Source organism: Leucopleurus acutus (genome assembly GCF_964270905.1).
Source record: "Leucopleurus acutus genome assembly, chromosome: 5".
Lineage (NCBI taxonomy): Eukaryota > Metazoa > Chordata > Mammalia > Artiodactyla > Delphinidae > Leucopleurus > Leucopleurus acutus.
Window position 1 is genome coordinate 3417499 of NC_139147.1, and position 127156 is coordinate 3544654.

The 127156-nt window shown below is 51.0% G+C and overlaps 3 protein-coding genes and 1 long non-coding RNA gene across 11 annotated transcripts; 2 read left to right on the top strand and 2 right to left on the bottom strand.

Annotated features, from left to right (window-relative positions):
• Positions 1 to 9968: 9968 nt before the first annotated feature.
• TFF2 (trefoil factor 2) lies at positions 9969 to 11980 on the top strand (the record flags this gene model as incomplete). The annotated part of the gene is made up of 3 exons (XM_082840413.1): positions 9969 to 10047; positions 10719 to 10868; positions 11766 to 11980. 3 exons carry the CDS (start codon positions 9969 to 9971, stop codon positions 11978 to 11980), a joined length of 444 nt encoding a protein of 147 aa, XP_082696539.1.
• A 7238-nt stretch (positions 11981 to 19218) lies between these two features.
• Positions 19219 to 34304, bottom strand: LOC309961880. Of its 4 annotated transcripts, none has more exons than XR_014326205.1 (4): positions 25589 to 34304; positions 24260 to 24529; positions 22491 to 22611; positions 19219 to 20152 (listed from the first exon to the last, which is right to left on the bottom strand). It is a non-coding gene; the product is annotated as an uncharacterized lncRNA (long non-coding RNA). The 4 variants fall into 4 exon arrangements; XR_014326206.1 differs by having other exon boundaries at positions 24260 to 24614; XR_014326208.1 differs by lacking the exon at positions 24260 to 24529 and having other exon boundaries at positions 19238 to 20152; positions 25589 to 26343; positions 33289 to 34295.
• A 3326-nt stretch (positions 34305 to 37630) lies between these two features.
• LOC309961689 (trefoil factor 3-like) lies at positions 37631 to 41604 on the top strand. 3 transcript variants are annotated; one of them, XM_082839163.1, is made up of 4 exons: positions 37631 to 38038; positions 38213 to 38343; positions 39918 to 40064; positions 41107 to 41604. In XM_082839163.1, the coding sequence occupies exons 2-4, from the start codon at positions 38220 to 38222 to the stop codon at positions 41118 to 41120; spliced, it is 285 nt and encodes a 94-aa protein (XP_082695289.1). In that variant the 5' UTR covers positions 37631 to 38038; positions 38213 to 38219; the 3' UTR covers positions 41121 to 41604. The 3 variants fall into 3 exon arrangements, with proteins under 3 accessions (XP_082695289.1, XP_082695290.1, XP_082695288.1); XM_082839164.1 differs by lacking the exon at positions 37631 to 38038 and adding an exon at positions 38101 to 38117; XM_082839162.1 differs by lacking the exon at positions 37631 to 38038 and having other exon boundaries at positions 38138 to 38343.
• Positions 41605 to 54394: 12790 nt separating this feature from the next.
• ABCG1 (ATP binding cassette subfamily G member 1) lies at positions 54395 to 110895 on the bottom strand (the record flags this gene model as incomplete). 3 transcript variants are annotated; one of them, XM_082839634.1, is made up of 15 exons in its annotated part: positions 110758 to 110895; positions 103968 to 104211; positions 70520 to 70637; positions 68539 to 68671; positions 65995 to 66045; positions 63146 to 63291; positions 62862 to 62985; positions 62047 to 62161; positions 59691 to 59839; positions 59417 to 59518; positions 58270 to 58438; positions 57321 to 57421; positions 57049 to 57207; positions 55745 to 55863; positions 54395 to 54623 (listed from the first exon to the last, which is right to left on the bottom strand). In XM_082839634.1, exons 1-15 carry the CDS (start codon positions 110797 to 110799, stop codon positions 54395 to 54397), a joined length of 2001 nt encoding a protein of 666 aa, XP_082695760.1. In that variant the 5' UTR covers positions 110800 to 110895. The 3 variants fall into 3 exon arrangements, with proteins under 3 accessions (XP_082695760.1, XP_082695761.1, XP_082695759.1); XM_082839635.1 differs by having other exon boundaries at positions 59682 to 59839; XM_082839633.1 differs by having other exon boundaries at positions 59655 to 59839.
• Between the last annotated feature and the right edge of the window lie 16261 nt (positions 110896 to 127156).

The window sequence follows — 127156 nt, forward strand, 5'->3', positions numbered from 1 at the left end:
TATAATACCAATTTTTCTAAAATATACTTTAAGTATGTTTCCATCCAAACCTTGAACTGACATTTTAAAAATTTTTTTAATTTAATTAATTTTTTTATACAGCAGGTTCTTATTAGTCATCCATTTTATACACATCAGTGTATACATGTCAATCCCAATCTCCCAATTCATCACACCACCCCCACCCCCACCCCCGCTTTCCCCCCTTGGTGTCCATACGTTTGTTCTCTACATTTGTGTCTCAACTTCTGCCCTGCAAACTGGTTCATCTGTACCATTTTTCTAGGTTCCACATATATGCGTTAATAGACGATATTAGTTTTCCTCTTTCTGACTTACTTCACTCTGTATGACAGTCTCTAGATCCATCCATGTCTCTACAAATAACTCAATTTCGTTTCTTTTTATGGCTGAGTAATACTCCATTGTATATATGAACCACATCTTCTTTATCCATTCGTCTGTTGATGGGCATTTAGGTTGCTTCCATGACCTGGCTATTGTAAATAGTGCTGCAATGAACATTGGGGTGCATGTCTTTTTGAATTATGGTTTTCTCAGGGTATATGCCCAGTAGAGGGATTGCTGGGTCATATGGTAATTCGATTTTTAGTTGTTTAAAGAACCTCCATACTGTTCTCCACAGTGGCTGTATCAATTTACATTCCCACCAACAGTGCAAGAGGGTTCCCTTTTCTCCACGCCCTCTCCAGCATTTGTTCCTTGCAGATTTTCTGATGATGCCCATTCGAACTGCTGTGAGGTGACACCTCATTGTAGTTTTGATTTGCATTTCCCTAATAATTAGTGATGTTGAGCAGCTTTTCATGTGCTTCTTGGCCATCTGTATGTTTTCTTTGGAGAAATGTCTATTTAGGTCTTCTGCCCATTTTTGGATTGGGTTGTTTGTTTTTTTAATATTGAGCTGCATGTGCTGTTTATATATTTTGGAGATTAATCCTTTGTCTGTTGATTCATTTGCAAATATTTTCTCCCATTCTGAGGGTCGTCTTTTGGTCTTGTTTATGGTTTCCTTTGCTGTGCAAAAGTTTTTAAGTTGCATTAGGTCCCATTCGTTTATTTTTGTTTTTATTTCCATTACTCTAGGAGGTGGATCAAAAAAGATCTTGCTGTGATTTATGTCAAAGAGTGTTCATCCTATGTTTTCCTCTAAGAGTTTTATAGTGTTTGGCCTTACATTGAGGTCTTTAATCCATTTTGAGTTTATTTTTGTGTAGGGTGTTAGGGAGTGTTCTAATTTCATTCTTTTACATGTAGCTGTCCAGTTTTCCCAGCACCACTTACTGAAGAGACTCTCTTTTCTCCATTGTATATCCTTGCCTCCTTTGTCATAGATTAGTTGACCATAGGTTTGTGGGTTTATCTCTGGGCTTTCTATCCTGTTCCATTGATCTGTATTTCTGTTTTTGTGCCAGTACCATATTGTCTTGATTACTGTCGCTTTGTAGTATAGTCTGAAGTCAGGGAGTCTGATTCCTCCACCTCTGTGTTTTTCCTTCAAGACCACTTTTGATATTCGGGGTCTTTTGTATCTCCATACAAATTTTAAGATTTTTTGCTCTAGTTCTGTAAAAAATGCCATTGGTAATTTGATATGGATTGCATTGAATCTGTAGATTGCTTTGGGTAGTATAGTCATTTTCACAATATTCATTCTTCCAATCCAAGAACATGGTATATCTCTCCATCTGTTTGTATCATCTTTAATTTCTTTCATCAGTGTCTTAGAATTTTCTGCATACAGGTCTTTTGTCTCCCTAGGTAGGTTTATTCCTAGGTATTTTATTCTTTTTGTTGCAGTGGTAAATGGGAGTGTTTCCTTAATTTCTCATTCAGATTTATCATCATTACTGTATAGGAATGCAAGTGATTTCTGTGTATTTTGTATCCTGCAACTTTACCAAATTCATTGATTAGCTCTAGTAGTTTTCTAGTGGCATCTTTAGGATCCTCTATGTATAGTATCATGTCATCTGCAAACAGCAACAGTTTTACTTCTTCTTTTCCAGTTTGTATTCCTTTTATTTCTTTTTCTTCTCTGATTGCCGTGGCTAGGACTTCCAAAACTATGTTGAATAATAGTGGCAAGAGTGGACATCCTTGTCTTGTTCCTGATCTTGGTGGAAATGGTTTCAGTTTTTCACCATTGAGAATGATGTTTGCTGTGGGTTGGTCATATATGGCCTTTATTATGTTGAGGTAAATTCCCTATATGTCTACTTTCTGGAGAGGTTTTATCATAAATGAGTGTTGAATTTTGTCAAAAGCTTTTTCTGCATCTATTGAGATGATCATATGGTTTTTATTCTTCAATTTGTTAATATGGTGTATCGCATTGATTGATTTGCGTATACTGAAGATTCCTTGCATATATGGGATAAATCCCACTTGATCATGGTGTATGATGCTTTTAACGTGTTGTTAGATTCTGTTTGCTAGTATTTTGTTGAGGATTTTTTACATCTATATTCATCAGTGATACTGGTCTGTAATTTTTTTTTGTAGTATATTTGGTTCTGGTATCAGGGTGATGGTGGTGTCATAGAATGAGTTTGGGAGGGTTCCTTCCTCTGCAATTTTTTGGAAGACTTTGAGAAGGATGGGTGTTAGCTCTTCTCTAAATGTTTGATAGAATTCACCTGAGAAGCCATCAGGTTCTGGACTTTTGTTTTTTGGAAGATTTTGTTTGTTTGTTTGTTTTCTGGAAGATTTTAAATCACAGTTTCAATTTCAGTGCTTGTGGTTGGTCTGTTCATGTTTTCTATTTCTTCCTCGTTCATTCTTGGAAGGCTATACCTTTCTAAAAGTTTGTCCATTTATTCCAGGTTGTCCATTTCATTGGCATAGAGTTGCTTGTAGTAATCTCTCATGATCCTTTGTATTTCTGCAGTGTCTGTTGTTACTTCTCCTTTTTCATTTCTAACTTTATTGATTTGAGTCCTCTCCCTCTTTTTCTTGATGAGTCTGGCTAATGGTTTATCAATTTTCTTTATCTTCTCAAAGAATCAGCTTTTAGTTTTGTTGATCTTTGCTATTGTTTTCTTTGTTTCTATTTCATTTATTTCTGCTCTGATCTTTATGATTTCTTTCCTTCTGCTAACTTTGGGTTTTGTTTGTTCTTCTTTCTCTAGTTCCTTTAGGTGTAAGGTTAGATTGTTTATTTGAGATTTTTCTTGTTTCTTGAGGTAGGCTTGTATAGCTATAAACTTCCCTCTTAGAACTGTATTGCCGCATCGCATAGGTTTTGGATTGTCCGGTTTTCATTATCATTTGTGTCTAGGTATTTTTTGATTTCCTCTTTGGTTTCTTCAGTGATCTCTTGGTTATTTAGTAATGTTTTGTTTAGCCTCCATGTGTTTGTGTTTTTTACATTTTTTCCCTGTAATTGATATCTAATCTCAAAGCATTGTGGTCAGAAAAGATGCTTGATATGATTGCAATTTTCTTAAATTTACTGAGGCTTGATTTGTGACCCAAGATATGATCTATCCTGGAGAATGTTCCGTGTGCACTCAAGAAGAAAGTGTAATCTGCTGTTTTTGGATGGAATGTCATATAGATATCAATTAAATCTATCTGGTCTATTGTGTCATTTAAAGCTTGTATTTCCTTATTAATTTTCTGTTTGGCTGATCTGTCCATTGGTGTCAGTGAGGTGTTAAAATCCCCCACTATTATTGTGTTACTGTTGATTTCTTCTTTTATAGCTGTTAGCAGTTGCCTTATGTATTGAGGCGCTCCTATATTGGGTGCATATATAATTGTTATATCTTCTTCTTGAATTGATCCCTTGATCATTATTTAGTGTCCGTCCTTGTCTCTTGTCACATTCTTTATTTTAAAGTCTATTTTATCTGATATGAGAATTGCTACTCCAGCTTTCTTTTGATTTCCATTTGCATGGAATATCTTTTTCCATCCCTTCACTTTCAGTCTGTATGTGTCCCTAGGTCTGAAGTCGGTCTCTTGTAGACAGCATATATATGGGTCTTGTTTTTGTATCCGTTCAGCAAGCCTGTGTCTTTTGGTTGGAACATTTAATCCATTCACGTTTAAGGTAATTATCGATATGTATGTTCCTATGACCATTTTCTTAATTGTTTTGGGTTTGTTTTTGTAGGTCCTTTTCTTCTCTTGTGTTTCCCACTTAGAGAAGTTCCTTTAGCATTTGTTGTAGAGCTGGTTTGGTGGTGCTGAATTCTCTTAGCTTTTGCTTGTCTGTAAAGCTTTTGATTTCTCCATCGAATCTAAATGAGATCCTTGTCAGGTAGAGTAATCTTGGTTGTAGGTTCTTCCATTTCATCACTTTAAGTATATCATGCCACTCCCTTCTGGCTTGTAGAGTTTCTGCTGAGAAATCAGCTGTTAACCCTATGGAAGTTCCCTTGTATGTTATTTGTCATTTTTCCCTTGATGCTTTCTATAATTATTCTTTGTTTTTAATTTTTGCCAATTTGATTACTCTGTGTATTGGCGTGTTTCTCCTTGGGTTTATCCTGTATGGGACTCACTGTGCTTCCTGGACTTGGGTGGCTATTTCCTTTCCCATGTTAGGGAAGTTTTCAGCTATAATCTCTTCAAATATTTTCTCTGTTCCTTTCTCTCTCTCTTCTCCTTCTGGGACCCCTATAATGTGAATGTTGTTGTGTTTAATGTTGTCCCAGAGGTCTCTTAGTCTGTCTTCATTTCTTTTCATTGTTTTTTCTTTATTCTGTTCCACAGCAGTGAATTGCACCATTCTGTCTTCCAGGTCACTTATCTGTTCTTCTGCCTCAGTTATTCTGCTATTGATTCCTTCTAGTGTAGTTTTCATTCCAGTTATTGTACTGTTCATCTCTGTTTGTTTGTTCTTTAATTCTTCTAGTTCTTTGTTGAACATTTCTTGCATCTTCTCAATCTTTGCCTCTATTCATTTTCCGAGGTCCTGGATCATCTTCACTATCATTATTCTGAATTTTTTCTGGAAGGTTGCCTATCTTCACTTCATTTAGTTGTTTTTCTGGGGTTTTATCTTGTTCCTTCATCTGGTATGTAGCTCTCTGCATTTTCATTTTGTCTGTCTTTCTGTGAATGTGGCTTTTGTTTCACAGGATGCAGGATTGTAGTTCTTCTTGCTTCTGCTGTCTGCTCTCTGGTGGATGAGGCTATCTAAGAGGTTTGTGTAAATTTCCTGATGGGAGGGACTGGTGGTGGGTAGAGCTAGGTGTTGCTCTGGTGGGCAGAGCTCAGTAAAACTTTAATCTGCTTGTCTGCTGATGGGTGGGGCTGGGTCCCCTCCTTGTTGGTTGTTTGGCCTGAGGTGACCGAACACTGGAGTCTTCCTGGTCTCTTTGGTGGGGCTAATGACAGACTCTGGGAGGGCTTACACCAAGGAGTAACCAACTTCCCAGAACTTCTGCTGCCAGTGTCCTTGTCCTTGTCCTCACGGTGAGACAGAGCCACCCCCTGCCTCTGCAGGAGACCCTCCAACACTAGCAGGTAGGTCTGGTTCAATCTCCTATGGGATCACTGCTCCTTCCCCTGGGTCCCGATGTGCACACTACTTTGTGTGTGCCCTCCAAGAGTGGAGTCTCTGTTTCCCCCAGTCCTGCCGATGTCCTGCAGTCAAATCCTGCTAGCTTTCAAAATCTGATTCTCTAGGAATTCCTCCTCCCATTGCCCAACCCTCAGGTTCGGAAGCCTGACGTGGGGCTCAGAACCTTCACTCCATTGGGTGGATTTCTGTGGTATAAGTGTTCTCCAGTTTGTGAGTCACCCACCCATCAGTTATGGGATTTGATTTTATTGTGATTGCGCCCCTCCTACCATCTCATTGTGACTTCTCATTTGTCTTTGGATGTGGGGTATATTTTTTGGTGAGTGCCAGTGTTTTCCTGTCAATGATTGTTTAGCAGTGATTAGCAGTGATTCCAGTGTTCTTGCAAAAGGGAGTGAGAGCACATCCTTCTACTCTGCCATCTTGAGCCAACCTCTGACTCACTTGTCATTCTTAATATGCTCCCCTGTAATTCAGTGTGTCTTTCTGCCAGTTGCTGTAAAAACATTTTAAAATTACTGATTTTCAACAATTTGATCATGCTGTGCCTTTATGTGGTTTTCTTTATCTTGCTTGGCATTCATTGAGCTTCTAGGATATATGAGTTTATATTTGTCAGCAAATTTACAAAAAATTTGGCCATTATTTTTTCAAATCCTTTTTCTTGCCCCAATATTTCTTCCCCTCCTACTGGTACACTAATTACATATATGTTGGTCTGCTGACACTGTCTCATGGGTCACTGAGGTTCTGTTCCTTTTTATTTCAGCCCTCTTTCTCTCTATGTCCCAGTTTGGAGAGCTTGTACTGCACTGACTTCAAATAAATCAGCGATTTCTTCTAACGTATCTAATCTAATTAGAATTTTTCATTTCAGATATTGTAGTTTTCATGCCTAGAATTTCCACCTGGTTCATTTTTAGTTTCCATTCCTCTATGCAGATTTTAAAATGTGTTCCCTTGTTATATTTCTCTTTAAGTAGTTGAACATTTTAATGCAGTATCTGGTCTGTTTCTATTCTCTGTTATTTCCAGTGCTTAAGGTCCTGCTTCTTCACACACCTAGTAAGTTTTGAGTTTGTGTTGAACATTATGAATGCTATGTCATGTGTCTGGATTTTGTTGTCTTCCTTAACAAAATGCTGAGTTTCATTCTGTTAGGCAGTCACTTTATTTACAGATTAACTTGATCTTTTAGGACTTGTTTTAAAGTTTTGTTAGAAGGGGTATGGCTTTACTCTAGAACAAGATCAAGCCTACTCTTATGGCATGTTATGGACTGAATGTTTGCGCCCCCCCCCACATTCATATGTGGAAGCCATACCCCCCAATGTGATGCTATTAGGAGGTAGGGACTTTGGGAGGTAATTAGGGTTGGAAGAGGTCATGAGGATGGATCCCCCATGATGGGGTTAGTGGTCTTATAGAAAGAGACAGCAGGGAACTTACCCTTTCTCCACCAGGTGAGCACACATTGAGAAGGCCACCATCTGCAAGCCAGGAAGAGAGCCCTCACCAGAACCCTACCCTGCAGCCACCCTGATAATGAATTTCTAGCCACCAGAACTGTGAGAAACCAATGTCGGTTGTTTAACCCATCTCCCTGTGGTATTTCGTTATGGCCACCCAAGCTGACTAAGACATGGCATGGTCATTCTATGTCCCTACTCAGTGCTTGGACAGCCAACAAGCCTTCCCCTGTGGCTGGTCAGAACTCATGTGAATCAGGCTGCTGACAGCCCTGTCTCCTTGGTGTGTGTTCCTTCCTGGGAGCTGTTTCTTCCTGGTCTTTTGTGTGTGGCGGCTTAGCATCTGACTAAACCCCAGGGAGTCCCCAGCCCTGTTTCAGGTGTCCCTCTCCTCCGGCCCCCACCCTGGAAACCCATCACCCCGTGGCCTCTGATTCCACCCTCTGTCCCTCAGCCCCATAAGCCTCTGATGCTCTGTGGCCAGACTGTGTTTCTAGACAGAAAACCAGGTGACCTTGGGCCTCTCCACACTGCTTCCCTTTCTGTCCCACACAGCCTGTTGCTCAGCATCTGTAAACGGTTATTCCACATAGGTTTAGAGTTACTTATGGCAGGAGGAAGGGTCTGGTACCAGTACCTCCATAATAATCAGAAGTAGATTGACATGGGTGACCTCAAGGGACCCCCCATTTGGCTTCTGTTTCCTGTGAGAACTGATAGGTAACATCACTACAAAGAAGAATTGCAATCCCACTAGGCATGGGATGGGTCTGAGACTGGGCGCTCCTGTGGCAGCACCAGCTAGCGCAGCAGGTGGGGTGGGAGGGTCTGGAGATGGTCAACAGATAGGTACTCCTGGGGGTGATAAGACGGGGGGGAGCAGGTGGAGTGGGGACCATGGGAACCAGGCTGGAGAAGGAGGGGAGGGGGAGATGCAGACGGTACAGTGCTCAGAGGGGAAGCCGAGGGGTTAAGGGACTGGAGGGTTTAGGAGTAATGAGGAAGCAGTAGAAGCTTAGACATGCTGATCAGAAAGGACATTTACATGTCCTCTTTCAGAGGTGGAGTACAGGTTCTGAGTGTGGTCATGGGAGGGGTGGCAGAGTGGAGGAGGGATGGAAGTTCCCAGAGATGAGGAGGAAATAAAAACCTGAGCTCTTGTGGCTTTGGGTGAGATGTCCCTGGAGTGCTGAAGCCGCCCAGGATGTCACACATCTTGGTGTGACAAGGGACACAGTGAGCGCGGTGCCAAACCCTTAACGAGGAGCAGGTTGACAGTCAGCCGATGACGGTGGGGCAGGAGCCTTGAAGGTGGTACAGTCACAGCTGCGATTCCGAGGAGCATGGTGACACTGGGGCTCAAGGTCAATGTCCAGCCCCCAGCCTGAGCCCACGTGATGGGAGCACAGGCACCCAACGCAGCTTAGAGGTTGTGCCGTGCACAGAGCTCCACGTTCAGGTGGGTGCCACTCATACTGTAGACATTGTATCTAATGTAATGACTTCCCCACAGTGGAAGTAACTTGTCTTGAAGAAAATGTGCCTTTTTCTAAAAGCACTAAAATACCGTGTGGGCGGATGGTGCCCTGGATGGGGGCCTGAGCACCTCCACCTGAGATGCACGCAGGAGGAACATCGCAGGGAAGATGCAGGCTTCCGTTAGGGCCAGAGCAGGTCAGAGACCAAGGGGCTGATAAGCCGTCTCTTTGGCATGGGTCAGGCGGTTTCGGTGGGAATCCCGGAAGGGCCAGGAGGGCGCAGTGGGAAGTCGGGCCAAGGGGGAAGAAGCAGAGAGGAAAGTGGAGGTGAGAATCTGGGGGAAGAGGGAGGACTTGGGGCCCTAGGTCTTGGTGGTGACTAAGAGTGACAGGGACGCAGTGGGGAAAGGTGACTTTCTCAAGGTTTGCAAAGATAGAGTCACGGTGGTTGCTCAGTGGGGGAATAGGCAGGGGTCTGGGGCGGCTGGAGCTGGAGCTGGCAGAAGCCCTGAGCCCTCCAGACCCTGAGGACCCGGGGTTTCCGGTTCCACGCATCTCTGGGTTCCTGGCTGCTCAAGCCGTGCTGGACAAATTGGTGGCTCCTGGAAGTCCCCCAGAGTAGGGAGTTTACGATCCTCTCTTTCCTCCACATTCCCCTTCGTGTGTTGTGTGTCTCATCTCCACTTCTCTTTTCTCTCTTTGGGTCCCAAGCACAGAGTTTTTCCCTGGAGCATCTTCTCCTGGGCATAGGCTGGCTTACAGGTAGCATCTTTTAGGCAACACAGACAGTTCCCATGGAAGAAAAACATGACACACTTCAGGCTTTGCTGAAACGAACTTGTTACTTCTACACTCATCTGGGGCCGTTCCGTTTACCCGGACAGCTTCATCTCCACGAAGAGCAGCCCCCTCCCCAAAACAGAGACAAGGAGATACAGACAGGGGCTGAGAGAGGGGTCTGCAGCCCTGAAGGAGGGTCTCCTGCCTTCCTCGGAGACCCTCCCATTCCTGGAGGAGGGGTCTTCTCTCTGTCCATGGCTGGCCCGGTCATTTCTCCCAGTAGCCTTGGGCCCAATATTTTAAAACTCCTGTGGTAGCCAAGTACTTTATCAGGAGAAATACATGACTTCTCCCTTCCTGGGTGGGACCCTGTGAGTACCCAGCGCCACACGCGCACGTGGCCCGTCTTCCATGTTGGCATCCTGGCATGACCTGGCTCCCTGCCTGGGTCGGGGGGAGCCCAGCTGTGCCCGGGGAGCCCGGAGACCTGCTCTGTCACCACTTGGCACTTCAGCCAAGCTACCTCAGCTCCTTCTCCTAACAAAGGTTCCAAAGTGTCAGTGCCACGGGGAGAGAGGGGGTTATCTTGCTTACTGAGCAAACAGAGAGAAGCTTATAAAACAACCCCCCGCAGTGGGGAGCGTGCACTCTTCCGGCGGCCCTGGGATGCAGGCGAGTGTGGGCATGGGGGTCCGCTGCACCCGGCTCCTGGCTGCGCTCCTTCTGCTAGGGCTGTGTGCCCTGGGGGGGGCCCAGAAACCTGGTAAGCGAGGGCTCAGGTCCTCGAGGGGCCGTGGGGACCATTCGGACCAGCGAGCCTGGGGAGGCCCCTAGTGCCCCGAGCGCAGGGAGGGCGTGAGAGGTCCTTGTTTTCTGCCCCTCGGGGTGTCTCTGTTCATGTTAGTTTCCCTCAGAGAGAAAACGCAGGGGATGAGTTAACTTGAGAAGGGAAGCAGGTGGGAAGGTGTCCTGAGGTTTGGGATGCTAGCCACACAGCCAGCTCCTGTGTGCGTCCCCCCGCTTCCCCGCCACTCAGGAAGGGCAGCAGGGGGGCACTGGAGGGGGGTGAGACCTCCCAGGAGGACCCCCTTCAGGATCAGTAGGATGGCCTCAGGCTCAGGTGGGCGGGGGCTCCGGGAGAGGCTGGGTGGGAGGCCCACTAAGGGCTCCTAGGGGTCCGGCCTTGCCCACTTTCATCCCGACCTGGGCCTGAGTGCATCTGTCCACTCTCTTGCCAGAAGGTTTTATTTTTAAACTAAGAAAACCCTTTCAGCTAAGCCCTGTCAGTTCCTCTGAAGGACACTGGCTGGTTCAAATACGACCAAGATAAGACGGCCTTTCCCAGGGTGGGAGTGGCACTGCTGGGGGATCCCGGATGCGCCCGGGGGCTGGGGGCAGGGGTGGGGGGCTGGCTGAGCCAGGGCCTCTCCGCAGATCCCTGCCAATGCTCACGCGTGAGCACCAAGAACAGGTTGAACTGCGGCTTCCCGGGCATCTCCAGCGACCAGTGCTTCTCCGCCAGCTGCTGCTTCGACTCCAGCATCCCCGGGGTCCCCTGGTGTTTCAAGCCCCTCCCCAAGCAAGGTAATGTCCAGGAGAGCTGGGACCTCCTCCTGTGCCCCGGGTGGCAGCCCAGGACCTGGCTTCTTAGGGCTCCAACACCACCTGGGCCAGCCCCAGGGAAGGGAAAACGTGCCCCCACCCCTATGTCCACACTGGACCCCAAGGGGAGCCTTGTTGGAATCCGTTTTACAGTATTTGAAGAAAAAACAATTCTGAGGCCCCTCTTCGCTGTGGCTCCTGAGAAGCTTCTAAGGGCCATGAGGCATTAAGATCAGGGCATTATTAACACAGCTGCAAACAGACCCTCAATGTTAAGAAATTCACTTAAGTCTTCTTGAGTTACCTTTTGAGAGTGAGTTTTGTGCCTGTGCATATTATCAATTTAGAAAGTCCCGACTCCAAAGCGTGCACACAAAAGAGTCTGTGTGCGAAGCTGACCCGTGTGTGCAGAACTGAGTACCCTGGCCTCCTGTCCACAGCCCCCGAGGCTGCCGGTCAGAGGCTCCCGGGCTCCGGGGGAAACAGGCCCGAGGGCTGGCTGTTGGTTGGTTGTAGCCAGGCCTCTCCCGGTAGTGGGAGCATCGCTGGGTTTCAATTCTTTGCTCTAATGCTTTACATCCTTAAAGGGTCCCCACAGGAGGTACGGTGGGCCACCCCGCTTTACAGAGCATTGTCAAGTCCAGGGAGGTGAGACGATCTTCTCTCCAGACATTCTGACTTTTGGCATCAGGAGGAAGGGGTGCCCACCTGCTGGCGCCCACTCTTAGCCCAGGGGTGACAGTCTCAGAAGCCCCTCATGCTACCCCGAGCCTGTGAGCCCAGCGGCACTCCCCTGGGAGGATGGAATGGACATGTCTGGTTAGCTAGCTGGCCTAACTGAGTCCCCTTGTCGTCCCCAAATCCGGTGGCACGCGGCAGAGTCGGAGGAGTGTGTCATGGAGGTCTCAGCGCGCGAGAACTGCGGCTACCCAGGCATCAGCCCCGAGGAGTGCGCCTCTAGGAAGTGCTGCTTCTCCGACACCAGCCCCCAAGTGCCCTGGTGCTTCTTCCCGCTCTCCGTGCAAGGTAATGTCCAGTTCCTGGACAAGGATGGTTCTCGAGGGCAGTGGGAGCTGGGGCAGAGGAGGTCCTAGGCTGGGCAGGATGCCTGATGCCATCCCGGCCAGGCCCCTGGACCCAGCGGGTGACCAGTTCAGGAAAAGTGTCCTCGTGTAGGAAGCCACCTTATTGTGAACCAGCTCAAAAGGCAATTCCAGAATGTTCTCAACAACGACAGCTTCTTTTTAATAAGTTAAGCCCTCCAGCCTTCCCACTGTGGCTTGTGGATGGTTGCAGAAAGCATCCCTTTCTCAGCCGCACCCCCAGGTCCCAGCACAGTGGGGTGGTGTCACTATTTGGGGTGCTTTGAATGCCACGTGCTGTGCTGGGCATAGTGAGAGGGACCCAGAGTGAAGCAGATGTGGTTTCTTCTCTCGTGGACCCCGCAGTTCTCTCCCGTGACCACGAGTGACAGGTCCTGCCCCAGCGCCAGTCCCAAGAGAGCCCATCTCCCCTCCCCCACCACCCCTCAGTTACAGTGTGTCCCTGACACTGAGTTTGATAAGATCAAGGAAAGACCGGGTATTCCAAAAGGTGGTGAGAATGCACTGATCCTTGAAGGACGCCTCTTCCCATTTTGAGAAAATCAGTGTGCTCTGAAGAGCATGGCCTTTACTTTCAGAAATTTCCAAGTGATTTTTTTGTGTGACCTAAGTGTCTACCTGGAAAATTACCAGTTATCTGGGGAGAATGGACTCCCAGAGGGCATCTGGCCCCAGGGGACTGTGCCCCGCAGCCAGCTCCTTCTCCAGCAGGGACGGCTGGACTAAGGGCTATAGTCCCGTGAACCCACGGGGCCTTCTAGCTCAGGCACCCTGGCTCTCTGACGTGCTCACCAACAATGTCACGTTTAAATTTCTAGACTGTCATTATTAAGAGGCAGTGGCTTCAGAGAACCCCTCAGGCTCCTTGGATGTCCTGAAACTAAAGAAGAACGTGTACCATCTTATGGTTTCAGATTTCATGTTTCCCGAATTCCTGGGTTTTCTTAATCTGCTTTTTATCCTTTTCAATGGCTTCACATGCAATTTCTTCAAATAAAGAAAACACTTAAGATCTGCTAAATTTCATTTTGGCTTCACTGACACAGAGGTGGCAATAGCAGTGTGTGTGTGTGTGTGTGTGTGTGTGTGTGTGTGTGAGAGAGAGAGAGAGAGAGAGAGAGAGAGAGAGGTTGAGAGTACGAGTGTGTGTATAATTTTAAGATTCTTTCATTTGTTAGAAGAGCAAGAATTCATCTATAACATTCAGGCTACTCTGACCGTGAAAAAGTATTGCATGTAAGGAATTTCAGAATCCATGATCCCTTTATAACTCGCGTACTAAATCACTGTATTAAAATTCAAATGATTTTACCCCAAAAAACATACTAAAAATTATATGCTGCTCTTGGAGCAACATATAATTTCAGATTGCAATTACAAAACGGCTTTGCTTTTACAAATGCATCGCAGACCACGTGCTTTTGAAATTCGTGCCAGGAACCCAGATACCTCTTCCAAAGGTGAGTCGGGGCTTGTGCCAGATTAGCTCCTATGAGTCTCCCCTAGGCTTGGGAGCGCACGGCTGCAGCGTCCGTCGCGTTGCGATTTGAAAGCCGTTCCAAAGAGGTAGTTGACAGCTTCCGTCAAGGCTTTTATGAAGCGTGTGTGAAAGTCGTTGCGTGAAAAATATTTCAGGCATCCGGGTGAAGGGGTCCTGGCATTCATCGGCTCAAGGGTGGAAGTGCAGGCGGGTGACCCCAGGCCAGACTTTCTGTGGCCTGTCCCTCCTCCCTAACCCTCCTCCAGCCCGGGGCCTATGGTCTCCCTGGAAACCCGGGGCCTCTCCTTCTAGGTGACACTGGCTTTGCATTGCAAAGAGGGAATTTTAAAAAGTGTTTCTTTCGGGAAGGGACTTGGCCTCACATCCCCTCTCGGGACACCTATGTTGAGAAGGGGGCCCCATACGGTCTTAGGTCACTGAGGCATCTTCATCTTGCTAATAACACACACAGAAGCTCCATGAAACAACGGCTCTTGCTGGAACACGGGGTCTGAAACATTCAAGACAAGTGGCCGGTGGAGACAGGCGCGGCCTTAGTGAATCGATTCCTCACCGGGAGCCATGTCCTCACGTGCGGTTCGCCTGTCCCGACTCAGCCCCGCGCTCGGCCCCCGCAGAGCCAAGGCCGGCCCAGGTATTGGCACGTTGGGGAAAGGGTCTTTGACACATGAATTCTTCATACCCACAGCCCCGGGGTTGGGAATTGGGCTGTGCTGCTCCCAGAGCGGCCCTGGCTGTCTTGGATTTGGGGTCTGGTGGAAGCTTTTGGTCTCAGGCCTCCTGTTCCGGGGCTGCAGGTGCGGGAGCCCTGTTTCTTTCTCAGGAGTCCTCGCGCACGACCCCAACCCCACCTCCTCTCGTACGTTCTCTCTGACGCGTTGACGCCCTCATTTCCCAGCCGGCTCCCGATGGCCCTTCTGATAACTGAGCGCAGACTTCTAGATTTTGAAGCAATTTCGGTGGCGCTCCCCGGGGGGGGCGGGGGATCCTTAGGCCATTTAAATCTTTTTGACGTTATTTCCACACCTCCGCTTGCTCCAGCGCCATTGATTACAGAGAACGGCGTGGCCCCCCAGAGCGGTTCAGACCGTCCCCGTCCCCCTTCTGGAGGTGGCCCATGGGGAGTGTCCTCGTTGCCCCTGGAGCAGCAGCTGGTGACATCCGACCCCCCTCCGTCAGACAACCGACCTTTCTTCCTCCCCCCTCCATCCCCTCCTCGGCTGGGCCTACGCCCTCCAGGGGCACCCCTAGCCCCGCTGGGCTCAGCTGGGACATAGCTGAGGGTGGAGAAGGGCGGGCTTGGTGCAGAGGGTCTGGCAGGGGGAGGGGATGGCAGCTCCGCCCCTCACTCCCACTGTCCTGGTCTCCGGGCTCCGGGGCTTCACCCAGGTCCTTGCCTGGCTGGTTCAGGTAATGAAGGTGCTTTGAGGCAGTCACAGGAGAGGGGATGGGCCAGGTCTTTGGGGCGGAAACAACAGGAGACATCACAGTGCTGGTGTGTGACCTCGGGGAGGTTCTCCACATCTCCTGAGATGTGGTTAGAACAGTGTCGGGCACGTGGCGAGGGCTTCATGACAATTAACGCCAGTTATTGTTATATTCGCACATACTGACCCGATAGTCCAGGCCCTATTAAGTGGGGGGACAGATGCGATCTCCTTACCCCAGTGCCCGGTCATCAGCCCCTCCCAGGTCGCCCCTGCTGATGCAGGAAGGCTAATCCCTGCCAGGTCCCCTCCCCAGGGGTCCTTCTGTGGCCCTGGCTAAGGCCATGGTCTTAGTGGACAGCTGTACCCACCGCAGGCTGGGCCCCAACTGCTGGACCTCCTGGGAACACCCTGGGAGTTGGCCTGGCCAGCAGCGTTCCCGTGAAATGAGGGGAAGCTTCATCTTCCCTCTCGCTACACTTGGTGGGGACCCCGGAAGGGATGCTGAGCCTTGGCACCCCACGGCCTTGAGAAAGTGGCTGAAGCGGAGTGTCCTCTGCAGTCCCCGAGCCCACCGCTTCAGGGCCACACACACAGAGTGCAGCGTGTTTCTGGGGTTTGCACACCTAAGCATCACCTGCGTGCTGAGCAGTGCCCCTTCCCCTGGCTGGTGGCCTGTCTTGCTACAATGAGGTGACACCATGCCTCCCAGCCAGGCTGGCTCGGGGTGGCGTCCTCATGGACCTCTGCTCTCCCCTGCCCGGTGTCCCAGAGCCCTTCCCCCGGTCAAGCCCTTCCCTTTTCACAGCCTCTGGCCCTTCCCCAGGGCTTGTCTGCATCTGTGTGAACAGTTGTGGGAGGTTCCAGGACATGCTGGCAGCTTCCTGGGCTTCCCTGCAGCCCAGACGGATGGGGACTAGAGGAGCAGCCTCACTGCACAGCCCCTGGGGGCCGGATCCCCGCTCCAGCCCAGCCAGGCCTCCCTGGCAGCTCAGACACACGCCCAGGTGTCAGGTGCCTGGGTTGATACTGCTCCGGGGCTGAGGGGCTGGGTTTCCAGAAAGTCCCGTGGGTGGCAACTTCTGTATTTATTTCCTGGGATCCAAAGAGAGCTCAGCACTTAATGAAGATTCGACCTTAATTTAGCACAGTCAGAAACGCGGCTTCAAGGAAGGAAGGCCCGTCCTGTTCGTGTCAGGACACAGGTTTAATGAACTTCGGAAGGTGTTTCCCCGTGAAGAACCTTCAGGCCCAGGATGCTCGCAGGGCTGTCTGTCCTCCAGTGCCCTCTGCTGGCCACCCTGGGGACTGACGCACCCGCCTTCACCAAGGGGCAGGGATTTGTCTGACAATAGGTAGCCTCCTCATGTCCAGAGATTGGCCTCAATAACTATTGTAAAGGGGGAAAGGGGGGAGTGGGAGGAATTAGGAGATGGGGATTGACATATATACACTATTGATACTATGTATAATAGATAACTAATGAGAACCTACTGTACAGCACAGGGAACTGCTCAGTGCTCTGTGGGGACCTAAATGGGAAGGAAATCCGAAAAAGAGGGGATATATGCATACGTAGAGCTGATTCACTTTGCTGTACAGTAGAAACTAACACAACATTGTAAAGCACCTGTACTCCAATAAAAATTCTTTAAAAAAAGATTGTAAGTTGCTAAACTTATAAAGTTGGATCAGACCGAATTTACTGATACGGGTTCACGAAGCAGAAATGTCACATGTAGTGTTGCAGCCTAGGAACTTGGAAAGGGCTCTCTTGCTGGTTTGAAGACGGCCACCTTCTGGCTGTCCTTACAGGGACTTTCCTAGGTGTATATACATGGAATGAGAGGCAGAGACTGAGATAGAGACAGAGCGGGACAGGGAGAGAGAAAGCTATAAGGCCTAATCCTATCAGGTCACGGCCCTACCCTGATGACCTCATTTAAGCTTAATTACTTCCCTAAAGGCTCCATCTCCAAATACAGTCACATTGAGGCTTAGGGCTTCAACAGGTGAATCTGGGGCCGCAATTTTGTCATAGCGTTGACCTTTCATTCAGCTCACTGTCTTTACACCAGTAATACTGATAATTGTTATACATTGAGGTTTTTTTTTAAATTAGCCTTATTGAGGTATAATTCAAGGCAATAAAATTTGTCTATTTTAACTGAATCCGTTCAGTGAGTTTTGAAAAATGTTTGCAGTTGTGTAAACACTACCACAAGGAAGATATAGAAGATCTTCATTCCCCCCCTCAATTCCCTCACGCCTGTTCATAGTCAATGCCCTCCTTCCACTTCCAGCCCCAAGTAACCAATGAATCTGCTTCCTTTCACTATAGCTTTGCCTCTTCTAGAATTCCTGTAAATGTAGTCACGTTGTGCATGACCCTTTGCATCTTTCTTTATGAGATTTATCTGGGTCATCCATGCCTGTTGCTTGCTGAGTAGGATTCTGCAGGAGGGCATTTCACTGTGTGTTTACCATTCCTCAGTCGATGGGCATTTGGGTTGTTTCCGGGGCTTCACTCTTAGGAACAGACCTGCTGGGGACAAGTGTGTACGAGTCTGGAGTTGGCTGTGTAAATACCTTTTCTCTTGGAAAATATCTGCTAAGTAGGATCGCTGGGTCGTATGGCAACTGTTCTGTTGGACTTGATAAGAATCTAACAAACTCTTCTTGCAAAATGGTTGTGCCATTTTGCCTTTCCACCAACAAAGCATGAGAATCCGGAGGTTTCCCACACCCTCTCCAGCACGATGTTGTTAGCGTTTACTTTGAGTCACGCTGCTGTGTGATGGGCATCTCATTTCCACTTTAATTTACATTTCCCTAGTAACTAATGATATGGAGTATCTTTTCATGGGCTTGTCTTTTTTTTTTTTTTTTTTTACTTTTTCTCCGGTTAAGCATCTGTTCAAGTCTTTTTATTTTAAATTGATTTTTATTGGAGTAGAGTGGACTTACAATGTCTTGTTCGTTTCTGCTGTACAGCAAAGTGAGTCAGTTATACATATATCTACTCTTTTTTTAGATTCTTTTCCCATTTAGGTCATTGCAGAGTATTGAGTAGAGTTCTCTGTGCTCTACAGTAGGCTCTTATTAGTTATCTATTTTATATACGGTAGTGTGTATATGTCAGTCCTACGGTTTTCATCAGGTGTTTTGTCTGCTTTATATTGAGTTCTAAGAGCTCTTTATCCGTTCTGCATACAGATCCTTTATCAGATTTATGTTGTGCAGATATTTCTTCCAAGTCTGAGACTTGCCTTTTCATTTCCTTAAGTATTTTTCAAAGAACAGATGTTTTTAATTTTGTAGAAGTCCCATGTTTTCCATTTTTCTTTCATGATTCACACTTTATGTGCCCTAGCTAAAAAAATTATTTGCCTAATCCAAGACCACAAAGATTTTCTAGTATGTTTTCTTCTAGGAGTTTTACAGCCTTAGCTCCTATATTTTGGGTGTATGACACATTTTGAGGTAATTTTTTCAGTGTGAATTTTGGCATTCTCCTTTGCTTTTTTTTTAATTCTCTGGAACAATATATGTTGCACTGGGACTATTTGGTATTTGCAGCATTGTTAGAATTTCTCTGTGAGACCATCTGGGCATGGAGGGTTTTACAGAACAAATCTGTAAAACTTGATAATGTTCTCTCTTTCCTCTATGGTTGATCTGAGCTTCATGCCTCTACCAGATCACTTTGGTAAAGGGTGATTTTCCTAGGAACTTGTCTATTTCATCTAGATTTTCAAAATGAGCTGCATAAAGTTATTCAGAGTAGCCTCTTATAATTTTTAAAGTTTCCTCTATTGTAATAGGTGTTTCCCAAAGAATTCTTATTTTGTTTATTTGGGGTTTCTCTCTCTCTCTCTTTTTTTTTTCTATTTTCTTTATTAGGTTCGCTAGTGGTTTGCATATTTTATTTTTCAAAAGAACCAAGATTTTGATTTATTACTTTATTCTTGTTCTCTGAGCTACTTCATTAATTTCTTCATCTTTGTGTTATTTTGGCTTGCGTTCCTATTCTTTTCCTAGCTTTCTGAGTTGGGAATTTTCTTCCATTATTACTGATATGTGTTTAAAGCTATACATTTTCTTTTTTTCCTCCCCCCCGCTTGCATGTTTTGTTTCTGCCATACGTGGGCCTCTCACTGCCTCTCACTGTTGTGGGCCCTCCCGTTGCAGAGCGCAGGCTCAGCGGCCATGGCTCACGGGCGTGGTTGCTCCGCGGCACGTGGGATCTTCCCGAACCGGGACAAGAACCCGTGTCCCCTGCATCGGCAGGCGGACTCTCAAGCACCGCACCACCAGGGAAGCCCTACACATTTTCTTTTGATCACTATTTTAAATACTCTTCATAGATTCAGAAATGACGTGTTTTTATTACCATGATTTTTAAGAAAGTCTGTAATTTTGGTTTGTAGTTAATCTTTTAGCCACAAGTGTTTAGTAGAGATATTTAAATTTCCTTATGCAAGAACCTTCAGAAATGTTGTCATTATTTTCTAGTTTTTTACATTTGACCATAGAGTGATTGTCACATGGCTACCATATGGAACACAATGCTTTCTTTTGAACAAACATATGATTAAATTTCATGAATATTTCACATGCACTTAGGAAGTTGTGTTTTGGAACCCACGTTTGGCTGCTGGCGGCTCCTAAGCCAATAATTCGAGAGGCAATTGCCGGTAGAAAGGAAAGTTGCTTCAATCAGAAAAGCCAGCCACCTGGGGAGAAGGTGGACTCGTGTCCAGAGACCAACTCCAGAGATTCTGCTCAGCCACGGCAGTTTTAAATGGAAAAAAAACCGGGGTGGGGGAAGGGGCGAAATCTCAGTGAACTATGGAGTCAGGAGGTTGGGTTCTGCATCCTTCTCCATTGAGTGCAGACTGGATGACTCTTCAGATGTCATCTTTTTTTTTTTTTTTGCGGTACGCGGGCCTCTCACTGCTGCGGCCTCTCCCGTTGCGGAGCACAGGCTCCGGACGTGCAGGCTCAGCGGCCATGGCTCATGGGCCCAGCCGCTCCGCGGCATGTGGGATCTTCCCGGACCGGGGCACGAACCTGTGTCCCCTGCATTGGCAGGTGGACTCTCAACCACTGCACCACCGGGGAAGCCCCAGATGTCATCTTGCCCAAGTGGTCTGCAGGATTGCCAAGGGTCTGTTGGGGCAGAGAGCTGGTCACCCTTTAACTGCTTACTTCTTCATCCTTACTTATTTTTATCTAGGGAAAGAATCAACAGGTCAGACACGGCATGGTGGGCATTGAGGAGAGCACATGTCAGGAGTTAGTTTCAATTGCTTAGTGATCTCATTCCTATCATTAGGTTCTTTGTAAGGTTAGAGGGGAACAGAAAAGGGGAAACAGGAAAGGGGCAAAAGAGCTGCTTAACAAATCCCCACTTGTCAGACATCACTCCAGTTCTAAAGGGTTATGGGCAAAAGTCCGCCTTCTGTAACTGATGGGCAAAAGTCCATCTTCTGTCACTTCTTCATGCTAAATAGAATGCCGTATTCTCAGAGCGGAAGATGTCAACATGGGTCTGTAGCATCTCTGGGCTGACAATTTTGGTTGCCCGCTTACAGACACGGGCAGAGCAAGCTACAATTATTTTGATGCCCACAAAAATATAGATTACTATGAGCAATCATGTTAATCCCATTCTCTTGAGACCAGTTCCTGGAATTGTGCTATAGCCACAGACTCAGTACTGCTCAAGATGGAGTAGCTTATGTCATGGCTGCAGTCTGGTCACCATGCAGTTAGCTTTTCCTCTCCAGTGGCAGTTCCAGCATCCGTAAAAGCAATTCGGGAATGTGCATCAGACAATGAGTCTGTGACTCTATTGACCTAATTATTAACTACTCGGTTTTGTACTTGGAGCAGGCAGGGGCTTCAGGGTTCTTCTTGGTTCCAGTTGTATTATCAGGCCTTAAGTTCGACATATGTATGTCCATAAGATCTACCTGATTGATTATATTGTTTGTCTATCTTTTCTTACTTATATTTTTGTTCACATGACATACCCAGAATGGTGTCCTCATCAACACAGCATGGTGTTCCCAACTCAACATCAGCTGTGTTTTTCTCTCTTTCTGCATCACCTATGCTTTCTGGTTAGTAAAGTAGAATACCTTTGCCCAGCCCCTTATTGGTACAAAGATATTTGTAACTGGTATACCTTCATGGTGAATTGTGGCTTATAAAATGTCCCTTTGTTATGTATAAGTGCTTTGTCCTGAATTCTATTTCGACTGAGGTCAAGACACATCCCCTGCTTAATGTCACATCAGTTAAATCACTTTTGATCCTTAGTGTTTTCAAGTTTACATTTATTAGCAATATATTGACTGATTTTTAATCATAATGACAACTAGTTAAAAGCAAGAAGCAAGAGAAGACTGGTCAAGAAATACAGGAAGCTAATGAGGAGAAAAATCATAAAAGTAATAATACCGAAAATTCATCTTCAGATCTTCAGCAGAGAAGTTATCTGAAGAATTGATTTAAAAATCTTACAGAGAACATCAAATTTCTCCAGAAAGTAAAAATGTTAAGAAATAAACACAACTGTAATAGAAATGACTGCAGTTTTAAGGAAACACCTAAAAGAAAATATTTTTATATCAATTCACTTTATCCTACACCATACAAAGTTACTGCGACTTATTTTTTTGTAATTCCTAGAAAAGCGTTTGAGGGTTTTTATGTTTTACTGTGAAAAGGGCACAGTGGAAGGGGCTGGGAAGCCCGGCTCCAGGGCCTGCCTCCACAATTCCTTATAACTCGGAACCTCAGAATCACCCCAGCAGTTATTTATTAGCTACAGAATCTCTGAATTTTTCTACTTTATGGCTACATCATTCTGCAGAAGGTACCTTGGAGCAGTGAGTGTATTGAATTATGGTCCAAATGACCCTCATTAAGGCAGATAAACCCAGCACAGAGATCCTGCCTGCCTGCTCTCAGTTTCCTTTATTAGAGTCTATAAAAGTGGCATGATAAGCAAGCACCCAGCTGGTGGTTCTCCAATCAGTTAACAGCCTTTGGGCACTCGCCCGGAGCTGTGCAATCTGCTGGACTGCTAACTTCTGGCCTCAGGGTATAGCCCTCGCGTACAGGGCTCCTTATCCATGAGCTCCAGGCCAGGTCACCTCCTTCCTTCTCCTCCGTTAGCCATCCCACTTCCACACTCACCTACTGGGAGGACTCCCATCCCCCGCAGCTGGGGTGCCAAGGAATTGAGCAGACAGCAGCTTCCAGCTCAGGGAGAAGAGCTGGCAGGGCAGGGGGTGCCAAGGGTCTGGTCCAGGACTGGACAGCTGCTCTGGGCACAAAACCGAGAGTGGGACCCAGTCCCTGAGGCCAAGTCAAGCTGACCTGAGTCTTGAGGGATGGAGAATGTTTATAGGGTTTGCCCCTCCAGATTATCACAACTGCACTAAAGCAGTCACCTTGTATAGGACTCCTGTAATGATGGCAACACCACCTGCGACCAGCACGGGAATGACGTGTCGCCCATTAGATTATCCTGACATCACTGCTCCAGCCTCATACCCACCTCGGAAGGCGTCCTAGTTGCCCATCAGGAAACCACAGCTCAGGCATGCGGGGACACCCACGAAAGCTTGAATCCAGTTTTCCGTCTCTAGATCCCACAGGACCATCCGCTCTCAACCTTCCTGCACGACAGCAAAGATGACATCATGGAGGGTCCAGGTCACGACCACTGTGCTTGGTCCTGGAGCTGCTGCCACGTGGACACCAAGTGCTGGGGACCCTTCTGCCCAGGGCTATCCAGGGTCTCTCACCACATATGCTCCAGTGTCAGGACTGTCTCACTCTGCCCTGATGCCCTGGAAAGAGGCGTGTTCTCGCTACATCTTCAACTTCCTCTTTCTCACATTTAGGACAACATACCCCCATTGCCCCCTGCCTGGCAGAGCCCGATTCAGGGTATCCTGTATCTTTCATGTTGATATACCCTCTGTTAGGAAGAGTGATGTGCAGACTTCGGGGCCCCAACAGTCACATCTTTTCCTCCCACACGACTGCCTGTGTGTTTTGAATTTATTTTTGAAATCAGCATATTCACCCACTCAATCCTTCCTAATATAATGAATATGAAAAAGAATGTATATATATGTGTGTGTGTGTGTGTGTGTGTGTGTGTGTGTGTGTATAACTGAATCACTGTGCTGTGCAGTAGAAATGAACACAGCAGAGTAAATCAACTGTACTTCAATAAAATACATTTTTTAAAAAATGAGTAAGTTTGGGGAATGATAACAGCTTCCTTTTATGCAAATTGATGTCGGATTAATTTAATTATTCATGAAAGGCTATGTGTTATTCACCTCTATTCAGATAGAATTAGAAGGTATATACATAATAGAAAACAAAGCCCTAAGTTGATTATAGAAGTTTTTCAATTAATTTCAGGAGGAAAGAATTCTAAGGTGAAATTAAACTTTGGGACAATGTTATACCATTTCAATACACATACGACCATGTAAAAATAAAGAAATATGGATTATAGAAAAATAAATAAGTTGTTGTATTGTGTGTACTTTTAAAGATATAAGCTATTTGGAGTACAATGGAGTCTTTCATGTCATGTTAACCATTTACTTAGTAAAATACCCCCCAAACATCTAATAAAAAGTATTCCTAACGTTTGGAGCCGCTGGAGGGAAGTAGCTGCAGCAGAAGGAATGCTGCGTGGATTCCGTAATGAGGCATCTGGGTTTGAGTTCATGGTGCTCCCTTCGTGACCACAGCTTCCCTATCAACTGTGACCACATCACCTTCTCCCTTTGGAACCTCCCCAGGGTATCTGGGCCAAAGGCTGTGCACACAATGGATGTTTAGTAAATATTGACTGATTTTTCTTTGCTCAGTAATGTATCGGCCTGTGGGAGTTGAACAAATATTAACGCTTTGGTAAAACCTCTCAGACAGTCAAACACAAGCTATCATGTGAGCGCTGTGGGTATGAATCATCTGTTAATGAGCCTTGGTTTTAGCTTATTTACATTTAATATGCGACACAGGGCTACTCTGAGTCTTGAGAACATGTGAGCTCCTTTATAACCAAGAGCTACATGTAGGGAGGCTTTGGCGGTTGAGGTAGGCTCTGGCCTGTCGATGTTGCCATTCTTGATGGTCTCACACTTTGCTTTCAATTTCCTGGTGGACTGAATTCTTAATGAGGGGAATATATTATAGCCGGGGAAATGCATTCTCTGAAATACTGAAATGATGGTGAGTATGAAGGGTCAACCTGAGAGATAGGCTTGCTTCAAACCCATGTGGTACCTTAGCACATACCAGCCAGAGTCCCTGTGGGCAGCAGCCCTGGAGAGGTGGCAACCGTGAGGAATTCTCCTCCATGCAGAGAAAGCTCCTTTCCCGCTGTGTAGACAGCTTCGAGGGATCCGTCAGAGATTCCAGTCTGGGTAGCGGATACATCCTCTTTGCAGTTTTGATGGTCCAGTATGGCTTTGTTTTTGGCGACACGTTTCTCACTGGACGGATCTGCTCTCCGTATCTTCTGAATTCCCTACAAACTACTTTCTACGCAGCGGAGCCAACAATGGTCTGGGATGTGGTGGGAAGAGCCAGGGGTGAGATATGGCTGCAGTGTATGAGATGTAAGGTGCCTTCAGTTCTGATCATTCTTATCCTGCATTGTAGTGAAAAACTGAATAGGCCATTTGCTCACCTCTGCTGGAATCACTTGCTTTTTGAACAACTTAGTGGTCATCCCTAAGAAGTCAGAACCACAACCTCCAGTTTATTTTCTCTGACGAACTTTGAGGTGAAGGATAAGCTGCTACATGGTGTGGGGGTCACACTGAGAGCACATTTGATCCAGGGATTCTATATGATCCAGGGATCGTATAAAACATGGTCACTTACTGGACGCTTCCCTGGTGAGATGCTAAGTCACGATCACGAATGTTGTCCATCCTCACCCAGGGATGTAGCCGGGTCTTGGTAGAATTAGTAGAATTTGGCAAATCTACTAATATACAGAGAAAGTTGGGATTGCACTGCAGATGTCCAGGGACCTCGGAATTAAAATAAGAAAACTCGAAATGGCTTGAGACTTTTATTTACTCTTAAGCTGGATGCTGGGTAAGATTTCAGTGGTTCCCTCCTTCATCCCTGGGCAGACACATCTCTTTGGTATTCACTGGGCATCCAGGATGGGACGTTCAAATGGCTCCCAAACCGGGTCCCCAGGGTTCTGACCCCAAGTCTTAGTGCTGGCCTCTTCCAGGCCTGCCTCACTCTCAGCCTTTCCTCTCCCTGCTTCCCGGACCACCTTATTTATTTGGATATTTTTAATGAAAATTTTAAGCTGCCATATTTTAAGCCCTTTTCCTCAGATTAACAGTGTGTAATGTTATGGGCATCTATATATGTGCTACCCAGATTTATCCACCTTGGACTTTGGTTCTATTTGCCTAGATACCTCTCATTTTATAAAAAGAAATAAAACAATAAAAGTGCCCCCTTAACCCATCTTTTTTCCCTCCCTCCCCAGAGTCAACTGTCATTCTAAAGTCAGTGTACGTTATTTCCATCATATCCATAAACATTCTATAGTATTTGTTGTTGTTTTTAAAATAATCAGAAATGGTAGGGACTTACCAGCGGTCCAGTGGTTAAGACTCCATGCTTCCACTGCAGGAGCATGGGTTCGATCCCTGGTGAGGGAACTAAGATCTCACGTGTTGCACAGCACAGCCAAAAAAAAAAAAAAGAAAAAATCAGAAATGATACCATAATATGCAGGCTTTTCATCTTATATTGTACAGTTAAATTTTGAAATTTATTTCTATTGATCAATAGGTCTGATTCATTTAATTTAACATAGAATGCATTCCCCTACTGATAGGCAATTAGGTATATTATTCCCAGTTTCTTCCTTTTGGAACGATACGGACTTGTTCAGTTTCCTAGGTATTGCCCAAATGCTTGCTGGGGTGGATGTGTCAATGATGTCCTACCAAAATTAAGAGTTCCTAATTCTCTGCATCCTTATCAACATTTGGTGATATGTCATTCTAATGTTAGTTTACTTTGTAATTATCAGTTATGAGTGAGGTGGAGCCTCTTTCCACATCCTTATTGACTACTTAGGTTTCCCTTACCTTACACTTCCTATTTGTGTATTCTAAAAACCATGTTTGTCCTTTGTGACCTTAGTTTGTAGGAGTTCTTTGTGTATCCTTGATAGCAATCCTCTGTCAATTATGTGGGCTCCAAATATCTTCTCCACGTTCAAGACTTGACTTTTTACTCATCTGTCACATATTGATACATATGTAGTCTTGATTTTAATTGAGTCATATTTATCAACTGTGCCTTCACAATTTGTGCTGTTTTAGAAAATCCTAAGAAACCTTTGAAACAAAAAAGTTATAGGATACAAAGTTAATATAAAAAATCAATTGTGGTTTTATATATTAGCCACAAGCAGTTGGAAATAAGATTGTCTTCTGTGAATAAAGTCAATTTTACTTCTTCCTTTGTGATCTCTACTATTTTTTTACCTTGCCTTATCACATTTTCTGGAACCACCGTCATAATGTTAAAAGAAGTGGTGCGATTGAGAATTCTTGCTTTGGTCCCAATCTTAGAATGAGAATGTCCAGTATTTCACCTAAAGGTATGATGGTACTTGTGGGGCTTCTTTTTGGCCGATACCCTTTATCAGCTTAAGAATGTTCCCTTGTATTCCTAGTTGCTGAAATTTCTATCATGCATGGGTGTGAATTTTGTTGAACGCCTTTTATGCATTTATGAAAATGATTGCATGTTTTTATTTTCATTTTCCTATTAATGTGGTAAATTGCATTAATTATCTGATGTTAAACCTACCTTGTTTTCCTTAGATAAATCCACCTAAATCCTGATGTATCATTATTTTTGTGTCTTGCTGGATTCAGTTTTCTAAGATTTTGTTAGGTATTTTTGAATCTATATTCACAATGGTCTTTCATAATTCATAATGTATTTGTCAGGTTTGAGTATTAGGCTCATGCTGGCCCCATAAAATGAGTTGGGAAGTATTTCCTTCTTATCTTTTTTTTCTAAGTTTGCATTAAGATTAGAGTTCTTTGTTTGATAGAATGCAATAGTGAAACCACCTTAGCCCAAAACTTTCTTTGTAGGAAGGTGTTTGATAGTAACTTCAAACATTTTAATAGAAATAGGGATATTTAGATTTCGCTATTTATTCTTGTGCTCATCTAGGTAAATTTTGTTTTTCAAGGAATTTGTCCATTTCATCTAAGTTGTCAAATTTGTTGGTATTAATATTAATTAATATTATTCTGCATATTACCTATTTTTCCTTTTAATGTCTGTAGGACTGTAGTAATAGCCCATCTTTCATTTCTGACGTTGGTAATTTGTGTTTTCTTTAATTTTTGTTTCTTCATCAGTCTAGTTAGAGGTTCATCATTTTGTTAATCTTTTCAAAGATCAAGGATTGGTAATTTTTTATCTTGTTCATTTTTTTCTATTTTACTTCTGTTAGATGTTTTGATAGTTTCCCATAGGTACTGAGGGCTTTGTGCATGTTTTAAACTTTTTTTCTTCTCTGTTCTTCAAACAGGATGATTTCCCTTGCTCTATCTTTAAGTTAACTGACCCTTTCTACTGCCATCTGCATTTTGCTAAGTCCATCCAATAAGTTTTAATTTCACATATTGGAGTTTTCAGATTTCGAATTGTTATTTGTCTATTTTATTACCATTTTCTTTCCTTTTATTTCCTTCCTTCCTTTCTTCTATGATTTTCTATCTTTTCATACATTGTGAGCACATTTTTCTTTACTTCCTCAAACATAGTTATGGTTTTAAAATCTTTATCCTATTGTTGCAACATCTGGGTCATCTCCGTTTGTTTTTTCTCTTAAGAATGCATGACACTTTCCTGTTTCTTTGTCTTTTAGTAATTTTGGATTAAATACAGGATAATATATTGTTATGTTGTGGAGACTCTAGATTCTCTTACATTCCTCTGAAGACTGTTATATTTGTTTGTTTGTTTGTTTTAACACACCATCTACTTGGTTGGATTCAAACTTCAAACTCTGCCTCTTGAGTGGCACTCAAACCTCAGTTCTTTTATTTTAGCTGGAGTCTGTCCTGCATACACATGGTTCAGAGGTCAGACCAAAATTTGGGAAGCGTTTTTACACAGAATTTGGGGTTCTCCCTGTGGCTCTCTCTTTTTGGGAATTTCCCCTTCACTTCCCAGCTGCTGGGCTTGTCTTGTTCCCTGTATGCTAGTTACTTAGGCTAGAAAGACTGTAGATTTTCTGTTGGGGTTTTAGCCACCACTAGACAATATCAGCCATGGCCTACCCTCAGGCAAAAATCCATAAAGATAGCAAATTCACTCCATTCCCTTCCTCCAAGTGTCAATGTCCCTCTAGGATCTTACAGGGCATTTTTGTTCTGTTTTCGCTTCGTTTTTCACTCCCCCTACAGGTCATTGTTTTTGTATATTTTCCAGAGTTTTCATTATTATATTCAGAAGGGTTGGGTCTGGTGTGAAGTGGCTGGTCATCTGTATTTTCTTTTTAAATTTTAAGGCTTACTTTCACTTTTGGGTCTTTAATTTATCTGGGAATGTGTTAATATGAGTTGTAAGTTGTGAATCTAAATTTACGTTTTTCTCAATATGGATAATTAAGAGATGCTTAGTGTTGTGATGCAAGGATCTAAATTTATCCTTTTCTGATATCAATAACTGATTGTCCTGATACCATGTACTTAGCTGTCCTTTCTTTCCCCACTGATATGAAGTCTTTTTCTGTTATTATCCAAGTTACCTTATGTAAATGGATCTATTTCTAGGCTTTCTGTTCTGTTCCAGTTGTCTGTGACTCTATCACTGCACCAATACTTCTTTGCTTTAAACACAATTTTTGAATAATCTGATTAGACAGATACCTTCTGATCCTTCTCTTCCTCTTTTTACTACTTGTTTTTTAAAAGTTTCACTGGATATCTTTGGCCCTTTACCTTTCCATATAAATACTAGGACCAATTTGTGGTGTTTCATAAAAATCTCCCTTAGGGATTTTGATAAAAAATGCATTGAATATGTAGTTTAATTTTGAAAAAATGGCTACCTATAAAATCTAGTCTCTTCAACAAGTGGTGTTGGGAAGGATGGACAGCTACATATAAATCAATGAAATCAGAACACTTCCTCACACCATATACAAAAATAAACTCAAAATGGTTTAAAGACAAATATAAGACATGGCACCATAACTCCTAGAAGGGAACATAGGCGAAACACTTTCAAACATAAATTGCAGCAACATTTTCTTGGGTCAGTCTCTCAAGGCAAAAGAAATAAAAGCAAAAATAAACGAATGAGACCTAATCAAACTTAAAAGCTTCTGCACAGCAAAAGAAATCATCAACAACCAAAAAGACAACCTTCAGAATGGGAGAAAATATTTGCGAATGATGTGACTGACAAGGGGTTAATATCCAAAATATACAAACAACTCATACAACTCAATATCAAAAAACCAAACAACCCAATCAAAAAACGGGCAGAGGACCTAAAGAGACATTTCTCCAAAGAAGACATACACATGTCCAACAGGCACATCAAAAGATGCTCAACATCACTAATTATTAGAGAAATGCAATCAAAACCACAGTGAAGTACCACCTCACACCTGTCAGAACAACTATCATCAAAAAGTCTACAAATAACAAATGCTGGAGAGGATGTGGAGAAAAGGGAACCCTCCTACACTGCTAGAGGGAATGTAAATGGGAACAGCCACTATGGAAAGCAGTATGGAGGTTCCTTAAAAAAATAAAAATAGAACTACCATATGATCCAACAACCCCACCCCTGGGCAGATATCCAGAAAAGAAGAAAACTCTACTTCAAAAGATACATGCATCCCAGTGTTCATAGCAGCACTATTCACAATAGCCAAGACATGGAAACAACCCAAGTGCCCATCAACGGATGAATGGGTAAAGAAGATGTGATACATATATATAATGGAATATTACTCAGACATAAAAAAGAGTGACATATTGCCATTTGCAGCATCATGGATGGACCTAGAAATTGTCATACTAAGCGAAGTAAGTCAGACAGAGAAAGACAAATATTATATGACATCACTTATACGTGGAATCTAAAAAGTAATACAAATGAATCTAAACACAAAACAGAAACAGACTCACAGACATAGAAAACAAGCTTATGATTACCTAAGGGGAAAGGGGGTGTGGGAGGGATAAATTAGGAGTATGGGATTAGCAGAAACAAGCTACTATATATAAAATAAACAACAAGGCCCTACTGTATAGCACGGGGAACTATATTCAGTATCTTGTGTAATCTAAATCTATTTCTATTTATGTTTACATATATATATATATAAATGAATCACTATGTTGAAACCAGCACAGCTGAAACTAACACAATATAGTAAATCAACTATACTTCAATCAAAAAACGTACAAAAAAATGTGGTCTTCTTATCCATGAATAGGCACCTCCCTACTTATTTAGTTCTTTCAGGGGCTTCAGTAAAGTACACAATTTGTTTATTTATTTAGCCTTCTGTTGTGCTATGAAGTCCCTCATGAGAAGGAAATGTTCGTTTACCTGATTTTGTTCTCTCTCACTAGAGTCTGTCACAGTGACCTGCCCATTAGAAGATCTCAAGAAACAAACTTAGAACTTCTGTCTTTGGGTTTTATATTCAATCAAGAATAAATACAGTTATAATCTCTCTTCTAGGTCCCCTACCCCTAGGGTCATAGGATGTTAAGAGTGGAGGGTCAGCTGCGACATCCAGAAACAACAGATGTCATGTTTCAACGTGAGATACAGACCATGACATCTTAAAAGTAATTTGGACTGTTAGATGAGTCTTAAATTTTGTGCTTGTATTGAAGCTATAAAAGCTTCATGAGCAGAGAATTTTGGAGAAAATGACATGTGAGAACATTCAGAGAGAGCTCTTTAGGTGCTGTGAGTCCTTCCCACTCCCATCTTGCCCCAACAGGGAAGGAGGGTGGGTGTGCCTGCCCTTGATCTCAAGCCTGGTGGGCAAGGCCTAGGGGGACCACTGAGAGAGCTTGGTCCATGCCCGCCATAGTTGGGGGTGACAGAAGGCTCGTTTCTGACTCTTGAGAACTCTAATCTCAAGCAAGGAACAAGATGAGCTGTTAGGATCTTCCTGCAACCCAGAGTTTGTTGGGGCAAAGGATAAATAAATGTTTCTACTTATGAACCAGAGGCGGGCCATGGGGCCTAGGGGAACTCTGTGCATCCCCTCTAGGGCTTGTACAAGAAGTGTGAACTCTTCTTTTTTTTTTTTAAATAATCTAACTACCAATTTTTAAAAAAATTTTTTAAATTAAAAAATTTTTATTTTGGCCATGCTGAACAGCAGGTGGGATCTTAGTTCCCCGACCAGGGATCAAACCCGGGCCCTGGTATATATCTGAATATATATAGGTACCTGAATATATATACAGATACACAGCCATAAATCTACAATACAATTATCATGCTACCACTAATTCCTTTATAGCATCAAATGAAATCAAATTCAGAATTTTGAATTTAATTGTAACATGGAGCTTAAAGCTTCAGTTCCTGACAAGTAAGTTTTGTGACTTTAGGGATTATGGGATCACCTGAGTTTTCATCCCAAAAGGAAAAGAATCGGTCCCCACTGAATGGGAAATGAAAACAAAGACACTTAATGATGCAATCCCACAGGCCCTGTGTGGTTACTCTGCTCACTGACTACTGGTTAGGGCCTGCAATGGCCTGAATGTTTGTGTCCCTCCCAAACTCCTGTGTTGAAATCCTAATGCTCCATGTGATGGCCTTTGGGAGGTGATGAGGTCATGAGGGTGGAGCCCTCATGAATGGGATCAGTGGCCTTATACATGAGGCTCCAGAGATCCCCAGCCCCTCCCGCCATGTGAAGTGCAGATGTCTCTGAGCAGGCAGGCCCATCTATGAACCAGGACAATGACCCTCCACAGAAGGCCTCAGTGCCATGATTCTGGGCTTCCAACCTCCAGAGCTGTGAGAAATACGTGTTGTTTATAAGCCGCTCCATCTGTGGTGCTGTTACAGCAGCCTGAACACACTGAGACAGGGCTGGATATTCACACTCATACCCACGAGCACACTGCCTGCCAGGGCACAGGCATGCAGGTCAGAGCATGACGGACCATGACACACTCATGTTTGCACCCCTTGGCTTTGTGTCTGTTTCCAGAGCTTTAGAGAGCGCCTTGCCAGTGCCCCATCAAAGCCTCACGCTGTTCAAATCAGACTCAGAAGTGACTGCCATCGGTGAGGGGCTGGTTGAGTGCCCTCTTGGCGGGTGGCCTGGGACCCACACCTGCTGTCCTGGCATAATCGCCAATAGCACCCCATACTCTCTGAACAGGTCCCAGTTTGGACAACTCACGACACGGTCACCTCCCTTGGGCCTCCCCTGGCGTGGGCTGCTCCCTGCCCTGGCCCATGAGGCCCTGATTGGGAAGTGAGACCGCTGCACTTCCCTGCTGGTCAGTGTGGTCCAGCCTCCCCAAGACAAGGAAATTGGAATAAAGGACGCATGGGGATTATTTGGGTGACGTGTGGAAGCATGGGAAGGGATTCAACAAGCACGTGGTGATTGATTATAGCCTGTGATTCACAGGGGCCAACAATCACATGCGCACAGTGAGGACAAATGCAGGGGCCCGAGACAGGGGTGGAGTCACGGTCTGCACAGCAGGAGGGCCAGGGTCCCAGGCGGGGGGCACTGGGCACTGGGCACTGGGCAGAGTGCATCCAGTTCACCAGGGGAGGGTCAGGGTGGGGAAGACGAGGGTCTCTTTTCAAAACAACTGTCGAGATTTTTAGCTGTGCCCTCCCCTCCCTGCCCCTCACCCAAGAAAATACAAGTTAAAATAGACCCTCAGAGCTGGGTGTCCCTTGGGGTGACCATAACAGAGTACCACAAACTGGGTGGTTTAAACCACAGAAATCCCTTCTCCCACAGTCTGGAGGCTGGAAGTGTCAGCGGGCTGGGCTCCCTCTGAGGGCTCGCCCCTGTCTCCGGGCTCCTTGGGTCTGTCCGCGTTCCTTGTATCTTAGCTGTATCTCCCGGTCTTGGTCTCCGAAGTCAAGGGCATCTCCCTGTCTATCCGTGTTCACATCGTCTCCTTTCTGTGTGTCTGTCTCTGCATTTCCTCCCCTCTTATAAGGACACCAGTCAGATCGGACCAGGGACCCACCCTACTCCAGCCTGACCTCGTCTTAACAGAAACACTTACATCTGCAACAACTCTGTTCCAGATAAAGCCATGCTCTGAGTTTCCAGGAAGGACGTGAATCTGGGGAGGACACGCTTGTATACCCAGCACACCTGCAAGTCATTCAGTGACGGCGGCTTGATTCACAGGGAAGAAGTGCGCGGTGGCTTTTATCCAACTTGGCTGGCGGGAGGTTGGGGTCCCCGGGGTCTCCTGCAGCTGCGGGGCTTTTGTCCTGCCCCGCCTGTACCGGGGGCTCTCAGGGACCACCTCTGTCTTCCATGGCTGTCCCCCTGGGACACAGCACAGGGCCAGGGGCTGGCGTTCGTCAGCCCCAAGTGGAGGCACACCCAGGTGCCGCCTTAGCGGCTGCCAGGCCTCAGCTTCCTGCTGGAGCCCGTCCAGCTGCAGAGAAAGGCCGTCTGGGTCCAAAAGGCAGGGCTGTCCACGAGGGGCCGGGCACATCCGCTCCCGGCTCCCAGCTCTGTTTACTTCTGACTTATCTCTGTTCCTTTGGGTGCCCTGATCATCAGCTGACTTGTTCTTAGGAACATTTCCTTGGTGTCACGGCACCTGGGGCTGACGCAATAGCTCCAAACCCAAGGGAGCCCTCGACGTAGAGGTCACTGTGGCAGCATCACCAGATATGTACCTTGAGCTGGACGCTGCTTTCCCTGAAACCCCCAATGGCTGTCACATGCCCCTGTATGTGGTATGATGGGTGCTGGCCCAGGACTGGGGGCAAGAGATCCAGGGTCCATGAGGGGCGTATTCGGGCCCATAACCTCCGTCCGGACTCAGGACCCGCTGTCCTCTACGCCTCCCCTACAGCCGGTGCGCGGTACATGTGCACGACTCCAAGCCCCCCGCTTGTCCTCGGTGTAAACCAGGAGCCTCCCTGAATCGGTCCATGGTTCGTCCCCAAAGCATACACACTCAGGTCCGCCTCCTCAGGAAGGGTCGGGCTGGAGGGAACTCTGTACGGAACACAGAGGGCAGGGCCACACCCAAGGCAGCTGCAGAGCTATGCGACAGCTGGTCAGCAGGAAGCTCCCTGGGGAGGTCTGTGGCCCCAGGGCTACTCTAGGTGTGTGGAAAAATGTGACTTTGTACCTTCTATCTCTGTGTGGCTCTCTGCCGGCTTGAGTAACCCAGAGGGACGATATCAGAAAGCTGAGGGGTGACATGGAGTATTTGGCCCTGACTGTATTTTCTGTGAGGTGGTGAGTTCACAGTGACTGCCTGGAACACGCTTCTGACCTTCATCCATCTGTGAACTCCTACTCATCCCTCAAGACCCAGTGCAGATTTCACCCCGGATGAGAAGCCTGCTGGGCAGCATTCTGCCAGGTCTTGTGGCATCATACCACAGTTCACACTTCAAGGCTGGTTCGCCCTCACAGGGCTGTGGGCTCTGAGGGCAGGACTCTGCCTGGTGTCCTCAGGGCCCTACATTACAGGTCAAGTACCAGGCCTGTGATCACGCTCGGTCCATGCTTGTTGTATACGTGCCAGGGGCCATGCATCCTGCAGGTGGGAGTTTGCAAACCTAGCGCTTGGGGCCAGACAGCCTGCTTCTTGGCCCTCGCCTTCCCTGGGCACCAGCATACAAAGACCAGGGAGGGAGTGATGCAGGGTAGGCTTCCAGGACGGCCCAGTCAGCTCTTCACCCTGGTCTCTGGGAGCGCTGGGCAAGCCATCTGTCAAGGCTGGGCCAAGACAGGTGACCCTGGGGACTGCCGCTCTGGCACTGGTGTTATTTCATTCCCGGAACTTGAACTCTCCCGGGGGAACGCGGATGGCTATGGGCCTGTGCGCTCTGGAGGGCAGGATGGGCTCTCTGCCCCCATCTTCTGCCCCTGGTGGACAGCCCAGGGTCCCCAGAACAGAACAAAGAGCACACACACGGCTGAACTTCCCCCAGCAACGTGTGCTCACTTCTCGAGGCTCCGAGGCCAGCCTCGCCCTCTTCCCTCTAAGAAGCCTGTGCTCCGTCCCCCCCGCCCCCCTTCCCACAGCTGCCACTTCTATCAAGACCTGGAGTCTGCGAGGCTGGACCCTCTGCCGCTATAGCTGCTGCACCGCAGCTGGCAGGTGATCAGGTGTGACCCCAGCACCTGGTTCGGGCTCACCAGCTCAGGCAAACCTGCAGATGAGGCTGTGTGTGACAGGCAAGGAGCTGGGGCGCCGGCGGGAAGTGAAGCGTCCAAGGTCACACAGCCCCTGACTTGGGACCAGGTCTCGCGGCTTCATCACTGTAACGGTGACCCCTGTCTCCCTGTGAGGGAGTCTTTCAGGATGGGGCTCTGCCCCCTTGTTATTCCTTCCTCAGCCCCAAGCCCTAGGCTCCTGCAGCGGGGTCTCCACCCACATCCACTGAGTGAAACTGCAGCAGACCAGCAGGCAGTGGCTCGCTCTGGCTGCCGGGAGAACTCAGTGGTATCCCAGCCACCTGCCCGGGCAGGCAGGGCCCAGGGGTCCACGCCGGTCCGGCCCTCCAGGTGATTCCAAGGGCAGCCAGGCGGGCTGCCTGCCAGGGCAGCCTTCAAATAACTGCCCCTTCTAAGCCTGTTTCTGGGGGTCTGTGTTTTCCTGAAACCTGGTCCAACCCCAGCCTGGCCTGGCCTGGGGTACTATGGGGGGTGGGAGGGCGGGGGCTGTGGCAGCAGTCTGGCCAGAAGAGGCTCCCAGGAATTTCCCCTGCGATGACATAACAACCATGCCATCCGTTAGCTGGGGCGACTCTCTCCCTCTGGGAACAGAGCGAGGGGCATGAAAACAATGCGGCCCTTGCTCTGTCTCCAAGCCTTGGAGCGGGGAGCAAACCAGATGCGGGTGTCACGGCATGTGGGTTCCCCCAGGGCTCACTGGGTAGGCAGCAGGGCTGGGCCAGGGGAGCTGCGAGGGGGGACAGAGTCCCCGTTCCCAGTGTAAGCACAGTCTGGCCCTATGGGTCACTCAGGGGAGGACAGCTCTGAGGAGGAACCCCTGGGTGGTTTGGGGACCCCCTCCAACACTGTAACCCCGCCTGGGGATTAAAGTGCGGCCAGCAAGTGGGTCCGCCCTGGGATGGTGTACAAAACCTACCCCACGGTTCCTGGGTCAGAGCTGAACAGAGAGAAGAATAGCCCAGCCAGTGAGGAAGCCTGAAGAACACACGATAGCTGGACCCCAGGTGCGCCCTCTCTCCCCAGTCAGCCAGCTGCAGGGTGGGGCGGGTACCCTGAATGAGAGTGGAGACCGCAGGGTCCCACAGAGGCAGGTCGAATCCCAGCTCCGCCGGGTCCCCTAGGTAACCTTTGACAGCCATCCTGTAACAGAGAAGTACAAACCTGACTCCATGTGGGATCTGTCCCCTCAGCTCTAACCTCTGTGCTCTGTGCTTAATCATGTTGCCTCTTCACCTGGGTACCGGAATGTCCCCTATGGCCTGAAATATACATAACAGCCCTTTCTCAAGGCTCTGCCTCCCAGGCTTGACCTTTAAAGGTAAAACCCTTTTCACTCACATAGGGATAAAAAGTTGCACAATAGAGAATAACCCTTGTCTTGTTGGAAGTTTACAGGCACGCGGTGACTAGACCTACGTGGAAGGCTGCACGAACAAAGGTCTGGGTCTGGCGGCACTAAGAAGTTTCAGGCCACCAGCCGCGCCCCCTCCCCTTTTAGAATAAAAGAAGCCCGAATTCTAACCCGGGTAAGATGCTTTTTCGGGACACGAGTCCACCATCTTCTCGGACTCCCAGCTTTCCCAATAAAGCCGCTCTTCTTGCCCCAACCTGTCTGTCGATTTACTGGCCTTTTGTGTGGCCAGCAGTATGAGATTGGATTCAGTAACAAGGTGTTGAGCCTTGGTGTGTTCCTCCAGAAAATGGGTAAAATTATACCCGTATCATTTAGTATGCTGTTATAAAATAATTTCCAAGATATAGCCTTCACTTAAAAAAAAAAAGAACCAGCCAGCTGGGCAAGGTGTAAATTCGCCTTTGTGTTAAAAGTGTGCTTAAATGTACAGAGAACATTCTGGAAAACACCTAAGAACGTGTTAAACATGGACAGCGCCACACAAAAGGGGGAGAGTCTTCTGTACTGTCTGATTTTAAAAACCTACTGCAGGGACTTCCCTGGCGGTCCAGTGGTTAGGACTTCGCCTGCCATTGCAGGGGGAGCGGGCTCGATCCCTGGTCGGGGAGCTAAGATCCCACATGCCTCCTGGCCAAAAAACCAAAACATAAAACAGAGACAATATGGTAACAAATTCAACAAAGACTTCAAAAAACCAAATGGTCCACGGCAAGAAAATATTAAAGAAAATAAAAACCAGCTGCAGGTATTATATTTTTATGAAAATGTATTGAATAAGTTTATTTAATACATTTGTTAACGTGTAGCTGATGATAAAAACAATTTTTTTGCTGGAGAAAAGCAAAAAAGAAAGAAAAGGAACTTCTACCTTTCAAGAGTTGTGAAATCTGCGCGCACCACGTACCGCACTTGCGCCGTCACCTGTCTTTTCAAGTACCCGAGACTGGTCTGCGATTAAGCGGCCTGGGAGCTCTTGTCGCTGAGCAGGAACCCTGGTGGCCTGCTGCTGGGCGGGTTGCAGGATTGATGCCCAGGCCTGTTGACCCTGCCCTCCAGCCCCACGCTGAGCCTGTATCCTTTTCTTCCAGCCAGGCTAACACAGGCATCAACACGGCCCTGCTCCCTGACAGAGAGGTATTCACAGGAAACTGGAATCTGCTACCACCACTGGCTTACTACCAGAAAGGTGGGGTCGGAAGCAGCCTCTCCCCTTTGGGATGGACGACGCTCTGGGGGCTGTACCATCCTGTGCAGGGGAGAAGCAGGTGGGGCTGGACCTAGAGGGAAGGGCTCCCCAGACAAACAGAATCCGGAGTGCCTGTGTAAACACAGGGGTATAAAAAATGAGTCTTCTTGGCAGACGCGGCATGTCCTCTGAGCCGACGGGTCCCCAGAGCCCGCCCGTGACCATGGAGGCCAGAACATTCTGGCTGCTGGTGATGGTCCTGCCCTTGGTGTCCTCCAGCTCGACTGGGCAGTACGTGGGTCTGTGTGAGTACCGCTCTGACCTCCTTAAGGAGGAGGGACCGGGTGGCGGGGTGGGAGCACATGACAAGGGGACGGGACGTGGGAGAGCCAGGCTGGGGGCTTCCTGTGGCTTGAGGAGAGTGACCAGGCCCCTTAATAAAATTGCCACTTACCAGACACACACATTTTCTCTCAACAGCTCTACATAGTGGGTCTCGCTGTCCCCATTTTACAGACAAGGAAACTGAGGCTCTGAAAGTTTGTAACTGACCGTCTCGGGCAGTGTGGAAATTAGGATTGGAACCCAGGTCCACCTGGCTGGCAGCCAACACCGAAGCCCACTATCCCACTGCCTGCCTTGCTGGGGATTTCCAAACTACAGTATAAGTCTTTGTGCATTATTCCGGCACATTCGCAAGACAAAAAGAAAAGACAAATGAAAACGATCACATTTTCAATACCTACAAACACAGTTTTCATTTAGCCATTGCACTGCAGTTCCAGTGGAATGAGTCTGCTCCATTAACCAGAGTGTGAAGAAATCAGGGTGTGGAGCTTCCCTGGTGGCGCAGTGGTTGAGAGTCCGCCTGCCGATGCAGGGGACGCGGGTTCGTGCCCCGGTCCGGGAGGATACCACGTGTCGCGGAGCGGCTGGGCCCGTGAGCCATGGCCGCTGAGCCTGCGCGTCCAGAGCCTGTGCTCCGTGGTGGGAGAGGCCGCAACAGTGAGAGGCCCGCGTACCGCAAAAAAAAAAAGAAAAGAAAAGAAAAGAAATTAGGGTGTGGCAGTTATCTGCTGAGAGGTCTCGAACTTGTCACCCATCAGAATCACCTGGAAGATTTTAAAACTCTTAAAGCCCAGGATACGCCAACTATATCAGAGAGTCTCTGGGTGGGAGGAGGTAGCAATGGTTTTTCAAGACCCCCGGCTGATCCCAATGTGAGCGAAGTTTGGGAACCAGTGGAATGAGGAATTATGAATTGGCAGCCATAGGAGAGGGTTTGAGATTTCACGTGCTTTCTATTTTCCTAAGGACAAATCCAGTTTAAGAAATGAGGCAAAGTGGACTTTTGCTGAACTTCAGACATAAAGGCTTACTTGGAAAATGAACAGTAGAGGCCAAGGATGTACAGGGAAGGCTTGACAGGGGTGTAGGGAGATACAGAAAAGACGCAGAAAATAGTAAACATTGTGATTTTCTCTTTCGAATGCCCGCCTTCTATTATACTCCTTTTGTTTTAAGGGGGAGATTTTGTTGATAAGACAATAAAGAGGAACATTGTTTCCGGGTTCGGGGGCCCTGGATTCCCATGGGTACCTGCCAGCTGGAAGGAATCCAGGCCCTATTGACTTCCTGGCAAGGTGCTAGGAGCACCCAAGTGAGAGACACCAGGCAGCCAGCCAGATCTCCTACAGAACGTTTCTCTTTAAACATTTACGGGAAGAGTGTCCTCGACAAGCAGACAAGCACATGTTATGGGAGGGGTGAGATCACAGCCTTTGAACTCAGGAGCTGGGGGAGGGTGCAGACCAGCAAATACAGCCGGTAGACCAACCCCAAGCCAGCAAGGGCTCTGACTGGGCTTTGTTTGGGACAGCGCCGAACCAGTGCGTGGTCCCAGCCAAGGACAGGGTGGACTGCGCCTACCCCGACGTCACCGCCGAGCAGTGCACCAACCGGGGCTGCTGCTTCGACTCCAGCATCTCCGGGGTGCCCTGGTGCTTCAAGCCCCTGCAGGAAGCAGGTGAGTCAGCCCCACGTGCACGGGGGACCTTTCTGGGCTCCCAGGAAGCAACACACACCTGAGCCCTGGGTGGGACCACCCCGCGCCACGGCTGTCAGTTGGCCGAGGAGGTCTGTGCAAACTCTAATCATTTCAGAAAGAAGGTGTTCAGAGTCGAGGCCCTATGAAGAGGGAACTAGTTTGGAGAGAAATGGACAATACGTAGGTTTGGAAAGCTGGGCGGATTTCAAGGTCATTTTCAGCACACGACCCCTGCAGAGTCTCTGTCCTTTGTGACTGGCGACATGCTGGGCTGGAGTCCTGGCACCTCTCCCCACCCTGCCATCCCCCACCCTGCCCCCAGAACGAGGTGCTCACCCCTCCATCGCTGGAGCAGTGGGGTGCAGGGCAGCCCCTGGGGAGCCGCGTGTCAGGAGCAGACTGCGCACAGGTGATTTGCCTCCATGCCCCGCCCATCACCTGTGCGGCGTGGAGGTGGCCGTGAGCCATCTGGCAGCCCCGGTGCCAGATCACCGTCTACGATGAACGTAGCTACCTAAGGCCCCTTCCTGGAACGAGCACCCGGGGGGCCCCTCTTGCGCTTCGTCCCCGGGTAATGACGAAGGAGGCCACGTCTCAGCCTGATGCCGGCTCCCTAATCAGCACGGGGCCCCTTCCCACTGTCCAGGGCCTCCTCCCCTTCCCGGAAAAGCCGGGCAGAGGTCCAGATAAGGCTCTGGGCCCAGGAGGGAGAGTCAGCCCTGTGCTGGCCGTCCCCGCTCTGCCGGCTCCTCGTCCTGCGACGACACTTCTTTGAACTCTGGCAGTGGCCCTACCTGGGCCCGTCTCCGGTGCCGTCTGCCCCGACAACCTGGGTCCCCGTGGGGCATGTGGCTATTCTCCCACGAGGGTCGGGGGGAACTCAACCCTTCCCCAGGGACTTGGTGTGGAAAGCAGCAAACGGCGCTGACCTCGGAGCCTGTCTGGACCTGGAGAAGCGGGGCAGCGGGTGGGCAGGCACGGAATGGCTCAGGGTAACGCAACGTCTGTGCTTTGTTTCCAGAATGCACCTTCTGAAGCCCTGCTGCTGCCCGACAGCTTGGGAGGGGACTCTGCCTGGCGCTGGCACCTCTCCTTTTCTATCACCTGCTCCCGGCAAGCACTGCCCCTAATGTGTGAGGCCTGATGTTTAAAGAATAAAGCCCCCGTGCTCAGCATGAGTTCACGTCTTCATTCCTGAGACTTTCCGCTGTTGTGTTTTATTTCTACCGAGTCACGCTCTCCCTTCTCAGCATTTCACAGACGGGAGCGGCGGAGGGTGTCTTAGCATCTCCCAGCAGAGGGTCTCCCCCAGGCCTGGGGAGGAGGGAAGGCTCCCAATCTAGCTCCCTAGCTGTGACGGTGCAGCAAACCTCACATCTAGTGCTGACCGGACGGGGAGGGCAAGCCGCCTTCTAAGTGTCCCTTGAGAAACACCGTTTCAAATGTAAGTTCCAAAAAAAAAAAAAAGATTATTCCTGTCTTTCCTGGCGAAGAGAAAGCTAATAAAACCATCTTACCAATTGGCACTTTTTGGTATTTCTTTGTAAGTCAAGTTTACCATCTGTGACAGCTTGGGTGGCCTTCTTTTGCTTTTTTCCTCTGAGAATGGATGCAGCTTTGTGGATACATGAACAAACGTCACCACGAACACTCATGAAGTCTTAGTAACCCCGAGATGGAGAGCTGTCCCCTCCCTCCCTCTTGGGGACACGCAGCTCTCCACGGACACCGGGACGGTCTCCAGCCGTCCAAGCTGAGTGTCCTGCTCTCCTCCTGCTGACAGGACTCTGTTAAGGTTGCACAGACGATTCTACCGATTCTACTGCAGGGCTCGTTTACGCCGCATGCGCGGGGCGGAACGGAAAGCAGCGCAGCCTCCGGTCGGGGGTTTCTGGGTCTGAGCCATCCTTCCCGCTGGAAAAGAGACACTTGCTGCTTTTCGAAACCAAAGGCTTTGTTTTTAAGCTTGCACTTTGGGCCAGGTCTCTCGAGTGAGATCCTATGAACGTCCTAGAAGTGAGATGTTATTCCCTTTGTTGTAGGATAAGTAACTCATCCCAAAGCCCCCGCTGAGGGCCCACCCAGGGGAGGCCTGTTACACTGCGATTTGTCACGTGAGGTCTAGTTGGAGGAGATAGAGCCCCTCTGAGGTGCACGTGATTCCCCAAGAGCGAGATGCCCAGCCCGCTCCCTGAGCACTCTCACGCCCTCCGCCCTGCGAGAGGGACTCCATCCTGTCCTTCCTCCCTGACGGCCGAGTCCGTAGCTCTTCGCGGCGTCTGCCCTCACGCACTCGACTTGTCCGCAGAGTCCCACCAGCGCCTTCCCCCACCCGCAGGTCCCCGCTCGCCCTCCACCCCCAGGAGGACCGGGCATTCAGCGCACAACCCCGTGGGGTGAGGAGGGAGCGGAGGCTGGAGACCACCCTCCACCCCAGAGGCCCCAGCATCCCAGGCCCCTGCACCCGCCCTTCTGGATGGAGCTCGAGGCCCGGGGAGCTGCTATCTCCCCTCACAGACGCTGCTGCCACCCCCCCCCCCGCCCGTAGCTTCCGTGGTCAGATCTGAGCCACTGCTTCTGTGTCAAGGCCACTGACACCATCAGGGGAGACGGTGCTCACCCCTCACCCCCAGGCCCCAGACGGCGGCTTCTGTTCCCGTGCTGGCTGCTCAGGGCCCCGTCGTGAGTGTGTGCTTTCCCGGGGGAGACCCCGGGCCAGACTCAGACGCTGGAGCGACCTTCATCCCTGCTCAGGAGAATCACCCACAGGTGGGGGATGGGGAGATGGACCTTCATCTTCCCCTCCTGGGGCGCACATGTCTCTCCCCAGCCTCCGCTCCATTGTTCGTGCAGGGGGGCAGAGGGGGTCATTGTGCACGCCGGGCCGCGTGTGCCCTGGGGTCCCGGTGAACGTGAACACGGAGCGGCGCACCCTCCCTTAGTGCCCACCGCCGCAGCCCTGCAGGGTTTTACACATTTGACTGCCTTTAATTCCCACAGCAGCCCCGGATGATAATCTCCATTTTTGCAAGTGAGCGAGCAGAGGCACAGAGAGGTCAGGTCAGGACCCCACGGTCACACGCAGTGCAGGGAGATCTGGTTCCAGTGTCCGAAGACACTCTCCCACCCCAGCAGCTCTGAGCTCTCACAGGACAGGGGGCTCTTTCTCTGTTCCCAGCCTGGACGCCGGACGGGGCAGCCTCCGGGTGGCGGGGAGGGGAAGATGCGCGGGTGTGGCGGGCGGCTCCAGTGCCCTCAGATCAGTGAGGACCCCGGTCTGCTGTGTGTCCTGCCAAAGAGAGCGGGAAGCAGCCCCGCTGAATCCGCAGCTTCCAGAAGGGTCTGGGAGGGTGTCCCATTGGGACCCCACCTTGGTGCGCGCCAGCCCCGGTGTGGGGGGGCTTGCGGAGGTCCACACCACCCTGTCCAGCATGGAAGCCTGGACCGCAGCAAGCCCCAGCTCGCTCAGCAGGGAACGGGATGGAATTTGCCCCAAAGTGCCTGGGTGGGGATTTTAAGTTCGACAGTAGAGAAAACTCAAGTCACTGACGTGCACATCGCAAATGAACTTTTGTGTGTCTGCCCTAATGGTGTGGCTGCCTCTCGTTTCACCCTTTGGGCAGACACACAAAGGGTCTGCGTGAAGCCCAGAGTCTCAGGGTGACATCTGGGGGGTGGAAGGAACTTGGAGAGATGCCGTTCCCGGGGTGCTCTGTGTTGGGGGCAGGGTGGTTTCTGCCTTTATCTTTCCCCCAGGTATGGACATCTCATGGTGCAGCCAGCTGGGAGTCCCTGGCGGACACCCAGAGGAATCTGTAAAGATCATCAAAGCTAACGAGACGATCAAGCACTTGGCATGCGTCAGACACCCATCAGGTGCTTGAGATTTGCTAACTCCTTGAAAGCCCACGCGGTGAGGGGTACCACCATCCCCATTTTCGTTTTCGGAAGAGGAAAACTGAGGGCTCTCCACGGAGCCCTACAGTAACTTGGTCAGGGAGTGGCGCCCAGCGGCAGCCTGCGAGGACAGGCCAACAGCAGGAGGCGGGGAGGGTTCAGAGCCCTTCTAGAAGGTTGTGGCTGAATCAGAGCCCCTCCCACTGGTCATTCCCATCTAATTCAGTCTGTAAGTCACAATAGATTGGGGATAAGGAAATTAAATAGTTACTATGTTTCCAACCTTGTGTAAAGGTCCATAATAACTGGCTAGGTTTAAAAAGGAAACACTGAACTGCCGATAAACTAGAGTAATTATTCTAATTACTGGCTTGCCAGGAGCCAGCAGACGATCCCACGGAGCCCTCTTCTGTCCTTGCGTTCGCTGCGACTCGATGGGGGTCCCTCAGGTGTGGGTGGTCTCTGTCGGGAATTTTAAACAACCTTCTTGGCTCCGGACACTGGCTGTCAATTAAGTACCCAGAGAGTGCTAACCGATTTTAAAATTCTGGGCTAAGAAGTACTACAGTGTGGACTGGAAACGTTTTTTTCTTTTATCTAGAGTACAGTGAGTAACTTGATATTTACCGTTCCTTCGCCAATGAGGACATTGGGACAAATTCGCTCCAGGACATAGCCTTGCTAAGACTCAAACCCGGGATGGGCTGTGGCCACTTCTGCTGGGCTGCATCTAATATGGTCATCATCAGTGGACTTCAGCCCCCCTGAAGGCACTGAGCCGACACTGACTGCCCACGGCCCACGTGGCCTTTACACTGCCCTTACACCTCCCCACCTCCTGGTCAGTGCGCCTCTAAAATTTGAATCCACAAGTGGCTCAGGGTGGATTCAAATGATCAGTTGAGTTTCACAGGATCCAGGGATCACTTTGATATCAAGTACCTTCCTCACTGACTAATGGTGCATATTTGTAGAACCTTCCAGAAACCATGGAATGAGAGCTTTGACTTGCCAAGGAGAAGCCAGAACCCCACTGCTGCTGGTGGAAAAGGAAGATAACACCAGGCTTCCCCCCCACCAGCCCCCAACACACAGCGTGGCCACTAAACCAATGGATAACTTCTTGTGGCGTTTATGTGCTTCTCCCCTGCTCTTGTGTCGGTGTGGTTGGTCCGTAAGAGCGTCGCTTCAGCGTTTATTTGGCAACGGTTCCCCATGCACTGTTCCAGAGTATGTCAAAAGTTCACTGGAATTCGTCATGCTATTCCAAGAATTCTTGAACATTCAGTGGCACGGAGAGGAGGGATTTAGCTTCTAGCTCAGACACCTGCACAGGGTCAGCTGCTCAGCAGACTCATGGTGGGGGGGACCCTGTGAGGGAGAAGACCGGGTGGTGCAGGAGGTCTCAGATCTCACTGCGGATCTGACACCACTGAATGGAGCGGGGAAGGAAGGACTGGGTGGGCAGGGTCTCAGGCCACAGCCAACTTAGACAAGGTCTCCAAAAGGTGGATGGACGGTCCCTAAACCAAGGTGCCCCGTAGGGGAATCCTGTTTGGGGCAGGAATGGCCTGGTTGGGAGAGGCCAGGGGGAAGCGTGCTTGTGTAGGTGACATGGGACTGGAGGCAGAATGTGGATGCTGGATGGGGCTGCCTTGAAAGCACCGTGAGAGTAGGGGGCACCCGTGGGGTCTGCAGTTCCACCTCCAGTGGGAAACCTTCTCTGCGTGCCTGTTTCACATTTTGGGTTTCCTTCCGCCTGAGTTTCCAGAAAAGTTTCTGTGGTTTAAACGGTAGGTTGTAAGGATATAAGTATAAGGATGTTTTCCAAATTTTCAGACTTACTGAAGCACGGTTGTTATGGTAGAAACCACCACAGCAGGGATCAGGAGGGACATGGCTTTACGGATTCTGGAACATTCTGACGAGGGCATGAGTGCTGTACCTTCCGGTCCAGGGCGCTGTTGGCAATCTGGGGCGAGGGGCGGGAAGCGTGGCAATGAGGAGTGTCTTTCTGGGTGGGATGAGGGGCTGGGTGATAACCTGCCATCTGGTTACCTGGAGGGGGTGGGCTTGGGACAGGATGGTTTGGGGGTGAGATTACTAACTTTTGTATTATTTGTTCAAAGAAGTGTGCAGGGTATTCGTAAATTAAAATTTCTAATAAAGAGCATTTGGGAAGGAGTGGGGAAGGAGTGGGGAAGGAGGGGGGAAGGAGGGGGGAAGGAGTGGGGAAGGAGGGGGGAAGGTGGCAGGTGGTTCAGGAGCACAAGACAGCGTCCAGGGACAGAGAAGCCTGGGCAGGGAGAAGGAACGGAGACGCCAGGTTTCTCTCTCTGTCCTGTCCCTGCATGCACACCTTCCTCCACACCGACAAAGGTAACCTAGTGCAACCCCATTATGGCCACACCTGGGTGATTAATCCCAGAGTGATGCCTGAACTCCAGTGCTGACCCATATGGGGCCCTAACAGCACAAAGACCCCCAAAGCTGACTCCTGGGGATGTTCGCCCATCACCCTACCTTAAGCAAAGCGTCTGGGAGAAATTTCCCCTGGGTGTGGGGGACAGACTCCCCCAGGCCACTTCCTGTGACCCGATGGATTCTTTGCTGTCAGTTTCTCAGTGTCTTCTTCCAAACGAGGGAGTGCGAAGCAGGGGCCGGAGCGCCGGTTCCCTGGCTACTGTCGCCATCTGCGTTCTGCCTCCACCACTTGCCTCGGGCCACTTGTCTAATCTCTCTGAGCCTCAGTTCCCTGGCCCGTGACATGGGCTGGCAGTGACACGCTGGCCCCAAGGATGGCAGTGAAATGAGACCACATACAAAAGGCACCTGACCCTGTGCTACCACATCCCCTAACAAGTGGGGCTTGCACATCACCCCCGTCACTCTTATTTTTCTTCCCAATTTCATCCAAAGCCATTATAACTCCTACCAGAGGAACCTTTTCATTAAAAGAGAGGGCAATGCAAGAACGAGAAAATTCCCCACCGGCTCCGTCAGAGCCCAGGCCCAATTCTTCCGCTGGTCCGCAGGCTGCTGTTAAAACCAGAGAGAGAAACAGGAATCTGAAAAGAGCGGTGCTTTATTTTGATTTATGTCACATTTTCATAAATGGCATCTAATTTCAGAAAACAGTGTTCAATCTGCAAAAAATGCACGTACAAATTTTCTAAGGAGATCTCTGCAGAAATATACAAAGCAGGACCACGGTCTGTAGAGTCAGAAAGCTTACATGTTAGGGTCTGCTCGGGTCTATGTTCCAATAGACCCAAGGGAAACAGCCAGGGAGACAAGTACCCAAGGGGGCTGCTGTTATTATATATATATACACACACACACACATATATGTGCGCGTATGTATAGATGTTCTCACCCGGGACAGTGCACACCTCTCCCAGCATGCAAGCACAGTACTTCCTAAAGTCACGTGGCTAAATCAATGTAAGGTTATCCGCACAGCGTCATAAAAACCAGACATTACATAGTTACGTATTAGATATACAGACATATGCACATCTTTACACGATGATTCAAAGTGTTATTTGCATTGACCCTTGCTTTGGAAGGAAGAACAAAGGAAAGATGTTAACTAGCTAACCGTTAAGGAAAAGGCAGCGATTCAGACTCAGCTATGAGCAGGTATTTAGCCGCTCGGTCTGCAAAGGAAAAACAGACCTGGGTGAGGGGGTCAGCTACACACGCTCACGTTTGAAACATACTCATTCTATGGAGAAACTCATTTCTGGTCACCCCCTTCCCCAGGGAGCATGTGACTAGAGAAACAGAAAACTCCTCGTGGGGGGTGGGGGGTCCATTTTGTTAGCAGTTTGGATGGTAGGACCTTCGGCTACCAGTTTTCACCGGCCGAGGACTTGAGATGAGATATTTATGATGAAGCTTGGGCAACCTGTGTTCCAAAGGTTGTGGAAAAGAGGCCCCCCCAAGGTACGTGATGACAGAATTGTGAAAACATGTAAAGATATAAAAACAAAATATCTACCATGGCCACTGACATAGAAACCAACCGTGGTACCTTTCAGATCAGGTTGCACCTGGGATGTCCAGGAACCCATGAATATAGGGACCTTAACCTTGACCCAGGTACCCATGACTTTCAGCCTTTCCCTTCAAGGCCAGATCCATTCCACCCAGCACAAGAGAGCACGTGCTGGGGCCCCAAGTGCGGAGGTCAGTTTGATAACTTCTCCCCCAGAGATAGACAAGCCTGCTGTTTCCTCTGCTTCAGCAAAGCCCTGTTGGGTAAACACTGTTTTCTCGAAAGCTCCACCACGCTGATCCAGGGCTGTGATGGAAGGAAGGGGCTGAGGCTGGACAGTCACCTCATGGCAGGTGAGATGAAAGAACGCTCCCCTCCCAGCGGCTGGCAACAAGGGCTCCCCGAACACTCCTTCCAGGAGACGCCCTGCGGGACTTGAGAACTGGCCCCCAAGCAGGCGGCAGGGAGGGTCACACGTCACCACTCCGACGCTCGCCAGCCAAGCCTCAGCGTCTCCTTCCCAGCTCACCTGGGCACCTGCTGCAGGTGAGGGATGACTCCCGTCCTGCAGAGGGATGAGCAGGTGGCTTACAAGTTCCCCAGAATCGATGTCCGAACATCAGTGGACATAGGAGATACCATTTAACTGTATACAGCATCACGGCCACGGTTAGATTCACGTGCAAAGTACAGGCCAAAGGCACCCACAGGTGATCAACAGGGTTCTCTTTCACATTTATTCACCAAGCGGCGGATGGGGCCACGCCACTGAGAGAAAACGTCAGCTGAACGTAATCGTTTCCGGCTTTGCTATTTTCCGCTCGTGTGGCTTGGGCTCATGCCGTTCCCAACATCTGGGTCAAACCACGAACCCCGGGGAGGAACTCACACGTTCCTGTGGCCACGCCCCTGGCTTGGCGTGTCTCCCTGGGAACCGGTGGGCCGGGCCCTCCAGCTGTGTGCGCACATCCCACCACCCTCCTTCCCAAAGCGGGGCTCAGCTTCCGCCCAGCCTGTGACAACACGAGGGCACTTTTGTGCTTCTGTTCCTTTCCCTTCAGCTTTACAATGGTCATTATATTGTGGAAAAGCCCTGAAGCCATGCCCCCACCGGCGATAACCCCTTGGCTGGACAGAATGCGATGGCCAGTGTGCCTGGGGTACCTTCTCCTTTCTGACACCAAGGGACTATTTTGAGAACAGGGAGGTGGTCAGGAGCTCTGCGCCTGACCTGTGCTCACTTTAGTCATTCGCAGAAAGCTGGCTTCCTCTGCTGACCTCAGGGTCCGCTCGAGCAGGCCACAGAATGTCAGTCTGAGGAATGATTCCAAGTGGACTGTTCAGAGGTAACGTAAAAAATTAAGCTAATGCTAAACCCTCGTTTCCTTAAAGATGGGGAGAAGGGAAGGATACGCGCTAGTTAACAGAAAACCTAGGCTAGGCCTGCAGAAGGATGGGCGTGAGCGCATCACCTTCACGCCCACTTCCTGCCCAGGAGGCTGGGTTTTCAGCACAGGCTGAGCGGAGCCCGCAGGTGTGAAAAGTGGACTGTGCGATGGGGGTGCGGGGCTCCCCGACGTATTCCTGCTTCTGGCCCCAGGGAGGCGCGCCAACAGGGACGTCAGGAACATCTGGCTTTGGCAGAGGATAACTGTCTCCGGGGAACCTCCCTGAGGCGGGAGGCCAAGTGCCCGGGCCTGAAGGACCATGACCTTAATGGAGGCTGCACAGAAGGGCGGGGTCCGCAGGGCAGGAGGGGTGCAGAGAGGAGGCTGAGGGAGCCTCGCGAGGGTGCTCTCTGGGGCTCCCCGCACCCTCTCTCCCTGTCGCTTGGCGGGGCTGCAGGGGCCGTGAACTCTGGGACTTGGCCCAGCGCCGCATTCTGCCCTGTGTCCCTGAGGAGGAATGCAAGCCGGGGATGACAGCCTGGCCCTGAGCGCGCTGCTCTCGGAAGCGCAGCTCAGTGTAGTTCACCCACCAGAGCTGAGCGAAGACAACACCCTACGCCCGGCTCCCAGGTCCTCCCACCCGGGGCCCGTGTCCCCGGGGACCATGGCAAGGCCGGCACACGTGGGGCCCGTGCATCTGGGCTCCGGGCATTTCTTAAAGCCCCGGCCGACATTAACAAGAGGGAAGAGATGGGGGACGAGGCTGGAAAACGGAGGAAAAACACAAAACTTTAAGACGGTTCAACCTAAAACGTGCAAGTTACCGAGAGAGAAGGGTGACTGTTGACAGTGGGGTGTTGGACCAGAACACTGAGGAATGAACCAGAACCCACGCTAGACGTACAACGAAGATATTCCAAATACAACCTAAAATTCCCCTTTACCTGGCACAGTTCAAGCCAGTTATTTTGAATCTGAAGCATTTAACACTGAACACAAGTAAAAAGTTTTACATACAATATTTTATTAGCAGTCTTATTTCTTCAGAGCATCTAACTTTATAGCCACACACGCTGCACCACCCTCCGCCCTGCTGGGTTGTTTTGTTTTGGTTTTTGTCACATTCTAATTGAGCTGGTATTTGCTGAAAGACTTAGTGGGTTCTGACTACACTTTACCAACTGCTCGGCAGGCATGAGGTGAGGGAATGTTCTCTTTCTTTCTTGCAGTAAAGGACGACTGACGATTTAGAAACACCACAGATAATACTATGAGATACATACCCGGATCGAGCTGGCACGTGCCCTCGTGTGTGTGCACACGTGTGTGCATGCACACACTCATAGGCACACACGCATGCGCGCGCACACACACACCAGCCCCTCTCGGGCCCCAGCCAGCCCACTGGTGTGCTGAGTTAAGAAGCTAAGGCTGAGCAAAGGCAGAGGAAGGCACCTCTCCACTGAGACGGGGGGGTAAGAAGCTGGGCCCCCAGGCCAGCTCGGGACACCCCTACGCCAGGCAATTGAGGAAAGGGGCACAGGCTACCCCCCATCTCAGCTGTCCGTTTGGTGACAGCAAGTCCAGAGCTAACCTAGTATTGCATTTCAGACCTTGCAAAGTGTTTTCCTGTACATTTGCACACTATGAACAGGAGGCAATACGGCAAAACAAAAAACAGAGAATTTGGGGTCCGACTTGGGCCCTTTCCCGGCCCTGGACCCGGGGCCTCACGGACCCTCTCCAGCCTCGGCACCCTGCGTCTGCAGAACAAGATACCCTCCGGCCTGCCAGCACTGGAGGGCGAGCCCGCTCTGAGCTCCAAGCCCCTGTGCCTGGGCCACGTCAAGCATGCAGGGATGGGTCAACACACGTCTGCTGAGTGAGTAAGTGAACAGAGGCGTGGGTAAGGCATCCAGCCAGCTCCCGGGCCACCCGGCAAGGAAGGATGCTCGGGGCACCGAGGCCCAAGCTGTTCTCTCCTCAGTGAGCCCACCGGAGGGCTTTCTACCCCGTGGATTCAGCCTGCCCCTGACCTCCTGGCAGTGTCTTTCTTAGGTGGGAAAATGACCTTTTTGTGGGTCTCCAGGATGAGTTTTTACCTAAAAGCTTAAGTCCTATTTCTTGGTTCTGAAGCCCCTCCCCACAAGGTGACAATCAGATTCCAGCATCTTCTATGTAAAATGTTTACCTGATTTCTTTCCTTCCCATGTCACCCACACAGGAGCTTTTGAAGCATTTAATTCTCGAGCTGATACCCAGCAAGGGTAGAGGAAACGGAGGCACAAAATGCTATGAACGTGGACAGAGGTGCACGGCTCCCGAGACAGGGCTGGTCAGCAGACCCAGGCCCCGACGCCTCCGCGGAGCGGGCACTAGGACCCAGCGGAGGCCCTTCTTCTCCCCAGTTCCATGGAACAGTGATATTCTTTGGACTTCCACTTTCTTCTCTACTAACAACTGCAAAGGCTGCACATCGTTCATCCGACGTTTCCTCCGTCCTTCTAAACGAAGAAGCGCGATCAGACGAAAGGAAGATCTGAGTCATTACATTCAGAAATTACTTAAAAGAAGTAGATTTGGGAAGTCGGCCTGGTTTAAATTCCAGCGTATGAAAGGTAGCACGTCACCGCCCCTCGCCCCACACTTCTTAACGGCACCTACTTAGAAAAATAAAATCAACAAGTTGCTTGCATGTTTTCTTGGGCCATTGCAATAAGCAATGCAATCTTCCCTACAGCGAAAAGCAGAGGGGAAGCATCTGGAGACCCAAACTGCAGCGTCTGGGTCTATGCTGCCGAGGGTTTAGGATGAGAGAGCTGGAGCGAGGGGCATCGCTGACACTTGAAGACTGATGAAAGCAGCTTTCCAGGTCGACATCCTCACTGGATACGGCCTCAGGTGCTCCGAATCAGATTATCCTGCGGTGGTGACCTCAGTGTACTCACCGCACTCCAGGTAGCATCCTTGAAAAAATACCCGTGTGCATGTCCTTCTTGGGCTCACAGACCCACGACTGGAAGGACTCACCTGGAGGGAAAAATCTTTCAACAGTGGCCTCAGCTGATGTAATTCTGAGGCATGGTCCAGGACTTTTCTTATTCCCAACTCTCTATTTCACCAGGCTGTTCCCACGTGTGTCTTCCTACGTGTGACATTCACACAGGCAAGTCTACCTTGAAACTGAATAAAGACTTTTTATAAAGGCTAAGTTTGACCCTGGTTAAGTAACTTAATCTGGAAGGCAACGCCACATTGGTGTAAAACAGGCCAATGTAAAATTACATTTGAAATACCTCAATTGTGTTTACTAAAAGGGATCTGAGGGTGAAAAAGAGGCCTCTAAGAACTTGCAAATCCAATGCATGTGACTAAAATTTGCACCTTCCTCATTCTCTTAAATGGGAAAAAGAAGTTCTGGAACACAACCTAGGAATCTCAGAACCTTTCAGAGCTGAACGTGACCTTGAGGACGATCTCGTGCTGCTCTTTACAGGTGGGGAAACTGGGGCTCAGGGACATGAATGCATCTGTCCACAAAAAATACAGTCTTTCATTAGGAGACCCGGATTCCAGGTTCACGGCATTCTAGAAGGGGAAAGCGATTCCGTTTTCCTTCCGAGGACCTTCTTTGGCCAGAGTCCCCTTCCACACTGGGGGTCATACTGCCGCCAACAAGCACACGGGCGCCCGCCATGAATTCAAAGGCCGTTTACCCTGCAGACGTGCCCACTGCTCCTGTGCTAGAGGGATTTTACTTATGCGACTGTATCACTGGAAAGGAGTTTCTGGTCTGGAAAGACTATGCTAGCCCGGCGCTGAGAAGGTGAAGGTGCCGTTGAGACGCCATGGAAACCAGATGTGGGAGACGGACCCTCCCACGGCTCTCAGTCATGATCTGATGGAGTTCCAGATGCCTCGGCCACACCAAGTCTTCGCCAGTTTCTGGCAAAGGCCTTGGATTCTCAGGAAATCTCAGCATCTTCCCTCCTGTGCAGTTGGCGCAACTTTTGCGGGCTACACCTGCACAACGTTCACACCTGGAGTTTCTCTAAGCCCAGCTTCCCCAGGTTCAGTGGAGGTAGTTGATGTGATATGTCAGGGAAGAGAAATGTTTGTAAAAAATCAACAGGATTGATTTTCTAGAATTTTTTTTTAGGCAAAATTAAGGTGCTTGGAAAGTTAGGAAGAAAAAAAAACCCAATATATTTTGCTTAAAATAAGAAGCACGGGGAAAATAAAAGACTTTGAAAGAGATGGCCAATTTCACCTTACAACTTTCTGTGTAACTTTAAAAGATTTCCACACGGCTTAGTGCGTACGGTTCCAAGGTCACCCTTCAACCTGGAGCCGGCTTCTGTGTCTTTCCCAAGTTCTGTCTGTAAATGAGACCAGCTCAGCGATCAAATCAAACCCCTCTCATCTCTAAACAAAGTATATTTACCCTGAATAATTTTCTTCACCAAGTACTAAAAAGGTACAGTTTCTGGAAATGAATGAAATTTATCGACTTTTGGCTTGGAAAATGACCTCGTTGGAAAAAGAGACAAACCGTAGAAAGGTGAAACTACGAAAACACTAGTCACAGAATGGAATCGCTCCTGGCTTCGCCTTTCTGCCCCTGGACGTCTGACTGCACAGGGATCTCCAGGAAGCTGCCTGAATCCCCGGTCCAGGACCAGAGCTCCCTGGTCAGAAGGAAGAATTTTGCCGAGGAACCCTCTGTCACCAGCTTTGTTGCAGTTTTAAATTCTGCCTCAGGGGTGGTATTTTAAAATCCTGCACGTGGAAAAAAAAACCTTTCTACATCTTCTTCTTAGTTACAGCTAGAACGGGTAATGGAGAGAAGGCCCAACCCAGCGGGGCGGCGATGTCCATCCAGCACTGGATGCCCAACAACCAAATGTGGTCCCAGGGGTTGGGTCACAGGAGTGTCTGTGTCCTCGGGCCCGGGCTTGCCGCAGGTTCTGCAAGTGGCCCTTGGCCACTGTGTCCGATTTTCCTCTCTCTGGCTTTCCAGTGCTTTACCTCTCTGCCCGGATTTTGTATCTCAGCACAAGGTAGGCAGTGAGACGCAGGGAGATGAAGAAAATCCCCAGGACAATGAAGTCCAGGTAGAGCTTGGCGTTCTCCACGTCCAGCTCTCTGAGAATGGCCGCCGACTTCTGGAAGTGGCACGTATCATCGATGTCACAGTGCAGGTCCTCGCGGTCGAGGCCATAGATGGAGAGGATGACCCCTTCGAACCCATATCTGAGGAAGGAGGTGCCAGTGTGAGGAGGGCTCAGGAACCCTCCCCCCTGCCTCTGCCCACGTCTGCGGAGGGTAAGGTACCACCACCATCCCCCCATCCTCAGCCTGGCTCCCCTCCCTCCCCGGAGATCTTTCTCCCTGGAACACTTCCTAACGACTCCACAGCTTCCTCAGATAAATCCATTCAATGGCTTGACGATGTGTTTTCCAATTTTGTTTCCTCCAAAGTCTCAACGAAAAAAACCAAAAACCCACCCAAAAAAACCAAGAGTAGGTATTGTTCAAGGGTGATACGAATGGAAAAGCACTTTGATTACTTCTGAAATCATACTTTTTTTAACAGTTAAATATAATAAAGGGTCCGATAGCTTTCCAAGGACTGGGGAGCATTTAAATAAAACATTTCTGCATCACCTTTCATTCTGTTCCAGCCCTGCATCATCAGAACAAAAATGCTAATTCTGAGAAGAAAGACACGGGTTTCTGATTTCTTGGCCTTGGAAGGTGCACCTGTGGCTGGAACTCTGTACAGGTGCTTTGTTTTGATTTTGTTCTCCGGAACAATAGACCTGGGTCTGAATTGACATTCTAGAAAAGACAAGCTTGTCCACAACCGGGGACCCTGGCTGTCACGTGGAATGGCTGTGTCTGGGGAGAAAAGCTCTAACGACCAGCCTCTCCTGCCGAGGGCCGACGTGCCGAAGCACCTCTGCGTCGAGAGCGTGAAATCTGATCGCCTAAGGGCTGAGGCACCAGAACTGCCTTGTTCAAGAATATTAAGATGCTTGAAACATGACCTGTTTTCCCCTGGATTTCTTATTAAGGTTTTACGGGTTCAGAACCTTGTTCATCCCAGAGAGGAATGAAGTTCCTAAACGATGGAAATATGCAAGGCAGCGCTCCGAGGCACGCAGGACACGGAGCCACGAGCATGCGTGTGCGTGTGGCATGCACAACTAGGAAAAAACAAAAGGCACCCATACTCTGGGTTCACGATCCATGAAACATGCCGTCGTCTAGCTGACAGCGAACAGGGGGCTTCTGTGAGCCTCTGCACGTCCCCAAGTTCCTTCCCTCTGTCGTCCTAAAGTCCCTGAGGCGTAAGGTGCCCCCGCATGTACCTGACATAGGAAATGTAGGACATCCACTGCAGGTAGGTGGGGATTGTGTGGAAGCTGACGAAGAATCCTGAGAAGAGGAGGACGGGGACGGCCGTGACGGGGCCCACGAAGGTTGCCACCTGAGAGGGGACACAAAGGGGACTTACTCCCATCTACCTCCTCCTCCCCAGGTGGCCCGGAGGCCACAGCCCGTGTTTCTGGACGGTCGCCAGCAGCTGGCAAAGGGCCAGAGCCTTCAGGACGGGTCACACCAGGGCCAGGACGGTGCAGAGAAGCACCCTGTTTGGGGAGCGAGCTGGCTGGTCTCTGGCACAGGGAGGGGCCGGGGCTTGTGCCCAGAGGCCCAGCAGAGGGGACAGAAGGTGAGAAAGAGTAGAAACCCCACAGAGCAGAGGTGGCATGATGCTGGACACGTGGTTGAGGGGAGAGAGGCACAGCGTCCCAGGACCTGATGTCAGCGTGTTCCAGGGAGGAAGGCTTGGGAGCGCGATTCCCTGGGTGCTGACTGCAGCTGGCGTGGGCCGAGCACTTTCTACGGCTCGGCTGTGGGGTGGATGCCATCGCTATTCCCAGCCACAGATGAGGGTACCGCCCAGAGGCTCTGAACACAGAAAGGAGTCCATCACACGCCGGGGAGGGGGGCGTCAGAAGGCCACGGTGGTGCTGACTGCCCAGGCTTCTGGATTCGTCTTCTAAGGGTCGGACTGGCCTGAGCACCAGGAAGCCCCAGAGGCGCAGAAACTGCAAACGCAGCGGGTTTGGCAGGTTGGGGGTGGGTGGTACCAGGCATCCAGAAGGGACACCTGGAGGGGCTCAGGAGGGTGGGAGCATGGGGTGCAAAGGGGGGTGTCTAGGGGACAGCTGAGTGGATCCCGCAGGGGCAACAAAACGTAGGCATTGAGAGCTTGGCCTCTGAGCCGGCTGTGTGACTCTGACAAAAACATGTTGCCCCTCTGGGCCTCAGTCTCCCCATCTGTGAAATGGGGAGCATTGCACGTAACTCATGGGTGTGCTTGGACTCGATGAGCTGATGTTCAGAAAGCACTGAGACCAGCAGCTGGTGTGCCCCGAGCTCCACACAAGGGCACCTGCTGCTGTCAGTTTGCCCATCCTGAGAAACCAGTACCACTCGATCCCTTCCCTGGGGGTCAGTCGACCTACTGAAGCCAGACTAGGAACCTGGGGCAGAATCAGGAGGAGGGTCACAAGGTGGGGGTGCTGAGCCCCACCAGAGCCACAGCCCCGGTCGCACGGGCCAGGGTGGAGAAGCGAGGCCTGTCTCGTGGTGCGTCCTCAGCTGATACCTGCAGGGAGGTGGAGGCGGCTCCGATCAGCAGACCCAGAGACTGCGCTACCAGAGAGGTCATGGTGCCCAGTGCCGCGAAGAGGACGAAACGCACGGCGTCGGACGGCTGGGACGTCATCCAGTACACGATGCTGCAGTAGGCCACGGGGAACATGATCTGGAAACACAGGGCCTGTTACCCTCTCCTGGAAGCCGTACTTTCCTCTCCCCCACTGGGGGTACTGGAGAACCCCTGCCCCTCTTCACATCATGCCACTGTCACTCACATACCTGAAAGGGCACGTCAGCCATGGTCTTGGCCAGGTAGTAGGCCTTCAGGCTGTACCAGTAATTCAGGTGTTCTCGAAGAAACACTCCCATCTCCAGGGGAACTAGGGGACGGGCAAATGGAAAGGGTCAGGCTGACATCACAGTGGGATCACCACCTCAAACAGGTGGTCTCGGGCTTCCCTGGTGGCGCAGTGGTTGAGAGTCCGCCTGCCGATGCAGGGGACACGGGCTCGTGCCCCGGTCCGGGAAGATCCCACATGCCGTGGAGCGGCTGGGCCCGTGAGCCATGGCGCTGAGCCTGCGCGTCCAGAGCCTGTGCTCCGCAACGGGAGAGGCCGCAACAGTGAGAGGCCCGTGTACCGCAAACAAACAACAACAAAAAAAACAGGTGGTCTCCTGCCGAGCCCTCTGTAGCCCCAACCTGTCCTGCACCTCCCTGTGGACCATGCAGTACTTACAAAGTACATTAAGGTTGAATGGAAAGGTGTGAAATGATTTACCCGTCTGGAAAAACTGCCAATCATTTTTATAACGGAAGCGTCACGAAGGGGAGAATCCAAGTGCGGAGCGTCACTGTAGTGATGGGTACAAATGTCTACGGTCGCCCTTATTTTCACTGAGTAACAATGTGATTCCCTTCCTGGACAAGACCTCGCAAGCTGCTCTTGGAAATTCAGGGCAATTTAAGGAGGAGGCATTGCCGGGAGGGGGTTAAAAACGTCTCTTCAGCCTTCCACCAGGCTTACAGGACTTCCTAGCGGTTCATTCCTTTGGCTTAAATATAGTATGTATTTTCTTGTCTAACAAAAAATACAATAATACCTACATCTGTCAACGAAGAAAACGGTATTTAAAAACACAAGACGCTATGTGTTCGTGGCCAAGCCAGCCATGGCCTCAGTGGCAGATAAGGAGGGAGAGGTGGGCACGGGGTCCGCCAGACACTCACACGTGAGGACGGTGGGCATGAGGGCTGCAAACATGAGGAAGAGCATGGAGAAGAAAAGGAAGCCGGAGTTGCTCAGGACCTTCTTGGCTTCGTTCCCGATCCCCAAGTAGAGCAGCCCGATGAGGAGGCCGATGCCAATGTGGGAAGTGATCCGCAGGTGCGTCAGGACCTGGGGACAGACGTGGTTCACACTCAGGTGTGCAGAAGTCCGAAGGTGGACAGTGAAAGAACAAGGTGGCCAAGGCCCCCAGAGGCAGCGGCCAAGGCGGGTCACAAGCTCTGTCCTGCCCCTTCCCTGCACGAAACAAGCCCCCGACCCTAAACCAGTACACGTGCGTGCGTGCGTGCGTGCCCACACACACACACACACACACACACACACACACACACACACACACACACGGCAGCCTTTTACTGCCGTTAAAACAGAAAGAATTGCTCTCCTTTGTGAAATCCCCTTCAAAGTGGCAAACCAGGGAGGGCAGTGTACCTTCAGAGGGGAGGACAAGGGACAACGATGGTGGTGAAGGGGGCAAAGAATGGACACATGACAGGCCCACCCTTGCAGAGCTCCGCCTGGTGGCTACCAGCCCCTACATCTTTCAAACTGGGTCCCAGAGGCCCCTGGGCACTCAGCCCCCTGCACAGGTTGTCGGATCATCCACTCGAAAGGGTGGATATTGTCACGGTTCCCAATCCTTCACCAGCTCCTTCCTGTAAGTGTCTGCACCACCCACCATGCCCTGTGTCGGACGGAGCTTTCCGGAGGGAGGAACACACTCCCCGACGTCAGCCTTGGCCAGCGGAATGTGAACACCAGTGACCGTTTCCCTCCGGGAGCCAGAGCCGTAAGGGCTGCCATGTGGTTTCTCCTGCACTTTCCCTCTGCCATGTTCCAGAAAGGAGCCGGTCCTCCATTCTGGGTCCCAGGACGAGAAGACTCGTGGGGCAAGGCCATGGCCCACAACCCGTTACACGAACCAGACATAAGTATTTACTGTCCCAGCCACTGGCATCTGGGGAGTGTTTGTTACTACTGCTTCACAGGGAGCTGACGGATGCAGATGGAAGAATAGGCTGAAAGTGCAAGCAGGATGAAAACCCAGAAATGACCCGACAGCCTCCTTTGCCACGGAGATCGCCTTACCGAATCCCTCATGATGCTGAGGAAAGTCCTTTTGAAGAGGATGCAGAACTGGGTGAGGCAGCTGGCAGAGAAGCTGTGACAGCCTTCCATGGAAGTGGAGTCCTGAGGACACACCAAGGAGGGAGGAGGGGTGAGACCCCAGCCCTGGGACGCCTCCCCTCTCGGCTAAGAAAAGTTCTCATGCAGCGGGCGCACGAGGAGGTGTGCAGCGCTGCTGGGGGTCGGGGCTTCGCATTACCTTTCTCCACCCCTTCAATCGTTTTGCCTGCTTTACCTCTTCAGAGGGCCGGTGCCAAAGAAAAGGGTTCACCTCGCCATCACCTCCGGGCTCTCTCCTGTAGTCAGAGTCACACATGCCCTCCCGGACGGCTCTCACCAGGCGGCCGTTCTGATCGCCATATTCACCAGACGCGACTTCCATGACTGCACCATGAGACACAGACAGGGTCACCCTAGGCATCGCTCGTGTGAACGGTGGGCCTCTTTGCTTTGCAACAAAATCATTAATCTAGCAGGAATAATTGTAACTGATTAGGTAGAAGCTGTGTGATGATGCTAACGATATGATAAAAATCATTTAGTGACCAATGTTCTTTTGGCTCTAAACGCCCAGGCAAGGCCATTTATCACGTCAGGAGCCTGAAAACGCAAATACGGATTTGATGTCGGGGAGCCTGGGAAGTCATGAGCTCATGCATCTGTTAACTTATTCATCTGTCCAATATTTACTGAGTGCCGGCCATGGGCATTCAAGCACCAGAGCTGGAGCTGGGAGGAGGGCAGAAGGAAGCAGGATTCCTGCTGGGAAGGCAGTTCCCCGGGTGGGGGTGAGTGGCGGGCACTGTGGCAGCTCTCTGGGACCAAGGAGAAGTGCTGGGGGTCCTGAGGGAGGTGCGCTCGGCGTCCTGGGGACGTCGAGATCATGGACCACCAGCCCCACCTCTCAGATCCCCAGGGACCATCTCCTCCACCTTCCTTCCTTGGCCCCGGTGTCATGCCTCTGCACCTCAAAGTGTCCAAGGTCCCCCGCTGCCCCTTCTCTCCTGGGTCCACACTCCCCCTGGCGACAGCTGTTCCTTCCTGCCCTCCCACCTGCCCTCTCCTCTCCCCCATCCTGTCCCTCCTGGTGTGGGTCCCAGCCCCTCACCCGCATAAGATTCTTGCTAATGCAAAGCCCGCAGGGACCCCCACCTCCTCTGGCAAAACCAGCCGTCTGTTCCCTGAGCCGGGGTGGCTAAGCCGTCCTCCATCTGGTCACACACCAGGAGAGGTTGTCCTCACCAGAATGTCACGATCAATGACACCAAACGAGCCAGCACTGACCACTCTGCTGGTCACTCACACTCACCACCCTCCAAACAGCCATCCTCATCTCTCACCCTCTCAGGTGTGATACTGAGGGTCTAGAAGCCACCGGACGGGCACACCGTCCCCGTCTTGGGCCCTCCTTGCAGTCCCACGTGCTCTGTTCCTTCTCCTGTCATCTTCCTCTCTAGGTTCTCACGTCTCCGCAGGCCACAGACCTCACTGCCCTTTCCTGTGCAGCAGCGCCTGTCCCCGACTGTCCTCTCTCCTGAACGACCGGGCAGCTATCAACCTGACCCATCCCTGCCTTTACAAACGCTCAAGCCTCCTCTTCCTCCCCCTCGGCCCCCACGTCCTTCCAGCTCACGGCACTCTGGTCCTGCTTCGTCAGAGCCCCTTCTTTTAAGAGAGAAGCAGTTCCCAGCAACAGCGTCTTGTGGAACACTATCTGGGAGACGACATGTAGAGAATGTGGGGTCTGGATGCTTGAGAGTAAAGCAACTGAGTGAGAAAGCCTGGTGACCAGGAGACCAAGGAGGAGAATTATGGTGGATTGAAGGGTGTCCCCCAAATGCACGTCCACCTGGAACCTCAGAATGCGGCCTTATTTGGAGAAGGTTCTTTGCAGGTGTAATTTTCTGGTTACAGATCTTGAGATGACATTATCCTGGATTTAGGATGGGCCCTGAATCTGAAGACTGCCCTTATAGTAAGAGGAGAGGACACACAGAGACACACAGAAAAAGAGCCGTGTGAAGACAAGGGGCAGAGACTGGAGGGATGCGGCCACAAGCCAAGGAATGCTGGAGCCTCCAGAAGCCGGAAGAGGCAAGGAAGGCCCCTCCCCCGGAGCCTTAGGAGGGAGACTGGCCCTGGAGACACCTTCACTTCTGGCCTCCAGAGCCGTGATCAAATGCAGTTTCTCTTGTTCTAGGCCACCCAGTTCGTGGTGCTTTGTTATAGCAGTGCCAGAACAGCAGGATGCGATGGCCAGGAAGGGACCCCAGATACAGTGGCGGAGGGAGAGACTAGGACTGGGTCGGGCTGTTTGAGCACGTGGTGGTCTAGTGAATATGAGCTCGAGAGAAAGAGAAGGCGAGGGGCGTGCAAGGTCTCCCCCTTGTTGTAGTTCCCAGGTATTTTATCTGGAGGAAACGAAACCTCTTTTGACGCGGCCTTAAAAGTTCTACCTCAGGGTGGCACTTGAGCTATCTGTGGAACGTTCAAGTAATTCTTGATGTGGAGGCTTCAGGTAAAAGCGGAAACCCACCAAGAATAAAAAGACCCCCTTTCTTTTCCTTCCGGCTGGTCATGGCTCTACTTACCAAAATCGGCCGGGTTGTGGTAGGTTGGGCAATTCAGACCTAAATCCCTCAAATACGGTACAAGATTTGAGACTTTTCCCCGGTACACACACTGTCCTTGACTGAGGACGTAGAGCTGGAAGAAAGTACGGAGAAGGGAAACATCAACTCCACCTTCCTCTGTAAAGCAAGAGACACTCTCAATCCATCCATCCATCCACCCATCCATTCAACCATCTGTACATTCATCCAGCCATTCACCCACCCATCCATCAATCCATCAATTTCTCTCTCAGGAGAGCTTTATGTTACCTCCCAAGGACTCAAAGTTCAAAGGGAAATAAGTCAGGGAAAACAGAGGATATCATGTGACCAGGAATTATTATGATGTTGCTTTTTCGCCTTCATGCTAACCACCTGCTTAGGAGAGATTTTGGAGCTCTATACACATTTCATGCCTTGGGACATTTTTTTTGCTCACGATAGTATCAAAACCTAAGATTTATAAAAGAGATGATATTGTCCAGTATCACAACCTGCTATCTAATTCTGTATGGCAAGTACTCCCCCACTGCCACCAGGGGTGGGGGATGAGGCCTCAGTAATGTCAGTGACTCGCCCAGGACCCCGTAGCCGGACACCAGCCCCAGAGACAGGACACTGGCCAACTCTTCTACCCCTTCCGGTCCTGCCCCTGAGCTGCTTATGGAGCCAAAACCTTAAGAAACATAACACTTAAAGCCACTCAGAAATGAAGACACCCCAGTGAACTAAGGGGAAGCCGTGAGCACCGGGATTTGGGTTTCCCCGGGCTGATCACAGCAAGGCGTACGCACCTGGTCGAACAGCTCGAAGAGCTTGGCGCTGGGCTGGTGGATGGTGCAGATGATGGACCGGCCCCCCTGGGCCAGCCCCTTCATCAGGGAGACCACCTGGAAGCAGGAGGCGCTGTCCAGGCCGCTGCAAGGCAAGGGGCACCGTGAGACGCCTGTGGTCCCCAACCAGACCCCGCGTTCGGAGTGTCCCGGCTGGGTCTGCGCAGGGAGGGGAGGGGATTCAGGAGGTATCTCCTCCTGCCGGCAGGGAGGGCAGGGGTCCTGCCTCCATGGCTCCTGCTTACCTGGTGGGCTCATCAAAGAACATGACCGGAGGGTTGTTCACCAGCTCCAGCGCGATGGCCAGGCGCTTCCTCTGGCCGCCCGAGAGGCTGCCGGTCCGCGTGTTGGTGCAAGACAGCAGGCCCAGGGCCGTCAGGATCTCCTTGACCTGGGGGACAGTGGAGCCAGAGTGGCATCAGGGACCACCTGCCCCCTAGCCGCCTACAGGGCCCACGTGGAACCCCCAGCTGCCTCCCCAAGCCCACTCGCACGCCTGCCCTTTGCCAAGGCGGCAGACACTCGGCAAGGGTGAGCCCAGGAGGCTGAGAGGCAGGGTTGGGGCCAGGCCGTCCCGGGTTGGGGTCCTGGTCCTGCCCCCTGCCGGTCACCTGTCAAGTCCCTTCACTTGTAAGCCTCGCTCAGGGCCCGGGTCAGGGAAGATGTTGGATAAACACTACAGAAAGTGTGGATCAGTGAACACATAGGTGGATGAGTGACCAGGTGGTTGACCAGCACAAAGGGGAGGGCCACCCTGATGGTCTGATGCAATATAGTAAGTCCCCTACATATGAACCTTCAAGTTGCGAACTTTCAAAGACGCGAACGTGCCCGTGTGTGCCAGCTGTTACACTGTACTACGGTACTTTTCAAGGTACTGTACTGCGATATCTAAAATGTTTTATTTTTTGTGTGTGTTTGTTTTTTATGTATTATTTCTGTGAAAAGTATTATAAACCTATTACGGTACAGTACCATATAGATGATCGTGTTAGTTGGGTACCTAGGCTAACTTTGTCGGACTTATGAACAGATTGGACTTACGAACGTGCTCTCGGAACGGAACTCGTTCGTAAGGAGGGGACTCAGCGCAGCGGATAAGATGCTTGGCGCCCAGTAAGCATTTACTCGAAGGCAGCCGTTAGTGACACTGTTACTAGTGTACACAGCTCCTGTAGACACAATCAAGCAGGCCGGGCCTCTCGGAAAGAAGGGGTGAAGCCCCTTTCACACTGGTAAACAGGCAAAGAAGGTCTCTGATTCAGCAGCAAGGCGAGGAAACTGCTTAAAGCTGCCCCCACCTCCCTCAGCGGCCCTGCCAATGCCACCCTGGAAGCAGCCTGGGCACCAAGATATAAACGGCCCGCTGTGCACTGAGCCTCCCCGGCTGTTCCTGCCCGATCATTGATGCGGTATCGATGCGGGGGGCAGGAAAGGTCAGCGGACTTCGGTGCAGGCTGTGGTGTGGCGTTCAGTGTTCAGCGTTCAGGGTCCATCCCAGCGTCTTGCCGGGGGCAGCGACCCTCCCTGCCTCCAACTCCAGGTTCACCTCTCGGGGGACAGCCTGCCACGGAGGCCCTGCCAGCATCCACTGGGCCATCGTCCCAGCTCCTGGCGGCAGCAGGGGGACCCCGGTCCGGCGGCTTCTCTGGGGAGATGTGGTCATCCAAAAGGAGGAGAAGCTCACAAGGAAGAAAACTTCCACCCCAGCTCTTGAATTACTTGCACGGTCAGGACAAAATGTGGCTTTGGTGACGGGAAGAGTCAGGGGATAGCGGTTCCACGGGCCGGGAAGCAGGCGGGTCAGACGGATATGGGTTTGAATCCTGCTTGGTCTCTCCCTTGCTGAGCCCTAACCCAGCTCCGCTGCCTCTTCCCCGGAAGGCAGGTCAGCGTGGTCGCCCAGAAAAGGCCATCTTTCAGGCACACTTTCTCTCACATGGACCGTCTGCTGGCGTTCCCAGGACAACACGGCTCCAGCGGTCCCCGGGAACCCAGGCGGAAGGTGCAGAACAAAGACCACATCCCCACCTGCCCTCAGCTCCACCGGAAGGATGCTGGAGGTGGGGGTCAAGGTAAATCCCTCCCGTTTCCACCCTGTGCCGGCCTCTGGTCCCCGGTTCTCAAGAGTGACGCCCTGAAGGCTGGTTTTGTTTTAAAATTAATCAGAAAGAACAATGTTCCGGCCTTGGGAGAACTGGCTCCTGAGGAAGGCTCCTCGCTGGGGGTTCTCGAGGGTTGAGGCTGCTTTTCTGGGAAATGAGGGAGGTAGGCAACATTCTACCACCTGCTGGAACATTCCATTCTATTGTGTTTCCTCGAGAAGTAAACAACCAGGACCTAGGTACACACAGGGGCTGGAGGGAAATGAGTCAGGGCATGCCCTCAGCAGCAGTCCTCCGCTTAGACGGTCACACAGTCCCGTCAGGGTGAGGGTTGGCTAAGTTGAGTTTCCCTTAGACAGTAAACATAAAGGGATGTGTAAATATAAACCAGGCCTCCCCACTAAGTGGGGCTTTCTGGCGCTCCCTGCGGGGTCTGCTTACCCAACACCCTCGTGCTCCCTGGGGTTTTAGGGAAGCAGAAAAAAGAATTTAAAGAATTAGGAGATCTCCATCATCCCAGAAACTTGTTTGTGCTATTCTTAAAAGGCTGATGAGTAACACGTAAGAACCCAATTTCTCCTTGCAAATGTGTCGGGGTGGACTCTGGTTACTTTTAAATGAATGATTAACTATCTTCATTGTTGGTGTTTTATAAACAAACGAACAACAACAAAAAAAACAATGGAGCATAACGTGGATTGAGCACTGACAGGGCAGAGCGCTGGGTCTAACCCCGAGGCTGGGGCCTCGGGCCGGTGTCCTGCACATCCTCACTGCGTCTGTGTGTCTGCGACGGAGAGTCCCTGGCGGCGCGGTCACTCCGGGTGTGTGCCAGTCCAGGCGCACACCGCGATGCCACCGCCACCCACACGAGGACAGCCGGAGCCAAGCCACAGACTCAACCTGCCCCCAAAGGCCCCTCCACGCACGTGTGCTGAGTGGATTTCGGGCAATTCTGGAGCACCTGTGGCCCGAGCAGACACACTCACCATCTCCCGTCTCCCTTCGTCCTTGTCCTGGAGTTTCAGATGCGCAGACACCTGCAGGGGATGAAGGCCACAGTGTGGAATCAGAAGAGGTGGCCGGCAACAGGACAGACTCACTCAGCGACTGCAGGCCCAGTGCCCCGGGGGCTGAGCCGCCAGACGACGGAGGAAATCCTCAGAGGTCTGGGCTTCCAAGCTTCCTTGGTTAACTAAGGTAGGTCCAGGAGAGCAGTGATGCCTGGGCTGCATCCTGTTACCTCAGGGGATTCTCTGCTGTGCCCCGAGGGAAGTTAGAGAGATGAGGAGTCCCCAGGCATCGTCGAGGGCTTGAAGCCGACTGGCGCCTATTCAGGAATTTCACAAGTCACCTGCTCAACCACTGATAGCTTATAATTATCCACAGTGGAGGATTTATGCCACAGAAACTGGTAAGTGGTACATATAAGAGCTCCAGTTCTGTTGTTGCTGTTGTGTTGTTTTGTCTTGTTCGAAATCCTGCCTGCTAGCGCACCGCGGGGCCCCGACCCTGCTCGGTGAAACCCTGAGGAAGCATCACCGTGCCAGCATCAGCCTTGGTTCTTCTCTGCCAACGCCTGTGACCTTGGGAAGCAAGGATTTCGGCTTCCCCATCAGCACAGTGGTGAGGTTAGAACCTGCCCACCCGGTGAGCTAGTGAGGTTGTCCCGAGGCTCCATGAGAGACTAAGGTGCAGGGGCAAGGGGCCAAAGGGCCACGGTCCCAGAGTCAGACAGGGCCAGCCGCCTGCCATGTGACACCAAGTGTGGTGGTGGAGGGCCAGAGCAGCACATGGAAATGTGCCACCAATGGCTGGTGGCCAATATCACCCCTGCACGTGGGACAGGACCCTGCAGAGCGAAAGGTACCCTTTCTCATTAACTCAGGGTAACTGTATTTATCAAAGGAATCGTGAAATTCTCAAAATCAAAATCGAATTGATTTTAACTCTGAAAAATAAATGGATTTCACAGCAGAGCCTGGTGACAGGTTGGGGGAGGATGGAGGTGACAGCAGGAGTCACCCATCTTGTTTGCAAGAGAAAGCAGTGATTGAGCTGGAAATCAAAGTGAAGTTCCTCAAACAAGTAACCAAGGACTTCATGCAGTAACTCTGACAAGCGAAACGCTGGTCACCCCAGATGAAGGTGAAGTAGCGATTAAGGAATCCACAGGGTCGGTAGAAATCTTGGATTTCCTAACTTTACCACCCTATTTTCAAACACCTCCTGAGCTCCCGGTGCCCCCATCAGTGTGCCCACTTGGAGGCCAGAGAAACTACATGGTCAGGGTGCCCGGCGCTCATGGCTGCTGGGGGAGCTCGTCAGAGGGCAGATCACGTACCCGACACCTTCCCTGCTTCTCTTTGCTCAGCTAAGGATCTCCTAGAATTGCCCTTCGGACAAGATGCGACACCACAGACAGGAAGCCTTGTGCCATCCGAGTCAAGAGTGCAGGGCATGGGCTTCCCTGGTGGCTCAGTGGTTGAGAGTCTGCCTGTCGATGCAGGGGACACGGGTTCGTGCCCCGGTCTGGGAAGATCCCACACGCCGTGGAGCGGCTGGGCCCGTGAGCCATGGCCACTGAGTCTGCGCGTCCGGAGCCTGTGCTCCGCAACGGGAGAGGCCACGACAGTGAGAGGCCCGCGTACCGCAAAAAAAAAAAAAAAGAGTGCAGGGCAACACTTCACCCGTAGCAGCCCAAGAGGAATGGCCATCTACTGCCCAAGTACAAGGCAGACCAGCTGGGAAGGTCCCAAACGTGCCAGGAGAGGCCCGGAGGTCGGGCACCGCCTTGTGTCGTGGACGAGGGGACGCAGGACATCGAGCAGCCCTGGGCATACACGCTCCATGACGGACAAGGGCAGCCCACTGACCTCCCAACCTCCTCTGGCCGGGAGGCTCTCTAGTGGCTCCCGTGGCCCACGGTTGGTCACTGTGGTCCCTGTCCACCTGGTACTTGGCTGGGTCATGGTCTGTCCAAAGAGCACAGCTGGGCCAGGCCATCCTGGACCACACTGCACAGGACGCCCGGGCTAACTGCTAAACTCTCGGAGGTGCCTTTCCTCGTGTGTTTTGCAGGATTACATGTCTGAGGACTGTGCCGGGCTATGAAGGTGAAGGCCTGGGACCCAACCGGTGTGCAGCAAACTCTGGTTTCACCCCCACCTGGTGGGCACGTGAGTCAGAGGACGAGACCCTCGGGGCCCTAACCCAGGCACCAGACTGCCTGGAACTTGTGCCCAAAGCCACAGAACACTGATGAGAAGGGAAGAGCCTCAGCTGGGGCACAGGACTGTGGCCACCCTGGAAGTGGTCCCTCACATCAGCCAGGCTAATAACCTTCTCAGAAACCTGACCTCAATTTCGTCATCCAGGGTCTACAGAACCCAGGGCCTTGAGGGGTTGCCTTGGGCAAAGCTGTCCAAGGTGTCAGGGCTCCATGTGAGGGAGGGGTGCTGGGCGCTACGCTGTCTCACGCGAGGAGAGAGGGGGGCGGCCAGGTGAGGGGCTGCAGGCCGCAGGACGCTCACCATCATGGCCTCCTGCACGGTCAGGTGAGGCAGCAGCATGTCGTCCTGCATGATGTAACAGGACACCTTCCGGAAGCAGCGTAGGTCCCGCGGGAGGCCATTGATGAGGACCTCGCCCTTCATGCCCGTCTCCCTGCAAGGCCAGCGAGAGGACGTGTCAGCCCGATCCCTCCTGCACCCCTTCCTCTTCCAGGGCCTGGGGACGGGAGAGAGGACGGCCCCTCCCAGCATCTTCTCACTGGACCAGTAGGGACACCAAGCCAGGCAGGGATGGGAGGCCCAGACAGCACCAGAACTCAGAGGAGGGAACTGCACAAAGAAAACACTCAGCGTGGAAAGGGAGAGGCAAGCGTGGGGCCTCTCTGGGACAGTACATTCGTAACAGGCGCCTGTGGACCAAACCAACGGAGATACACACGGATGCTCCTACACGCAGCCACGAGGCCCCACGCACACCTCTGGCTTTGCAGGGTTTTATGAGATGGGTGTATGAACAATGCTATGTGTAGCCGAGGCTACACCAGCCGCCCCAGAGGCCCCAGAGGCCAAGAATCTTCAGTCTGGGGTGTGGCCACTACATCAGAACCAGTTCCTGGGGGTTGCACGACGATGATGCTGACTGGGAGGACCACTGAAGGCTCTCTGGGCTCAGTGGCTCAAAGAGGAGGAGGTCTGCGCCCTGACCCTCCTCGGCCAAGCGATGGGAAGCTGTTCTCTCTGACTGCAGTGGAGGTGGGGCATCCTATGGGTACTGCGGAGATGGAAGGGCATGGCCCCGCCAGCCACGCTCACTCCCTCATCCACAGACCCGCTGGACATCGCTATGGCCCGACGCTCTTTTGGGCTCATCATCTCAGCCCAGGGTCACAGTGGGAGCCATGGGCATCCTACTAAGGATCCCCGTTCTCCAGCCATGCCTCCCCGATGCCATGAAGAACAGAAACACAGAGGGTCTATGGAGACCAGTGCAGTTATATCTGGCGTCCAACTCCATCCAGCCCATTGCTGTGACTGTGGGCCCTGTGGTGGGTCCCTTCTTTCCTTCAGGGAATGGGTGGGATCAACTGGCATCCCAGGGACCCAGGCTGGGAGCTCAGTTGTCTCCAGGTTGCCCTCTGTGGCTCTAGGACGGCCACGTGCCGCGCAGGCTGGATAGCAGCTGAGGGTGTGGGATGAGCTGAAAAACGGCTGCTCTCCCCTCCCGTGTCCCCCGCATGACGCTGGGTGTTGGAAGTTTGGCTCTCACCTTTAGAAGTGAATACAACAGACAGGAATCTGCCGTAAGCGAGACTTTTAAAAATCCTCATTTTCATCTTTAAAGAGTAATTCAGAAGTCCTAAGGGGGGGGGGGTGGAATTTCTCTTTCTTTGCCAGTAAATGAAGTTATTTTTTAAATGTATTTGCTGAAGTAGCAAATGGAAGCCATGAGATCTGAAGAGAACTGGCTTTAAGAGACCATTTTGTTAACACTTCTGAAGGTTCAGTTTTCAAATCATCCTCACGTGAACGTCACCGGACAGGACATCGAGAGCTGTGTTTTCCGAATGTCGGAGCAGCTAACGTAGCCCCAGGCAAGGGTCGCGTGAGCTCTGGGCCCCAGCCTGACGCTGCTGCTTTTCTTCTGAAAATGGCTCATCTTACCTTTGACCTTCATTCACACTTGTCTCAGCGTTCTCCTGCCGGCCCCCTCCCCAACCTGGACCTCTCCATTACTTCCTGTCCCGTAAGGCCTGGCCCTTCTGCCCCAGGACCTCCCTCTCCTGAGCACAGCATCCACTCACCACCACCAGGTGACAACCAGCATGCGCTGCCTTCTGATGCCCCCAATGCCGGAGCTCTGCTCCCTTCACAGGTTCCAAAGCCCCTTACTGTGAGACACCCCTCCGGCTTCCCGGGAGGCTGCCCAGAGCCTTAAGAAGTGACGGGATGGACCATTCATACTGGTGGCCCCTGGCTGACCACTGGGCGAGGGTCTGCTCACCTGTATCCGGCCAGGATGTTCATGAACGTGGACTTCCCAGCCCCGGAAGGACCCATGATGGCCACCAGCTCTCCACTGTTGAATTTCCCAGAAATTCCTTTCAGAAGGGTCTTGTATCCTGTGAAAAGCGGATCACATTCATTTTCAAACCAGGACTCACTGGTTTTGCCCCCAGTACTGCAGAGGCAAACACACAGTACACTTGGCTGCAGAACCAAGGCCAAAGGCAAGGTGTTTCACACCATAGTACAGCATTCCCCAACCTTTTTGGCACCAGGGACTGGTTCCGTGGAAGACAATTTTTCCACGGATGGCGGGGGGGGGGGGGGGGCGGGGGTGGATGGTTTCGGGATGATTCAAGTGCATTACATTTATTGTGCACTTTATTTCTATTATTATTACATTGTAATATATAACGAAATAATTATACAACTCACCAGAGTGCAGAATCGGCGGGAGGCCTGAGCTTGTTTTCCTGCAACTAGAGGGTCCCATCTGGGGATGATGGGAGACAGTGACCCTCGAACTGTGTTGCTATGTCCAGTCTACTCCATAAGACGCAGCTTAACTGTCACTTGCCACTCACTGATACGGTTTTGATATGAGTGTGCAAGCAACTGATTTATCATGGTCTCTGGGCGGTCAGACCTCTCTGCTCATGAGAACCTGTATTTGCAGCTGTTCCCCAGTGCTAGCATCAACACATCAGCTCCACCTCGGATCATCAGGCATGAAATTCTTATAAGGAGCGCGCCACCTAGGTCCCTCGCATGCGCAGTTCACAGGAAGGTTCGCACTCCCATGAGAGTCTAATGCCGCAGCTGATCTGACGGGAGGCGGAGCTCAGGCGGTAACGCGAGTGTTGGGAGCGGCTGTAGAGATGAAGCTTCGCTGGCTCCCCCGCTGCCCACTTCCTGCTGTGCGGCCCGGTTGGAGGGGCGGGGCTTGGGGACCCCTGCCCTGGGGACCCCTGCCCTGGGGACCCCTGCCCTAGTATTTATGAAAATGCTGAGTTCTGGGCAAGAAAATGGACCTCAGGTTTTTTGGATGCCTCTGCCTACTTCCTCGATTGTACGTCATGGGTGTATCAGTGGTAAGTACCAGTGCACGTACAGTGCTCTAGAGTTTACAGAGCCCTTTCGCGGACATCGTCTAGGGTACGAGGACTCCACCATTCTCATTTCGGATTGAGGAACTGGATGTCCAGCGGGCCTGGGCGACTTGTCCAGGACCCCAGAGCCAGTGTGAACAGATCCTAACCCAGGGCTGCACCACCCACCACGATGGTCAACTCATGCCTTTATCAATTAAGTGATTCATTTATTATTTCATGTATGAATGTTCTATTTCTCATCTCTACCGGTATAAACTATTTGTGTAGAATTTATTCACAAATCATTACTTTATAATTAAATGATTCATGTATTAATAATTCATTAAGAATTAAAAGCTTATCATTTTGCACTTGCGTCACATTGCTTTGGACTTTCTGCTCAATCTCCATCCGAGAGCTTTGTAAAAGGAAAAAAAAACTACGTATGCCAAATGCAGTCACGTTACTTTTTCTCAAGCAGACAGTTCAAATGAGCTACAAAGAATAAAATAGAAGCAAATGGATTCATCTAAAGACTCTTAATTCAGAAACATTTTTCAGGGACTTCCCTGGCGGTCCAGTGGTTAAGACTCTGCGCTTCCACTGCAGGGGGCACAGGTTCGATGCCTGGTCGGGGAACTAAGATCCCACGTGCTGTGCGGCTCAGTCAATAAAATAAAATAAAAATTAAATTAAAAAAAGAAGAAACACTTCTCAGTCCCTGAGAAACATTCCGAGGACATACCCTTAAATGATCAGAATCGGGCAAAAACAGTACTTTGGCTTCCCGCGCAGAGCTGAAAGGGGCCTGATGAGGAAAGGGCCTGCGGAGCCCTCCACTGAGCCCTGGTCTCGGACTCTGCCCCTAGTCGCTCCCTGAACCCCCAAACCTGTGTGTCTACGCGAGCCCCAGCCTGGGTCTGGGGAGTCTTCTCCCAGCTGCCTCTCGTCTTCCACAGATGGGACACCCTAAACGCCCAGCCTGTCACCAGCTGCCTCCTTGAGCTGGATGGCAAGTCCCTGAGGACCTTTGAATCACGCAGAGAGAAGCAGAAGCAAAAGGCAGGAAGCACGCGGCCCTGCGACCTGACTCGTTACGGGGAGCGGCAGTCACCTGGGGAGACCTGAGACGGTCACCCCTGGTTGGGGGGGAAGGGCTGCGGAGCAGACGGACGGGGGCAGGGGGGCCTGGGGCAGCAGCTCAGGACCGCAAGTGAGTCAGACTCCTACCCCCGGGACGTGGGTGATGGCAGGTGGGCAAACGCATAGCAGGGGAGCCCAAGGAGACCAGGGTTGGGGGTCGGGGACCCTGAAAGATCATGTCTGCCACATGGGGGACAGATGGAGGGAAGAGCTGGGGGACAGCAGGGCCCCCTCCCTGCAGGGTCAAGCCCCAGCGTGGGCTCCCCATGGGATGGAGCTCTGCAGAGGGGGGCCAGGTGCTCCGGGCTCCGGGCCCAGGGGACCCGTGTGACATCACTGAGGGAGCACTAATGCCGGGCGTCTGCTCCTTGCTGTCTTCCTGGGGGTTCAGGCGGCATCGGGGTTACTCCAGAGCAAACCTTCCTTTAGGCTGTTCTGCCCCGAGTTCAGAGCCGATCCCCAGCTGGTCCCCTGGCAACCGGGAGCCACCCGGTTAGGGAAACGGATGGCTGAGATGACCACTGGCCACGAAGAGGCCATGTGCAGCCTGCCCCTGGGTCATGACGCCTGAGGACAGCCTCACCTTGGGGATTTGAGGGGTCCGTTCCCTCCAGCAGGGCCCATGGCTGCTGCTTTCACTGTGACCCGTGGTGTTGGGGTCCACACGGGGGCACCGGATAATAACGCTGCCAGGGAGCTCCCACAGGCTGTGACACCCACGGCCAGGACGCCAGGAACAGACACGGGTCTGGGAGTTGGGGGAGCATCAGGCCTTTCAGGGGAAACGGCGGGCGGACCGGGGTTATAGACCGTGGTTTTGTCATTTACAGCCAGCAAACTGGAGTTGGGGGTCTGGCTGTGGACCCCAGAGCTAAAGTGACACACGTGGAGCCAGGTGAGTCAGCGGCCCCAGCTCTCGCTCTGGAGGGGCGTGGGCTCCCAGGGGGATGTGGAGCGAGGGGCAGGGCCTATGTGTGACACGATGCAAGGCCGGCCAGCTGAGAAGCGTCCTCACGTGCAGTCCACCCTCTCGGGCGGTGCTTCTCTAATATCAGAAAACTGTTTTTCTTTTATTTATTTCTTTCTTTTATTATTATTATTTTTTTGCGGTGCGTGGGCCTCTCACTGCTGCGGCCTCTCCCGTTGCGGAGCACAGGCTCCGGACGTGCAGGCTTAGCGGCCATGGCTCACGGGCCCAGCCCTTGCTAAGCACGGTGTGTTTTGTAAGGTAGGGACAAACATGCCACAGCATTTCTAACTCTCCCACGGATCCACTAAACTCGGAGCTGGTGGACGGGCCAGCCCTGTGCCTTGCCCAGTGGGCATCAGGAAGGAAAACCACGATGGAAAAACCGGTAAAGGCTTTCTCCACAAACCCCGCTAGTGACACGAAAATAAAGCCAACTGGAAGTGACTTGTCCATGATCTAATCCTCTTCAAGGGGAGTCGTGACGTGGACAGAAACTCCACACGTCCGTCCAGCACCCACCTGGCAGGGCTGTAACTGTCTCTAAAGACATGGAGATAAAGGTGCTCATTAGCAGTTAGCAGTAAGTGAACCTGAAGGGCTTTCTTAGTTGTGTCTTCAGTTACTTTTAGTTATGTTACTTTTAGAATGTTACCAGTTCGGAAGAAGCCTGTCCAGACATCCTGAGCTTCAAGAACGAAGGAGACATCTGAGCAGGCTACTTCTAACGGCGACGCCCGCCTGCCACCCTCAAACCGAGTGCCCGACAGGAGCCCAGCGCCTGACACCTGCCCCCAACGCACACCTCCTTTTGCCTCCCGGCCCTAGCATGGCCCCTAGAGGCCGTGAACATCAGCTCCCCGAAGACATGGCCAGAACAGCCTTCTGAAGCACCGTGTCCTGTGCGTGGAGCGCTGCTTGGCACGTCGCGGTCACTGAAAAAGCGTCTATGACGTTGATAATAAGAAGGTGAACTCTTGGCACACGTGAATGCAGAGTGACAGCCACCGCCTTGGGCATTGCCCTTTGGTTGTCACTTCTGTCCAAGCCGCCCCCAACAGGACCAGACCCCTCTGGCGAATGCTGGGCCAGCAGGAAACGGCCAGGAGCTCCCGGAGGACCAGCTGTCTGGATGGTCTCTGAGGTAAACTCACAGGGTGGGCACTGCCTTATGGAGGGGCCGTGGTGTCCCTGTGCCTCACATCCTGTAAGTATAAGCCCACGCCCCGTCGCCAGTAAACTTTTACGTAGCAGCAATCAAAATGTGCACATTCCATCATTTCTGGGCAATCACTTTTGCTTGTTTGTTTGTTTGTTGCGGTACGCGGGCCTGCTCACTGTTGTGGCCTCTCCCGTTGCGGAGCACAGGCTCCAGACGCGCAGTAGTGGGACCTTCCCGGACCGGGGCACGAACCCGTGTCCCCTGCATGAACAGGTGGACTCTCAACCACTGCGCCACCAGGGAAGCCCACTTGTGTGTGATTTTAAGCCACCCAGTTTGCAGCAATTTGTTATAGCAGCCACACGAAACGAACACTCCCAGCCTCCCACTGCCCACACCAGCCACGCCCACGCCAGGCCTCCTGGGTCCTCCCCGGGGGACCACTTCCCTCGGAAGATAACTTCCTGCTTCTTCCATGAACATTATGTAACAGTTGCACTTTTCAGCTAGCAAGCCTTCCCAAGGGGCAGTGTCCTGAGAAGGAATGTTCTAGAAGCAATGAGAGCTGCCACCTTGCAGCTCTTCCAGGGGCCCTTCTCCAATCCAGGGTCATTCTCAGACTTTCCTGTGCAGCCCACATGGGCACGAAGCCTGGTTAAAGCATCCCCAGTGCAGGCTTTTCATAATGAGGTTAAAGGAGCCGATTAAGCTCTGTCCAATTAAATGTGAAAAGAAAGATGAGTTTCCAGTGGGGACCTCGGGAGAGGGGGGAGCACGGGGGTGGGTGGCAGCCCGGGCCTCATTCCCAGCCATGCTCATGGCTGGACAGTGGCCATGCACAGGCCGTCCGTCCACCATCCTGGACTCAGTTTCCCCTGATGAAAGAAGAGGTCTACCATCCAAAGACCCAGAATTCACCAGGTGTGCGCGTCACATGGGGCTTTCTTCCCTGGACAACCAAATGTCAGCTGAGGTTCAGGTGTGGGCTTTCATTGAAATGGCCAAGGGTCCCAACCTAAGGGCCGGAGACACGGAATTCCATCTGCAGACTCAACGCTCACGGCAAACGTTGCTATCGAGGCTGAACCCAAGTTTACCAACATGCAGAGCCTGGCCCAGAATCCTTCCTCAATCTGAAGCAGGTCTTTCCTTTCACAGAGATGTTTTTCAGTTGGTTCTAAACAATGACAACTAAAAAGAAACGAGGGAGCCCAAGCAAATTAGAAAGAGCCAGGCACTAAGCCCAGATCACTGACTATTTTCAAATGGACGTGTGTCTTTAATTTTGTTTTTTTAATGGTAAAGTTTTGCACAGCGGACTCACAGGATTCTAGAATGAGGCATTTCCTAGCTCTGCCAAAGAAGACTTGCCCAGCCCCAATGCACTGCCCTCATACCACACGCATCACTGGCTCTCCCCTACCCGGAACTGTGCTCACTGACTGTGTATTTTCTCTGCTGAGAGGTAGAAACGAGGCAGACATTCCTACCCGGCTGATGAAAATTATCGTCGATGTCACGGGATGCGAAAATTACGGCATCAAAGGATTGTCTGATGTGGTGAGCACGAATCACTCTGGATCCTTCTCAATGTTTGGAAACCAGGAAGGGAACATCGGCTGAATGATGGGAGAGGGAAGTGGGGCTGCGGGACACAGAAGAGGTTGCCTTGGCGGCTCAAGAGAGGACAAGTCGTGTTCTGGTTGTCCAGTCGCCTCTGGAAGGAAGTGTAAATGTCTCCTGTGCTCGCCAGTGTTGTCCCTTGTACCCAGCTGGCATGGAGCAATTCAGCCCATAGGCACATTCTCCATCCTCATGAAGCATCGTTTTCGAGAACTCCTTTGCTGGCATGATAGCTGGGCTCACTCTAGCCATGCAGGGAAGCACCTCTGGACTGCAGGCGTTTCGGTGGCCAGTTCCATCACATTCTAACGTGTGTGAAATTCGTCTTGACCACGAATTTAAACATATTCCAATTTCTGGAGTGTCGTATCCACTGTGGGGGGATGAGCACAGTGGGTGGGTGGCCTGAGGGAGGGGTCGGCCCTCTAGAGTCTGGATGTCCCAGCGTCGTGCCTTCCCGTGGTCGGTGTCTATGCCCTCACACTGGCCCAGCAACAAGCTTTGGGACGAGGCTGCTTAGAGGAGGGGGACGGACAGCAGGTTTCAGCTCATCTATTCCCAGCACCAAGCAAACTCCAGCACGTGTCCTGCCCGAAGCTGTGTCTCTTCACCAGCCCTGTGCCTCCTTAATAATAACTCTGTAAACAACGAGGGATAATTCAGACCAGACACTGAATGGGAAATAATTCTGCAGAGCTGCCAGCCCCGTGGTCCCCAATATCGCCTGCATGTGGAGTCTTCCTGGAGCTTTGGAAACAATTCTGATGGAGTCGGTCTGGCCCCAGGGGCCCCTCCATCGCCCTACAGCTGTGCCTGTAGTTTGCTGTGTGACTGGGGCCAGTTCCTTCTGCTTCCTAGACTCACCATCCTCACCTGGTGAGGGGCAGGGAAGAGTACTTGACCTTAAGGGTGTTTGTGAAGATAGAACAAGATCACGTGTTTGAAGGATGTCACAAGGAGCTGCAGGTAGATGATGTAATAAGCCGTGGTCTCTAGAGATGCAACTGGGACAAAACACATCCCGGGAACCGCAAGCCACGTGACAGCAGCGTCTCTTCACCCGAGGAGGAACAGCTGGACCACCGTCCTCATTCAGGTGGACTGAGGATGCCACACGTGTCCTGGCGCATCTGCGGGGAAGGGGCGCCCACCAGGAGCGCCCGCCTCAGGGTTAACATTCTGGACGTGGGTGCTCAGGCTCGTGATCATTTTCAAGGAGCCAGAGCCCATTTCTGGAAGGTTCCAGAAAGCCTCCAAGTGCTGCTGGGTGAAGAGACGCCGGTCAGCCTCTGTGAGGAGGGACAGGCCTGCCTGGGAACCCTGACCCCAGCCTCCCCAGGAGAGGACCTGCATCTGTCTACACCATGAGAACTTCTGTCTCTCAGTGGCTCAGGGTCCCAGAGAACACTGATGGGACATTGCTGGGAAATCATTTCCTGCACCCAGGCTACACGGGTCACCTGGAATCACAGCCCCCTCAAGCCAGAACGCCCGGGTTGGGTGCTCAGAGCAGCTCTGATGCTGATGCCAAGACAACGTGTTGTGCACCCCTACATGCACACACACCCCGTGTACATACACTGTGTACACAGACACACACCAAGTACACACACACCGTGTACACACACACACCATGTACACACACACCCCATGTACACACACTGTGCACACGCACACCATGTACACACACACACCACGTACACACACACCCACGCCCCACAGGCAGCTAGTTCATCAGCGCACTGGCAGTGGAGCCCCTACCCTAGTAAAGATACTAAAAAATAGGTGGGAGTTATTCACATCTGCCTGTCAGGCATGAAGCAGCTTTCTATCACTGCAGTATTTTTATCCTTCTAAAAGAAGAACTGGTCTTTCTCACAAGCTTCTAAACCTGCTAGAACAATGAAGAAAAAACATCCTTCTGATTACTTAAATTATGCCAAAAGCACCAATAAGGTTGCCAAATAACCTCCTAGTATCACGTCAACTTCAGTCTGAAATCAACACAGCAGGTCCATTTCTGCACCCAAAGTCGTGTTTTCCTCTAGATGCCAACATTGACCAGATAAGCCCAGCTGCGCTCCCTACTCCTCCCCCTTCCCCTCCCCCATCAGTCTCCCCTTGGAGCTGAAAGGGGCTCTTGGTGAGAACAGACAGCCTTATTCTCCAGACCCCTCTTCCCCCCTCTCCAAGAGAGAGCTCAAGGCAAAAAGGACAAAGGTCCATATTCCCAGACACCAGTGACATTTCCTTCTCCCCCACCTGCTTCATCCCCCAATGCCCAAGGGCCAGCTCATCAATGCCTCACTTTTCCTTATTAAGGGGCAAAGCCACACCCACAGCTCAGACCTCTTCTTGTTTTTCTCACCTTCTGAAATCGAAAGGCGGCTTTTTCGCCGACAATAACAACAAGAACCAGGTCTGGGAAGCTGGGCTTAAAAATATCAACATGGACGCTACCATAACACGTGAAGGCTTCTGAGTCACGGGGAGGGAGAACCACTCGTGAAATGAGGACATTGTCATTTGTCCCCAAACCGCGCAGATAGCACGTCACCCCCTGCCAACCCCCGCTGGATGTTACAGCAGGAAGTCCACTCTGCCTTCAGAACAGCTGCTCGCTTTGTCAGGCTGTGAACACGGATCCCTGGATTTTAGCAGGCGCTCACGCTCTGGAAGTCGACAGGGCAACAGACAAGGCGGCAAGTTTTCCGGAAGGTTCCCCCGAGGCGCGACTTTAATGGACGTAAAATGGTCCCCTGGGGACTTCCCTGGCGGTCCAGCGGTTAAGACCCCGTGCCCCCAATGCAGGGGGCCTGGGTTCAATCCCTGGTCAGGGAACTAGATCCTGAATGCCGCAACTAAGAGCCGGCACAGCCTAAATAAATAAATATTTAAAAAAAAAAAAAACCTCCAGGGACACCCAATCACAGTGGGTCCCCACGTTTTTAAAAAAAAGATGGTCCCCTGACCATAGCTCAGGGATGCTTTCCATCCTTTTGTCCTGAGAGCCTCTCCCCGCTTCACCACCCGGCTCTCCCTCATGTTTCGAGGTCCCTGTCAGTCTGCCTGCCCTCCCCCACCCTCCACAAACCCAGTGCCCCCCTAGGTTCCACTTCTGCCCCGACCCCGAGCGGAAGCAGCCTCTCATCCTTCTGCCTGAGTGAGTCTAAGTATTCTGAATTTCGGCGGGCCATGATCACGTCAGCAGGCATCGCGTACAATGATGCTCTGGGTCCGCAAGCACTGGCAAGGAGGCGCACACAACGTCCTCTCACCTCTGATCCCACCACACTGTTGGGAAATCCACCACCTTAAAGTGCGCCCCTGCCACACAGAGCTTCTTGCCTGTCCTTCAAAGCCCATTACTCTGCAGACTTGGAGGACAGTGGCACGTCAGGGGCCACTCAGCAGAGTCGCTGAAATGCAATTTCCCTTTCGTGTTCCCCAGAAAAAAGTCATAGCGCCGAGGGTGGCGCCCAGCTCCTCCCAGGCGGGCTCCTGGCCTGGGGACAGTGGGACGCTGGCTGCAAATGCCCGGCGGGTCCCATCAGATGGGGGCCTCCCTCCCTACCAGGATCCAAGGGGCTCTGTGAGAAAACGATACAGTGGGCTGCATCCCAGGCCTTGCCGAGCTGAGCCCGGCACAGTTCTGGCTCACTCCCCACCCGCCGAGGGGGCACCTGCGCATCCCTGGTCTGATCCTGGGACCTGCTCTGGGCACCTGCCCTGACAGGTGCTGTGGTCTCTGCCCCTCGCCCGTGTTCCCGGCTGACATGCCCACGCCGACCCTGGTATCTCCTGCTGGAGCAGTGACCAGACCTTGATTCGGGGCAGAGCAGGCATACTCCCTGGGGACCAGCTGCCCCCAGGCTGGGATCTGGATTTAGATACCTTGTCTGCTGCTTCTTGAAGCTCCGGCTACGTATGTCCCCACGTGTCGCTGTCACATGCAGGCGTGTGGGGACTCTGGAAGGCAGAGCACACAGGTGGCAGCCCCAGCACAAAAGTCCCTTACACTGCTGTGCCCAGGCAGCAGCCCCTGAACCTCGCTCACTGCCGCCACCACCTGGCCTGGGACGACATCTAGAGGTGGCCTTCCCTCCAATGACTTCCCAAACTCCGTCCCCAAAGCGGGTTAAAATCCAAGGTTGCCGGGAGGAGGGAGGAAAGGTCGCCTCCAGCCTGCAGTAACCCAGCCGGGAAGATGCTGAGGTCCCCAAGCAACTCATCTGTGAATAAAGCTTCTCTTGGGACACATTTCAAAGCTGAATGACATCGGAGCCACCTTCTATTAAAGAAAGATCACAGTGCAACACCAACCAGAGGCCACAGACTCTCAAGAAAGGCACAGGTAAGACTCTCGAACAGGACGGCCCAGGAGGTGAGCCAGAGCGCCCCGCACCCAACAGCCGCCCGAGCTCTGTGCCTCTGAGCGCGGCTTCCCAGCCCCGCGGGCCGATTCGCAGTCGGGGGTCTCTATTTCACGAGAGCCGGGATCACTGCTCTGATACAGCAAATGGCTGTACTCCTGGCTCCAAATTCATACTGTGAAAGAGAAAACAAAGCAAAAATCAGCCTGCACACAAAGGCAGGTGCAGAGCACATTGGAAGCGGGGCTTGGCTGGGAACCACCGGGCTTTGGCGCTTCCCCAAATGTTTACGTGAATGACATTTCTCAGAGCCCGGCAGCCCACAGCTGCCGCGCCTCCAAGTAGCCGGGCACAGCTGGAGATGCTCGGCTCAGCCACTGGCTGCTGTGCGGGAGCATTTGGGGGGCAGTTTTAGAAGCAGCAGCTCGGAGAGCTGCTGTGTGTCTACACTGGGGATGTTCAAGAGCTCGGTGACCTGGCTGAAGCTGCCGCCACCTGCTTCGTGAACTTGCCCTGTGTCCCGCGGAGAGAGCACTGCACACGGGGCTGGCTGTGTGCCCATATGTGTCCTCGACGGGCTCCGGGGACACATCCTGGACCAGTGCGGCTCCTGGGTGGGATGCTGAGCCTCTCAAGGGTCCCTCTGGATGGGGCCCCCCCATCTCCCTCCAGGACCAACTCTACGTGCCCCAGCCTGGGGTTCACGGCCTTCCTTCCACTGTACACGTGAGCCCTTCTAGGCCCATCTCCCTTTACCCCCCTTTACCCACTGCCTCAATTTCCCTGCACGCCGGGCCGGTCTGCTTGGGCTCTCCCCAACCCGCCCGTGCTGGTGCACTTCCTCCACTGAGAACATGCCCACCGTCCTCTCTCAACCTTGTCCTACCTGTTCTTCAAACCAGCTCCCTGGCCCCCGAGGAAGACAATGACCTTTATAGGGTGACAACAGCTCAAACCTTAAACCCACCCCTCGAGTATCGTGGGACTCGGGGCAACTTGATGTAGCTCTGTGAGCCTCTGTTTTCTCATCCGTAAATTGGGGATACACATACCTCCTACCACTGGGTGCTGCTGGAAGATGAAATGACACAAGGACTGGGAAGCATTCCATACGTGGTTGGGTCTCAAAGACTGCCCCCCACAAACCTAGAGCAATGGCTTCCTCCTCCAAGCACCTGGGCCATTTTCATCCATTTGCCCAATTTGCCAATTCATCGTTTCACCACCCTGAGGGTCAAAATGGGAGGCCTGGAGGCAAACCAGCTGATCCCCTGCCCGCCTCCCTCCTGGGCCAATGGCAGAGTCCCCTGGGCCCCAGATTCCTCACCTTCAAGGGAAGGGCGACGTAGCTCTGCCTGGGCTGTAGGTGGGTAAATAAGGCAGCCTGTGTCAGGCGGGGACGGAGCCTGGCCCCGAGTGGGCGCTCATCACGCTAGTTACTATGATCGACGCTGTGCGGCGATCACGTCTATTGTTGGCAGCAGTGTACTTATTAGCTCTGCCGTGGTTCCCCTTCCCGGCTGTCTGGCAGGTCTCCCCTGGAAGCCCCATCCTCCCAGGTACCTGGAGCAGGCCTTCCACACACCGCTGTCTGTTCCTTGATCTGACTCCTGAACAAATTCCCAAGCCAGCAATCAGGCATGATAGGAGGAAAGGTACAATTGCAAGAGAGACAAAAAAGCTTGTGCTATCCTTAGTTCTGTGAACACGAGGCATAGAACCGGCCTGGGTTCACGGTACCGTGTGAGAGACCCTGATGCAGACAAGCATGCCTTCTGCTGACACCATGAGTAACCCCAGAGGACCAAGAACAGCCACGGGGGGACCCACGAGCAGGCCAGGAGGAGGCGCTTCTCCCGAACGGCCTTGACTCATTCCCGCGGACGCCCCAGTGCCCATCTTCAGGCGCCACGTCCAAGGAGCGAGCTTGAGTGTGGCTTCTCAACGTCTGAGCGCCACCACATGCAGCTGCCTGCCCCTGGGGAGCCCGGAGCCACCCTCCCGGTGCAGGACATCCACAGGAACCCCGAGGAGACCAGAGGACGATGCAGCGCCCAGCAGCACGGGGAGGGCGAACTGGGTTTCAAGCTGCCTTCTGTCCATTTAAATGCTTTCAAAATGTGACCAGAAGGGCCAAACCCCCCCTCCCCCAAGTCCCAGCTCAGCTCCAGCCCCTGCTTTCCCCTGGGAACACGCCTTCAACAGGGCCCCTACAGCACCGGCCAGCAGAGGGACGGGATTCGCCCCAGGAGAACGCCAACCACCCCAACAGAATCATCAGCTCCGGCCAGGCCTCACCCCTCTGTCTTCATTTTGTGTCACTGCCTCCTGTGGTTCCCGGTCACCCAGGCTGACAGTTAGGGTCCCCACCACCCCCGTGTGCACTCACCTCATTGCTGCATGGTCCCATCCCTTCCTTTTTTAATTTCAGTGCACTTTACATTTACAAGATGGTGATGATGACGTGATGACAACTACAGTAGCCGACGCGTATCCAGACGCACTATATGCCCTGCACTATTCTGAGCTCTCACGTGTACTGACTTTGATTCTCACCACAGCCCTATGTGGTACAGACTTTAACATCCCCATTTTATAGGTGAGAACACTGAGGCACAGAGAGCTAAAATAACTTTCTTAAGGTACCATGGCTAACAGGTGGAGGGCCAGAACTTAACACCAAGCAGTCGGGCTCTAAGCCCATGCTTGACACTATACTAATTCTCTAACGCAGACTGCATGTTTGTGAGGTTTAAAGAAGAAAAATAAATGAAGACACACGCTGTGCCTCTCCTGATCTCAGTCCCCTGCCTCACTCCAGATGTCACCCTTGTCTTCAATTGTATTATTCCCTTATTTTTGTCTCTATTGTATCACACTTGTATTTATCCTTAAATAATTTTGGTAAGTTTTGCATGTTTGGGGGACTTATATAAATGGTGTCATAACGTGTGTCTTCCAAGAATTGCTTTATTCTCCTCCCCACCTTATTTTGTCTGTAAGATTCATTCTTGTGGATGCTATGACCGTGCTCATTTTCTTTCACGCTTCCACAATGTTCCACCGTGGAGTTAACCACCGTTTGTTACCCACGCTTCCTTCGATGAGCATTTGGGTTGTTGTCTCCAGTCTTTCTGCTATTAACGAAAAACACACGACTGCACTGCACACACCTAGGAGGGAAAGTGCTGGGTCACCAAGCGTATGCGTCTTTGACCTGGCTTCATAAAGCCAGATATGTTTTCCGGGGCTGCACCCCTCCACACCCCCGGAAGAGAGGAGTGGTCTGGAAGAGGACGCTCCCTCTACGTCCCCACCAACGCTCCGCAGTGAGGTTCTTTGTCAAAATGTTGATCCCTTCTTTTCTTCTGTAGTCGTCTCCTGGAGCTGCCTCAATAAGTTACTCCAAAGTTTGCAGCTTAAAGCAACAGAAATGTATTCTCTCACAGCCTGGAGGCCAGAAGTTTGAAATCAAGCTGTGAGCAGGGCCGCGCTACCTCCAAAGGCTCGAGGGCAGGGTCCTTCCTGCCTCTTCCAGCTCCGGTGGCTCCGTGGCCCCCTGGCTGGTGGCCGCATCTTCAATTTCTGCCCATCTTCACCTGCCTTCTGCCCTGTGTCCTTGTGTCTTTTAGCTCAGAGTGTCCCTTTCTCTCCTAAGACCTTGTCCTTGGATTTCAAGTCCACCCTAATCCAGGATGATCTCACCTGCAGATCCTTAACTTAATAAATCTGCCAACACCCTTGTTCCCAGTAAGGTCCCATTTACAGGGTCCATGGTTAGAACAGAGACTCATCATTTTTCAAGGTCACCATTCAACCCACTACCCCGTTGTCACTGTGGGTGAAGAATGTCACCTGCCACATGAGTAAACAAAGGATGCTGCGGCCATGAAGCCAACAGCCACTGCAGGCGACCCCAACCTTGCATCCTGAGGGGACTCGGGATGGGAAAGCACAGGATGCTGGCCCCAGATAGCTACGGTGCCTATGCAAGGAATGATTTCCATGAGCCCAGACTCTAACATCTTCCCGTACATAGAAAAGCGCTAAATGCGTTAACTTGAGATGTCTGGTTTTCTTTGATTATCAGTAATGTTTTGATGGTCCAACTACCTGTCGCAAAAACTCCTCTATATCCTGGCTCCCCCCAGCCTCTCTGGAGCCATCTGGGAGGCTGCCTCCTAGGCAGGCATGAGTCCTCAGAAAGTTCACCAAATAATCAACTCTCAGCTTTTAGGTTGTGCATTTTTTTTCAGTCAACATCACACTCGAGTCCAAGATCTTCACCCGAATTGTGGTGAAACACCCTTTATGGGCCTCCAGCCTCTCTCCTCCCAGGCACCCTGCACCCTGATCAGGCAGCCTCCGGAAAGCCCATTTCCATCACCAGGTACCACTGACCTCTCCCAGCACCAAATCTCAACTCCACAGCCAAGCCCTCAGCAGGGTCCTTCCTTGTGGCTCCCACCCGCCTTCTGTTCTAAAGAGGTTTACTGCCAGCCATGCTGGGCTGCCTCTGCTCCCCCTGGACATTCTGTCCCCAGCCCCCTCTTCCCCACCAACTGCATCTGTGTACTGTCTTCCCAGGTCATCCAAGTCCCCCCTCCCAATGCCCAGAGACCTTCTCCGTGCCAAAGAGAAACTCATCGAGGGCCATGGTTCATCCACTTTTTCCTCCCCAACACTTAGCAAAAGTACTTTGCTTATAACAGATAATTAAAATAAAAACGTGTTGAATGACAAACAGATGCTTAATCCCGCAGAATGAAATGGAAAAAAAATTCAAATATTTTCTACCTTGAAAATTACTCAGATTGAAAAAGAAGTAAACTCAACAAGAAGTAGGAAGAGGCTCAGCTAGAAACTGCTTCTTGAGGGTTTATAATCCCTCGCATTCTTACCTTAGACGTTCATGGCTAACTTGAAGTACAAGGTTTCCCCAGTGTCACTGTAACACCAGAGTCAAGGCTACAGCTTGGTGGCTCTGTTGTAATTGGAGGTGTTTGATTTTTTTTGATTTATCCTAATCTGGTTACATGAGGCTTTAGTATTGACAGGAGAATCATCAATATTTCACTTTCTCACTCCGAACAAAATAAATACATGTATATAAGACACAAATTTAGACGTGGCAGTAATAGGACTTGATCTCAAAAGCTGGTTTATCTTAAACCCAAAATCTCTCAACCTGCGACTTGGTTTTCTAATCTCTAAAATGAGAAGACTGAACTACAGGAATCTTTCACGGCTTTTCCCAACTTAAAAAAATACTCATATATAAATATAATCACACATGAATGTATTTATATATACAAGCACAAATATATGCACATGCTCTTGTATCGTGAAGTTACATTTGTTCCTTTCTGCAAAGGCAAATCATGAAAAAGAAACTAAAAGGCTCATGGAGTTGCACTTCATCCCTTCACGTCAGTGAGGGAAAGCCGTGCTGACTTCTCCTTTAGCCAAAGCAGCTCTGTTTACTCTTTTTGCACTGGACTGAGCTTCGTCTATGAAAATATTCATTCACAGGCAAATTATTAGAACAGCTTCATTGTTTTTGCCAGTATCTTAGGTGGAAAACGTCTTGATAGTAATAATTCCTTTTAAAAGCTATCTTATATTCATTGATGACTATGTTTCCCCTCGAGCAACAGCCCCTAAAACTCCCCATATTGATTCCTCTGAAGTGCTTGGACGGCCACTTCAGTTCCTGCCACCTCCCAAGTCTGGAGGCTGACAGCTGAGCCAGCGAGCTGCCCAGAGGTGGGAGCTACTTGCTGGGATGGTGACCTCCTGCCCCCTGGGCATTTGCTCCTGTTCCCCCTCCCAGAGATGTTACCTCCTCCCGTGACAGGTGTCCCACTGCCCTGGGCTCTCTGGGATGTTCCTGCCCAGGGTTGCTGTCCCTGATTTTATTCCGGGACATTTTGTGGAAGAGACGCAGGCAAGGTGTCTCCTGCTGCCCCACCAGCACTTTCCCCACCTTGAGCCCCGTCTGCCAGTCGTCAGAGCTCCAAGACACTCAGATGTGGAGGTGCCTTTGAGAAAGGGGGTGCTCAGAAACAGACGGGAACTGCTGGATCGCCTGGCTTCCCCCAGAGTTTGGTCAGTGAGCTTAGTTCCCACCCAAGGGGCCTCCCCTCCCCTGAGCCACTCTTGTCCTTGCCCTGACGGGACATCCGCCCGCCTGGCCAGCCGCTCCCTCTCCCCGGATCTCTCCGTGCCTCCCTCCCACGAGGGGACCCGGCTTGTCTTTGCTTCTGCTTTGCCATCTGTCCTGTCCCCTGGCTGCCCATCTCATCTGTGCCGGACTGCAGGATGTGTGGCCCAGCTTACAAGTGAGAGGACCCCAGTGTCCACGAGAGCGCCTCGTCCGGGCAATGTCACTGTCGTGAAGCAAATCAGGACGAAGGTGTCCTGCTTCCCTCACTGGGTAATCCCTTTATCTGGCCCGAATGCCTAAAGTCAACTGGAGAAAAAAGCAATTTCCGGTGTCTTTATAATTTTTATGACTACAAAAACCCCAGACCAACGTCTCCCTTATGAATCAGGCTTATACACAAACCAACGGAATGGCTCAAGCTTTTACATAAACCCCTTTTTCTTTGGTTCTTCCATCTATGGACTTTCAAAAGTCTTCTGATTCTGGGGCTTCCCTGATGGTGCAGTGGTTAAGAATCCACCTGCCAATTCAGGGGACACAGGTTTGAGCTCTGACATGGGAAGATCCCACATGCCGCAGAGCAACTAAGCCCGTGCGCCACAATTACTAGGCCTGCGCTCTAGAGCCCTCAAGCCACAACTACTGAGCCCATGTGCCACAACTACTGAAGCCCGCACGCCTAGATCCTGTGCTATGCAACAAGAGAAGCCGCCGCAATGAGAAGCACATGCACAGCAACTGAGAGTAGCCCCCGCTCGCCGCAACTAGAGAAAGCCCGCGTGCAGCAACGAAGACCCAGCGCAGCCAGAAAAAAAAAAAAAAGTCTTCTGACCCTGAAGTCGGCTTCAGCCTACACCCTCTGGTACAAAGCACAAGGGTGTCTGGAATTCACTGGAGGAGGCTCAGGGGCAGCCCCGGAGGACACACTCCAGAAAGTCAGCTGCTAGGATGGGGCTGAATTTCAGGAGGCACCTGAAGGGCAGAGCTGGGCCAGTGACTGGGCGATTCGGGACCTGCTAGGCATGGGGTAGTCTTCCTTGGAGGTCACCCTCCACAAGCGAGTCGGGAAACGATGGCGCCCACATTTCTGGTTTCTCCTCCCCCTCCCGGAATGACTCTCTCTGAACCTGAAGTTCCTCCAGCAGGTTTGGGGTTTTCTCTGCCTAAGGTCACCACCCCCAAAAGGGAAGGTGCTTCCCCAGGGGTGCAGGTCACAGTCATCTCTCAGCGGGTGTTTCCCAAGCTTTTCGTAGAGTCGGTTGTTTTTGTGTCGGGGGAACGGCCTTCCTGGAAACAGGCCCTCGCTTCAGCACAGAGGCAAGAAGGCTTCCGATCACCGAGCTCACGCTCCGACCACTAGGACACCTCCGTGCTCCAAGCAGAATTTTTAAAATTCATGAATTACTATCCCTGCATTTCAGAATCTGCCATCTGGGAGACGAGGAAGAGGCTCCAGTTCTTTGCCAGAAGGAGAGTGGGGATCACAAGGTACGGCAATGCCATCCATTAGACTGTGGGTACCCGGTGCGTGAGAGGACAGACTTCAGAGGCCTTTCGGATGTGCCGATTGATTGGCAAATCAGTGACAACATCAGGTGCCCGTGTTTCCCATCTGGTCCCTGGAGCTGCTGCAGAGGACTGTGGACATGCCGACCTTATTTTGCAGTGACCGGTATCACTACATACAAAATACCGAGAGAAGGGCTCAGACAGGCTCACGTCAGAACACAGCGCCGGGAGGGGACGGAGAGGCTCAGGTCCAAGGCCCCACCCTAAACACCCAGCAGCCCCGCAGCTGCCCCTGCCGTGCTCTCCCCACCCCAGACTGACCACAGGCTCCAGCCTCTGCAAATGATTTTGCTATTTGCTGTGTGGTTTTAGCCAGGAGAGGACAATTCTTCTTTTAGTCAGAAATAAGGAGGTTTACAGACAAGAACAGAGAACAGCCAGGGTAGCCAGGTGAGGAGTTGTGTGCACCTGGCTCCCGCCGACGACTCTCCCACCGTCCGTCTGGGCAGTGCTGCGAAGCCCTTCCCACCAGCCCTCTCCCCAGATTTCACAGAGGAACTGGCCAGGGGATAAGTCGGACAGTGACAGAGATCAAAACAGCTTTACTTGGAGGCTTGACCAGGTTTTGCAAATAAGCAGAAGGAAACTTTATCTTCTTTATCCTGCACAGAAGATGCTGCAAACCAGGGAGCATGAATACACACACACACACACACACACACACACACACACACACACACACACACACACACACAGAGGGATGGGTACCTAGAACACGGTTCTCTGGATCAGATGAAGATAAAAATACAATCTGTGCTCTCTTAAATAATGGCATAAATTGCTAAATCCTCGGAATTCCCTGGTGGTCCAGTGGTTAGGACTCTGCGCTTTCACTGCCGAGGTCCCGGGTTCAATCCCTGGTCAGGGAACTAAGACCCCCCAAGCCGCGAGGCAAGGCCAAAAATGAATAAATAAATAAATTGCTGAATCCAGGCATTCCTGCCCTGTTATCCAGCGTCTGGAAGCACAGAGACGCCTTGAGGGACAGTGAACTTCTACAGGTCGCTGTGGAGGGGAGGGGCCTGCAGGCTCCCTAAGTCCACAGACTGGGGGGCTCAGAAGCTATGCCTGGCCCTGCATCTCCCACGAAGTAAGGTCTGCATCCTTGTCCCACCACCCTCATCCCCAGGGAAGCTGACTGTGTGAGCAGGGCCGTTTCCGGCTCCGGCTTTTAAAAAGGTCAGGTGTGGTTCTCAAGTGGCCGCCAGCTTCTCTGCTCTACCCCAGCGGCTCTCAGAGCAGGGTCCCCGGGCCAGCATCAGTGTCACTCAGCACTTGCTGGACACACCGAGGCTTGCCAGCCTCAGATCCCCAAAGAGGAGCCTCGGGGCAGGGTGGGGGCCGGTCACCCTCCGGGGCCAATTTGGTGCTCACTCGGTTTGGGACCGCTGCTCACTGTGATGGACTCCTGCCACGTCAGCTTCTGGCCAAAGGGCCACCTCCCGGGCCATCGCACCCTCACCAGCTCTGAGAGCAGCTGTGGACGTGTGACGTGTGAAACAGCCCCCAGAGAGGTTGGCCTTCTCCCAGCAGCAAACTCGCCCCTTACCTCTCGACACTTCTCTCCATCCCCAGGTTGACCATCCGGGTCTGGGTACCAGGCATCGCTGCCCTTAATTGCCTCCAGCACCCTCCTCCCCTCTCATAGCACAGTTTTTGAAAAGCCACTAATCCCTAATGGGAACGCAGAAAGTCCAAATACAGTAGTAAGAATAGCACGTGCTTTGATAATTTTGCACAAAATAAAAGAAAACCTCACTGCCCTACGTTCCTTAGGGAGGCATCTGGCTCCACTGTAGGGTCCATGGCAGGCACGTTTGTAAAAAAAGTGACCAGGGCTTCCCTGGTAGCGCAGTGGTTGAGAGTCCGCCTGCCGATGCAGGGGACACGGGTTCGTGCCCCGGTCCGGGAAGATCCCACGTGCCGCGGAGCGGGTGGGCCCGTGAGCCATGGCCGCTGAGCCTGCGCATCCGGAGCCTGTGCTCCGCAACGGGAGAGGCCACAACAGTGAGAGGCCCGCATACTGCAAAAAAAAAAAAAAAAAAAAAAGTGACCAAAGCACCCTGGGGCCTTCTCCATATGATGGAATCATTTACCAAACAGTAACAAATAACATTACCAAACCCCATGGATTTTCAAACTCCCCCCAGAAACACAGCTCTGATGTGTCCCCCTTCAGTCTACAGCAAGCTCACGGATGTCATGTGAACCAAGAAGGCCCACTTTGCACAGGTCTTCATGAAACCTGGTGGCCCAGCCAGGTCGTCCGGCTCTCACATTCCAAGTCCAGTCACTTCTGGACGTGGGCAGGGCTCTCAGAGCAAGTCCTTGAGCGTCAGATTTACGAAACTCCCAGAGATCCACGTGCTCCTTCCTGGCCATTACAGGCCTCCGGGCCCCCGATTCCCACTGGAAAGTCTGCCCACGTGGCCACCCCACCCCCGCGAGGCTGACAAAGTCCCAGAGCAGCGGATTCACCCCGCACTGCCCTGCGTGCGCGAGTGTGGTGTCCACTTGTCTCAGCCGTCTGCTGTCCCCAAAGACGCAGAGCAGGCTTAATCTGGGCTGGATGTGAGCCCTGGTTGCAGGATCCCCACACCACAGCCTCCAAGCTCATCAGATTTCTCTCGTTCTCGATGAAGACAACGCTGCAGGGCACATGCGTGAAAGAAGGAAATATTTTAACGTTTCAAGTTCATTAAAAATGCCTGTGGACCTGGGAGGTCAAAGGATCTTTTGACAGGAAGCAGGACAGAGAGGGGGAGCCTGGGGTCCTAGTGGCCCTCGTAGGAAGGCTGAACGTGTCGCTCACGCTTCTCCAGCAGCGGTTCCCTCGTCAATGACAAGGCGGTGGGGCCGCCGGCAAGACTGGTCACACCACTGCCATCCTCCTCTGCCCACTGGGGGGCCTCGCAGCCCAAGGCAGGTACACAGGGCTGGACCCTCCCTCTAACACAAGACTTACAGCCCTGTGACCTCGGGAGGTCTTTCCCCTCCTCCCTCGCACCTAGGAAATGCTCAGCTAAGTCAACGTTCACCATAACTGTGCAGTAGCTTCACTCCTTTTATTTCTAAAGCCCCAACTTACTTTTAGAATGATAACATCCTGTTGACTCTAGGCTCTTATTATTTTATTATATCCCATATAATACCATTCATAAGGACTGTAGCTACTGTTTATTAAATGCTGCATGTTGGGCACAGAGCTTCACCTGTATCAAGATATTTGGTCCAATAAGATGGGTATTATTATTATTAATAACTCCTTTCTACAGGGAGGTTACGTGACTCAGCCAGTTGCCCAGCTGGTAAGTGGTAGAGCCGGGTTTTGAACTCTGACTCTTTTAGTCTGGAGGCCACGTTTCCAGCCCCACCCCCTTCTCTCCTGAGTGCATGTCGCTAAAAGGCGCTAGACGGGGAATCATTTTATTAAAATAAACAGAGAGAGAAAGAAGGAAAATTTTAACTAAGCCCCACAGACAATTCAATTCATCTTAACCTCCTTCTTGGTACACATTAATTCAGAATGACTGTAAAGGAAGGAAAATACATTTTCTACAAAACTGCAGCCAGTGGGATTTCACGTAAGATATCTGCAGTTCCAAGAACAGCCTTCTGTGCTGGCCATGCCGCTGCCACGCTGAGACCTCGCTCACCACCGACACCCCCGCGGCTGCCAGTTGGAGCAGTGGGTACAACATACTTAATGTTCAATTGTCAAAGTCTAGCCACCAGACTAAAATGTGCGGCACCTGATAAAACCTCACATCCTCCTAAGGTAACCTACACAAACCTCACTGCTGAGGCCAAGCCCTAAAGTGTAAGGTTGAGGGTAGCTTCGTTCCAACGGTGGAAATTTCCATCCAGTAACGACAAGTGTAGATGCTTCCTTGTAAATGTCTGGACCATGCAACCCTCCTCGGGTGGTAACCTAAAGCTCTTGGAAGACCTCCCGGATAGAATAAACTCTACCTAGCTGGTTCACGAAAGCACACGCGTCTTGACAAGAGGCATTTGTTCACATCTCTGAAACGCTCGGTTGATTTAGTCCTAATTGTTGCCGTGAGCAGGAAACCCAGGGGCACGGTAGAGAAGGAACAGTATAGAAATTCTCTCGCAGAGCAACCCTGGGGAAGCTTGTCAGCTGTCTCCCCCTGGGAGGGCAGGAAGCTCCAGGCATTTGGATGAGAGATCCCGGATGCCGTGCAAGAGACGGCACTTCTGTGCTGCTGGACAAGTGCGCAAGGGACTTAACTGCTCTGAACCACAGGGCAAGGGTAAGCAAACCTTCCCACGGGGTTGCTGGGAAGATGGGGTAAGTTACTGCGCATGAGCTGTATTTATTATTATTATGCCAAATCTTTAATGAAGCCAAGAACCCAACCCTTCAGAGACCTTCGACCCACACACTAAAAAGCATTGAGCCCCACTGTGTGCACGTGGGTCACAGTCACTCCCCCCACTCCGACCCTCTGAGACCGGCACTCTTATCAGGCCCATTCTTCAGATGAGAAACCGAGGCCCCCAAACCACGTGGAGCCAGGCTTCAAGAGCAGGCTGCCTGACCCAGAATCCAGGCTCTCCCCACTGCCTGGCACCCCGCCTGCCCATCCACGATGCTGTAGCTGAGGCCAGCGGTTGAGCTGCCCCAAGGAAGCAGCACCTAGAAACCACTTCCTACATGGCTAGTCAGAGATGGCGCAGGGGCTTGACAGCAAGGGGGGATCGAAACAGTCCATCTCCTCAGGCTCCTGCTTTTCCTCCCCACTTCTCCTAAGACCTCTCCTGGGGTGAAAGCATATGCTCTTCTACTGTGGTTCAGAGTTTTGTTATTTCATACATCCATTCGGCAGACACCTAGAGGGTGCCGACTCTGAGAAGCCTGGGGTAGGTGGCAGAGATGAGGGGTGATGGACACAGCCCCTGCTTGGAAGCTCAGAAGAAGAAACACATAAAATCATGCACTGAGTTCCATGATCATAGGGCAGAGGGGTGGGGAGGTGCCCAGGAAGGACCCTGGCCCCGGAGGTAAGGATGGATGAGGGCAGGCTTTCCCCCAGCTTGGGGAGGCAGTGAGGGTTCCTGGCAGAGGGTGTGGCCCAGGCAGAGAACACACAGATACTGGGTAAGCAGCCCCTTCTGCAGCAGGCGGTCCACCTGGCTGGCACATGCAGAGTGGCTGCAGAGAAAGGAGGCAAGGAGGAAAGGGCCCACAGAGAGACTTCCGGCCAGGCTAAGCACATTCTAGAGACTTATCCAATCCTGAAACTAAGAACACTCTTAAGAAGAGACAAAGGGACAAGAGGACAGTTGTCATCCTCCTCTCTAAGCCAGACAAAAATCAGAGACGAGAAAAGGGTGTGGGGTTTGGACCAAGGCATGCAGCACATTTCTGACAACTTACAGGGTAGACCAGAAGCCCATGATTAGACCGTACCCTCTCATACCATTTAGGACATAACCATTTTCTGGACAGGCTGACATGCAGGTCTTAGAAACAGGAAACCCACAAGCTTCCTTTCCAAGTCTCAATGGGGACTCTCATGAAATGTGAAACTAAATGTAAGCGGTCCCCACTTTTCAACCAGCTTTTGGATATAGTCTGTGCTTGGGTTGGCAATGAGCACTGTTATTGTTTATAGCAATGGAACGTCTCGGCTATCATAAATGTGCACTTCCTTCTTTTTTCCAAAGGTTTCTCACCCACCTCACCAGCCGCACCTCGGGAAAACACAAGAGGGAATTTATGTGAAAAAGTTGCCCACCACCATCTCTGATTCCTGTGTCCAACCTTCAGGCCAGTGAGTCTCAGAGATTTGAGAACCATACTTTCTAGGTAGGTTTATGTCAACTGTACAATCACAAAATCAAATGAGCAACCAAGTAAAACCCAAGACTGTTCTCATAAGAACAATCATTAGCTCCCGGTCTCCTTGCGTTTGGTCAGGAGCCATATGAATGGCGGCATTGAACGTTTCATAACTCACCTAAATTCAGCCCATAGGAACCAGATCGGCGGGTGTCTAGGGAAGACCCTGGTTCCCAGGGACAGGCAAAGCATGGTACCCCCAGTTCCATCAAGGCATCCCAGGCCTTTGAGGTGCTGGAACGGAGCCCAACTTGTAGAAATCATGTTTATATTTATGATCGCATGTATGGATTCACACACACACACACACGCGCGCGCGCACACACGATGTGTACTGGATGCTACGGGAAGCACACCTGAAGTTCAGCTGCTATTTCTCTAAGCCTCGCCAACACACCCAGGACGGAAGTGAGTCAGCAGGGATCAGGGAAGCGGCAGGCTTGCAGCGTGACACTGGATTCCAGCCCACTTACTGGACCTGCCACTCAGATTCCTGAGGGAATTCCAGGATTCCAAAATCCACCCTGGTCATTTGTAAACGCTGACTGCTTTATCTGCTTGGCCCAAGCTGGGAGGCCCTGCCTCTCATTACTTCACCCACAGGGAGAACCTAAAACAAACCAAAACAACATTTCCTGAGGATTCAGGTTTCGGTTGTCTCACAGGAAACGCATGCACCTGACCTAATGGCCCCGCTTGCCACTTTAAATAGAAGTCTGGAAAATTCATGAAGCCTCCTCATTCTGATGAACGCGATAAGGACTGAGACACTGCCCAGGACGCCAGCCGTTTTCCTGAGGACAGCCTTTCTAAATATCTATGTGCTACTTCTATTCCAGTGAAGTTTCCCAAGTATGCTTAGAGACATCAAAATAATAATCATTGGGTAAGAAATGTCTCCATTCCTCAGATACATTTTAGTGATGCCTCCAGAGCAAAATTAGGCTACTGGAAAGGTTCTCCCACTTTCTGGGCCCAGGTGTTCGACGGATCTGGGCTGGAGCAGTGGGGAGCGCATGCCCGGGGGTCGCTGTGCACAGGGCGCCCCAGTCGGGGGTAGGCGCTCGGAGGGGCCGCAGCACCCGGACCTAGGAGCTCGGCGTCCTCTGCTCGCGCTTAGCAACAGCGCCCGGCGCGCAGCCAATCGCGCGGCGCCGCCGAGGTTACACGCGAGCGTTGACCGGTAGTAACCCCGGCGCGGGCGGCGGCGGCGGCGGCGGTGGCGGCGGCCGGCGGCCACTGCGCACGCGCAGCGGGGCGCACCTGCCCGGCCCGCAGCTAGGCCGGCCGTGCTCTTATCTTTCAACTATTGAAAATTTAGGATTCCCGAGGAGCACGAAAACCTCCAGGGAGCCTCTGCCGGACCCTCAGCCAGATCTATATCTGAAAGCAGGTATGTCCCTGCCGATTGGCTGGGACAGCGCAAACGTCGCCCTGGGCCCCATGCCTGCAGAGTCAGCGTCCGCCCCGGCCAAGAAAAGAGATGGCTTTTTACTCCATTTTTAAAGCCGGCGGAAGAGCCCTCTAGGCGGGCGGGAGGTGGGCCTGGCCAGAATGAATTCGCTCCTTCGAGACAAGCCGGTCCGGTCGCCCTTGGAAGGAACGTAGGGGTGGACGACAGGGGGGCTGATAACCCCGTCCTGGAGAGGCAGGGCGAGCAGAGGCTCCCTGAACAGACCCCAGCCAGCTGGACGGAGTTCTGATTCACGATGGAAGCCAGAACTCGCCCCAGCCCAGCTCATGAAGGAAATCTGGGGGTCCCCTTCCCCAACAGATGAGAAGGGCTTTTGTGGCAACCCTGCTGCCGCCAGGGTCTGGGGTTGTGTTTGTCATCCGCAAAGAAAAGGTGAGAAAAACAGCTCATCTTACGTGGACCTGCGAAATGACAAAGGGGAGGAGTGTTCTCAGTGGAGCTTGTTGAGAGGCAGGTCGTTAGGACTTGCGGTCTAAGCCTGAACCTGAGATCTGCCTCCTTCTAAGCCTCCTTTTCTCCTGGGTAATGTCCACACTGATAATGGCTTTCCGAGGAACACATAATGAGACAATGTGCTAAAGCAAACAGCATTTGCTTAGTAAACAGTTATTTTTAATTAAAAAAACCCAGACACTTCTCCCGCCAAAAAAGTGGGAGGGAAGAAATAAAAACTGAGAAATCCCATAAAATTCCTGCTAAAAGTTTCGCTTTCAAGATAGGCAGTGGAGCTATCAAGGCGAGGGACTTTTTTGTCTGAGCGCATCAGCTCCCCTTATGACAGTAAAAGAAACAGAAACAGTCACTCAGGTTCTGTTTTTCCGTTGATCTCCACCCTTACCAGTTCACAACCAAAACCAAGAACATTCCAGCAGGGGCCCCTGCTCACTGCCCTGCCCCCAGGGATGCCACTGTGGCACCTGCTCCCAAAGCAGGACTCCAGCCTCATCTCCTCCACAAACCACAGGCTTCTTATTTCCTTCTTTCCAGGTAGCCCTGGATCTTGATGTACCTGTTTTGTACATGGTTAGGCTTTTCTCCTCCCAATTGGTGAGCTCATTTCAAGACCAAGATTGTACATGTTCTGCAGAATTCCAAAAAGCAGAACATGGATCAACAAACGAACATGACTCGAATTGAGATTTCAGCTCAACAGACAGAATTCTAAGAATGAGAGTTGTGCAAACATGGACCTGGCCACGCAGAGGGATGTCAGGGTCTGGCTGCTGCCCAGACAGGCTGGCCGCCCGTTGTCATGGGGCGAGAGGGACTGCTCCACGGGTGAGAGGTCAGATGAGGGAGCTCCCAGGACCCTTTGGGCTCCAGGATTCAGGCTTTAAATATAGGTCTCAGCTGGACATCATCACAGTCTTGAAATCACTCTGGCATGTCTCAGTTTTGACACCGAATGCCGTTTACCCCACAAGCACAAAGGTGACTAACGACAACACAGCTGACAAAGTGAGAAGTGAAACTAAGGGCTGTGGGTCAGGCCGGGTCCCTGCAGGTGCATCAGCCTCCATCCTTCACTCTGAAAACTCCTCTTGACGCCTTTTCTCAAATTAGGGGCAAAAACACTCAGTATCAGAGATATTTCACTTGAATGTAAGCGTTCCTATAAAGGTTTTGGAACTCCATCAGCAAGGGTTTTATAGCGCATGTACCTCCATTCTACAAACCCCTGGTTTGTACGGTTCAGTCTTTCCAAATGTTTTTTAATCTGACCCACGTGGTTACCTTTGTTCCTTAAATAAGCAAATCTGTTGATTCTACAACTGAACTCAAAAAGAGCAGGTGTAGGGTTACTAAACGTTTTCTTCTGCCAATTTATAGACAAAAGAAATGGTTTCGTGCTCAGCAGAATGTCACCCTGTGTTATTTCTTGGCCTTGATGGATTCGGTTCCAGTTTACAAGAGGGGACGTTAGTTCCTGCATGTGAAGTTTTCAAGGTGTCAGCATATTTGGGGGTGTTAAAGGAAGGCAGGAGGGCACCCCCCCCAGCAAGTGAAAATGAGTGTCGCAAGAATGTCCTTGAAAGTGATAGTGACACCAACCCCCCACTGAGCAGATCACAGTCCTGCAAAGTCACACGGAAGAGACCAGATGGCTCCAGACCAGGCACACTGGAAAAACAGCAACGTGTTACTGTGCATTGCCAATCGGAAGGCGACGGGGGTGGCCTGACAGTGACGCAAAGGAGAAGAGCCAGTGTCGACAGGGCCACTTGTGCCGTATCTACGGGGGCTGTTGAACCTGATCGAGCCACACTTGAATCACGCACCCCTGATTCCAGGTCCCAACTGGTGACGTTTGGCTTCCATGCAGTGTGCTCCAAGGGAGAGAAGGGGCTGGCTGGAGAAGGGGCGCCTAGACCCCTTGAATGTTCAAGTTCTGCTGTAAACTAGCAAACCCTTTTGGTTTTGTACATGGTCACGCTACATCCATCTGTCCTGAGAGTAAGCCCGTCCTCCACAGTTTTTCAAAGCCTCTTTTGGAGCATGTAAGATGGAGGTACAGAACTATTCCAGAAGACCTCATCACCAAATGGGCCTGCGAGGAAGCCACTGAGAGCCTGAGAACTGGCCCGGGAGGGGATGGGAGGAGGTCTCTAGCCATCTGCATTCACCAAGGTGACCTGGGGTCATTGGGCTCCTGGTGTAAAGCCCCAGCCTCAGGCAGGGAGCTCTGGCAAGCAAGGTTTAGGTTTGCCACACGGCACTATAAGACCAGTCACAGCCTCAAAGAAAGACAAAGGAAGAGCATCAAAAGCCATTTCTTTTGCATCCCAGAGAAAGCCCACCTTAGCACGATAGTTTCCAAGAAGTACAAAAGTAATTCATTCATGCTTGGGGAAGAGAAACCCGCCTTTGCACTTGAGCAGCTCCCCCTCTGGAGCCCCCTCTCTGCTCTGGGATTTCTAGATTCTCCCTTTCTCTGGCCTTCCCTCCCCACCCCTGTCCCAGTCGGTTGGATCAAGTCTCCCAGCGCCGGGTTGGAATCCAGTCTTCCCTTAATGGAATCGCTGAAAGGGTTTTTTTTTTTTTTTTTTTTTTTTTTTTGCGGTACGCGGGCCTCTCACTGTTGGGGCCTCTCCGGTTGAGGAGCACAGGCTCCGGAAAACGCAGGCTCAGCGGCCATGGCTCACGGGCCCAGCCGCTCCGCTGCATGCGGGATCTTCCCGGAACAGGGCGCGAACCCGCGTCCCCTGCATCGGCAGGCGGACTCCCAACCACTGCGCCACCAGGGAAGCCCGCTGAAAGGGATTTTAATGGCACATTGTACTCGTTTTAGCCAGCCTGTCAGCGCAGGCCTTGTGCAATGGCCATGGAAATTAAGAGGAAGCAAACTTCAATTTGAGAAGGGTGTTCAAATGCATTTTTATAGCTCAGAAGCAAACCAATACAGATAATCTGATGTGGGGCTGCCTAGAATATTTAACTCCATCCTGGCATTTGGCAAGGATGAGGCTGGAGGGTCCGGCTTCAAAGTAGGAGGTGCTGTCCCATTCCATCGGAGTGTTACTGTGGTGAGGCCCCAGCTGGGCTGGGGAAGAGTAAAGAAAACTCTCCAAACCCTCAGATGTGACTTTTGTTCTCAACCCACGAGGTAATCTTGGGAGGCGTTATTTCATTTCTAAGAATCATGTCACCTGTTTGCGCAAAGCATGCCGTACATGCCAGCCTCACCTCCCTGGGGAGGAGACAGGACAGCCAAGCCTCCCCATGGGATTAGGAAACCTCTTTGTGGGTCCTTGTGAAAGGCAGAGGTGACTGACATCCAAGCAGGCCGATTAAAGGGGAAATGAGTCAGAGGTAACAGTCAAGGCCACCCCCAGTGGTTTTGTAAAATGGGGTGAGACACATCCGTGCCATAATGGTCCCGTTGTGTGCTCACATCAGGGCCGGATGTTTGCTAGGTGTCTTGTCAGGTCCTGTAGCCTCAAGCCCCCCAGACCTGCCTTCACGTCCCCTCTCCCCTGCTCCTGTGACCTGGGATCTATCTCTGAACCTCGTGTACTCCACACATTGAAAGGACAGAATTGGCCCCTGCGCCAACTGGACCAAAGGGCTGCTTGAATTGTATAAATGCAAATGGCTCCAGTCTCCTTGGGGGACAGATGACCCAGAGTACCCCCTTAACTCCACCGTGTGGACGAGCTCTGAAAGCCAGAGAGTGCTGTCTGAGCGTAGAATTTTCTCCGCTCCACCTCAGCATTTCACAATGTGGGTTCTCTTCTTAACAAGGGGTCCTAAATGTTACCAACGCCAACGCAGTGTCTACCATCCAGGAAGCAAAAGCCGCTTTCAAAAATAAGTCACACTGGGGTGAGTGAGGGCAATCAAACCGGATTGTCCCCTACGTCCCTCGACACAACAGTTTGTGTAACGGCACCAGAGTCCGCATTGTTCCAAATCATCTGTCCCATCAACTTAGGCTATGTGAGTGAATTCCTTGAGGGAAAGTAATCACTGTATCAGAAGCCAGGGAAATCATCCTTGGGGTGTACTTTTTTTCTCCTGAGAACAGTTCCTTTCACAATTATGTTGTCTACTAGGAATCTATTATACAATCCAGATTTTCCTCTCAAGCCATCATTAATCATATGGTGAAAATGGAGCTAGAATTGAAAATACAAGTTGTTTTCTTAGACGCTGAAGTCAATGCCTGGCAATTGTCAAGCTCAAGAATTAGAAAGCATCAGTGCCTGACATTTGCCTTCTTCAAAATGCTGCTATGGAGTCACTTACGACCCTTCTACTAAGGATTATGAAGCTCTCTTTCTCCGTCTTCTTTCTTTAAAATAACTGTGTAGGAGTTTTTAATATTATTCTAATCCCAGTGCCAGGCTTGGCTACAGCATTCTGTGTTGAGTGTGTGTTATGGCACCATGTTCTGGGAGAAAACGGCTTTCCTAGAGTTTACTGGAGTGGCCCAGTGTCTTCGTGATGGAAAGAAGCCTGAACTAGGAATCCGACGGCTGGGCGGCGGACCTTGCTGGCTCCGACCTTGAGCGAATCACTCCAGCCCTCAGGCTCCTTTGTCCTTCACTGCACACTTCACTGTGGGCATTACAATGAGCTCAGCACATAAAGTTGAATTTTAAAAAAAACAAAAGACTATTGACTTGATACAGACAGAAAAACAGAATATGGTCAGAGAAGTAAGAGCATAAGCTCCTGCCCCAAAGTTTGGTTACACTTGGCATCATGCTGGGCATCACACAGAGGCAACGTGAAACCTAAAACTACCACCAAGAGAAAAGGGGAATGCTTGCCAGCTCGGCAGCGTCTGTGGGCGCCAAGCCTGGAGAAGGAGAACAGCTTCCCTATGGCCGTGGGGACCCTGGCACCCTGAGGCCCTGCGCCAGGCACTGCCCGGTGCCCAAGCGTCAGAAACCACCACCCAGCCCCCGGCCTAGCTCCCAGCTCAGGCTCGGGCAAGCCCTTCACACGTGGCTTCCTTTCTATTCAGTGAGAATGTGGACGAGTATCCCACACCCTCAAGTTATGCGGGAGTGATAAACCGTCTAAATTCTGAACTGCGAGGGTACCAAGAACAAAAGAAACGATGGGGCTGCACGGGAGAAGGGGCACAGAGAGGGAAGTGGACACAGGCACTGGAGTGGAGAAAGGGGCCAGGAGGAAGCCAGACAGAGAAGTCAGGCCTCGTTGGCTGAGAAACCAAACACCTGGACACACCAGGCTGACGGTGCCCGACTTCCTCTCCAGCCCCAGCCATCTCTGACTCACAGGCAGGTCCCGGGGGCCCACTTTCTACTCCTCCCCGCTTGAGCCCACACAGGTTACTGCAGGGCAAGTGTTTATCCGGCAGCCATCTGGGCGGGGCTTCCTAGGAGGCCACCGGCCATGGATGGTAGCGGCTCCTCCCTCATTAATTAAGAGGCCATCACTGTTGACAATCAGTGTGACCAGTTCTAACACGTAGAGAACAGAGGGTGGGCAAGCCGCACACCTGACCAGGAAATGATATTCTTCACCTGCCAGCCCCAGGTGAACACCTGCAGGGTTGGATTTCAAACCAAGATTCTGCCATGGTTTTCAAACATGTGCATTTCTGCATCTCAAGCCTTCACCTGCGAGGATCCCCACCCAAGCGTTTTCAGCATCATGACCACGTTTCTAAGGCCACACGTAACACGTGGACAGAAACCTGCCCACGTGGCCCACAGGTCTGCCACAGTTTATCTATAGAGACACAGCAGGTCAAAACCTCACGACACCCTCCTGGTCGCTCAGTGCATTGTTTCGGTAAAATCTTTGTTCAAGTGGAGAAGGAAAAGGCTGGAATCTTATGTCGAAATTTCAAGCGGCTCAACCAAATGGGCCCGACCCTGAGCCTCTCACAGAATTTCTTTGTTAACAGAACAGGCTGGCACACTCTGAAGATGTTGAGTCTCAGATAACAACGCGATGGTATCAGCCACCGAGGAGGTTTGGGATCTGTTCCCATTGGTGCAAACAGACACAAAACCATCCCACATCCAGCTCGGCTCAAAGGTCCCAGGCACCAGTCAATCAAGGTTCTAAAATCATGGCTCCAAGGCATTCCAGGGTGCCCACGCCAACCGTCTCAACTGCTTCACGTCAAGAGAGTAGGAAGCAAAATGAAGGCAATAAGGGGCAGAAAGATGCAAAGTAAACAAGTGAGTCTTGGTGGGTCTCCTTCAAAAAGGAAGAAGGATTGAATCTAGATTTAAGTTGAGAGCTCTAAACAACCCCAATATTCCAGGATATTCCGGGGGTACCTGAGTCACTTTGTTGCAAATTCCTCATAGATTTTCAAGTTGTTTTCAAGGATTCATTAGAAACTGAGGACCACTGTTTCTGGGTGATATGTAGCACGTCCTCTCCCAGTCACCCCCCCCCAAAGATGGATACATGGAGGGTGCACGGGGCAGCGGGGGACACGGAGTGAGTTCCACGGGAAGAAGTCGGTCGGGCTCGAGAAAGAAATACCAACCCAGGGAGGCATGAACTCCACACACTTTGGAAACCTAGAGCTGGCAAGGGAGCATCCACGTTGCTAAGAAAACTCAGAACACCGTCAGTCATCAATTCCCATTAACACGCAACAGGCTGGCGGCAAACTCCCGTGGGCGTGGCTCTCCCGAGACCTCCGAGTCCCACCTGCTCCGCCCTCTCTTCTGTTTTTAGGGATAGCCCACCAACGACCCCCATGAGACAGTCCTTTCAAGATCTGTAAACATACACGTCTGGTTTCCAGAGAGGTTACTATAGGTCACTTGTTACTTTTCAACACGTCAAGCTTGGGAGGAAACACCTGGCTTCCACTTTGTTCTGAAACATTAAAAAAAAAAACAGTCCTATCTCGAAAGACTAACATTAATGGCATCCAGTAAAGAGGACCCTCCGAGTGCAGACAGGAAACTGGCACACATGGACCGTGGTCAAACTGTGTGATCAGATCAGAGCTTAAGAACCAGCGTGTGACTCACAGACGTAGAAAACTTATGGTTACCAAAGGGGAAAGGAGGGGCGGATAAATTAGGAGTTTGGGATTAACAGATACACACGACTATATATAAAATGGATAAACAACAAGGACCTACTGTATAGCACAGGGAACTATATTCAATATCTTGTAATAACCTATAATGGAAAAGAATCTGGAAAAGTGCATATATATATATATATATACGTATATATATATATATATATATATATATACGTATATATATATATATGTATCACTGAATCACTTTGCTGTACACCTGAAACTAACACAACGTTGTAAATCAACTATACTTCAGTCAAAAAAAACCAACAAACGCTGTGAATCTTGAGTCACCTAATCTGATCTGTTCATATCGTAAGTGAGGAAAAATCGGGCATAAAGCAATTACATGCATTGGCCACAGCAGAGCCAGAGTCTGGAAAGAGAATCAGCCTCCCAGCTTCCAGACCCAGATCCTCCCAAACAACCTGTTCCTTCCTCCGAGGTGCCGCGCCTCTGGATGCCCCCGCCCTACCTTTCCTCCTCCACCAGGGACCTTCTGGGACCGAGTAGGAAAGGTCCTTGAATTCGATGTTCACAGCCGCCCTCCGCGGCAGGGAGGAGAGGCGCTGGGCATCTGTGAGACTGTTATCCTCTTTCTTCAAAAGTCCGTTCAGCAGCTCCATCTCTATCACCTCCCTGTTGCTGGAGACCACCTCGTCCACAGAGACGCACACTGACTTGGGCTCTGTCATTGCTGCAGAGTGACTGCTGCCATTCTAGAAAGATGGGGAGGAAAAGCACCAAGAGGAGGCATAAGTTACACCATGGGAAGGATCACAGGGACTCACCATCAGGCGCAGGGCCATCGATCAGTCAGAGTCATCGATCAGTGCTTCTCACCCTCCGTGGTGCCCTCAGCGTCACAGGAAGGATGCTCACCTACAGGAATTCCTCCTCCCCGGCCCTCACTTACTCTTCTACTAAAAACATGCTAAAGATAAACTATGATCTACCGTCTTATCTAGGAATCCTAACATCTAATCACAAAACTGATAAATACATCACCTGTCTCAAAGAATGAGACACCAGCCACCCTAAAAATTATCTGCCTGCAGTCCACTCACTAAAAAATCCCATAAAAATGCATGAGGCTGCTAAGAAACGCACAACTGAAAAAGCTTTACAATGAGCTCTTTTAGTCCCTTCCTGGCGTAACCTCATAAACGTTTCTCAAGAGCAGCGATACCACTTGGACCGACGGGGTTTGTAGGAGATGGCCTTTGTGTTTCCCTTGTAAATCTTCCAAATCCCTTACAGCTCTCCTCTCTCACTGTACCTTCATAATGGCACTGAAGTGTTCGAAAGGTTGATTTGTTTTTCTCTGGGATACAGACAAGGAAACTGAGGCACAGACTATGTTAAGGAACTTGCTCTGAGCTCTACGATCAAGTGAGGGGCAGAAGTGATCCCAGTGTGAGTCATCTTGAAAAACAGTTGCCTCTTCCACTGCATCACCTGGATACCTAATACATAGCTACACTGGCTTTTCGAGATTCCATCGGGAGTCCTTTGAACTGTTACAGATAAGCCAAGAACCAAAGGTCTTTAAGCAAAGAAAGGAATATTCTTGCTAATGGCTTGGCAACGGCTGGACAAGTCAATATGCTTTAGGCACCTCCAAAACACAGAAGAACCCTGGGGTGGATGAACAATGCGCTGTGCTTTTTCTAGCTGCCTCTTGAATCAAGACAGAACATTCCACAGTGCCCAAAGCGTGGCCTCTGGCGACACTCCTCCGTACTGTTGCAGGCAGTCAGCCTGATCTCGAGAGCCCATGGACAGCCACCTTTGATAATTCAGGCCCTTCTGATGGCCGTAGGACTGGGGAGACGCCGCCATACTGCTGTTTGTTCTAAATAACATCATACTGTTATTTTGCCACAGCTTGTGAGGTATTTCTTTAAAGTTGATGGCTTTTTGATCGTTATTGTTCCTAACAAAAGGCTAAAACAAAACCAGAGAGTGCGTCATCCATAAACACCCTTATAAACTCCAGCAACTCTAGTGACCGAAACAAGCCCTCCCCCGCCTTAGAGTGGCCTCTTGAGGGTACGTGACCGCATCCTTGAAGAGGATTTCCATTATTATTATTCCACATGATTTCCATCGTGGAAATCTTGGACGATTTGGAGGTTCTGAATCTTTAAAACACAAATAGGGGGATGGGGAGATGTGGGCACAGGGGCTTCCGGTTCTTGTGCTGTTTGAAAATGTTGCTTTGCTGTTTAAGAAAAAGACACACAACACACACACCTCCCAGGCATCTCCTACCTCTGGAAAGCTTAACCGTATCAAAACTTAGCTCACTGACTGTAACATTCTGTGGCTAAAAATTAAAGTGCGGAGTAAAACTCTGACAAAATTAATCTTGGTTTGCCGCTGGCGCCGAGCATGAGAAATGCTTCAAACACAAGCAGGAGTACGTTCGTGCATCCTCCGCATAATTGGGGAGGTTTGTCTTAGCCTGACAACGGGCCTCCTCAGAGCCTGACTGAGCACGAACCTCTCCCGCTCCCGCTCCCGGGAGGGCGCTGCAGGGCGTGGCCTCTGCATCCGGGCTTGTCAGGTGCCTTCTGCGTCGGCGCCCCTTGCAGGATCAACGGGAGGCCCTGCCCCAGCTCAGCAGGCTCTTGGCTTCGTGCACCTGCAGCTCCAGCACCCAGAGCAGCACCAAATGCCATCCCTGGGCCCACCTGTCTTGCTCTTGGGGAACACGAGCTGCTGTCCCAGGGTTATAACCCCGTTTGACTCCACAGGGGCCCTGGAAACACCAAATCCTGGCTTTGCTGGGGGGTGGGGGGTGGGTAGTGGACAGAACAATGGGTGAGACAGCTCCAGGCCTGGTCCCAAAAGTCCATCCTCACCTCCACCTGGAAAGGTGAGACGTCTACTTCCAGACCCGCGTCCTGCCGGGGCACTGGCCCTAACGCCGGGAGAGCCAATTGCTCTGTCTTCAGTTGGGGGCGGGAGCTTCCAGAAGCCCCTCCCCTGGGCGTGGCCCCCTCCACCTCCAGCCACCTTGGACCATCCACACCCTCCCCCAGCACCCACCACTTGCGTCAAGCCCTGAGGAAGCCCAGGGACAGGTCGGGTCTTCCCTTTTTAATGAAACCTACACGAATACAGGGACAAACGGCCATGACTCCACCCACCTGCCAGCTGGAGCAGATGCCAGACCTGGATTATGATGAGGGTCTGACTTGCCCGTCTAGACTCCAAGCCTATCTATCCTCTCACTCACTCACTCACTCACAGCCCAGATAAAGCCCTGGGCATCAGCAGTCAGCCAGACAGACGTGGCCTGTGGCCTCAGCTCGCTCAAGTCCAAGACTGGGCCGCAAACGATTTCAATGCCAAGGGGCAAGAGCTAGAACAAGATGATGCAGGGACCCACGAGGGTCACGCAATGCAGTGGGGGCCCTGGGTGGGGATACACGGTGTTTCTGAGGAAATCAACTGTGAGGTGAGCTTAGCGAGGTGGGGTGAGGAAGGGGTGCTCGTTCACGACCGACATTCCCTGCGAGGGAACAGCACGTGCAAAGGCTCGGCAGCAAGACAGCGGAACAGCTGGAGATCTGTAATTCAGGGGCTGGAGCTCTGATCTGGGGAAGGGGGGAGGGGCTTTTGGAACAAGGTGGGACTAGCGAGGCACACGGGGTCCGCACGGTGGAGGGCTTGCAAAACTTGTTAAGGGATGTGCGCTTTATCCCGAGGTCTCTGCGGGCCGCGGAGGCATCTCAAGGCGGAAGTAGCAGACAGCGAGCCGGTGAGAACGTCTCCTGCAGCTGCCTGCAGTGGGGAGGGTGTGTGGCCTTCACCAGCGGGGGGCAGTGGGGAGGGAGACAAGTGGACGGGCCAGTGGAACAAAGCTGGGGGAGTAAACTGATTTGGGAGCGAGAGAGGCCCGTACTTACTATTTACAGTTTTGCATTAATACCTCCCGCGGAGTAGGTAAGCAATTATGAACAGTAGCGGCTATTCGTGCAGCAATGCACAATTACAGTGCGCTCATTAAACTCCAGACTGCACAGGTTACTCCTCCTCTGTCTCCACAGCTCTCCGGGGGCCGGGGCCGGGTGGGGTATGACCCTCTGCCGCTCCATTTCACGAGGAGACCACCTCACCTGCCTGAGACCCCACCGTTAAGGAGTAGCCAAACTGGGGTCCAGCTCTCTGCAGCTTCCCTGCCTGCACAGGTCCTCCCAAACAGTCCCCAGCAGCGCCGGGACGTTGCTTGGCTTTCTGTAGGCAAGCTGTAGTGGACCCTGGGTCATCCCAGCCCCCGTCCCTTGCAGGGAAATCCACAAGAGAATGGGGGACCACACAACCCTACCCCCAAAGCAACCGACACCAAAGCGGTGCATGCCATCACCCACTTTTCTGCCATGGGTGTCCAATTAATAAAATTCTATCTGAAATCCTATCTGATGGGTGGCAGTGGCTCTCACTCCAAAATAGACCAGCTCTCTGGAAACACATCCTCACATGAGAGCCGCCGGTGATGTAGGTTACAGCTAGCTTGTCCTTAGCCTCCTGAGTTCATTAAAGATGAAATACATCCTCCCTCCCCATTCTTTCCCTTTCTTTGTTCGCTTCCCTATCTCGCTGAAGCATTGTCTTTGACCTCCTCTTCCACACACAATTTGTGCTGCATAATAAATGGTAAATACTAGTGAGTCCATTCACAGGTGTGGAATGCAGAGGAGACCCTGTTTGGACTGTTCCTGCCCGCTGTTGTTAGGAATATTTTCTTGGGCACTGATTTCAGTTTGAATGCTAATATATTGAGATGCTTGTTTAGCTGGGGAGGGTCTCTAATGGTCAGAGAGCCCCTGAGCCATTGTGAGGCTGCTTCACTCTCTTTACCCAGGGAAGTCCAGTTGGAGATAGAAACTTGCCCCACAGCATCTTGGGGAAGGGAGGAAAGCCAAGAGGAACTCGCAGGCTCCAGACGTGCACTCTCACTGCTGCCAGCTATGGTGCCCACCTAGACCAGCAGACCCTGCAGTTGAAGGGCAGATCCCTCCCTGGGACCCTGGGCACATTAGAGGAGAACGTACTGGTCCAGAATCCTCAAGACCACCACCTAAGGGAAAAGAACCCAAATGTCACGCCCTTAACTAAGCAAAGGGTAGGTGTCACTGGCATGGTCACTCAGAATGCCAACCTCATTGTCTCCAAAATCTGGCTTCCAACAGCCCCAAATACCAGTCCCCATTGGGAGCCCTTGCCTGCCCCGCCCAGCCCAGCTCAGGGACTCTGAAACACCATGTGGGTGCTTCTTCCATCCTCCAAGGCACCTTCTCCAGACTCACACCTGGCAGCCAGCCCCGGGCTGGACCGCAGAGCAAAGTTTAGGATGCTGGGTACCTCCCAAGGGCTCTGTTTATGACTTGGGTAGAATTTTTAAAATTAAAAACAAAAAAGCACAAGGTTTTCAGGGAGAATGGTTTTCACACAGAACAACATTCTCTGAAAAAATGAGCTCAGCCATTAGCACCTCCACACGAACGAAACACCTGAGTTCTGGTGCTGTCTCCAACCATAACGTAACATCCAAAATATCTTGACATAGAAACACCTGTACCTTAAAACATTCTGATTCATTATTGTCCCACGTGTATGAGCTACTTTTGCAGTCTTGAAAGGGCTTCAAGAGTTAGTTACCCAGTGTCTCCACGACCTGAAACTTTCTTTACCCACAACTAACAATACTAACCTCCTTCCTTTTCCATTACCACCATCATTTAGGAATCCCAAAGAAATGAACACGGGTAAAATGAAGAATGGCCAAGTGTTACCCAAACATGCAACCAGATAAAAGCAAATGTCATGAGGAGGGGACTGCCTCTTTCAGTTTTGGATCCCTCTTATATGTAAGAAGCTAAGTCACAGAGGCAGAACATGCCCAGAGATGGGACCCGGCCTGTGGGTCCCCCTGCCCCTGGCTCTTTCCTGCTCTACCAACCTCCTTAATGTGTCCGAGGCCCCATTGTATCGGTTTACACAAAATCATTATATAATGAGCTGCCGAGGCTCGGTATGTTCTACAGTAACCTGTTTGGAATCATAGGATGCAGTTGCCAGAGCAGAGCATGCGCAGAAACCCGGCTACTTCTTCTTTTTTTTTTTTTTTTTTTCTTGAGCTCAAGGCAAGAGGTAACTGTCGGTCAAATCCTGCTGAGCCCTGCTGACTTCAAATACGGGATGCTAAAAATGAAATAAAGGCGAGGGGTGGAGGTGAAAACCGATGTGCATGGTGGGGTTACAGCTCAAGGGAAGTGACTAGCAGGATAGTAAATACATAGACAAAGGATAGAAGGGGGATGGATAGGGAGGGCGAGAGGGCTTGGAATACGGAATGCTTTCTACTTGTACTTTAGATGACCTGAAATCGGTCCAGAGGTACCTAACTGCACTGTTGGCGTGCTAGGCATAGAAATGAAGGGCCCTAGGATGGGTGAGACGATGGTTAGTTTGTTTTTTTTTTCCTAATGTGACTTTATGGAGATATGTTAAAGGGGCAAGAGGAGACTCTTGACCACTCAGAGGAATAGCACTTACTGTAATAGTGTCTAGCAAAGAATGCGCCTGCAGCCGGTGGTACCCCTACGGAGCTGGCACCCTTGGGAAAAGTGAGATGCGTGCCTCTGTCCCCACCCTATTCTCTCTACAGGGTGCAGAAATGTGGCCAGAGGTACCCAGGCTCGGCCCTCATCTGCCTCCCCATGACTCCGCCGCCCCCTCCTGAGCAGGTCCGGGAGAGGCTGTCCCCGAGGGCGAAGGGGCAGCACGGGCCCCGGCTCTCCACCGCCTCTCTCTTTTGTTCCCCCAGACAGTGCCGGTGCTCCGGAGAGTAGCGCGAGAGGCGCCCGCTCCCCAGGCTCTGGCCGCACGCGCCGGCAGAGGGATGGGGCCCCCTTTCCCTCTGGCCTGGGCTGCCGCCCCGCCCCAGTACACTCCGGGTCCCCAGGCCCCAGGCCCCTCACTCGGAGGCAGACGAGGTCAAGGCCATCAGTACACTTGTGGGGCTGCTGGCCTCCTTCCTCCCTGCCTCTCCTGGCCCCTCCGCCTTCCCCGCATCCTCGGCTGCAAGGGGCATCCCGAGGAGCCAGGTAGCTAGGGCGGGGGGCGATGGGAGGCGGGCGCCTCTCCCGGGGCTCGGGGGACAGGTGTCAGGGTGCGGGTGCGGGTCTTTGTGCGTTTCTTATTCTCCTAGAGAACAGAACCAAGCCCCGGGGCCAAAGGATGCGCTCACTCACCATGGCGGTGCCGACCGAGAAAGCGGCCGTCAGACAGGCCATGCCCCGGGGGCGGCGGCGGTGGGGACGAGGCTGCGGGCAGCGGGGACGGGCGGCGGGCAAGAGGCGCGCTCGCCCTAGGCTCGGCGGCTGCGCCGGGCGCGGAATCTGGCTCTGGCTCTGGCTCCGGCTCCGGCCGCAGCTGTGGCCCCGGCCCCGCCCACGACCCGCCCGCGCCGGCCCCGCCCGCGACCCGCGATTGGCCGGCGCGCAGGGGCGGGGCGGAGCCGGCAGGTGCGCGTGCTCTTGTTTTGCTCCTGTGCGGCGCGGCTGCCCCAGTTCTAGGCAGTCCGGCTCCTCGCGCTGCCCGCGCCCCTGGCCTGGCTGGTGCCGAGGGTCCGCCCCGGCCCCGGAGGCGCCGAGTTCGGAAACTCGCGGGGCCTGGGCCAGCGACCCCGGGCCCCCTGCGGTCAGTCAGCGGGGGTCCCCCTCCAGAACTGCCACCTCAAAGCCTGCAGTGCCGGGCCAGGGAGGGCCAGGGGAGGCGTCTGGGGGGGGGGGAGGGTGGAGGGGCACTTTTTTCCTTGTTGGGCATCACTCTGCCACGTAGGAGCGTGAGAACTAAAGGAGAGATGGCCGCTCCAACGACCCCTCCCCCGCCACTGCAGCTCCATGTCTGGGGTGGTACCCCCAGACTGAGGCAGCACACTCACTCATTGATGCAGCATTGCTGTGCGCCAGACGCCGAGCCAAGTGCTGGGTGACAAAGGGGTGACTAGGTGAAGATGCCCAGGCCTCTGTCCTCCCCTGGCTCCCCCCCCCATCCCAACACATAAAGAAAAGACCCGGTGTTCCCAGTACGTGGCCCAGCACCTGGCCCAGAGCTGTGTTCGGGTAACTTCATAAGGAGTAACGCTTCAGGCACCCTGTCTTTTGGCCCCAGATGGGAGCATCAGATGGCCTGGCCTCTGCTAAAGCCCTTATTATATATAAGTGGGACCGTTTCCCGGTAACCATGGTGATAAGACATTCCTTACTCCCAGTCTCAGAGGCTAATGCTTTTATTCAGTGGTTTGCATGTGGGGACCACAGGTCGGAATGCATCTCTTCTCCCATCCAGCACACCTGGATCGCCCCTTCCCACTACCCCTCAGATGAGCTAAGCCCCTGTCCTTCTCCTCACCTAGAAAGAGAGCATGGCTTTTCATGCCAGGCAGGAGGGCTTCACACCACAGCCTGATGACCATAGGCAGATTCTCCCCTCAAATCAAAGGAGGGCAAGGCAGTAAATTGTATGATTTCAAGGGGAGAGGGCCCTGCTTTTGTCTGCATAGTTCACTTGAAGAGTCCACGCATTACCTCTATTCTATTGTTAGGAAATCTGACTGCTGCATTTCCAGGTGCCACCCTCTACCTGCCGGGCCCACGGGGCCGTGTGGTGCCTTAAACGTGCTGAACAGGGAGGCCAACAAACTCTGAATGTTCTGGAAAGAGGATTCAAATCTACAAACCTCCCTGGAAGAGTTTAGGCCAAAAGGCAGAGACAGAGGTGCCTCATCTCTGGGATCCAGGATTAGTGGACGGCACTGAAGCCCACCACTTGCTCCAGGGGCAGATGGGACATAAAGCAGGGGAGAAAGACAGAGAACGCGGCCGGGGAGAGATTCTCTATGAGAACCTGGCTGGTCGCTGCCCAGCTGTGTGGCTGGGACAAGTGACAACGTGGTCCTGTTGCACTGGCATCTATTCTCTGCCCAATATCCCTTCTCCATGCTGCTAGGAATGTGTTCAGAATTTCCTTCTGGAACTCCCCTTGCCCCCAGTTCTACACCATGCGATCCGGTCAGTGGTTGGTCAGGAACCAGAAGTGTAAGGCGATGCTCGCCGGGCTCCTGGGAATGGCCAGGGGGACAATACGTAGAGCCTAGGATGAAGCCAGAGAGGGCAGACAGCGATAAAGTGGGTCCTTATTGCCGTGGCTTGAGCTGCTGGCTTTGCACTTACAGGCATGGAAAGAGTCCCACTTATACACATCTATACGTTGGGGTAATGATCATCTCAGCCGCATGGGAAATAGTGCCTGTCAAGTGCTGTCCACTGTGCACGGCACATAGCTAGCACTCCAGTTCTAATCCTTACTAATGTCATCCCCCTTGCGCCAAATCTGAGAATAAGCAAATGGCAAAGTAGGTCGGATCTGTGACATTGCTATTGGGACTTTTGGTTGTAAGTGACCAAAACTCTTCTCCAAATGGCTAACGGGAAGGCTCAGGGTGCACTTGTTTCAGGCCTGCCAGGACCAAGTACCCATTCTGGGTTTTCAGCCCTTGATCTCTAGCTCTCTCCATGGCTCTGCCTTCTATCTGCTGGCTTTCTGCTCCGCGAGGCTGTCACCACGGCCCTCCTGGCAGCTCCAAGCCTGCATCCCATCAGTGTTACCAAACCAAATTTGGGTCCACTCGCCTGCCACACAGCAAAGCCAATCTACTGACACTGGGTTGTGGTGAAGGAAAGTACAGCATTAATTGCAGGGCATCAAGTGAGGGAAGGGGAGACAAGCCTCAGAGCCACTCCCACCTGGTCTTTGGGTTGGGGGATGTGTTTAAAGGGAAGAACAAAGAAGCTGGGGTGAATCTTTTTCTTGTGACATTTCTGAATCATGGTTTCAGGAGTCAGGGTGTCCCAGGTGGTCCCCGGCTAAGGGGTCTGTGAGCTCACCTTGCCCTGGAGAAACGACCCGAGTTTGTACGTTAATGATGAATCTATAATAGCAATTTTAGTACGTTAACGATGGACAACAGCAACCTTAAGCATCCGACTCTGGTAATTAGTGTTGTTAGCCCAGGCTTGAGGCCAGAGCGGAGAGAAAGGGGATGAAGTTTGGGATAGAGAGATGAATCCTAAACTTGGTAAAGGAACTTGGTTTTAGGGGATTGGGTTTCATCAGCTGGCAACCAGCCACGATGCCCAGTGAGGAGGAACCAAACTCTGACTGGCCTGGTTTGAATCCCAGGGAACAAAACAGGCCGAAGGGAATGCCGGCCCTAATGGAAACATGCAGAAAGATTGGGACATGCGTGCTTCCTCAAGGCCATTTTGGGGAACTCGGAGCCCAGTGTGGGTGCCGGGGAGGCAAACATAAGAGGAGCTTATCACAGGACTGTCCAGTCCACACCCCAACCCCAACAGGAATTTCCACAGGACATCACAGGCAGGTGGACCAGGCTGGGCTTGAGAATGTCCAGTGGGAAAACACTTTCTGCCTCAAAGGGCAGCCCGTACCAGTTGAGGTAGCTGTCATTGCAGGGAACGGTCCCTGTGCCTAATGGGACTCCCTGTCGCCCCGCGGGCTCTGTGTTCCGCCGTGTCAGTGAGCCCCGCCCCCACACAACAGGACTTGAGCTCTTCAATCATGGCGCCATATTTCTCTCCAGGCCTTGGCTTCCCTGGACAAATCGTGCCTGGTCCCTCCGACATTGTTCTGGAGAAGATGCCCCTTCTTCCTGCTCACCTTTCTCAGTGTCCCCTCTGAAACTTGGGGTCCACAACCGAACACCTACTCCAGGTAACTCCTCTGCTCTCTAATGAGCATTTGCTCCCTCAAATTGTTGGTAAGGACCCGCTACCAAGCTGCAGAGCCAACTGCCTGATGTCCTGGGAGCGAGCAGGTCAGTGGACTCAACCAGCAGCCAACTCAATTCACTTTCCTTGTAATTGTGTAGTTTCAGTTGCCTGGTTTGCACTTTATCCCCCAAATCCCATAGATTGGGGGGCCAGACATACAGCCCCCAAGGCTGGGAAATGGACAGGACACCCTGAGGACTTCGTCTCTGGTGCAAGGATTCCGCTCTTGGTGCCTGGGGAGGGGGGGCGGGTACAGGTAAATCAGATATCCAGGTGGCCTTGCGGCAGGCCTGTGGATTGACCCAGGTGTACTTCTGCAGGGAGCTGGCCACAGGGGGTGAGCATCTTGGATGGCCCCAGCGCTGGAGGTCCAGAACAAAAGGTCTCTGATCCCTCCAGAGGAACCTTTGGGCACATCCCCTGGCTTCCCAGCCTCCCCGCTCTCAGCTGGCTAGGAAGAAATCTAATGAACACAGTCTTCTTCACATCTGGGTGATCTGCCTTTCGATAATTTGACCTTGAGCTCCGAATTAACCCAAGTGATCCACCTAAGTGGGCTCTGCTCGGCCGACTTTCTCCTGTTTGACTGCAGAACTCCAATCTGAGCTCTGTTTTCTTTCCAAGACCTACGATTTCAGCCATGCCCTTCAGCAGACAGAAATATCTGCGTCACTGGGACCCGGCCTCAACGCTGGGAACCCAGTGTGGACAAAGGGGAAACCTGGCCTCGGGTGTGGACCAAGGGGAAACCAGGCCTCGGGTGTGGTCAGTGACGGAGAGAGACTGGAAAGTTGACATTCTTGTCTAAGCTGGGTATGTTTTCAACTTGTTCCATGAGCTCAACATATTTTGTAAATAGTTAGAGGAACTCTCACCGTGTAGATTAAGGGAGATCCTGCCAGAGGCAAACTGGTACCACAGGGGCCTCTTGGTCTATCGCAGTCCAGCCCTTTCAGAGTCAGCCTTTCAGGTGTCCCACCCTAGAGACCTGATATCTGCAGTTGCATCCCGCCAAACTGCCTCATCCCCAATGCTATGCCCCCTTGTAATCTGGGCATCACATGTCACATAATTAATTTACTATTGGTTGTGCTTACACACCCCTTGAGAATGGAAGCTCCACGCCGGAAGGAATGTCCATCCACTGATGGATCTCCAGCCCCAGGAACGGTGCCTCGTAAGGGATTTTGTCCCGGCTCATCAGCTATTTGGTCGATACCTCCTACCCCCATCCCTCTGGGTCCCCCAGCCCGGCTGTTGCCAGTGTGCATGAAGGCCCCAGTGTGGAAAGCGCCTGCCCTGCAGTGTTCCGCCAGGGGAACACCTCTGGCACCCCACCATTTCCCAGAGGAAAATAAAAGCCCACAGAAGCCTGATCCCCCTGCCCCGTCCCCAGCTCCTCTCACCATGTCGACCCCTGCACTGCGGCCATATGAGGGTTTATGGGATTTCTTTCCCCAAAGCCTCACCAAACTTGATTCTGGAGGCGTGGTGTAGGGGAGTGTTTGCTTAGTTGCTTGCTTTCTACAACCCAAAGCTCTGACTCTGAAAGTAAATGTTTTCAGTCAAATGAAAGCAAAATCTGGTGCCGCCACAGCCAGTAATAAAGAGGGGCTAGTCCCTTCCCCAGGCTGGCGGTGGTGGCAGACACGGTGGGGACTCCTGGGAGGCGGGGGTGGGGGTGGGGAGGAACCCTGCCCTATTATATCCCCAGGCTCACGACAACACAACAGGTACCGGAGGCGGCGTCGCTGGGGGACACTTGCCCTTGTCTGGGCTGGAGACCTGCATTCGGGTCATGGCCCCTGCCTTCTCGGCTTCTCTGATACTTCCACTTGTGTTAGCAGAGAATTAGTGGCTATCAGGCCCTTTCTAGCTCTGTTCACAAAGAAGCCATTGCCTCCACTTTTAAAGGGGAAGAGAGAGAGAGAATGAGAAAGACAGAGAGAGGAGGTGGGAGGGAGGGAGGGAGGGAGGGAGGGACACAGGAAAGAAGGAAGAGGGGTGAGGGAGAGGAAAAAAGACCCTTAAGTGGTAAGAATAGGTGCCTTAGCCCTTGACGGGGAAATGGTAAAAAGGGGAGCAGATGAGCAGACAGACACAGAGACAGTCAGTCCATCAGGGAGGGTGACAGCCTGAGGTAAAGTCACACACTAAATGGGGACTCTGTAAATTGGCGTATTTTAAAGCAACTTTATTTCCCTCTCTGTGGTTTGCTTGATCCCTAGTTTGCTGGCCCTCCTGACTCCTCCAGCTTCTGTCTCCACCCAGTTGCTTCCATCACGTGTGGGCGCCAGCCCAGCTCCAGAGAGGGGCCCCTCCCTCCCCAGCCTGCCCAGAGGTGGGAGCAGAGGAGGGGCCATCTGCTGAGAGTGCAGCGCAGATTGGAAGGAGAGAGAGGGAAGGTTGAGATGAAGGAGGGAGAGGACAAGGCAAGTAAGTATTTCATAAGCTAGGTTAGCAAGAGGCAAGTTCACCATTGCAAACAGATTATTTCTGCCTTCTTCTGTTAACCTGGAACACAGAGTGGTGGGAAAGGTGCAGGAGACAAATGAAGAGGGACTAGCATCTGGCAATGAGATGACCTTCAAAGCTGAAGGTTAGGAGAGAAGTCTCAGAGGCGGACACTGGAAAATTACCAGAGGCCTCCTTCCCCCACAAAAGGTCCCAGCTGGGACATAGATGGAACTCCCAGGCCACTGGGCACCCACTTGTCCTCTGGGAAGCTGCCCTCCCAGACTCCATGTGCTCAATCCTACAAAGCAACCCCTACCCAGATCCATTCAATGATGCCATCTAATGGTTTGAAAAATGCTTTAACATGCATTACCCTCTGTGATGCTCAAAACACCCCTGCGGAGTCGGAGGGCAGACGCCATCACCGAAACACGTGTGGATTTGATTCCCAAGCCACAGATTCAGGACAGGCCATGCCCCTGGGACGCAAAGAGACTCTCCACGCCTCCAAAGACCACAGCTCAAGTCCAGTGTGCTCAGCACCCTGGCCACGGGCAGAAGCCCTCTTGCCTCCACAAGACAACTGAGCTCTCCTGGCGTCTGCCCACCCACCTCTCCCCTGTCCAGGCCTGGAAAATGCTTCCTCTACCTCCTGCCTCTCCCCTCCAGAGCCCCAGCTCCATCCCATCCCCTCCGCTCCAGGAAGACCTGGTGGTCACTTTGCTGAGCCCTGGCTTTTGAAAGCAAAAGTCTGGTTAGGGAAATTATCCTCTGCATGCTTGGAAACTTCTGGACAGAGCAAGTCCCCAGGGTGAGAGAGAATCAATTTAAAAAAAAAAAAAAGTCTTGGCTACTTTTTAAGAAAAGGTAAGGGAAAGTAGCTTGAGCAGGGAAATCAGTGTCAGAGATTATTTCAGCAAATTATTTCCTGCCACAGAAAATAAGGAGATGGAGCATGAGGACTGAAACCTGCCCAAGGCCATGATGCCCAGGCAAGGACCCAGCTCTCCTGACTCCTGCTGAGCCCCTTTTCCACTTTTTTACAGCTGCCAAATGTTTGTTGAGAATAACCCAAACCTACTTCAAATAGGGAGACGGCTACAAGAAGTCCAAGTTCAATCTTTTAAAGGTCACAGGCAAGCTAGTAGGGAGATGGAGTAGACATGCTTTTCTCTCTTCTTCCCCCCAACACAACTAAAAACTCTGGACATTATGCCAAACAAATACAAGGAGACTCTGAAAGGTGGAGAGGAGAAGGCAGGGTGGTCAGGACCCTGGGACCTAAGGAAGCACACTGGTGAGATGCTGGGTTTTCTTTTTGCCACACTGACAGTCTTCAGACATTCTGCTGAAGAAAGCAATAACCTGGAAGTGCCAATGGACACGAACAACAAAAGCCCCCACAAAAGACTGTCCTCTCTCACCACGGGAATGGAAAAGGAGCAGCCTATCACTATAGAAAATTTGTAGACAATTACTGCTCTATTCCAGCCAAATACCAGGCAATAAACTCCCCGCACTACCCACAACAGCAAAGATGAAGGGGGAGTCTAGATGTCCACCCTCCTCAAGCTGTAATGAGGCACAAAAACCTGCCCCATCCCCAGTTAAAATGGTGTCGGAGCAGGCCACACAGGGGGTCTGGACCACACCCCTACTGGCAGGAATGAGGAGCCCCTCCCCTTCTTACGGGGGTGGTGGCTGAGGAGACCCAGCAGAATCAGTACTCTCACCACCATCCAGTGGTAACAAGAACACAATACTAGCCCCCAAGCCATGACGCCAATGGATAGCATGTGGGAGCAGTAATGAGGTTCACCTCTCCCAGCCAGGGAGGTGTGGGTGGTGACCAGGTGGAGAGCCAGGACTCCAGGCCTTCCCAGCAGTAACAAGGAGTCCCTCCCTTGGATGTCAGAAAAGCCTGAACAAACAGAAGGCTAAAACAGAAGGCTTAAATAAGATCTAGCGTCTTGTAACATAATCCCCAAAATATCTAGGTTTCCATCAAAAATCATTCATCATCTAAAACCCAAGGGAATCACAATTTATATAGCAGAGATTTATAATTGGAGCATGACTCTTTGAACTTTTGCTCATTTTAATTCTAAAATTAACTGCTGTATCAATATCAAAAAAACAAACAACCCAATCCAAAAATGAGCCGAAGACCTAAATAGACATTTCTCCAAAGAAGATATACAGATTGCCAACAAACACATGAAAGGATGTTCAACATCCCTAATCATTAGAGAAATGCAAATCAAAACTACAATGAGGTATCACCTCACACCAGTCAGAATGGCCATCCTCAAAAAATCTACAAACAATAAATGCTGGAGAGGGTGTGGAGAAGAGGGAACCCTCTTGCACTGTTGGTGGGAATGTAAATTGATACAGCCACTATGGAGAACAGTATGGAGGTTCCTTAAAAACTAAAAATAGAACTACCATATGACCCAGAAATCCCACTACTGGGCATATACCCTGAGAAAATCATAATTCACAAAGGGTCATGGACCACAATGTTCATTGCAGCTCTATTTACAATAGCCAGGACGTGGAAACAACCTAAGTGTCCATCGACAGATGAATGGATAAAGAAGATGTGGCACGTGTGTACAATGGAATATTACTCAGCCATAAAAAGAAATGAAATTGAGTTATTTGTAGTGAGGTGGATGGACCTAGAGTCTGTCATACAGAGTGAAGTAAGTCAGAAAGAGAAAAATAAATACTGTATGCTAACACATATATATGGAATCTAAAAAAAAAATAAAATGGTTCTGAAGAACTTAGGGGCAGGACAGGAATAAAGACACAGAAGTAGAGAATGGACTTGAGGACACGGGGAGGGGGACGGGTAAGCTGGGACGAAGTGAGAGAGTGGCGTGGGCATACATACATTACCAAATGTAAAATAGATAGCTAGTGGGAAGCAGCCGCATAGCACAGGGGAGGAACATTGTCACACCTCAGAATGACGCATTTCAGTATTAAATATGAAGATATCAATAGGGTGGGCAAAGGTAAAAACTTCCAGTTGTAAGATAAATAAGTCCTGGGGATCTAATGTACAGCGTGGTGACTAGAGTTAATAATACTGTATTGTATATTTGAAAGTTGATAAGAGAATAAATCTTAAAAGGTCTCATCACAAGAAAAAACATCTGTAACTGTGTGAGGTGACTGATGTTAACTAAACTTATTGTGGTGGTCATACGGCAATCTATACCTATATCAAATCATTATCTTGTTCACCTTAAACTAATATAATATTATATATCAATGATTTCTCAATACAACTGGAAAAAAATATTTTTGCTGACTCTTAACTCATCTGAATTTACACATTTGTTCTGTCGCCCACTAGTCTCTGGATCCAGAAGATGGAGTCACTCTGACTGGTTCTCACTGGTCCCCAACATCTAGCAGGTACCTGCCTCCTAGCAGGCTCTCCAATATTTGTGGACTGGCTGACTTAAGTCACAGACAATTTACATCAAAGTTTAAATTCCAAATTCCTGTTGGCTGCGTGTACTAGGAGACATGACATATTTTCCCTGATACACATCTAGTTAGTTACATTGACTCCATGAATTTATATAAAAATTTTTTTCATAAAATGCATTTTGTCAGTGACTTACCCACAGCGTAGATATAAACACTTCCCAAGGAGCCCTTCTGCTGCAAAACAGACCCCTCTGAGGTGAAGTATATTTATTTTGCAGCTAATAAAGGGAAGAAGCCTCTGCCTTATGTAGGGCAGGTTTCAGCTGTCACCACTGTAGACATGTGAAAAACCCCAAACCCCAAACCATGATTCATACTACAAGGAGAATTATTATAAAATAGGCATGATGCAATCATATGTGTAATAGTATTGCCCAGTGTAACTGTTACTGTATAAAACAGGAAGCGAGTGAGGTTACTAAAGGGCAGTTTTGCTCCCTCCCAGGTTACTTGCATAAAAAAGCACCCACCACCTGTCTGTCTACAGATTGACCAAGTGTAATATCTAGGTATTTCCCACGTTTAGTCAGATGATAGATTCTGCATTTGTGAACATGGTGGAATTTTTTATAACACACATTGAACACAATTACAGCAAAAACTGTAATTCAGCAAGGTCTACAGGATAATAATAAAAGTAAACAGAGTAAAGACACCTGGAGTAGCAATTCTCATACTAGACAAAATAGACTTTAAACTAAAGACTATTACAAGAGACAAAGAAGGACACTGCATAATGATCAAGGCACGATACAAGAAGAAGATATAACAATTGTAAATATTTATGCACCCAACATAGGAGCACCTCAATACATAAGGCAAATGCTAACAGCCATAAAAGGGGAAATTGACAGTAACACATTCATAGTAGGGGACTTTAACACCCCACTTTCACCAATGGACAGATCATCCAAAATGAAAATAAATAAGGAAACACAAGCTTTAAATGATACATTAAACAAGATGGACTTAATTGATATTTATAGGACACTCCATCCAAAACCAACAGAATACACTTTCTTCTCAAGTGCTCATGGAACATTCTCCAAGATAGATCATATCTGGGGTCACAAATCAAGCCTTGGAAAATTTAAGAAAATTGAAATCATATCAAGTATCTTTTCTGACCACAACACTATGAGACTACATATCAATTACAGGGAAAAAAATCTGTAAAAAATACAAACTGTCCATCAACAGATGAATGGATAAAGATGTGGCATATGTGTACAATGGAATATTACTCAGCCATAAAAAGAAATGAAATTGAGTTATTTGTAGTGAGGCGGATGGACCTAGAGTCTGTCATACAGAGTGAAGTAAGTCAGAAAGAGAAAATCAGATACCGTATGCTAACACATATATATGGAATCTAAAAAAAAAAAAAATTCTGGTGAACCTAGGGGCAGGACAGGAATAAAGACGCAGACGTAGAGAACAGACTTGAGGACACGGGGAGGGTGAAGGGTAAGCTGGGATGAAGTGAGAGAGTGGCATGGACTTATAAATACTACCAAGTGTAAAATAGATAGCTAGTGGGAAGCAGCCACATAGCACAGGAGATCAGCTCGGTGCTTTGTGTCCACCTAGAGGAGTGGGATAGGGAGGGTGGGAGGGAGACACAAGAGGGAGGAGATATGGGGATATATGTATATGTATAGCTGATTCACTTTGTTATAAAGCAGAAACTAACACGCCATTGTAAAGCAATTATACTCCAGTAAAGATGTTAAAAAAAAAAGTAAACCGAGTATTTCCTAGTAGAAGGTCTAGAATAACTTATATAGTATCATATCATGATAGTTCTAGCCAATGATTATCGCTGCAAAGTGGAGAAAAAGTGAGCTGGGGAAGTATCTGACACCTATGAGCTTGAAAAGAGCTTAGCCGTCACCTGGTAACAAGGACTACCAGCCTTGGAGGCCGTACTAGGTGCCTAGCACCGTGTGTTGAAATTTAGAGCCATTAATTCACTTAATCCTCATCACAACTTCATGAGCCAGACACTATTATTATTCACAATGGGAAAATAAGGCACAGAGAGCTTAAATAACTTGCCTGGGGTCACACAGCAAAAAAGTACCAATCTCAGATCCAAAATAGTCAGGTCTGGTTCCAGAAATAGCAAATTTTTTTTTTCCTATAAGAAGGATTTTTTTCTTTTCCTTTTTTAAGTAAAGCACACAAATTTCAATGTAAACCTTGGTGAATTTTACATATCTATTCACTTGTATTCACATATCTATACACCTGTATACTCACCAACCACGACATAGAACATTTCCAACTTATGAAAATGTTTCTTGTGCCCTTTCCCAATCAGTTCCTGTCTTTGGAGGTAAACAGTATTCTGGCTTCGATCACCATAGATTAGTTTTGTTTATTCTTGATCTTCGTATAACTGGAATATAGTACGTACTACTAGGTGTACTCCTTCTTTCACTCAACATTATGTTTTTGAAACTCACCTATGTTGTACGTACACATAGTTCATTCCTTTATGCCACAGTTTACTTTTCCATATTCCTATTGATGGACACTTGTGTTGTTTCCAGTTTGGGCCCATTATAAATAAAGCTGCTATCAACATTTTTGTAAATGTATCTTGGTGGACATAAATATTCATTTCTCTGGAGAATATACGTAGCAGTGAAATTGATAGGTTAGGGGACAAGAACACGGTTAACTTGGGTAGATATTACCAGTTTTCCAAATTTATACCAATTTCTATTCCCACCAGCAATGTGACGCCCCAGCTGGTCTACATCTTTGCCATCACTTTGCATTTTCAGTTGGTTTTTTTTTAAATGTGGCTATTCTCATGGGTGTTTTTTTCCTCTCTGTGATTCATTTTGTATATTTTCTCTTGATCTGTCTTCAAACATACTACTCTTGTGTCCAGCTGTATTCAGTCTGCTGTCAAAGCCATCTGAAATACCTTCATTTCAGACATCTATTTGCACTTCCAAAAAGTCCATTTGATGATTTTTGTAGATTCTAATTCTCCAACGAAACGCTCGCTCTTTGCGTCCATACTTGTGTATGTTTTACTCTATTTTTTAACATATTTGTCAGAGTTATTTTGAAGTCCTTGACTGCTAACCCTCTTCTCTGGTCATTCTCTGAAGTTTGGCCTCTAAACAAGAAATGAAACACGTCTCCTGACTTCTAGGCTCTGGCTGTTGTGTTCGTCACCTTTCACCTACCAGTTTGGATGTCTGGGTTGGTTTGCCTAAGAGAGTCTATGACTGTAACCCCAGGAACCAGGCCAGGAGGTGCACATTGCAGTAACAACACCAACGCAATAACCCAAATTGTGTTGAGTCAGCAGACATCAGGAGGCATTTTTCCCTCCCTAAAACTGTTGAGGAAGCTGTCTTGGGCAACACAGGGTCTAGAGATTAAAACCATTTTCACCATTTTCCTTGAACTGGCCCATCCCCCCTGGGGATTGTCGACGCACCGAGTTACAACCCACTAATTGAGTAAAATGTTCTTTATTTTCCGGAACGTCCTAAAATTGACGCTCATGGCAATTTAGTTAAAAGAGCATGCTGCGCACGTTACAAATCCTGTTCTCTTAAAAACAAAGTTACCTCCTGGTTCCCGTCACTGGTTCGCTGGGGTTTGGTCTGCTTCTGTTGATGGAGGACTTTGAGGGATTCTGTAAAGGTCTGTGATTAGTGAGAGACAAGCACCCACGTGGGCACTGAGATTCGTGGGATAAATATCTCACGTGGAAAACTTGAGGGTGTTTCGGTGTTTATGTCTCAGTTGCTGCACAGTTTAGAGTTTGACACAATGCAGATACTTTATTATTTCAGTTGTACCAAGCTTTCAACTCTTAACCACACAAGAGATTAGGAGCGCTCTTTGGGCTGTCAGCCAGCAGTGCTTGGGAGGGAGTAAAGGGGGAAACCATGCCAGGCAAGGATTCAAACCTGGAACCGAGGCCGTGAGCGCTGTGCTGAGGGCCCCGTGGACCTGGGGACTGCCTGAGGTTTGCTCTGTGATATCCACCATCCCTGGGGCCTTTCTGGCCCCATCTTACTCGGTCAACCTCATCCCCACCACGCTGGCCCCCTCCTGGCCAGGCACCAGTATCCCATCATCCTCACGCTGCCCTTCACGTCTCCAGCCTGAACATCCTTCATCTGTCCCTCACCCGATATGGGCTCCAGATGTGCTTGGGTTCCGAGGCCTCTTGTAAGATGCTGCGCCCACATCGTGCTCCCTGCGAATAGAGTGTCGTCGTGAATTCTGCCCTGGAGGTGAGCTTGCGGACTCCCTTCCCTGTTGTGTCATTGGTACGTGAACCTCCAGCCTCCCCACTACTCATACCCAGGATGACCAGGCCTCCTGTCCCTTGCCCTGGTGACCACTCACAATGTAGTGAGTCGTGCCCCAAACAGGCTGCCCAGAAGAATCTCCTGGAGGAGGGGCTGTTAAAAACACTAATGCCTCCAGGTCACCCCAGACTCATGAATCAGGACCTCTGGCTGGGATTCAGGAAAGGGAAATCTGATGGCCACACCTCAGAGCCTGTCCTGAGCCATGGAAGCAGCCCAGGTAGACGGAGGGCTGGAGGCCCCCTGACACCCCACCTTTCTCACAGCCCTTCGCCAGTTCCCCACTCACACCCCTGGTAGCTTTGCACCCCTGCTGGAGGTGGCTGTCCTCCTTCCCTAACCTGGTCTGTTGGCCTAAGTCTGTCCAGCTGCCTGTCCCACGTGGCCATGTAGTCTGAGGTCACTCACTCCAGGGCAGGATTGTGGTGTACGGGCTCAGGCCCGTGAGGACATGAGGATGAGGGTGGTTTTTTTCCTGATGAACCACAGGACAAGAAATGAGAAGTAAAGCATGCGCCCCAGGCAACTGCCTTATTTGCAATTCCAAAAAAAATGTCCGGAGTATGTTCTCTATGTGCCAAAGGTTAAATGGCTTAGAACTCCTGGCACCGGAACAAGAAGACAAAGAAAGTTGGGGGCAGGGCCTTTTACTCCCAGCCTGGAAGGAGGAATCCTAAGATGCTCCCAGGGGTGAGCTGCAGGTTCTTATACCCACCTCTATCCATGGAATCACTCTGAATGTGGAAACCGGAAAACCACATAAGAATATCTCACACAGTTGGGATTGAAAAATAGATAGACGATAGATAGCTAGATACATACAAATGTACATCCCTACATACACACATGCATGCACAGTTGATATAAATTGCAAGCATGTTGGTCAAACCTCAGATCCACTCACCGGGACAGCCCGGGTCCTGCCCACTTGGCCCAGACAATGCCAGTGGCCATGGGGAAGGCTGTCTGTGACCCTGGAGCCAAGAGGAGAGACAAAAGCAAAGCTAGCAAGGGCCTCCCCCGGGGCCAGAGGACTTTAAGGGCAGGAATGTCCCGGTGGCTGGGGTCGGCACAGGCGCTCTTCACCTAATGTGCTGCAAAGCCCCGCGCGGTCACCATCAAATGCGGGTGGGGTTTGCCACAGTCAGGTCTCTGGGCGATGTCAATGGGGTCTGGGTATGGAAAACTGGGCCAGGTGGAGCAGGCTGTGCAAGGTGACCTAGAGCATGGGACAACGTGTGGACTGGGCCACAGAAGCATCGTGCAATGTCTGCAACCCATGAGGACCAGCCTTGACCACTGAATAGATGAGAAAATTCTATCAGGCAGTAAGCTGCCTTCTTCCAACAGAGCTGAAAGGGCAGCCGAGGGGTAACAGTGTGATTCAATGTCAGCCTCCCTGTGCCCCGGGCGTGCTCTTTACGTCACCCTGGACCCAGAATGAAAATGCGCCCTCGTTATCAGGACATCACCTTCCAAAGGCTTTTTGCCTTTTGGAATCATAGAATTCCCCACTTAAGGGTTTTGAATCTTAGACTCTCTTTACAAAGTCCTGCTGCAGCCCTGGAGAAAGGATTTCTAAGCCCAGCTCCCTCCTTCAGGTCCTCAGCGCTGAGCTCCAGTCCACGGGGGACACGCTGCATCCGGAGTGTTGGCAGCCCCAGGCAGGGCGCGCCAGGGCTTTCTCCGGCTTATTGTTGAGCATTGCAAATGCATTTTCCCATAGACGAAGGGGTTAGGTTCCCAGGCCCGTCCATAAAAGCCCGTTTTTGTTTCATTTGTATATAATTTGCATTACTGCAATTCTTCACGGTACTGAAATGTGGAACTCCCAGTATAGAGAGCTCTACGACACTGCGTTCGTCAGAAAATGTCCCCAATTCAGCCTCGGCCTCCAGGAGGTGTGGTTCAGTGATGCAGGTCCTGGGGCACCCACCTAGTACAGGTGGGCGTCAGTGCATGGGCACTGTGGCCAGCATTACCCAGAAGGTGGTCTAAGGCTATGACGTCAACCCCAGGGCCAGGGAGGAGAACTGGAGAAGGAAAAGATGGGAAGAGCTGAGCCCCAGACTGAGGCAACCTTTCCTCCATTAAGGATATCAGCTGGTCCAGCAATTTCTGCAGGGGGAGCCTTACATGTCCTGCTAAATTTTCTGATACCCCGCACAAGCAAGGGCAGATGAAGTGAACCCAGCCAGACCTCCCCGTCAGGACAAAGGGTTTAACCTGGAGAAGAGCAGTTAGGGCTCACCCCACAGGCTGAGTTGGATCAATCAGTAAAGTTATCATTACCTTAATCCGTGTCATACCATGTCCAGGCTCAGCAAGCCTGGTGCCCTGATCGATTAGTGATGTCTGCCAAGGCAAGGGGCAGGGACAGTCTGCCACGAGGGCTACCCCCACCCTGGGAAAGTCAGTACCTGCCATATTTCTAGAATTCCCCCTGGAAAGATTTGCTCTTACATACAAGCGGACACTTA

What these genes read in the sequence shown, in the direction of transcription:
- LOC309961689 (XM_082839162.1), top strand. Translation starts at nt 38,196, where the DNA reads ATGAGTCTTCTTGGCAGACGCGGCATGTCCTCTGAGCCGACGGGTCCC. An exon ending in TGGGCAGTACGTGGGTCTGT is followed by an intron (nt 38,344 to 39,917) that starts GTGAGTACCGCT and finishes TGTTTGGGACAG; the next exon opens with CGCCGAACCAGTGCGTGGTC.